Raw genomic sequence first — 140,188 nt, 5'->3', positions numbered from 1 at the left:
TTTTATTGCAGGCATGAAATCCTATGATCACATATCACGGCGGATTTCGAACGAGCTAAATGCTGTCGTGGTGTCAGTCAAGTAAGAAATATTCTCCTTCCAGATGGGATGAGGGTTTGGAGTAAATTAATCTGTTTCAATTGATCTGATTTTTCAATGTTTCTGTATTTGGTCACGTGCTTTCCTGCTGACTTATAAACGTTTGTGAACAGAGGGTGCCAGGGTCACAGTGGTGAATTGTGGCTGGTGGCTATTTTGGCTTTATAAAGATGGGTGGGTAATAAAGTGGATCCTCTGGGATAGACAGTTCCCACTTCTCTGGGCACAGAAATGAACATCCCCCAACAGGGAGATGCGAGCAAGCTCTCCTCTTTATCCACAGCAGGTACTTACACGCTTCTCTTGCCTCCACCAGCTACCGTTTGGCACCTCAGCACCATTTCCCTGTCCAGTTTGAAGACGTGTACTCGGTGACCAAGTTCTTCCTCCAGAGCAAGGTCCTGTCCCAGTACGGGGTGGACCCCGCGCGGGTCTGCGTGGCCGGGGACAGCGCCGGGGGCAACCTGGCCGCGGCCGTGGCACAACAGGTACAACAAAGCTGCTTTGCAAGCTCAAAATCATTACTTTTGTCATTTCATGACCACTAAAAAAAAGCACAGCTCACAGCACACGCTGCTCTCGCGGTCTGTGCCCACAGGATGCCACACAGCCTGCGGGATTGTCACAGGGCTCCAGGACCAGGAAGAGCGGCTGTGCCTGAGCCACTCAGTGGCATCCGAGGAGCTTTAGTGCCAACCAGACATCTGTCCCCTAAAAAAGGCTCTCTGCCCTCTAATTGGGGCATACATCACTCTAACCTTAAGCACGTGTTGACTGGGCTAGGTATGATGTTTGAAAAGGGAATTTTACCTACGTGACTCATAAAGATGTAAATAGCAGGGAAAACAAGCAAACAAGAAACCCCTCCCTAAATGTTGCAGTGCCTGATCATACAGTTTGGTGCCTTTTGAACTTCTCCTTCAGCTTTATTAAATAAAGTCAGCCTGATGTTGTTGCTCTCTTGAGAAGTTGTTTGGATTCTAATGAAACACTGGGAATGGAGGTGAATTTGCTGCGGATGCTGAAGGCAGAAGATGGGGGAGAAAATGGAAAATTTATTAGTGAAGAGGGGAAAAGGTTGACATATAAGAAATGCTGATGTTCAATTCATCACATTTTATTTGTTACATCTCTAAAATGCACAGAATTGCAATTGCTTGACTTGTAATATCTCAGCATTAAAAACCAAACAGATGGGCAAGCTCTAAATTGTGTGAAATGATGAGGAGACCCAGAAACCTGAAAGTTTCATGATGTAAGAATAGAAATTTTCTGTAGCTGTAGAAAATCTTCTGTTAATACTTCAGAAAGCATCAAAATTTCAAAAAGAGTATTCCCCAAAAAACATTATCCTTCAAAATAAGAAATAAAACGAAATTATATTTGATGTTTGAGAATTTTTATTACAGCATGCTGTTTTAGATGACCTGCCTATAGATTCAGAACTTCTTTATCCTGGTTTTATTGATAGTTTTATTTTGCTCATGTTGCAAAATGCGTGTCGTAATTCTTTACTTCAGATGATATGTCAGTGTGGGAGAATCAACACCTTTACTGATTCTTTGCAATGGTTTTTCTTTTTTTCTGCAGCTGTTGGACGACCCTGAAGTCAAAACCAAGCTCAAAGCTCAAATTTTGCTCTACCCTGCTCTGCAGGCCCTGGACCTGAATCTGCCGTCCTACCGAGACAATGACAACAAGCCGCTCTTGCCCAGGTCGCTGATGGTCAGGCTCTGGAGCGAGTATTTCACGTCGGACCCCGCCCTCAGGGAGGCCATGGCCTCCAACAGGCACGTCCCCGCCGACTCCGGCCACTTGTTCCAGTTTGTGAACTGGAGCCGCTTGCTGCCCGCGGAGATGCGGAAGGCGCACGAGTACGGCGGGCCTGCGGTCGGCGGCGCGGGGCTGGCACACGGGCACCGCGGGTTCCTGGACCCGCGCGCGTCCCCGCTGCTGGCCAGCGATGCCCGGCTGCACGGCCTGCCCCCCGCCTACATCCTCACCTGCGAGCACGACGTGCTGCGGGACGACGGGGTGATGTACGCGCAGCGGCTCCGCGCCGCCGGCGTGCCCGTCACGCACCACCACGCCAAGGACGCCTTCCACGGGGCCATGATGTTCGTCGTGTGGCCGTTCGAGCTGGCTGTGGGGCACCGGCTCTTCAGCACATGCATGGACTGGCTGAGTGAGAATCTGTGAGCTGGAAACGGTGCCCTATTCGCCCTCCTCACACCTGCCAGGTGTGACTGGGGGCATAGGAGCTGTGCTGGATTTTGGCCGTGATTGCTGTCTCCCTTGCGATGCCCACAGGGTTGGGACTGGAGCGTTTCCCATCTTCTCTGGCAGAAATCAGGCTGATCCTAACCCACGTGTTCTTCCAGTGCTGTCATCTGAGCCTCAAACCCCCAGACTGCCAGGACTGCCCTGGGGTTCCTCTTCTGGCCCTGCAGCCTCTGGGATTTGGTGTCTTGTCTCTATTGCTGCTTCTTTCTTCCCATCACAACATCTTCAGGGTGTGTGCCGAAGGGCTGGGTCGCTGTGGGCCCATGGGACGTGCTTGGTGGCTGCTTTGCTCCTGTCCCCTTTGGCTCTGTGGGATGTGGCAGCAGGGCCCTACTGCTGCCAGGGTGATGGGCTGAACAGGAGCACCAGGACCTGGCTGCAGGAGGCTCAGGGCAGCTGGAGGGACCTGCCCACTGCAGGCTGGGCTGGGGCTACTGTTCCTGCCCTGCACAGCTGCAGGGAAGCCCTTGGAGACCCAGTGGGATGGCTGAAAAATTGTGCAAGTGTTTTGGGCTTTGTTTGTTTGTTTTGGGGGTTTTGTTTATTTGGGGTTTTTTGTTGTGCTATGTTTTTGGGGTTTTTTTTTAAGCACCTGTCTTACTCCTACTTGCTTTCTTTAATCCTTGAACTAGCAGGAAATAGTGAAACAAACCAGCACTGGATATTCACTGGAAAAAGGCAGCTGTGAAAGTCCCAGCTTTACTGCTGCATTGTCTGTGCTCTACTTATCTGTTAAGTCATGTACTAGGCGTCCTAATTGTCCTCAAAATTGTTTATCAGATTTTACACATGATTTCTTAAAAGTAAAATTAGCTTAGTAGCTTTATAGGCTTGAAAAAACATAGTTCAGCTGTCTGTGTGGAACAAATAACCTCTGTGTAAATGGTTTGTATGTTAAATATAAACCTAAAACTTGTGACTGAAGCATGAATGCAGGGGTTGGCTGTTGGTTTAAGCAAATCAAACACTGAACAGGTACTTTGTGTATCCTGCTTTCCTTTTGCATAAAAGGTACTGAATCTTCCATAATTCCGGGCTATTTTTCCTGAGTGCGTGCAGCCTGTTCAGATGGAATGTGTATGGGATGATTGCTGTTCTTCATCTTTATTAAGCAGAATATAAATATTAAACTTGTCTTTGATTCCAGTGCAAGGTGTTTTGTCACTCAAGTGTCCCATTCACGGGGAGGCAGCAGCAGGCGTGCTGAGGCCCAAGGGTGGCTGCTGCACACAGCCCCCGGTTCCAGTTCTGCTGTCACGGGTGGTGTGGATGGGGTGGTGCTGGGCTGGGCTGGGCTGGGCTGGGCTGGGCTGTCGAGGAGGGAAGGGGCAGTGGTCGAGGAGGTCTCTCTTTGCATCTTTGCACACCCTCTGGATGCACATCTGTGCCCATGTGCTCACTCCCAGAGTGTCTGTAAGTGATTCCTCGGGTCTCTGTGCAGCACTGCCAGCACATCCCAGAGCTCACCCACAGACTGGGCTCCTGTCTGCTGGCAGAGGCAGTTCCACTGCAGTTCTATTCCTCCCACATTTGGAATTAATTAACAGCCTCTTAGTATTCCTGAGGAAGATGGGCTTTGGGGTTTTGCTCAGTAACACCTTTGGTCTGATTTTCTATACAGTTTTAGGGTCATGTCCGCAAGAATGTTCCCTGGGATGGGCATTTCTGGGTTGTAAATGCTAGTGGAATGAGCCTGGTTGGGGTTTCCAGGAAGACAACCTTGCTTAAGAGACTGCTTAGGGAGGATGGTTGTGCTGTTTGATTTGGAGGGGACATGCTCACATCACATCCCTCAGCAGGTTTCCCTACTGTGACCCAGACTGGCTTTGGTTGTTCTCCTGCCCTGCAGCACTGGGACACTGCTGATAGAGCAGCATGGGGCTGAAGTGTTGGGCTAAGTTGGCTTTGCCCCCCTTCAGGGGTGCTGGAGGTGCCCAGCGGGAGCAAACCTGGGGCACCCTCCCTGTCCATGCTGCCACCAATATTGTGTTTCCTCCACTGTGGCTCAGGCATCAGCTGTGTCAGGGACACTGAATGCCTACCTGTAAGCCAGAAGAAAAATTTATGTTCTAAGAAACAGTGCCAGCCAAAAATTGCCAATCTTCCCTTGTGTATTTTTATAGGACTCTCTTGGAACCAGAAGTAAATGTCTTTAAAGCACCAGCACCTAAATATGGACTCGTGATTGATGGGGCTGTATGTTTTGTTTAGGTTCCTAGAATAGACTTTTGGGATCGGAAATGCCTGGTGAGGCAAAAATGAGACAGTGAAAGCTGCACTATTGATGTTGCTGGCAGGAGAGGCTGGAGTTGCAGTAAGCAAACCATTTATCCACACCAGAAAACAGGACAAACCACCACACAGGAAGGCTTTGGTACGTCTCCAAAAGCCTTCCCTTGAAGGGAGGATGGGATTTGATGGTTGGAGTCAAGGGACAAGGCTCAGCCTCACCACGGAGGGGCTCACAGCCTGGTTTGGAGCCAGCTCTGGCTGCAGAGATCAAACCCTCCAAGGATGCCCAAGCACAGGGAGACTGATCACAGACTCTGCTACCCCAGGGTGCAGTGATAGGTGTATGGGGCTCATGCTTTCAAGTGAGTCAAGCAGGAAACAAAGCATCCTTGAAGTGTCCCCACCAGTCAGGGCTCCCCCATTACCCATTTCTTCAGAATCCTTAAGTTTTGCTCAAGTACTACACTGGTTAAAAAACCCAAAAATAAAAAAAACCAAACCAAACCCAACAAACCACCACTAAAACCCCAACCCCCCGAATCTGACAATACTCCTGCGTTTCTGGCGTTTTTGGAAGCGTTGGTTGGGCTGTTTCCAGCGTGCTCAGGCCGTGCACTCAGCCCCTTGTTCCCGTGCAGGGCTCGGAGAGGGGCCCCAGCGCTGCCATCGGGGGTTACCCCATCGACCTGTGGAGTTCTGTTCCGGTTCTCCCCGCCAGTTTTGGCTGGAGCCCTGCGTGGAACTTTCCCAGCAGAGGCCAGCGCGGCTCCAGCCTGCGGTGCCAGGAGCGCCGGGAGGCAGCAGGCGCGCAGTGCCAGCACCAAATGCTGCAGCAACCACAGAGCTGCTGCTGGGACCCCCAGCTCGGGTGTTTATTACGGATAGGGCTGCTGGAAGGCAGTGGAATTACAGGGGCCAGTTTGTGTGACTGGGAGGGCCTCAAAATAACTAAGGGTTAGAAAACTGCTTAGGAACACAATCAACTATGCAATAGTCACAGAGCTGCAAAGCAGGGACCAATCTAAACCTACTGAAATGACATAAAGGAGCAGTTCTTGCTCCCTCACCAGTTTTCCGAGGAGTTACTGCAGCAGGAAGGAAGAAATGCTCCATTTGTTCAGCCCTATTTTATCCTTCAGTGCAACAGCAGTTGCCTGAATGAACGAGATATTTAAAAGCTGGTAAATGAGAAGCCAGTATTGGTTATTAGCCATGGGGGAAATTTTAAATCAGCTTCTGTAATGCCTAAATATGAGCTGATTTATTTGCCTTGTCCACAGAGAAAAGCTACAATAGCTTTTTATATATATTAATAAGGTTAATATTTGCTAACTGTGAGGTACATCACATTAAAGGGGATGGGGGAAAAAAGGGAAGAGAAGCTGCGGCTGCCCTATACCTGAGGATGTTCAAGGCCTGGCTGAATGGGGCTTGAAGCAGCCTGGTCCAGTGGAAGGTGTCCCTGCCCATGGCAGAGGGGGTGGAAGTAGTCACTGTGCGGTTTGGTCATTCTGCACTAGCATTTATTATATTTTTATCTTTGCCACTAATTTACATAGCAATGCTGAATAAAGCAGCGAGCTTTGGAGTGGTGATGATGTGTTACTGTATGAAAATGGAGTGTTCTTCTTTCCACCAGCTCTGCCCTCCTGCAGCCCGGGCTATGTCTCAGGGCATGGGATGGGAGCAGTGGGTGCCCTCTCCCTCCGTCCGGCCCGGCTGGTTTCCCAATGGGTTCCTGTGAAGGGGAAGTGTTGCTCGCATCTCGGCAGCTCAGCCAAACAGATCCCGCCTTTGCCTTGACTCATTAATGACCGAACCCTGCGCAAACGCGGCGTGACGGCGGCGGGGGCTGCACCCGGGATCCCAGAGCTCTGCCGGGACTTGGAGCACCAGCAGGGAGGCAGCACCCACAGCCCTGGGCATGGTAAGGGGTCCAGCGCTGGGCAGCCTCTTCTGTTCCTTTACCAAGCCCATTTCTGAGTGGGCTTTTAACTGCTTTACCTTCTTACCTTAAGTGATCCATCAGCCTTTTTCTAACAGCTTGCTAAATTAATGCATCTGTCAATATCGAACTTTTAAATTATTATTGCTATTTAAAGAGCCAATGACTGTGATGTGCTTTCTAGATTTAGAATCTCGCTAAGGTGTTGAGTTTCTCCTCAAGAGCCGAGCAGCCAGGGCTCGGCAGGTGCTGCAGGTGAGCTCACTCTGAGCAGAGCGAGCACTCTCTGTAGCATTTCTGTCTCCTGGGGGGCACAGAGTAAGTGTAGAGACTTAATGGAAATAGCTTTAGGAAGTTTTCGTTCTGCCTCATGATCTCCCTTCAAAATGAAATACAGTTCTTTGAGGGCAGAGACCTGTGAACAAGTTCTTGACACCAGAGCACCTTTGGAAATGCTTAACCTTAGCTTGAGTTCAGTTTTGATCTATATCCCAGTTTCTGGCATTTCGTTTTCCCTGATTTCCAATTGTTTGCTGACACTTTATCCAAAGCTCTCACCAAAAGCTGTCTGAGTCCTGCAGCTCCCTACAGCAGGGTCAGGTGGCTTTGCTGAGGAGGGAAAGGAGTAAACACTTGAGATCCTGCTCTATTTCCTTCCCTGTAGCTGAAAACATTTTTTTATCCAGCCTTTAGAAAGGGAGTAAGCTCATGTGTGATGCAGCTTCCAAGAAAGCTTTGGCAGAATACACAGGAGATGTGCTCCATCTTCCGTGCGATTCTGGTACCCAGTTACCAGCAAAGTGTTCAGAGTGCCCGATGAAGGGCTGGGTTAATTTAGCAAACGCATCTCTCCTGGCTTCCTAACGAGTTCCGAGCAGCGCTGTCAGAGCACGGCCGCGCTGCCGTCGATGTGCTCATCCCTCACCAGCCCTGTCAGCAAACCTCTGCCTCAGTGACAAGTGAGGACCCACGGGACCGGCGTTGGGTAACAGGGGCAGATGACTCCACGAGGCGCTGACAGGGCACCCACGGGCTGGTTTCACTTTCCTGGCCCCTGGCACTGCCCTGGGTTGTCCAAGCAGCAGCTGGCACATCGTGACTGATGCCTTCATTCAGGTGATGCTCCTGCTGCAAGTTCCTCACACAGGTCGTTGCTCAGGCGAGTTTTCATCTTGTTCAGTAACTCTGATCAGTGTCTGCAAGTACTGATCCCATGTGTGAGAGATGTTGTTTGAGGTCACGTATCTACTTACCCTGTAGGCTGGAAGGAAACAGCAGGCTACATTCACTGATTACAGCAATGACAAAACAATAACTGCGCAATGATCTTTTACTTGGGTTTGGTGTTTATTATTTTCCTTTTGATTTTCCAGGCTGTGAACGAGACCAGTGACTGTTTGCTGACGAACAGAGTACTAGAAAAGTATTATCTCTCCACCATGTACAGCCTTGAGTTCATTTTAGGCGTCATTGGAAACACCATTGTGGTGTTTGGCTATATTTTCTGCCTGAAAAAATGGAAAAGCGGCAACATCTACCTGTTCAATTTATCCATCTCAGATTTGTTATTTCTGTGCACTCTGCCAATACTGGTGAACAGCTACTCCCAAGATCAGTGGGCAAACGAGGGCATCCTGTGCCACAGCAACAGATTCCTGCTGCATGCCAACCTGTACAGCAGCATCCTCTTCCTCACCGCTATCAGCATTGACCGGTACATGCTCATAAAACACCCCTTCAGGGACCACATGCTACAGAAGAGGAGAACAGCTGTTATGGTGTCTGTTGCCATATGGATTGGGGTGATCCTGGAGCTGCTGCCACTGGTGCATTTCCTGGAGCCTCTAACACCCACCAATGATTACAAGTGTCTTGATTATGCCAGCTCTGGAAACCCTGCGACAAACCTCATCTATAGCATGTTCCTGACTGTCTTTGGTTTCCTCATCCCTCTCTTGATCATGTGCTGCTTCTACGTGAAGATGGTTCGTTTTCTTAAAAACAGGAGAGAGCAACTCAGTTCTGCTGTGACCCTCGAGAAGCCCCTTACTCTGGTGATCCTCACCGTGGTTATCTTCTCCCTTCTCTTCACTCCCTACCACGTCATGCGCAACATCCGGCTCGCATCCCGCATACCGGCCTTGAACGTCTCTGAGTGCACACAGGGAATCATCAGCACCATTTACGTCATCACGAGACCCTTTGCCTTTCTAAATAGTGCCATTAATCCTGTTTTTTATTTCCTAATGGGTGACCACTTCAGAGAGATGCTGATGGCCAAAACAAGACAGCTCTTGGGCCGGCTGACAACCACTGGGAAGTGAATGAGTAAGGAGACCCCTTGTAGTGGGAGAGGTCTGGGAGGAAACTCTCTTAGGGAGAGCATTCAGCAATGTGCCGTTTTTTTAGATAACTTTATTTATGCAATAGAATAGGTATGAGCTGATTGTGTTCCTCTAAATGCACCTGTTACCTTATTGTATGGGAGACCTTCTGCTGAGCTGCCTCTGGGAGGGATACCAGCTCCCAGCAGGACAGCAGGACCCTGCTCTCGGAGTGTGATGTCCCACAGCCCATTAATACTGCAATCGGAAGACCATCAAGCCAGCTCTCAGAGGGAAAATGCACTGCTCTCAGACAGCTGCTTTGTGAGCCATAACGTGCGCCTGGGCTGGGCAAAAATGTGCTTTGTACATCACCAGGACAGCCAGGCACGCTCACATGGCTCTCACAGCCACCTATCAGAGTATGGAGCTACCTGTTTTTAATACAAGTGCCAGTGGAATCTATAGCCTGAAGCAGAATTTGGACCTCAGAGTTCAAACTTCATTAGCAGTTCTACTAATGAACCAGGAGCTAATGAGGAGCCAGTCCCTGCCTGATCCCTGCAGGATCAATCAGCAGCACAAGTTACTCTCCAATGGACTGACCCGGCTTCAAATAGACAGGGGAAGGATCGATGGAGGAATGAGCTCATATGAGCTTGGGCTGGACCAGGAGCTGCTGGGAGGGGGTGTGGGCAGGGTGTGGGCAGCCCCTTCCCCTGCCTGCACCCCTGCAGGCACCGAGGGGCCCCGGGCCTGCCCAGGGACTCACTGCTCCCTAGCACACAGAACGGGAACCCATCCAGTCTCACCCAGGTCATCCTGGGTTCTGCTCTCTGGTGTGTCAGTCACTTGCAATGTGCTTCGCTGTGCTGGTGGCACCAGCCCCAGCATAATAAACTGCTTTAAAAAGTAGAAAAAGTCTCCTCTGTGTTGTTTTACTTTATTTGCTGGTCTCTGGAGTGTCCATGAAACCTCAACACCTGCCTTGGTCCATGTCACACGGTCCTGTGCCTTGACACAGCCTTGTCACAGTGTTATCAAAGCAGGGTCTGGTTCCCAGTCCCACACAACAGCAGCACTTCTGTGCCTGCTTGGGAGGTGACCCTGTGCTCTTTGCAGAAATGTGGAAGAAACTTACCTGCTTTGGATTTTTTAGCACAGAAACAGCCATGTAGAAGTTCAAGTTGCTTTGCCAATTTAGATTTCCTCCTCGAGGCTGGGTTTGCTGGAAGAGGAGGCACTGCCAGCCCAGCAGCATCCGGGTGTCACTGCCCGTGTCTTGCCTGGGTCCTGCCCCACTGTCCTGCCCAACAAATCCAGTCCAAGCCCCGAGGCAGGGCTGGAGCCACGGGCACACTGGGTGCCACTGCCCTCTCCAGAGAGGTGTCTGTACAGCACGTGGCATCCTGTGCTCATGTATCGATGGCCCGAGTTAATTTCTTTTAGTAAACAACGTGTAGGGACAGTTTTTATGGATTAATATGCTCAACTATTTGTTTTGCTGTGTCCACTGAGGTGAGTAGGGGCATCTGCTCCTCCTAAGTGACTGAGTCACTCTGGGTTCCTGCTTGTGTACACGCTGGCACGGCATTTGCCCACGGGTAATCATCAGCCTCAAATACACGCTCTTTCTGTCAATATATACCATGGATCCATCATCAGAAAGGTGCAAAGGCAGAGCTAGTGCCTGTGTCTTGGGATCGCAGTGCTGAACAGAGCTCCCAGCATCCTATCACCTGGTTTCATCACAGTGATGCTGGTTTTGCCCAGCACGTGCCTGGTCGCCTGTGACCTGCACTGGTCACGGCAGGTTCTCTCCAGCTGGGGAGCTCCAGACACAGCCCAGGCACCTCAAAGGGATTCGAAGACCTGCTGGGCTCTGGTCCATTCCCCCTTCTGAGACAACCCTGGTTTGTACCTTTGGTTAGTGGCAGTCTCTAAAGTCTCCATGACTTCCCTTTCCCTAAACTAATGAGTGAAAGTTCTGATCTTTACACAGTTTACTGTGGTGCTGCTGGTCTTGCAATTAAAAATGTGATAAAATAGAATAAAAACCACTACATTCAACATATTCAACAATCACATACATGTTCCTCTCTGCTTAATTCTTCTGCTCCTGAATAGTACATGGACAAATTAAAATTAATAAAGCTCCAAAGCACTACCTGGTTAAACTGAGCTGGGCTAAGCAGGGCTAAGGTGGGTACAGGTGTGGGTATGAGCAATGGGGTTGTGGGTTGTGGGTGCAGGTTCACCCCAGGCAGAGCCACACTTGGGCTGCAGGGACCGGCATTAGTACAGCTGGACACGGGCTTTGGGCTTTGGTTCTGATCCAGACAGTGGAGTTTTTTGTTTAATTTTGTTTTGTCTTCCCTTATTTTGGGTGTGGACTGAAAATGCCTCCAGAACAGGAATTCAGCTGTGAGTCAGCCTGAAAGCAGTCCAAGTATGTTTTAGTGGCGGTAAGTGACCTAAAAATAACTGTTCCTGGGCAGAGCAGCGTGGGCAGGGCGAGGGGCTGCGGGGCCGGCGGTGGCTCTGCCCGGCCCAGCTCAGCGTTCCCAGCCCCGCAGCCGCTTTCCCGGGCAAACACAGGGCCAAGACACTGGCTACACTGTCACCTCTTCATGTGCGTGACGTGGCAGCTGGACAGGGAGAGCTGCTCTCCAGCAGATCCTGCTTGGATGGGACGGAGCTGCAGGAACCTGTCTTTGGAGGGAATTCACAACCAGCTCCACAGCCACGAGACAGCACATGGATCTACTTCTTATTCATTCCAAACCCAACCAAACCTCAGATCCTCTGCAGCTTGGAATGTGTCAAACATCCTACAATGTTTTTCCTGACATTTAGAGGGAATTTCCAGGGTTTGCCTTTGTTCCCATCACCTCCCGCCCTGCCACTGCCCAGGCAGTGCTGCTCTGGGCTCAGGTGCCTCTGCTCCTTGCCCCCAGTTCTCTGCAGTGCTCTGTGCCACAGCAGCTCCTGCTCTGCATTATTTTAACAATGATTTATGGGAACATGTCTCCAGAAGAACAAGACTGCCCACAGGCTGCCACAGGGGCCGTGGATTCAGCACTGTGCTGTGTGAGGGGTGGCTGCCTGTCCAGCCCTGGACATCTGCAACGAGCTGACGGCCTCTGCATCGATTCCCACCAGGGTGTCCTGACCATGTCACTGCCACACGGCGATTCAGCATTTAACTGCTCATGTTGACAGTAATGAAGTTACTAATTCAGCTGACTTCTGCTTGCTTTCAATTTGGTTTTCACTTTCTAAAAATATTTAAGCTAAAATTAATCTTCCTAGAGCCCAGGAGGAACTTTACCCTCTGGGCAGTCTGTATGTCAGCCCAACGCTCTCCTTTGCCCAGTGAGGTGTGCTTACCCCAGCAGCACCTGAGGTGTGCAGCAACACACTTACAAACACCTACAGCTTTACATGTTTGTTCAAAGCAGCTTTTGGATCAGCAGCATCAGGGTCTGACCTGAGCACACAAACACCTGGGGGCAGAGCTCTGCAGGGATCTGATGTCAGGGCAAGGTGCCTGTAAGACTCATCTTCCTTTCAGTCTTCTGTGTCTTATCGAGATTTTGACCCACATAAGTGAAGTGGAACATTTAACTGCTGCTTTGTTCATTCTTGCACTCTTGCCTCATTTCCTGACACAGCCACATAAGAGTCACAGGATGGAAGGTCTCACAAATAACCACCCAGATGAAATAATTAAATTATTTGATAAATAAAGCAATCCAGCAGCTTGCCTGCTGCCTTTTGAAATAAATCCTGTGCTCTCGGCTGCTCCAAGGCTTGGTCTTAGGAATTCTTTTTCCTTCCCAGAGACCTGCTCTGTTTGGTGAATGCCGCTCAGGAACAGACACAGCCCACTTGCTGCTGGCCCAATTCCTTCTTTCTGATGGGAGAGGTGGGGACTGAGCCAGGCACAGCCCAGCTTTCCAAACACCCCGGGGGAAATTCACTGAGGGAGCTGTTAAGCCAGGCAGCCAGGTGATGCAGTGCTGGGCAGGGGCTGGGCAGGGGCTGGGCAGTGTCCCCTGCCCAGGTGAGGGGCTGGAGCAGCGGGCAGTGCTGACGAGCCAGAGGAGGGAACGGATCCCACCTGGCCCAGGAGCTCCATCAGACAGGATGTGGGGCCCAAGGGGGTTAAATTGGAGCCGTGGGGCTGCTTCCCTGCCTGCACAAGGATCCTGTGCTCCCTGCCCGCTGTGGTGGTGGGGGCCACAGGTGCACAAGGAAGGAGCAGGCTGAACAGGTAAGAATGAGGTGGCAGTTCTTAAAGGTCTCTTTTATAACTAAGTTACAGCAGAAGAAATTACTGCTGAATGTGGCATTTCTCGGGAAAGCCTGGCTCAGTGATCTGCTGGAGAGAGAGCTTGTATGTGCACTGTGGTGTTGGGCTGTGGTGGGACAGTCAGATGGAATCAGGAGTTACTGTAGAGAAATAAAGTGACCCAGTTTGGTTAATCTAGCAACGGAAATGTGTGTTCAGCGTTCATGCAGCAACATGAGGGGAAACTGGTCTGTGCTAAGGCAGGAAGGTGGTGAAATGTGGCACATGGAAGCAGGGCCTGTGGCTTCTGCAGTTGTAGTAACTGAGAGGCAATGTACAAAAAACTAATCCCTAGATATGGATTACAAGTAAAACTACTCAGAAGTATGCCCTGTAAATGGAAGGACAAGGAGCAGCTGTAAGCCAAGGCACCAGCCTGGAGCTGCCTCCCAGGCTCTGCAGGGACACACGGCACTTCTGTCTTCGGCTGATCTGGCAAATGGCTTGGGATGTGTGAATCATTCCCATGGGCTCCCTCCATCCTTGGGATGGTAGTTTTAAAAGTAATTGGGACTTTCTCTTTTTTTCTTTAAACAAACAGTCCCTGTGTCTCCTTTCCCCTGGTGAGCCTATGGAGAGTCTCCAAACAAACATGACTTAACCTGGTGGACCCTGGGCCGCTCACATCTGCTTTGTTATTGAACAGCTCCTGGCGCTTGAGGGGTTTTCCATTCTCCTAACGAAACACAGCTCCTGGGATGCCTGGTTGTGTTTCCCTGGCAGGTTTACAAGCGGAAATCCTCCTCCTGCAGGAGCACAATGGCTGGGGGCTCTCCAGGGTGAGCAGCAGCCAGGGAAAACAAAAATCATCGTGTTAGAGCACATTTCTACAGAGGCCTGAATTTAAAAACTCATGTATGAGGTTCAACTGCCATAATTTTATATCTAGCAATATATTTTTGACTGGAGAGGAAGTACTTTATCATCCTAATGATTATTTTTCTTTATGGTATATGGCAACATTCTAGTTTCTTTGTATTTTGACCCAGTATTTTTGCAGGGATTGCTTTAGCTATTGACCACCCTAAGAAATGCTGCCTTATCTGAGGTTTGTGTCTATAGTTCTGTACAGAGAAATAAGCTTTCCCTGATCTGGGAGCAATTTATTTTCAGTGCCCATTTGGCTTTCAGGGTGTTTTTTCTTATTTCCTTTTAATTAGTTGTTGTGCATTTCAGAGCACTCGTTACAAAATGGTGGTGCTTCATGCTGCTCATTTTGCTTCACGTAGAGAAGTGTCACAAGATGCTTTAGATGGCTTGATTTGCATAAAATCCCTCTGAACTCGGAGTTTGGTTGTGTTTCAGGAGGAGTGCTGTGACCTCCAAGTGTCTGTACCAGCCTCATCCTTGCCTTCCCCCAGGACCAGTGCACGTCCTTCATCCTCATCCTGTGCATGGAGCTGGAGTTGATGAGCAGATGCTCTCTCCTCTGCTTTGATTTCTCTTCTTTCCTAGAAGGATTTCAGTAGCAACCTCAAAGGATTCCAAAATGACTTTTCCTGTTCCCATCAGAGATTAATTCAGTCTTTGTTTTCTCCTGCCTGCAACACCTTTGGGCAGAGAGTTTGGTATAACTTGGCAAGGGAAGAAATAAAATCAGAATTGACCTTGTACTAAAATAAATAGAGAGGGATGAATGTTTAGTTACACTTATCCTGTTCTCATTAGCAGTTCCTCTGCTTACTGTGACACACAAAGTTCCAAGGGGTTTGGTGTGACTTTTGCTATATTTATGAAAGCAGCTTTTCCAGACCTGCTGCCTGTGTGAGGAAGAATATGCCTGCTTACCTCCCAAAATGCTGTTCAGACCACTCTGTATAGCACCCAGTACAGCTTTACACAGATAAACATAGTTAAATGCTTCCTCTTAGCTACTTGTAGTGGCTTGACACTACTTTATTCCTATATTGAATTATATCAGAAAAATCAGTTTTTCTTAAAGCTGCTGCCTGTCATTACAGTGATTCAGCCTGTTGTACTGACAGCATTTAACATAAGTTTCTCCAACAGTATTTCTTAGTATGACAGGCTTGATTTTGATTCCTTGGGCTCCTTAAATCTTATTTTAAAGATGGTTTCTGCTTCATGCCTGTAACATACAGACTGTAAACCTGTTCAATGGACTCACTGTCTGGATGTGCCACTTCTTATTTGTTTTTCTCGCCTTCTGTAATAGTATCTTCCATATCTTTCTTTATATCCTTTTCAAAAGCACAAGATACAAAGTATGCCCTTTTTAGTAAAAAAAACCAATTAAAATATGAGCTAATGATTAGTTACCTGCAATCTGATTTTTATGACATGTAGCTATAGTCACTACTTAATTAGAAGGAGTACAACTTTAAATATTGAGTTAGAGAATCCAGCTGGTGTTTGCAGAATGAGCTGATCATTAACCCTGGCTCTGGGGATGCTGCCCTCCATCCCAGTATGCCCATTGCACCAACTGGTCTGTACTGGGCAAGCACTGCTCTGGTTTTCTGTCCACGGCACGGCAGGTTGTGGAAGGGCTGTGCCCCACTGGAATACAGCCAGGAGCCTGGACACTGACAAACGGGATGGATGTTCTATGAACAGCTGTGTCATAGAAAAGCAGATCATGGAAGTTCTTGGTTGGTGTCAGAGTGAAGTGGGTGGTGTGTTCCATCTGCCCTCTGTCTGTCTGTGGGGTCTGTGCTCGTCACCATGCTTTGGTTAACTGGGGGTCCATCATTCTGTTTGCAGTTCTTGAGCAATGTGCGATTACAGAAAAAAACCCTGAAATTGTCTTTTTTGACATGGCCGTGATGAGAGCAAGACAGAAACAACACTTTTGTTGTCTTCCTATATTTTTATTCTGATTGTTTTACTTTGGGCATGACAGGATGGGGCTGGCGCATCCAGATGAGGGCTGTCAGCCAGAGAAGTTGTTCCAGTGAAGTAATGTGGCCTCTCACATGCTGTGAACCCAATACCTACCCCAAAATACTTTATCTGTGTTGGCTAATTCCTCAGGCTGGGAAAACATGTGCTATAAAATGCTTGTTTGGAGGGTGTCTCATAGCAGATGATGTATCTGAAAGTAGGTCTCAACTAGACCCGTGTGAATTAGCAGTGTTTTCTGAAGAAATTGAGGACTGTGGTTTCCTGAAGAGACAGAAATATTGATTTGAGTGTTTGCAAGGCTGGAGGAAACCTTTCGGCATCGCTTCAATGAAGTGACAAAAAGACAGTGCCCTCTCCCAGGCAGGGACATGAAGGGTCTTTGCTGTCCCACACCACCTGAGCACCCCCTTTCTCCCCCGCATGGCCCGAGCCGCCGTCCCGCCGGGTTGGCTGCGCTCCGTCCCGTCACAGAGCGCACCGGCGGCTCTGTTTCCTTGAGCCCAGCCCAGCACCCTGCCCTGGAGCAGCAGCTGCCATGCGGCTCCCGGCTCCTCGCCAGGCTGTTCCCCGGCCCCGAGCCGGCTCCGGGCGGCGGTGCCGAGGGCTCCGGCGGCAGCAGCCGGGGCAGGTCCTGCTCCGCTCCCCTGCCCGTCCCCAGGAACAGCGGCCCCAAACGCCGCTCGCCGGGACTGTCCGGCTCTGAGTGCTCGTGGCTGTGCCTTGGCACCGGAGTTCCCAACCCCTCGTCCTCCGGCACCGCAGGGATTGCGCTTCGCTGTGGGGAGCAGCGCCGGGCACAGGGAAGGAGCTGGGGGTGCCCGCGGCCGTGTCCCCGCAGCCGTGTCCCCACGGCTCTCTCCCCGCAGCCCTGTCCCCACGGCCGTGTCCCCGCAGCCGTGTCCCCGCAGCCGTGTCCCCGCAGCCCTGTCCCCACGGCTCTCTCCCCGCAGCCCTGTCCCCGCAGCCCTGTCCCCACGGCCCTGTCCCCGCGGCCCTGTCCCCGGCCGTGTCCCCGCGGCCCTGTCCCCGCGGCCCTGTCCCCGCAGCCGTGTCCCCACGGCTCTCTCCCCGCGGCCGTGTCCCCGCAGCCGTGTCCCCGCAGCCCTGTCCCCACGGCCGTGTCCCCGCAGCCGTGTCCCCACGGCTCTCTCCCCGCAGCCGTGTCCCCGCAGCCGTGTCCCCGCAGCCCTGTCCCCACGGCCGTGTCCCCGCAGCCGTGTCCCCACGGCTCTCTCCCCGCAGCCCTGTCCCCGCAGCCCTGTCCCCCCAGCCCTGTCCCCGCAGCCGTGTCCCCAGCCCTGTCCCCGCAGCCCTGTCCCCACGGCCGTGTCCCCGCAGCCCTGTCCCCGCAGCCCTGTCCCCACGGCCCTGTCCCCGCAGCCGTGTCCCCGCAGCCGTGTCCCCGCAGCCGTGTCCCCAGCCGTGTCCCCGCAGCCGTGTCCCCGCAGCCGTGTCCCCAGCCCTGTCCCCGCAGCCCTGTCCCCACGGCCGTGTCCCCGCAGCCCTGTCCTCGCAGCCGTGTCCCCGCGGCCCGGCGCTCAGCAGGCGCGGCAGGGCTGGGCAGGGCAGGGCGTTCCGCGGCACTTGGCTGTGTGCAGGAAGGTTTGTGACACGATGTCCCGTAGGTGCTGGAGAGGCTTCGCAGCGCTCCCGCAGAGCCGCTGGCTGTGTTTTGCCTCCCTGCTGTGCTCCCACTGCCCACCCGTGCCCCGGTCCGTCAGAGCCCAGCCCTGGCACTGCCCCTGACCTCACCCTCCCACCAGGGCGGGGCCCTCTGGGAGGTCTGGAGCAGCATTTCCCTCTTGGCACACGAGCCTGGCGTTCTAAGAGGGGAGCGGCACGGATTCGGCTTTGCCGGAGCTGGTGGAAGGCGTGTGACATTTACACCGGTTTGCGAGTAATAGGGTGCTGTCGAAGAGTGTCAGGCTGGAGCTGGGCACTGCTGGGGCCAGAGCTTGCTAAAACATGGGAAAAAAAATAGCATCCTTGTTATTTGGCGAAAAATATGGGGGTCACTAAGCCGCTCCTTACACTGTAATGTTTCAGTGTGTGTGTAGGCCAAGTAGCAACAACCCTGCATGGTCATGTGGAAATGAAATCAGACTTTGCAACGTCATCTTAATGTCCCTGCTTGGCAGGAGGGGACTGTTTCTCCCTGTCACTGCCTGCCGGTCTGTGGCAGTGCTGGAGCATGGCTGGGTTACATTGTGTGGGGCTGTATGAAAGGCTGTGCATTATTGTTGTCCTTTAGAAACATCTCCACATCTGGAATTGCTGTGTTCTGTGTGAAGGCAGACTCACCTCGTGCTTCCACTTGTGCCCCTTGGCAGTTTTAAAGCAGAATACTTTTAAACGTGACTGTTTTGACTCACAGACGCACAAATTCCCTGGAAGCAAAAGGGATATGCTGGTAAAACTCCAGAGCTTTCACCAGAGCAGTGTTTCTTGCTCAGCAGCAGCCGTGCTTTGAGTTAAATATTGAGAGTAACTAATAAGTAGTTGGCTGTGGTTTTTCCCTGAAGAATTTCTTTGTTTCTAAATGTGGCTGTGAACTATTGATGCCTCTGTCATTTAGGGGACAGGCAATGCCCCGCACAACCCCCACAGCTGGGCAGCTCAGATTTGAAATAGTAGATTTGGAGATGAGATCAAAGTGCCTGAATCCTGGTTGTACAAGATGCGATGCCTGCGTGCTGAGGGCGGCAGGAGATGCGGGTCCAACCCCCGCCTGCACCCCCGCTCCGGGGCGGGAGCGCTCTCCTCTGGAGGGGAAATGTGCCAGAATGCGCCTCAGCATCACAGGCACCGCGGTACCGGCAAACTTCAGAGCCTGGGGAGCCTCACCCAGATGATATGTGAGAGAAATGAGGAACATTTCTAGGAGTTAATATTTGATTTGGCTGCATTGGTGCGGGCAGGAATGTGCCATTGCTCTGGAAGCCCAGGGAGGCTGTGAAAGGCAGGGAAGAAATGGAGTTCCACTGGCTCTTTGCCAGGCACTGGGATGATAACATGTAGGATTGAAAAAGAAAATTAAATAAAGTGCCTGAAAACCTGAAAATTTCTTAAAGATATCTTTTATTTTATACCTGGATACATTTAGTAAAAAAGAAAAAGAGAAAAAAAAAGGCAAAGAATACAGCAGGAATGCCTTTAGTAGCATCACTTGTTTGGGATCTACCTTTTGAAAGGAAAAAAATGCCAAACAAAGCAAATAAGTGTCTGTCATTTTACCTGGTGCACTTTGCATTTACATATGAATTTCACTTTTGGGAACTACATGTTTTATTTTTGAGCCAACTCCCTGCTCCTTTATGGTTGGACTGAAACAATCCTCTATGGGATGGAGCTCAGGGATGTTGAGATGCTCCCACTCCTGCCCAGTGCCAGCCAGGCTGGTGTGCCCACGGCACAGGTCTGCCTCGGTTATACAATTCCTCACAGAAAATACAAAAGCTGCCTAAACAACACAAGAAGGTACAAAAGGGTCACTTTATTTTTATTTCACACTGGGGTTTAATATAAAAACATGCGGATCCTGCTCCTGGTTCCCATATCAGGGAAGAGACCTTTGTTTCCAATCTGGATCTGTTTGACACAATATCCAGCAGGAAGGCAAAGCTGTTATCTCCAGTGCTGGGGTGAAAATGGGGAGCGAGGACACTTTATCTCCTAATGAGGGAGAGACGAGATTGTCCATATGTTTCCCACACTTCCTCTGATTCAGATAATCTTTTACAGATTAACCAGAGGCTCCTCATTCTTTGCAAGCAAAACAAAATGCTCCTGCCCCTGAAAACTTTTACAGTCATTAGTTTTCAAAAGAAAGACAAAGACATGACCAAAATTTAGAAAAATAATGAGAAGAATGGAGTTGGGTGATTGGTCAGACGCTGTCAGCTTTATTGAGAAAGAATTAAAGCTACTGCAATGTTGGGAACAGAAACCCCTTCAGCAGCACGATGACTTTGCTGCTGCCAGTGGCACAGCCCCTGATGCGGACACCTGCCCTCGGGACAGCACGGCCGGGAGCAGACACATCCCCAGTCCCCTCCAGAGATGCTCCTCCACAGAGCTCGCAGGCACTGGTGACATTTGCAAGGAGAGGAAGCCTTTGTTCAGCTCTGCTCTCGGGTGTGGTGTCCGTGTTTGTGACAGGGCACCTCGGCCGCAGCCGTCCCGCGGGCCGTGGCTCCGGCCGGGAGCAGGTGGCAGGGTCGCTGAGCTGGCAGGCTCGGGGTGTCCCAGCGCGGGCGAGAGGCAGACGGTGACACTGTGCTCAGTCCCTGCTGTCCTTCCCCTGCCACCCCCGCAGGAGGGCATCTGAGCTGAGAGACAAGAAAACCTTTCTGAAGGAACTAATTATTTTAATAATTGCAGCCTAAGAAAAGCCTCAGGCTTTGGACTCTTCAGGAACAATAACAAAACAAAGGAAAAAAGCTAGGCAGTGTTGTCACATGTCCCACCACCACTGCTCACCCTGCGCGGTCTGGGGCCAGCAACACTTTAGCTCAATTCAGAACCAACACGGCAGAGCGAACCGTGGCCTGAGTAATGATGTGCCAACAAGTGCGTCTGGGATCAGTATTTAGTGAGCAGTTTTACTCATGCAGCAGAGCATGAAGACTCCCCCTGCTGCATGTTTGACACCACAGGGAAGGCGGATGGGCTCTGCTCTCCGTTTATAGCCTGGGTATTCATGTCAGGTTAAACGGGGGTGTTGCTAATGCACTGTGCCCGGCAGTGCCAGAGCTGTACCAGGAGAAAGGAGAAAATCTGTCAGTTCAGCCATGATTTTCAGACTAGACTAGGGCCCCTCTCCATGGATGCCTCTTTTCTGGTGGAGGCCTTAAGGATGTTGGGTTCCTGCACAGATAGCTGACAACCATGGGAAATTTTATCTCTTGTATCTCTCTGGGTGAAATTTCTGGGTACCCTTCACCCTCATCAGGGGTTTTACTCTGACCAGGCTGCTGAATCTCTGAAAAGCCCAGGGTGCCCATGCTTTGCTTGGAAAAAGGCTTCAGATGGGAGGAGATCCCTCATGCAAAGTATGCCTATCCCTGCCAAAACACACAAAATTCTGTAATAGGAATGGATATCTCTCAGGTGATTATTCCAAATCCTAGTAAAATCAAATCATTGTATCATTTACTCTCTGCAATTGATTTTATTATTTATTAGTGATGGAGATCAGGACTCAGGCTTTGTCTTTTTCACTACGGGGCAGTTCTTGCGGCAGCCTCAGTGAGGAAGCTGTGCAGACAGAGACACGCTCCCCCCACTCTGCTGCGAGTGCTGCGGCCGAGCTGGGGCTGTGCCAGGCCAGGGCTGGCTGGTACCTGCCATGAGCCAGGCTCGGGGACTCATGGAAAGCTGTTCCCTTAACTCCTGCAGTACCCCGCAGGGTGGGATGGTGAATCCAGCAGCGCTCTAACGCAGGGCAGGAGCAGAGGGGGACACTGGTGGAGGAGCGGAAAGAAATGACAGGAAATCCTGTGCATGGCCATGCTGGCTGCAGCGTCCCTCGGCAGCACTTCCAGGCTGCTTAACCGCGTGTTGCACCGCCAGCTGCGCCTCCAGCAGCCCCGAGCTCGGGCAGTGCAGGGCCCAGGTCCCACGAGAGGCAGCTCTGCTCCCGGCACGGCAGCTGTGGGTACGAGCCCTCGTGCTCTGGCTGTGGGGAGCAGCTGGCACAGCCGAGCAGAGCCACGTGGCCTTTCCACGGCAGCGGTGCCCACACTGGGGCTCTCGGCTGCTGCCCACGCACCCCTTGCCTGGGCCGTGCCCACCACGGACGCTGCCGGGGGTGGGAGCCACTCCACGTGTTCACCAAAGCTGGCATGACCAGTGAAGATGGGCCACCGTGGCATTTTCCCCCTGGGCTGAGCGAGGGACACTTCTGGCTCTGAGTGCAGCAGAGCTTTGGGCGGAAGGGCTGCTGGCTTTGGAAGCCAGGAGATGGTGGTAACCACAGCAGAAATAGCAAAAATGGGCCTGAAAGTCCCTGGTTGGCGGGGCCAGCCATGCTGTGGGTGCTGGCGGCGGCACGCTGGCCAGGCAGCCGTTATCTGCGGCTTGCAGCAGGAAGGAGTCCCGGGGACGCCGCCCCAGCCATTGCCCCATTTCCAGGGACCGCGGGCGATGGCCCATGTCAGCGGCCCAAGCCCGTTTCCCCCACCAGCTGCCAGCAGGCAGATTAATGGCTTACAGGGAGACATCTGCAACCGGAGCGCTTCAAACCGCGTGTCCGTGTCCCTGACGTGAGCTCCCCGTCAGCGAGCTGGGCTGCAGCCACCATGCAAAGCACTTCCTCTGGCATGTCCTTTTTTCTTAGCAGAAAGTAATTTTTTCTTCCTTAAGAAAATATATATGCAAAGCCCAGCCCGTGGCCGTGGTTACCGCTGCACGTAGGGCTCGCTTCAAACCCTCGGGCCCATAGGTTTGGTAAGTGTCATTCTCTGGCCTGTCACCGCTTCCCCCTCGCCAGGCCGCCGTGCTGCGGTCACACAGAGCAGCAGGTTGTAATTGGCCCCGCGGCACCGGGGAGGCGGTGGCTGTGCCAGCAGCGCTGCTGGCCCCCGTGCACCGCGCAGGAGCCCCAGGTGCAGACCGAGCCACTCGCCCCAGCGTGGGGCCTCGCGAGCCCGCAGATCGCAGCAGGACAGTGCGGCTGTCGGCGACGGACGGTGAGTTGTTCGCAAAGCTGGACGGTTTTATTGTCGTCTTTCGTTTTGCTGCTTTCGCATATGAGTATCGCTATCTTGAGTTAGTGAAGACTTAAATAATATATTAGAGAAATGAACACTAAATGCAAGATGCTTTTATGCAAGGCATGAGTAACAAAACTCTGTGGTTCTGAAGAGCATTAAAAGTGGCAGCCAGACCCTCTGTGGCGCGTGCTGGGGGTCCGCTGGAACCCCTGTGGTGTGGAGCTCCACCCTGAGTGAGCCCCAACCTGCTCCCAGGGACACGCGGGACAAGCGCGGCGCGGGAGCCACTGCCATGGCGCCGGTGGCTGCATCTTCTCTTTTCTTCTGCTTTTACTACAATTTTATCAATTCATCACCTGTGGTGCTTACTGTGCTGGAAAAGTTGAGAGAGAAGTTTTCACAGGCTTACAAGAGCCCTGTGAGCTGGTTTAACATGTGTTCTGTTCTGGCAGTAGAGTGGAGACAGGGCTGGTGAGGCACCCCCATCATGGCTGTGCCCCACTTTGGGTGCATTTCCCAATGGGGACGAGTGCTGCTCCTACGCAGGGTCCTGCCAGCCCTGGGCAAGGCAGGTGGATGTCCACCCCTGGTGCATCACTCCTCAGCCCTGCTCTGGCACTCTGGGGGGTGTTAGTTAAGCACATGGGAGATTAAAATGACATTAATCCTCTGAGAGTGACCCTCAGCTTCATGCCGTGAAATCTGCTGCTGCTGGTGAACGTCCCGCCAGTTTTCCGTGACTAAGCACCATGTTGGATTGCACGCAGCAGCCACTGGGCTGAGCACCCACACTGCTGCCATGGGGCTGGGGGAGCAACCAGGCACTGCTGGAGGGGCTCCAGCATGAGCTGCAGAGAAGGAAAGAAATTGCCTGTGCAGAAAGTGCAAAAGCTGTAACATGTATCACAGTTACTTGCTGGGAATTTGCAGTGTGGATTTTGCTCATTTATGTGCTTGTAGACTAGAAGAGATTATAAGTATTTTATTGCTTTCAATAAAAATACTATCACATAGTAGTAGCAGGAGGCTTTAAAATAAAAGAACAAAACGGTGTAAGGGCCAAGTCATAAATTTGTGCGTTACATTTACAAAAATGCACATGCAGATGAGATCATTAAAACAAATGTGCTCTGGCCTGGCGGGGAAGCAATGGCTGCGTGTGCCGTGCAGCAGCCGCGGGAGCGGGATCCGGAAGAGCAGGGAGGCAGCAGGGCCTTCTGCGGCGGCAGCGCTGGAGCTTGTGTCAGACCTTTTTGGGGAACTTGAGCTTCACCAGTGTTGCACAAATAAGGGCATCAGGAAGCAAACAGCTTCTCCAGGGTCCCAGTCGTGTTCAGTCCGGGTTTGAAGCAACTCCTGTGTCTGCCTTTAATAAAGGCTCAAGGAGAGAAGGAAAATCAGGGTATAGGCTGATTCTGTGACTGCTGTATTGCAGCTTTTTGGTGAGATGAAATGAAGACAAAGGACATACTTGGAGCTCGGGTGGATTTGCACTGTGGTTTCTGTCTGTGTGTGAGGCCAGGTACGGAGTCCCCTGTGCCCCTTATGGGTGGGAGCCCTGCAGTGAGGAAGTGCTTTTGTTCTGCTCGAGGTGCAGCTGTGAAGAGGATACCCACAGCCACCGTCATGTCGGGCTCTGGGACATGCTGGTGTCCCAGTGCCATGCTCCGGGTGACCACTGGCCCTGCCGGGCTCAGAGGGAAGGGCAGGCACCTTGGCACCATTTTCGTAGGTCAGCCTCTCACCTCAGTAGCACCAGGGCTGCACTCAGCCAGGAGAGCTGCTCTTTCTTGCTCCGGTTGCAACAGCACATAGGGACTCTAAAACACGAAATATCTCTCAAAAAACTTCCTCAGCACACAATATTTCTCTTTGTCCTCTAGTACTGGTTTATGTCTTCTGAGTTGAGTGGCACACAATGCTGAGTGTGCAATGACATATTTCTTTATCTTTGCTGTAATGTAATTAGTCTGTTGGGTGTTTGGAATCCCAGGTGGTGATTGTTGTTGGTATTGGATGATGATCCGGGAGACCCCTGGATCTGAGATTTCATTACAGTTTCCTCTTTACCTTGCCCTGCCTGGACATTTTGTTATGACAGAGCTTGTGCCTGACACCTGTGCCCTAGGGTTTGATCCCCTGTAATGTGCATAAACCAATGTAAATGGAATGCATTCACTTTACAGGATACAGTGAGAAATGCCATCACAGGTGCCCAGGACACAGCTCCAGTCTCCCAGCGCTAAGACAGACTGGGGCTGTGCCTTGTCCCATGGGGAAGTGTCCAAGCAGGGTTCCCAGCAGACACCAGCACTTGAGGCAGTGCCTCCCACTGCAGGGAGCAGCACCCAACACAGTGGGCAGGTTGTTCCCACGTGAAAATGGACTTAGATGGGAAAATGAAATGAAATAAGCCTAATTACCAGTGCAACCAAACACTCCCTATGGAGCTCAGCCCTGCGACCAGGGGTAGAGTGGGAGCTGCCCTTCCAGTGGGAGCAGCTGGCACCCACACCCCCACCATGCTGCCGATGCCCAGGCAGCACCAGGAGGCACAGCTTAGGCATTGGTTGTTTTTTAGGAAAGGCCTAAGCTCTGTGTATAGGAAAGGTCACTTGTGCAGACACTGTCCTATGCCATCATTTAAGAAGAATTTGGGCAGGGAGGAGTTTGTACAGAAACTCTTTGACCAGAACAAGTGCTTTGAAAATGCCCGGCGCGGTGATGTCGGTTCTCAGGGAGGAAATGGCTCATGGAGTTCTTTGTGCTTGAACGGGAACAGGAAGAGCACAAATGGCCCAGCACAATGTTCGCTCGCAGAGCCCATCGGGGCTGTGCAGCCAGGGCTGCGCTGTCTGAGGGGACATCTGCACTGCACCACAGTGAGGCTGGTAAATATAAAATATGATGGGATACCAATTGTCGTGGATTTTATTCTGATCAGGATTAAACTTCACTGAAACACAAGTGTAAGAACACGACATTTTTCTGAAAGAAAATGGAATGCTTCTTTGTCCTTTCAGTCTCCAGTTTCTAGAAAAAAGCCGTAAGAGCTAACCAGCAGGTATCAGAAAGCTCTCCCAGGCAGAGAGGTGCCTGCACTCCCTCGGGCATGCAGCATGCCCGGATGTTCCTGAGGCTGGGCAGCTCTCAGGAGGGATGCTCACTAAACGCATTTTGTTTCCAAAGTGCTGCTTGCTCTGTTGCAGGGGTGATTAGAGCACAAAAAAAGCAAAGTTAATTGTATCCCGTCCAAGCTGTGTAATAGAACAAAAAGCCTCACGAAGGAAGCAGCTGGAGTTACATCTTGAGACCAGGTAACTAAATCTGTCTCCCAAAGTCAAGAGAGGAATTATTCATTATTACTTCATCTCACAAAACATAACCCTCTGCTTAGGTGTCTGTGTTAAAAGATGTTTAACACCACCTGACACTGGAGGTAAACTCTTTGTCTTTTTCCTTGTCTTTTAAATTGTTTTTTTCCTTGTCTCTTTCTTTGTCTTCCTTGGAGGCTGCTATTCCTGTTGGCTAGGGATGAACATCCCAATTTAAAAAAACAGGTGGCATGGGAATCCCAGTCTGCAGCAACAGAGAGAGGCTGAAATTAAACCATGGCTGAATATGGGAGCCTGGGGGGAAGGAGGGTGGGAGGGAGTTTGGTGTTTATTTTCTGGCAACAGGGCACCACTGCATGACTGCTGCTTGTCACAGCACCTAGCCCCAAGGGCTGCTGTGGCCACCACGTGCTCCTGGAGAGAGATGGTAACGTGCCAGTAATGCTGAAAATAGTAAAAGAGAGAGGGATGAGGATTCAGAATAAAGTCATCAAGAAGTGTAAGGTATAAAGGACAGAGGTCTGTGGAGTATCTGGTGTTTCCCCACAGGAGGAGAGCAGTGGGGCAGCCCTTCAGTGAAGTGCCCGTGCTGGGCTGGGGCACTGGCCTGAGCTGTGAAGGGAGCTGGAAGGGAGATCAGACCCAATTTGAAAACTTAACCACAGAAAAGCCTTCATAGCTTTTGTGCTTTGGTTTCTAATGTGCACGGTACCTGTGGTACCCAATCCTTGCAGCAGCCCTCAGACCCTCGCTGTGTGCTGCAGTGCCTGCTGGTGCAGGGCCAATGTGAAACAACTATGGGACAAAATTGCCTCCTCACAGACATTAGGATGTTGTTTTGCACAGGGTAGGCTATGCTGGCAGCAGAGCCCCTGTGAAGGAGTCCCACTCTTTCTCTCCATGAACACTCATTTATTTGATGGCTCTTTCATAACCACAGCGAGGAGAAAGCTCTTTGGAGGTGGAGCTGTGAGTGTGTGACACGTCTGTTTTATAGTGCTTCCTGAATCACAGAGTGGTTAAGCCTGTAGGAAGTTCCCTGTGGTACTCGATGTTCCTGTGGAGAGGCAGCAGTGCTGATCATCTGGCAACCTGACCCCAAGGGACCCACAGGGAGGCGGTCAGGGACCCACCTGAGCTTTGGTGCCTCCTGGAGCCACTGGGCAGAGCCTGTGCCCAGGGCAGGAAGGGTTTTCCCTGTGTTGGTTAACTGGCACTGTTAAATTTAGCAACAGGGAGGAACAGAAACTGCTGGAGTACTCTCCATGAGGCAACAGCACTCTGCATCGTTCCCTACGGAAGGAAACAGAAATCGAAACTAAACGTTTAAGGGAAAAGAGAATAACTGAGTTTTTTTGGAAGTATATGCAGTGAGATGTGCTCAGCCTTACCAGTAAGATGCCATCAGCCTTATCAATAAGCAGTTGCTTCATATGCTAGAATACTTGGGAATAAAATACTAAGCAAGATGTCTCCAGGAATCATCACAAATATTTGTAGGTTTTGGGCGTGAGTTTGGCTCAGACACTGCTGCTGCCTAGACAGCAAGGGACAAAGTCAGAGAATGCTGCCACTGACTTTATTGAAATGGTAAAATAGAGAGAACTGCAAACCAGTTTTCAAAGGCACAGGACACTTTTATGGCAAATGGCACAAAAATAAAAGAGAAAGGATGAACAGTGTAGGAGGTTATTGTGAGCCTGGGGAGCGACTGGGCTGCTGCTGTAACACAGAAATGAGATCAAACAGTGTAAACCTGTCAGGGCCAAGGGAAGAGCGAGCTGGAAGAGGGACCACAGAGGGTCACTTTATCTGTTCCCTTGCCCCAGGCACAGTGGAGTGTACCTGAATCACTCCTCCAGAAGAGTGCCTAACCTTGATTTAGTACCTTATCAGTCCTTTTTCCCCTCTCAGTCCAGCCTTATTCTCTCTCTCCCTGCAGTTTAAGCCCATCTTCATGTCCTCGCTGCCATAAATACAAGGAAAAAGTGTTCCTTGCTCTTTATAGTGCCCTTAAATTTCAGGTTATCATTGCTGTGCTTCAATCATTCTTGGTGCTGCTTCCAGCTCTTTCCGTGCTTTCACCCCCACTGCTGTCCCTGGAGCTCTCATCCCACTGCCCGTCAAGCCGACACCGGTGGGACTGGACCCAGCATTCCCCATGCCCCCATACATCTCCTTGCCTGGCAGCCCGCCTGCCTCTGCACATGCTTAGGGGTGTGTCTCTCTCTTTTTCTGTCCTCTGGGTTAATGCAGAGAACAGTAGATAACCATCAAGTTTATAATGACTTTTTATAGGCAAAACAAATCAAGTGGGTTCTTCCTTAGTCGTCTTTATCAGTTCCTCTTGCCATGGTAAGTCGCGTTTTTAAATCTCGTAATTTTTGCCCTTCCTTGGAATCTTTTCAGTTTGCTTATGTCTTTCCTGAAGTGTGGTTAGCACTACAGTGGCTTGATGAGCCTCCTTTGCACATGGCCCTGGGTGCGTGTCCTGGCAGGGGACACATTGGTACACCTCTGGCTGATCTAGACTGGTTTGTGTCTCCTTTTCTGCACTCTCCTGTCAGTGTCACCCACACGGCAAGACCGATACCTGCCCTGTGGCACGGGGCAGAGCTGACCTGTTGCCTCGGTGATGGGCCTGCAGCTCTGGAGGGACAGGGAGCGGTGCAGGTCCTCGGGGTGGGTGCCGGGGGAGCCGCATGCCACCCCCCGCAGCAGCCTCCGGGCTGGCCTCGCTGGGGCCACGCCGGCAAAAACAACCGCTCTGCAACGGCTTCTCTTGCTAAGATGAAGGAAGAGCGGGAACCGGGAGCAAAGCAGGCTCCTTCTACCTGCTTTGGGAAGCAAATCTTTAGAGGATCGTGTCGTCAGGGACGGCGTTTGGGGGGTCTGGAGCAATCGCGCTGGGTGTTCTGCGGACACGGCCGGGCCGCGGGCAGCGCTGCCCGCCCCTAGGCCGCCCCTGCCGTCCCTCCCCCGGCCGGAGGCGGCGGGGCCGGGCACGTGTGCGGGCCCGGGCTCGGGCTCGGTGACTCATGAGGCGCCGGCCGCTCCGCCGCGGGGAGGATGAGGGAGGGCGGCCCCGGGGGAGGGCAGCCCGCCGCGCCGCCGCCCCGCTCCGCGCCTTCCCCTCGCTCCCGCGGTGCCCGGAGCGCGGAGGCCGCACCGGGACTAGGTGAGCGCGGCCGGGCCGGGCTGGGCTGGGCCGGGCCGGGCCGGGCCGGGCTCCCCGCGGGCCCGGGGCTGCCGGCGGGGCCGGGGCCGGGTGGCGCTTCCGGGCGGGGCGGGGGCGGCGGCGGAAGCGGGGCCGGGGCCGGCGCGGGGAGCCCGGGCCGCCGCTGCCTCCGCCCGCCGCGCCGGCGGCACCGTCAGCATGAGCCGCTGAGCCGGGCGGGCCGCGCCGGCAGGGCCCCGCCGGCAGGCCCGGGGTGAGTGCGGCGGCGAGGCCCGCGGCCGCGGCACGGCCCGACGGCGGGGGGAAGCGGGCGGCGGCCCTGCCGGGGCGGCTCCGCGGGGAAGGGGGGCTCGCTCGGCTCCGCGGGGAGGGGTGGGAGCGGTGCCGCGCTCGGCGGCCCGGGAGCAGGGGCCGGAGCGGCGGCCGGGGCGCGGCCCCGGTGCCCGTGCGTCCTTTTCCCGGCGGTAGCGCCCGGCGCGGGGGCTCCGCACGCGTGTCCCCGCCGGGAGCCCGGAGCCCGCGGGGCGAGGGGCGGTTCCGCGGCCGCTCGGGAGCGCCGGGCCGGGGGCTCGGCCGTGGGTCGGGGCTGCCCGGCCGGCTCCGCGGTGCCCCGGGCAGGCGGGTGCGGTGTCCGTAAGGGTCGGTACCGCGGTGAGGGGTCTGCAGCAGGCGGGGACCCCGGGCAGGGCCGGCGGTGCGGGTGCAGCACACGGCGGTGAGGGCGGCATCGCCCTGTGCGCACTCAGCGCACGGCCTGGCCGCGGGAGCTGCCGCGTTATCATGGGCGAAAGAGAGCTTTTTGTTTTCTTTTTACGGAAAGTTCTTGAATTCAGAACTTTGGTTTGCGGCTGCAAACAAGTCAGTTTGTTAAGACGTTGGTATAATGGAAGAGAAAAGTGCAGGAATGTTTGTGTAAAATGGTTGTCTTGGAAAATATGTGATTGTTTCTTTTAGAAAGAAATAATTTCATTTGATGATTTTTTTTGAGGTGGGTAATATATGCCCCAGAGCAAGAGAGAAGCAGGACACGGGTGACAAAGATAATGAAGTGCGGGAGAGCAGGTTCAGGGAAGGGATGTAACGGGAAAGAGAGACGGGAGTAATGAATAGTAACGGTGAATAACTTAACTGGGTTATGTCTTTTTTTGGCACTACGGAGAAAAGGTTCTAATGAAACGACAACACATTCCAAAGTGACAAGGAAATGATTTGCATAGTGAATAATTAACCGATGGCACTTGTTGCTGCAGGGGAAGTTTGGGGTGAGAGCTGAGGAGAGACTGCAGGCTCTCCTCGGGCTGGCTGCATGTGACACTGACCCTGGGCAGGCCCACTGGCATAGAACAATATTATGATAATTTAAAGTAGATAAAAGAGGAAGAAATGAAAGGCTTGGCAGCCCCATGCTCACTGCAATGGTGACAGGACTGCTGCATGTAGAAGGCTGGGATGTGCCACTGCAGGAACCAGAGGTGTTGGGAGTCTCTCTGCTTGTAGGGCACTGCAGGCTGAGCTGGAAGCACTGTCTGGGAAGTGTTCTGGGGTGCAGGGTACCCAGCAGCTCGTCTAGCAGGGACAGGGGTGCTGGGTGACGCTGAGCTGAGCTTGATGGTTGCAGTGCGTGCTTCTGGAATTGAAATGTTGTGAGGCCTGTGTCTCTCTGCTTTCCTTAGCTCATGCCAGATCAGGCATAGACTGTAACACTGTAGAATGGAATTGGACTTCACTGAGTTTAAAAGGCCTGGGTTTAAAAGCTCAGGGCTTCTGAGCTGCAAAACTTCTCCAGGCTTAATTAAACCAAAAGCTGTTTAAATTGAAAAGTTATGGCAATGACTGAACAGTCTATGTTTCACGGTCTCCAGGCTTGCAAAAATTTAGAAAACTTTTTGCTCTGTGTGTTGGAGTTAATAGTAATTGTGGGGTCTGCCTGGTTTTTATGACACATAAAAGTTCAGGATGGTGCAATTGTCATTTACTTGGGCTACTGAGGAAAAATATACAGAAGCAGAATTCCTGGTCTGATATATGAGAGTGAAAGTAGTGGGGTGCGTTTATTGTCTCATTTCCTTAAAGCCATAATTGGATTAAATTTATTCTGAATGGCTGGAAGAGGCTGAGTCTGTGGAGGCTTTGTGGTACTGTGAGGCACTTGAATCAATGGGCAAAACTGGGGCATCCTGTGAGGAATCTGTAATTTCATATCAATCAGCAGCAGTGCCAGAGCTGCCCTGTGAACCCCTGGGCTGCAGTAAAGAGTATGTCCACCGTTTCTATCCATCCCCTGCTCAGTGCCAGCCTTCCCTGCACTGGGAACAGCCTGACTTTGTGTTTTCTTTTCATTTACCCACCAAATCCTCCTCTGTGTTCACTGTCTCTGGAGTGTTGGGAAGCACAGCTGTGCCATGTGCCAGGATAGGCATGAGCTCTCTGTTTTCTGGGCTGAAAGCAGACGTGGGAAATGGCCAGTTCTGGTGTATCCCACAGCTGCCTCCAGCCTGGTCCCCCCTGGATAGGTGTCTGACCACCTCCTTCACCCTTGGGGCAGGAGGTGTTAGATGGTTAGATCTGGTGGATTAGCAAGGTAATAGATAGCATCCATCTGCAGAACTATCTACAATGAAATTTAGTGGAAGCAGGGAATTTCTCTGGTGTGTTATTATCTAATTGTGGAAGTAATCATAACTGGGAGCAGTCTTTACTGAAATGGTTTTCTGTAGGCAGTCAGGCCAGGGAGTTGTTCTTTGAGTGCCTGGCTGTGGTCAGTGTACACAGGCTGAGGGTACAGGGGGAGCTCCATGAGGGACACACAGCTCTCGGTGGTGTGCTGGGTGGGCCTATAAAAATTTCAGTTTTGGCTGGTTTTTCTAAAAACTGGAAATACTGTTGGTCTGTTTTGCTTTGGAAGTTCTACAGTAGAATCAGAAATAAATATTTGAATCAAGTTGCTTCAAGCCTTAAATGTAGACATTCCTGTTCAGTTGTGGAGCAAGATAAATTTTGCTTTGCATTGCTGTACCTCCTGAATTGTTCTACTGTAGTGCTTCACTAAGTCTCAGGTGCTGTTCATAATTTTTTGGTATTACTAGGTAATTACTGAGTTATCTATACTCTCCTTCCTATAGCAAAGCCAAGGATTGAATAACATTTTTAGACACATCTGTGACAAATATCACACACCGATGAGCATTTGAAAGTAGTAGGTGCTGCTGTTGCTTTCTTTTAAAACCCGTTTGGTTGGCATGGAGGTTTCTGGTGCTTTTCCAGTTTGTTTGTCTTGGGACCACTGTAAATGCTCCTTAGCAGAATTTCAAACTTTCATCTGTGGGGAAGATCCTGCTGAGGAGAATCTGTACTGCAGTCCTGCAGTCTGTCCTCCGAGGGGTCTGTGGAGGGCAAGTGAATGCCCCATTCCATGGCCTTGGTGCGATGTCCCAGCCATGTCCCTGTATCAGCTGCTGCTCTGATTTCCCTGTCCTTGGAGCCACCTGTGTTGGAAGCCTGGAGTATAACTGTGGGGTCCAGGAGATGGTGATGGATGCCAGCAAACAGCTGGGCACACATTGGCCTTTGGAAGGGTGCTGCCCCACAGGGCCAGGGTTTGGCTGCCCAGAGCAGGCAGGCTGTAAAAGCCGCGTGGTTTGGGCCTCGCTGTCCAGGAGGGTTTCTGTGGCCACAGGAAGGTTCTTACATGTGTGGTGTAGATGAAGATCTCACGGCCAGTTCAGATTAAATCATAGGCTTCCCTCTCTGTTTTTATTTCCTTTGAGTACTTGTTTTATTCTGCTGCTTCAGCATCAGTGGGGAGGTGGTAGTGACACAGGGATGCCTGTAATTAGGGGGATGAGCTTTAGCACCTCTTGATTCCTAAATAGTGGATTATTTCTTCTCAGGATGATTCCTGCTCAGGAACTGGTGGATAATCTGCAAACATCACTTTTTTGACTCTGAGGAAGTCACGCATGTTGGGTTGTAAAAGGCCTTGTGGTAACTCTCCGTTACTTTGAAAGGGTTAATAGGTGTTTTCCCCAGGCATATTTTCAATGGGAATGCTGTAAACGGCATGTTAGCTGGGCCAGCTTGTTAAGGTAAAACTGCAGGAAAAGTTCTGTTCCCATTTGTTATGATTTATGTTCATGCCAAGGATGATTTTTGCAACTGTGAGTTTATCAGCAAATTCCTGCTACTACTCCTGTCTGGAGGGAAGGGAGAAGGGGGGATCTGGCAGGGTTCAATCTCTTCTCTGGGAATTCCTACACTTCAGTGTGCCCTGCTGTGCCCAGCCCTACACGGGGGGCTCTCCTTTCCCTTGCATGACTGGTGGTCTCCACTGTTTGTGTGCCTTAGGGATTAGAGCAGTTACCTATGATTATTATTACTTTATTTAATTTTATTAACAATTCTATACTGTAAACTTAGTTTCCCAAGTAATGCAGCAAAGTAAACAACATTTCTTTCCTCCTACCCCATAGTTATTTACCAAAAGCATAAACATGTAAATATGTTTGAATGCTGTCCTCTGTGACATTTGGAGCCTGCTCTGCTGTGAGAGTTCCATAATTGGAACTCTCAATTCCATAAGTGTCAAAGAGAGTTCCCAGCAATTCCCAAGGAAAGAGAAGAGACTATTAAAACCGTATTGTAGTTGTGATGAAACTTCAATACATCCCAAGATAAGGAAATACATGGTTAATGTGCAGAGTTGCGAGGTGAAGGCTTTGTGTGGTTCCTGTGGGGATGCTGGAGCCCACTCTCCCTTCAGCAGTCTGTGCAGGGGGAATGTCCTCGTCAGTACTTTGCTCAGAGAATAAAGCCAGTGACAAGTGTTGGTTTATCCTGATCTGTGCATTCAAAACCAGCAGTAAGTTCTCCTGTTCTGAAGATGCTCTGAAGTCTCTTCAACAGCTTCAGAAGCAGCGACAGGAGAGCGACAGCAGCGCTCTGAGCTGGGGCAGGTCGATGTATATGAGGTTACCTATGCCCATTGGGCAGTTTGGGGGCTGGTTTGATGTGTGCTGACCTCGGGGTGAAATCCCACTATCAGGAGAACTGCTTTTCCTAAGGGGTCAGTTAATTTTTTAAAATGTCTACTTTCTGTTAACTCCTACCCTGTGAAATAGTCCATGTTGCAGATTATATGCATGTTGTTGTTATAGAAGAGTATTTTTATCCAAAACATCTTTGTTTTATGTAGCTGGGAAGAAATAAAAGTTTGCAATAGGTATAGTCTATCCTCAGTAAAATCTAACTTGCATTCTCACAATTCAGCTTGACTAAGCTTGAATTTTTGAAGGTAAATTTGCTGTTGGTACAAATTAGCAAGAGCAGCCGCAGTGTGTAAGGTGACAGCACTTCTGTCACGAGGGTGCAAAATCCTGCAGTTTGAGTTAATTTTGGTTTGAATCTAGAGGTTGTACAGGAAAACTGAGGCAGCCAGGCCTGAGGAAAATGCAGCTGGGCCTGAGTTTTGTGTAGCCAGATAATAATTCCCATAAGGCAAGTGCATGACCAGCGTTAGCCCAGCCTGGGGCATGGGCCCGCTCAGCCTGAGTCTGTCTGTCCTTCCACACCCCCACTATCTCCTGGAGCTGCCCTCATCTGTGATAAAATGTATGACTCCTGTGTGCTCATGGGACCTCTGCTTTGGGCTAATAGGCCAAATACTTGTTTTCACAGAAAAATATTTTGGTACATAAATATGCAAGCTGTATATGAGCAGTTGAATTGAGTGAATTTCCGCACGATAAAAAGCAGTAAGTACTAGACAGGTTGAAATATATTCAGTCCTTTGGTGTTTTGAGCAGAGCTTCTGCACAGCCCGCTGTGGTTAGCCTGGCTGGGTTGGACTCCCTTTATCAGTCCTTCTTGTGAATGTACAGGTGGCGGTTCCAACGTCTGCAGAGTGTCCAGGTTTTCCTGTGGGAAGCGTACCTTGCTGTCCACCCTGGGGCAGGCTGCTCTTGTAAAAGGAATTTCTTTTCCCTTATGTAACTTGTTGGTAACGTTACATCTAGAGTCGGCTCTTGCAAAAGTGCGTCAGTCTTGCTTGCAGTGGCACAGAAAAAACTTACCAGAGCGTGCACTGAATTCCCCCCTTATCTCTCTATAGCACATTTTATGTATCTTGTAGTGAGATGTTTTGTTTCTACAGTTTCAGACTCCGTGTTTCAGAAGATTAATAGACTTAGCAGCCCTGTTTGCTCAGCTTAGCAGCGATAACAATGTAATAAGTCATGAGACGGTCGCAGATCATCTGGCAAGGCAAAATATGCCTTGGACTTGAACTTGGAGCAGGTATTATTTGCAGAGAAAAGTGAAATGTTGAAAGCATTATAAATAGCGTGTCCTGACTTGGGTGGCTGTGGGTTCAGGTCTGCCTGCAGAGCCTGCACAGGAGGCAGCTGATGGCATCTGCATTCCCCCTTCGGAGGGACCGGGGAGAGTGAGGGCAGTGTTTGTACCGTACATGGCTGGCATTTACTGCAGCACGTCCGGAGCCCTGGCTGAGCTTGGGCGCAGGCTGGAGGAGCAGGGCTGGGCCCCAGGCTCCCAAATCCTCCTGCAGCGGCTCCGCGGATTCCTGCTGCGTTGCTGCCTCCCGCGCCAGCAAGTCCAACTGCGAGCAGTGAGTAAGGACTTGGGAACCCAGAGCATTTTTGGGCTCTGGGCCCAATCCTGCTTCCAGAGAAGTTAATTGGAATTTTTTCCTTCTAAAAAAGGGAGAGCAATCAGAACTGCCCAGCTTGGCCCTGCAAGGCCTCGGCACTCCTCTCTGTGTCATGTGTAACCTCAGGCTGCCCGGTTGCCCTGGGCGGGGATGGGCTGTGGGCAGCCAAAGCCCCCTGTGGGGTGTGCTTCTGAGGCTGCTGGAGCTGTGGCACTGCAGTGGCGTTATCTGCACTGCAGTGACAGTACCCAGCACTCGAGGAGATAAGCTTTTCCTTTAAAAGTAAGTAAATTGCTGTGGGAGCACATGGAGTTTGCTGTGTCAGTTGGTTCTAGATGCACCCAAGGTCTCAAGCCTTTGAACTCTGCACTCTCCGGGCACCGTGAAAGAGCGAGTGGGCTGCGGAGCATGCTGCACCAGGCACGTGTGTCAGGTTTTCCGAGCAGGTTGCCAAGCTGAAGGCACAGGCACCAGGCCGGGACTGGCCATATAAAGTAGGTGTCTGGGTGTGCGCAGGCGCCGCGAGCCGCTGGCAGAGGTGCTGTGCAGGGCCACCCACCCTTCCTCTTCCTCGCCGCTCACTGGCTCTTTCAGTGCTGCCTGTGCCTCTGGCTTCCAGGGAAGGAAGGTCCCGTCAGCTGCACGCGCTGATAAACACGACAGGGCTTTCTTGGGAGAAAAAAAACTCTCAATTTTTTCTTCTGTGACTCTCTGAAGCTTGGAATAAAAGCTGAACAAAAATGTTTATTCCAGTGTGTGGAAGAGTTTATTAGTGCCTGGGCAGCTTTCTTGACTTTGTGTGGCCACCCCTGGTTTTCAGTGAAGTCTGTTACTCTTTACCTGTAATTTTATATAGGAATCCTTCCATGCTCCGAACATAGGCACAACTTCAGTGGACTTTGAGCCTTCTTTCAAGCAGTGAAAAATCAAAGGTAGTGAGTTTGTGATCCCGATAATGTAATTATGTATGTTTCAGCTTTTTGATGTGTAGCAGTTAAAAATGTTGTTCTGGGAGTGCGGGCGCTTGCTGTGGTGCTGGAGCTTTGCAGGCTGCTGGGAAGGAAGTCTATGGGCAGATATCTTGTTTGCTGCTTATCAGCATTTTATTGAGCTCTTGTATTTATGTGCAAATATATTCAATAAATAAATCTTAAATGACGTGATTTTTGTTGTGAAAAGTAGACACAGCTCTGTTCAATTCTTCTAATTAAATACAGCTAATGGTGGAACAGAAATAGCATTAGAACTTCTTTCACTCATTTTTCTGCATGACCGATAAAATTATTGCTTTGGATTTGTTTTGTTTCCTACAACTTCTAAGCATGCTGTCTTTAATCACCATTTTTATAAAAGCTAGTTTTTCTTAAGTCATTTCAGAAGCTGTTTTCCAAATATACCATGTTTTTTGTGTAAGGGTAGAAATTTAAACTTTCATTATTGGTGTTTTAAAGTGGCTTTTAGAAGTAGGAGGGAAAATACAAGGAAACTAGTAAACTTTTGAGGTTTTTCCAAAATTCCTTCATTGCATTCAATTTGGGTAGCTTGCACTGGTGTGAACCCAAGTAGACGATAGGGTATTCCCTGTGAGGAATACTATGGGACAGTGTCGATGGCACCACTGCTGTCACGTGCACAGAGACCAGCCCAGCTCAGGAGCCCCTTCGTAACTTGTGCCCTGTGTGGTGGAAGCTCTCCTGGCTGAGGTCGTGTGCAGCAGAGGCTGTTCTGAACAGGGGCTGTTAGAGGGTTGTTTCTCATGGTTATTGTTAGCTGTGTACATATCATGATTCAAAATGAACAAGCATAACAGTATACTAAAGCAAATACTGATTAAAAACTTGTCTCAAAGATATTTTCCACTTCTTTCCTAAAATAAAAGTCATATAGTTTTTATTACTTCTTTTTAATACCAGTGACTAATTTGGAGCTTTTGCTTGGTATCTGGAGACACATGTATTTATTTAGTTTGCATGAGGTTGGTCACGATCCAAAATTAATCACATCAATAAGTGTTTCTGTGCTGCTGAGCCCTGTATATGTAGGGATCTCTATTAAGTCAAGGAAAGCATCTCCTAAACTGGTTTCATTTTGCTGTGTATGGAAAAATCATTTTGTATTTAGTGGTAACAGTCATCTCTGATACCTCAGATGATGACAGAGCAGAGAGAGTTAAAAATCCCATTCTCTGTGGTTTAGATTCTTATGTAACTAATGAAATAGATTATACAGGTTCATTGTATTTTCTGAGAAGTTGTACAAGTTTTTATTATCCTGGAAGGATGTTATTATAAACATAAATTAAATGTAAGGCCAGAATGTATCAAAACATCGAAAATGCTCTATTTTGGGTCTGAGATTCCCTGAGAAAGACAGCTGTGAACAGGAATCCAGTCGGCTGTGTCTCCTGTCTCACAGCAGATGCTGGAGTGTTTTCCAGGACTGTCCTTGCCTTGTGATTCATGTTGGTGACCGGAGTCGGGCAGTGTCGTCATTGCACTGAGCTGGCAACGCCTCCCTGCTCCAGGTGTCCCCAGCATGGCAGTGCTGCCACTCTGGGATACTGGCGTGGTTTCAGAGGTGTGGGACTCCCGGCCCTTCCTGGGGATGCTGTGCCTGGCGCTGCTTGGCCATGCTGCAGAGCCAGCGTGCTGGTTTGCCCCTTCAGCAGCACTCCTTCAGTCCAAACTGAACTGCACTGATGACTCTGCTTTCCCTCATTCCTGTGTAATTTTCTGGTCCTTGGGGAGAAGCCTGTGATTGTCCCTGCATTGCCATAGCTCACCATGACTGAGCTGAAGTGACCAGTTCTAAGAGCTGCTGCGAGCAGAACTCGGTGTAACGAGTTCCTCATTAGCTGGACTCACGTCCCTTTTTGGTTGCCCTCGAGTCAGATGCAAGATGAAGCAATCCATAATTACCATAACTCCGATGGGCCTGGCTGGGAGTGTGCCTGTTACGCAGCAGGCAGAGAGCAGCAAGGTGTCCCTGTGGAATTGTGCCCCACTGTGGTCCATGTGTCCGCAGGGCCAGGAGAGCTGCTGGCACTGTCACCGGGAGCGGGACGACACACCAGCATGGAGCAGGTGACACGAATGGCCTGTTCTATTCCTGGTAATTAGGTTCAGATTTAATCTTGCTACTTAATGTGATGTGTGCAGGGATGTGGTGGCTGCATCCAGGCTCCTGATTTGAAATTACTGTCCTAACAAAGTGGTTGTCATGTGAACAGGCAAGAACTTTGAAATCCGGAGTTTTTGCTGTGGGCAGACATGGGAGGGGTGGCCCAGCCAGGGATGAGTTAGTGAGGCCAAGGGGAGGAGCTTATTGTGTGGAGGAAATGCTACTATTCATAAATTAATAATGTTGGTAGTAACCATGAGTATGTCCTGATCCATCAGGTGCTGACTGCAGTGGTCTCAGGACTCCTTTTTCCCACTGCTTTATCCCTGCTGTCTCTGGGGAAGAAAAAAGCCACCCTTTGCACCAGGGCCACATGGCAGCTGCATTAGGAAGGGAAGTGAAAATCAATTAATAAGTGGAAGCCTGAGCAGCAATAAGGTGCTGGTCTGTTTTCCCTTGCAGTACGGGAGATGTTCAGGCATCAGACCCGCAAGAAGCCGGGGTGGGTGTCTGCTGCACCTCTCACCAGTGAGAGCTCCTCCAGGTCACTTCTCCCTGAAACCACAGGCATCAGCTGAATTTGATGTCAGAGGGAAGCAGTTCCTTCCCTTCCTGAGTCATGGATGTGGCTTTTTTTTGTAGTGGTTGTTATTACGGATGATGCTAATCATCATGTTTTATATAAATTCATACACACATGCAGTTAGAAATCACCTGTCACTATGGGAGTGTTTCTGCCTCTTTGCTACTGCTACAGGTGCCTCCCAGCTTTGAATCTCAGCTGTGGATCTCATCCTGGGCTTTCCCATATGGCTGTTCTTGGGGACAACACCCAGCACCCGTTCCCACTGAAACAGGCACGATAATGAGCATGAGAGTCATACCTACATGGTGCAGGAGAGAGTAGGGAAGGTTTTACAGGTGAAATGGTCTGTATTCGTGCACCCTGTGCTGCCCCGGGGAGACGCTGGGGTCGGGGGGCCTGGTCCTGGGCTGACCCCACTGCTGTGGGTCATCTTGCTGCTCTCCTGCCTTGCTTGGCTTGTGTACATTTGCAGTTAATCAAACAACATGTGCAAGAGTCAGATTAATAAATAGCTTGTAGTTTTTGGAAGAGTGCATAGTTGATTTATTATGGCCTCTCAAATGTCTTTGTATAGAAACAACATGTTTAAAATTACTACTAGAACAAGAAAATAAAACTGATTTTAATAAAGCAGGTTTTGGTTTTTTCAATTCAGTTTGCTAGTTCTTGGAATTTTAAGTTAAATCACTAGATTACTGTTATTTTTAAAGATAACTTCTTTTTAGACTTGCTTGGGAAATGTCACTTCTTCTATGGTTGGAATTCACCTGTGCCAGGATAATACAGAACTTCCTGTTCCTAAAATACATTATGTGAATGTTTTGGTAAAGGAATTACAGTGTAAATATGTTTTTGTTACCAGAAATAGTATTTGCAACTTCAGTGGTGGGTGGGGATGGATATGTAAATGCTTTGTAATACATAAATTGATGAAAAGTGGATTAAAGGGAGAGTAGTCCTTCCCCATTTTGTGTCCCTGGCTTAAAGTTGCAAGAACAGAGTAACAGCTTGTGTGCCACGTCTTTGTCCAGGGAGAGGGACTGGCCTGTGCCTGTTCTTGCTCTTAAATACACATCTAGCTAATGCTGGCAAACTGTGAATCCTGCGTGTCTGTGAAGTCTCAAATTTTGTAAAAGCAATTGATATATACCCCAGGTTATTAAAAAAAAAATTCAACAGGCATGTTTCTTGACTTGAAAAATGTTTAAAATTACAGCAGGAGCAGTTAATCCATAACCGACTGCTCCTTAAAGGAAAGAGGGTTTATGGAATTTGCAGTGTAACTTTCTGACTTGAAAATAGCATTACTGTAATCTAAAGTAAGAGAGGATTGGGCTGTGGGATTTGTGTGTCAGTGCCCATGTGCTGCTGGTGGGAATTGGTTTGCAGTTTGATTAGGGACGGAAATCTTGGAGCAATACCTGATTTCTGCACATGGTTGGGGCATGTAGTGTACAACATGTTGTCTCTTTTTTTATTATTTATCAAGTTTTCATGAACCGAGTACACTTGGGTGTGTTAAATTCAGATGGAATGTCACAGTTAGGTGGTTCTGCTAAAACAGTTTCAGAAACTGTGAAATAGACTCAAGATAAAACCACGTCTGATGGGGATGTGCCGGAGGAGCCACTGTAGTCAGTGGGAGGTTGCACCAGGCAAGTCTGTCAGAGCTAAAACAGTACAGAAAAAACCTTTAAAACACTATTAGTAGTACTAAAACTATGTGTATCATGCAAAATATCTGGGTCATAGAAGCAGTGTTGGCAGTTTTTTTACGAATCTGGCGTGGCACTTAGTAGTTCAAAGCTAACGTGTGCTTCTAGTTTTACCTGGCTCCAAGTCTCAAGTTGCTGGGCTGGGGAGCTGTGAAATCCAGCCCAGGGTACAGTACCCCAGCAGTCTTGTTCTATAGCTGGCTGCTCTTTGCTCCCGTCCTTGCTCTCTCATTTTTTCCTGAAATATACAAAAGTACAAAATTGAAAGAGGAGTCGTCTTGCTTTTCCATGCTGTCCTATGGGAGCAGCGGGTGCAGCCCTGAATGTGAGACAATTGGGTTCTTCAGCTGTAGTTTACTAAAGAATATTTTCCTTTATCCAATCCTATACTGTTATGTGACAAGATACTAATTAGCTCATTGTTTCAGCTTAATTTTGTGACAGTGATATAATTATATCCCTCAATTGTGCCATGGAGTAATTGCTGTATCTCTTCCAAATTTTATAGTGAGATATGTTACTGGTAAACTTTGCGTTCAGCAGAGGTGTTTTGTAAATACTGTAAGGCAGTCAGTAATTTTGTGTTCCTTGATTTAAAAGACAGCCATTTGGCAATTTCAAGCTTTGAGACTGCCCTATCAGTGTAAATAGAATATTGATTTTATTCCATTTCCTATCTCATTAGAGTCATCGTCATGAGGATGAATTCACGTTGTGTAATTATCTGTTCTTGCTGACAGTTCTCATGTCACTGAGACTGGTGTTTTCAGCTTCCACTTTCTCTAAGCATAAAAATAGCATTTTTCCCTGCTATCTTCTCCTTCAGTGTTGGGCTTTTTGCCTGCCCAGCTTTCTATATCTTTCTTTGAGAGATGTGTGTGAAGTAAGATAGAGAAAACAGGGATGTCCAGCAAATCCAGTTACAGGAGCAGTGAAAACAATGGCTCTTTGGGAGCAATTCTCAGTGCAGGGAGACACCTTATTTTTGTGTCAAAGACTGTAACGAGGAGGAAAAATGCATCATTAACCTGTCTGTACATTTCTTTATAGCAATAAGGGGAAGTAATAGGAGTCTCTTCTGTGTCAGATTCACTTTCTTGGACATTTCCAGATAACCTTTCCATTGATTCGTGAGGCTGTTTCTTAATCATTTTCATTGACCCAGCTCAGGAGACAACGAAGTCATCTCTGCTACCCTCCTAAGGAATGACTTCTGTCTCTTCTGAGAATCACTTTTTAATTTGCTTTCAATCCTTGTATTCCTGATATTCAGTGAAGGCAATGTTCTGCTTTGGCCAAACCAATGTTGCAATATTCCCAAGACAAGTAGCAAATGCTTCCAAATTTCAAAAGGTGAACCTTAAAACCCACCTGTGGATCAGAAGAGTCTTTAGTACTGGCTGGTCTGCTAGGTGGGGTCAAGAAACTGTCAACCCCTAAATCAATTTTAATGAAATAAAACCCAAAAAGTTCAATCCTTTTCCTGTCCTGTCCCTCTGGTTCTCCCTCTGGATTTGTTGCAGTCATTCCCATCTTACCAGAGACAGCCCAAAGGAGACATCCCATGTATCAGCTGGGTTTTGCAGACCGTGTATCTTCTAGCATGTGAAGCTTACTGGGGACTCCTCAGTGACTTAGTGAATATCACAAGAGAATTTCAAAGTGAGGGGAAAAGAGTTCATGTAGTTAAAGAAAGATAATTCTATGCTAACATCTTCCTTTATTTAGTGGAGATATTGAAGATAAACCTCTGGTCTGACGTCAGTCTTTACTTCTGCTCCAAGGCTATTTTTAAAGCTGACATTTCTGGCTGTTTTCAGGTAGATAACAAACTATGACAAAACACTTTTTCTTCAAGTAACTGTTTATACAAAATATACATCTAGTATTTCTTTTTGTTCTGAAGATCTACCTTCGAGGCATCAGCTCCTCTGAGTAGTATTTTTCTTTTTGTGGCTGGCAGCCTGAAGAAGGAAGGGTGGAATTCAAGCTCAGTGCAGTCCCAAGTGTGTCACTGACCTCAGCAGGAGCAGGATTTCTCTCCGAGTGAGTGACTGTCCAAATCCTAACAGGAAACTTAGCACAAACGTAGGAGTAAAACATGGTTTGGGGAGTCTTACCAGGAATATTTCTCGTGTCAGTACATGTGAGCACAAAAGCTAGTTTTCATCTGTTTTCATTTTGGGCGCTGCCTTCATGGTCTCTTTCATTTCTTGTTAGGGGTGGCTACTTGTTAATGACAATGAAATTAAATATCTTGTTTGGAAACAGTGGCCTTCAACTTGCATTGGCTTTAGCGAATAAAATGCATCAATTTGCTGCTCTAACTCTTCTTGGTGTTTGGAAAAATCAATGCTTGGTATAGATTGGTTACCAAGCTGATGAACAGGAGAAAACCCTGCTTAGAGCTGTTCCACAGCTTTGTGGTAGAGCTCTTCTTGCCGGCGTTGGCAGCGCCCTGCCCTGAGGGTCTCACAGGAAACAAATGTTCCTAGCAAAATAACACTCAGAAGTTTTGTGCAGTGCAGGAGTGATGGTGGGAGGATGCAGATCCAGCTCTTGTCTGTGGAGGACAAGTTGCAGTGCACCTCGACTGAAGGCTGGGAGATCTGTTTAGGCTTCCAAAAGCTCTCTGGTGTGCTGGCAGTCCTGCATGAGGCTGCAGGGGTGCCTGGTGGATCTGGTGGACCTGCTGGCACGCGGCCCCTGCAGCACGTTCTCTGCTTTCAGATCTCTTGGTGCTAATCTGTCATGGCTGGGAAGCGTGGCGCAAGTGCAACAACCAAACTGGTTTGCCCGGACACTTGTTACAGAGTAAGTTTTCAAGACCTAAGTCATGAATATCCCAAGCACTGAGGAGTAGTGACTGCTGGTGCGGGATGACCCCCTACTTCAGTTTTAGGCAGTTGAAACAAATGAGTATCTGTGTTTACCACGAAGACACTTAGTTGTTAACTTGTGTTTGCAAGTAATTATGCAGTTGTTTGTCTCTTGCTAGCAGGGATTAAAAGTGTGGCATGATTTCAAGTGTCCTGACAAAGAACCCAGGGTGCCTGTTGTAATCTCATTAGCTCTGTTAGGTGTGTTTTCCTTCCCCTGCAGTTGGTTGTTCTGATCACTATGCCTCTAGAAAAAGACTCCGTAGCTTTTTCTGATCTGTTGGTTTGCATCCACGCTGACAGCATCGCTTGCCAGGGTGTGATTCTGGTGACTGTGTCAGTGACCTGCATTGGAGGGTGGTGGGAAACAGGAAGATGATAAAGCAGCATCTTTAGAAAGACAGGGATGGGAATAATCTTCCCCTTAGCGCAGGTGGAGGATGCTGTTGGGGTTGTGGTGCTGGCAGGAGAATTCCCGTCGTTGGTGTTGTCAGTGTGTCCCAGGCAGTGCCACGAGGGTCCCTCTGCTCCGTGCTCTGGGCTGAGATGCTCAGGTGGGGACAGGAGCTGCAGTTCATTATACTAGATTCGTATTTGCAGGTGGCACCGGGCTTCTGTGGCAGAGCTGGGCATCTGAATCGCGGCTTGGAGGGAAACCCACCCAGCCCACCGAGGGGGAAGGTTTTCCGTCGTTCCCGGGTGTTTTTGCGGTGGCCCGTAGCGCTCCCGCAGCACGGTGCCGGGCGGGTCGCTCCGCAGAGCGCTCCGCCCGTCGGGCAGGCCGGGTCGGTGTCCCCCGAGCTCTCGGCTGAACGCGGGGTGGCCCCGGTGCCGGTGGCCGTGTCCGAGCGGGCGGTCAGGCGCCGCTGGGGCCGAGCCGCTCCGGAGTTAGCGTGTCTCGGGTCTGTCTTCACGCCGGGCGGGCCCGGCGGGGCGGTGCCGGTGCCGGTCCCGTTCAGCCGCCGGGTTCCGCACGCCGCTACAGCCGGGCCGCACTCGGGAAGCCGGGCGGTCAGGCGGCGGCGGGCCCGAGCCGCTCGGAGGGCCGGCGGGTGCTGCCGGCGGGGCGGTGCCGGTGCCGTTCCCGGCCGGGTTCCACACGCCGGTACCGCCGGGCCGCACGCGCGTCCCCCGGCGGGCGCGCTCGGGGCAGCGCGGCGCGGCCGGCGTCTGACAGGCGCGACCTTTCATAAGACGGCCCCCGCCATTGGCTCCCTGCCCGGAGTGTCGCTGCAACGCTCGCCGCGATTGGCCCGCCGGCGGTGCTGCCGCCCGGCCCCGCGCGGGGACGCGGCCCCGCCGCCCGCAGCCGTGAGTGCCCTGCGCGGGGCGGCGGCTCGCGGGACGCCCGCGCCGCCCGCTCGTAACGTGTCTCTTCTCTCTACAGGTTGGTACTAAGAAGTGCCTTTCCTGACGTCGCTGCTGCTTGGGACCGCTTCTAGAGCAGCCGCTGCTTTTGCCTTGCTTGCTGCCAGCTAGACTGCGACGACAGCGCTCCGCCGCTGCCAGCCCCGCGCCCGCCGGGAGGAGGGTCCGGCGCTGCTCCCCCGCCGCCGCTGCACTGTGCACTAAAGTGTGCCCCGAAGGTCAGAGCTCTGCTGCCCGAAAGCCAAGGAGAGGAGGAGAAAAACCCCAGCCCAAACCCAGTGTCGGTCGTTGCTCTAAACTGCTGCATCTGTCTATGCCAAACTAATCGATCCCGATTGCACCGCAGAGCCCGCTGCGAACCCGCTGCCTGGAGGCACCTGCCAGCCGCCGTCCCCGGGAGCAGCTCGGGAAGCGCTGCCAGAGCCCGCCACGTTCCCATGCTTGCAGCGGCCGCACTCAGGACGGGATGCTGAGCACGCGGGGCTAGTCCCGGCCACTCTCCCGCAGGCGCACCTGGCTGGCGGTCCTGGCCTTCCCCCGAGCCCCGGTAACAGTGCCACGCTCTGAACTCTGGTGACACAGCTCTTCCTCGAGATTGCAGCCACCCCGTTTTACACGTACTTATTTTAAAATAGGGAGCGGGGGGAAAAAAGTGTTCTGGAGGTGGCACTTTCATCATTTCCAGTTTATCAGTTCAGCTACTCGTTTGCCCATTTTTATTGGAAATTTTAACTACCTGTAAAATCTAAAGATGGCTGTTAGCGTCACACCGATCCGGGACACAAAATGGCTAACGCTGGAAGTGTGTAGGGAGTTCCAAAGGGGGACTTGCTCGCGACCAGACACGGAATGTAAATTTGCACACCCATCGAAAAGCTGCCAAGTTGAAAACGGACGCGTAATCGCCTGCTTTGACTCATTGAAAGTGAGTAAATATTACATTATTTTCAAGGATATGTGGTTAATGAAAGAAGCAGTTGTAGCTACAGAAACCCTGCAGCCGAGCAGGAGCAAATGCTGGCTGCCAGCAGTGGGGTGTTTTGCTGATTTTATTTTATTGATGCTTGTCGATTTGTGTTGCTGTTTTCCTCAGGGGAAGGGGAAGGATGTAGGGAACGAAGGGAAAATACATCTGGCAGGGCTCAAATCCTTCAATATGGCTACAGGGGCTCATTCTTCGCCTCCAAATTATTCCCCGCCTGTAGCTGGAGTAAAGGGCACTTCACGTAGAAACAGCAAAGTCACTGTGAGGATTCTTTGTTTTTAATAGCACAAACCACGTAAGCAATATGAGGATTTGTTTCCATCTCGTAACTACCAGCGGGTTGTTGGTGTCTCTGGACAGCTGATGGTGAACCTTAGAAGAGTGTTTTCCTCCCGGGGTTATTCGGGTGTCTGTGAGCACCCTGCATGCCTTTCTGTGGTTGGCACTGGTGTGGTTATCCCATCTTTTTCCCAAGTGCACTTGCTTAAGGGAAGGACAGCACTTAGCAAAAGGCAAGGTGCCTCTGGACATGTAAACATGGTGGGAGCAGAGAGCATTTTCAGGAGGCACATCCCAGCTAGGCACTGTAAACGTAGGGCTGTTGTTTCACTGTAGCTGTAGTTTCAGTGATAGGTGTTAAATGTGCGGGCCCCAGCTCCTTCCCTTGGTTTTTCATGATTTAAATAACCTAACGTATAAAATACCCATACCGCAAACAGTAGAGAATTAATTCAGTGGAGTCATGAAAAAATCAAAACTTGGGAAGCAGAAATTTGTCTGTCAGTTTTTTCTACAGTGTAATTTTCTCTTCCTGGGCCCCGATCCCAGGAAGTGGAGCCGAGTGCGTGGAGCTGGCTGCTGGCACTGCCGTGCTCGGGGAGGGAGCTGGAGCTGGAGCAGCTCCTGCAGGTCGCGGCCCAGCCGGGCCCCGGCGCAGCGCGAACGGGGCAGGAAGTGGGTTACAGCGGGTTTGTGTAAATCCTGCAACATCCCGAGCTTGAAAATTTGTCTTGTCTCAGGTCAGGGGACAGGGTAAAGCTTTACAGTGCTCTCAGGCCCGAAATACCCACCCCATCACCCCTAGCCGTGGCTTAACTTGCAGATACTGAAAGGGTTTGTTTCTGTGTTGTTCAGTTTATTTTTAAATACAGCAATTACAATGCATGCAGGGGTATTAAAGTGTGTAAATAAGATGTTTTTATGCATTAAGCACGTGCTGGAGGTAGGAGCAGAGCCAGGGCTGCCAGTGCCAGTGGGGAGTCCCAGCCTCGCGGTGTCATCGCGAGGATGCGGTGCCACCACGTGTGGACGAGGTCGGCGGTGGCTGTGCGGCCTCGCTGGGGGGATGGCGGTGCTGCCAGAGCACAGGCCTGGCCCCGGAGCCTCTAGACTGTTTCTGAGTGAGGGGCTGTGGGAGCCACGGTGGGTTTGCTGGTGCAGCAACACCCGCAGTGTCCCCCGTTTGGTTTCCCAGCAATGTGCGTCTGGCCACCGTGGCCCGACCCCACTGGCCTTGCCCTTCTCAGCACAAGGATCTGGCCGAAAGGCTGGAAACCAGCCACTGGAGTGAACCAGACATGATGCCAGTGGTCGCTGGAAGTGCCCTAGTATCTCAGCGCTGGACGGAGATGCTGGTGGTGCTGGAGCCGGGCGGCAGCGTGGGCTGGTGTCTGTGTAAGAGGGGATGGACCGGGGCCTGGCCTGGCTTCCCTGGCCCCGGCAGTGTGACTGGCCCTTCTGCTGCTGTCAGCAGGGCTCTTCGCGTCCTTTTTTAGTGCAGGAAAGGCTGACCTTTGCCAAGCACTGCAAGGTCCGTGGGTGATAACTGAGGGTAACGTTACAGCGTTGCTGCGGATCCTCGGAGGAGAGGAGTGTGCTGCTGCCCTGTGGAGTCAGCGCAGTGGCCGAGCTGGGAGCTGGGAAAGAATCTGCTGTTTAAAAATACACTGCTGACCAGAGCTGTTTACTTGTGCTCATGCTAAAAGCTTTGCCAGTGGCTGAGCTGCTGTGTGTTGGAGAGGCTCCCGGGGATCTGGCCATCCCCTCGCTGCAGCCCGGGGCAGGATCCCACCGTGTCCCGCCGTGGGCCTGGCGCCTGTGGCTGCCGGTGGCTCCCCAGCCCCTGGGCAGGGGTGGTTAGTTAAGTAGCTGTATCGTGTACGAGAATACCCTGAGTAAACAGAAAATGGAATATCTCCCTTTGGGGAATTCCCAGTCCAATCCCCATTGCTGAAGCCATTGCTCAGTTTTGGTTTTGTTTCAGCTCTGCATCAGTTCTGGTGTGTGCTGAGCTCAACCAGCACTAGTCACTGAGTTACCTTATCTGCAATATCCCAAACTTTAGATGTTCTGCAAGAACAATTTAGGGAAATGCTGCACCAGCTCTGTCTAGACCTTATAAGGTCAGTCAATACTGTAGTACAGATTAAAAAAGGTTTTTGGTTAGGACATTCAAAAGTAATTTTTAATTTTTCAGTAATTCAATATGGATGTAATGTCCTTGTTCTTTACTAAAATAGCAGTATGCTGAAAAATTAACCTTAATGTTAAAATATTTGATTTCTTATTAATGTATATAATACTAGTATTAATTAGACAGCTATTCTTTCATTATCTCTTGGACATAAGACAGATACTTAGTCACTGAATTTTTCTTTACAAACTCCTGCATCTTGGCAGGAGTTGAAATGAGGCGACCTTTAAGGTCCCTTCCAGCCCAGCCCACTGTGTGATGCTGCGATCTGTCACTCCAAGACTTGGTGTGAGTGCCTTAGGGGTGACTGCTGTGTGGAGCTGACGTCAGGCAGGTGTGAGTGCTGCAGAGCTGCAGCCCCTGGAGCAGGACTTCTCTGAGCTGGAGATGGCCCGTGTGCTCTGCTATATTTAGAACCTAAACAGGCAGAGCAGATACTCGGAGGGGACCCTGTGAGTGGCAGTGCCCTTCGCCTCTGGCCCTGGCCCAGGTGTCCTCTGCGGGCGCAGGGACAGAGCACACCGAGTGCGCAGCCGCCGCAGCCAAACACCATTGCCCTGCCCTGCCCTGCCCTGCCTGGAGGAGGCAAAAATAGATGCCAGAAGTGAAACTTTCAGCTTGGGTAAAGCAATTAAAAAAAAAAAAAAAAAATATTTCCCCTTCCACTGAAATGAAGGCACAAACTGAGTGTAGGGCTAGAGCAAGGAAAGCAGTGTTGCCTCCCGAGGTTGTCTCCTGTGCTGTGTGGGAGCAGTGGCACTGGGCTCTGGACACCGTCTCTGGTTGGGAAACACGTCCTGTGGGTGCACCTGGCTGCTCCTTCTTACCTGCGAGCAGGAACAAGCAGCTGCTGGCCCGTGTTAACCGGGAGCGTGGGGAGCAAAAGGCAGCCAGGCCCGTGGCTGTGACCTCTGTGGTGCTGCAGGAGGTCAGGGCTGGGACAGCCCTGGCGAGATGTTATCATCCTGCTGCCTAATTGCTGCTAATGAAACCTGCAAGGCTGGCCTAAGGGGAGCGCATGAATCAAGATGAACGTGTGTGGGATAATCTGGCCCTTAGATATTAGCAGGATAATTTTAAACCAAGAATGATTATGTAGTGTATTCAAATTATGCGCTGGAGCGGCTGAGTCAGCTCCAGCTCTGGCTTTGCCTTGTTTAAATGCCGTAGGATTTTTTTCCTAAATTTGGATGCCTATAAGCCTGTTAGACTGTCTACAACAAAAATAAGCTCGAGTTCCTAAATCAGGAAACTGGTTTGCAACAGAAATTTGATTTTTACCATAATTTTGAAACATTTTTCTTTTTTTTTCCTTGGAAAAATAAGCCTAAGTAGAACTCGTTTCTGAAATTACGTTAGCTTCGTCAGATGTTCCGATAGATGAGTCATCCGTGTTTCCTGAAAGCTGAGATAAAGATGTCTGAACAATGGGGAGATGGATGTCAAATGCAAATGCACATGCCGAGGCCGTGCGCTGGGCAGGGCGGCAGGGCAGGGGCTCGGCTCGGCTCCGCACCGCCCTTCTGCGGCGTGGGGGCTGCTGTGTTCCCAAACCTGCTGCTTCCAGCTGATCTGAGCTTCAGCGGCCGTGGTGAGCAGAGTCACACACCGTGGCTTTGGAGATAACGTGCGCCACGGGCGCTGCAGCTTCCTAATCAATTTTTGCTCTCTTAAGTTATGCTCCTGCTAAGGCAGCTCCTTCATGTTCAAGCTGGGTGTCCCACTGAAGTGTGAAAGCTTTTTCTACTCTTTCTTCAACAGCTGGAAAGTCTTAAACTTCCACATTTCTCTGCTTTTTTTAAATTCTAAGGAAAAGCTGGAAACTAGAAGTGTAAGTCACTTCACTGATGATGTGTGAGGTTGAAGCTCTGGTGCCTTGTGTCTGAGACCCACTAGCACTTGTTATGATAGTATTTTATCTTCTGAGTAGAAGTATTTTTTTTTTAAATGAAACTCCTGAACTCTGTAAAAGCGACTGCCACGTTTTAACAAGAAGGCATAAAAATATATAAATGTAGCAGTATTATTATTGCTGAAATTGGTGAGCATCTTATTTCTTCTACCTCAGAGATGTAATTGGTAGTTGTTCAAGTCTATTTTGTCGCTGCTTCAAAAAATACTGATTTTTTTGACTTGTTCCCCTTTGTGTGACACCTAAGGGTGTAGAGTAAGAACCTTATTTCATTTAATACAAAGGAAAGAAAATCCCGTAAGCATATTGCACTAATCATGTTGAGAATGGCAGATCATGGGCCTGATTCTTCTTTAATTTAGGTGAAAGAAGAAACCCAGAACACTTGAGCAGGTGATTCTTGGTATCTGGCATCTCTGGAGCATGAGGCAGTGACAGGACTCTGGGTGCAGAGATGAGGTGAGGCTCAGGCTGGGAGGCAGATGGACACATGGCTGATTCCAAGGAAGCTCGTAAAGCAGTAACCCTTGGCAAAAAATGAAAACATAAACAATGTTCAAATTCCTACGGTCTGATTTGCCATTTTTCTCCTCTCCAGCCTGTGCGTCTGCCAGCAGGCTGAGCTCCAGAAGAGGAAGCAAAGGGAAAGCGGCAAATATATCGGGAAAATGGGGCAATTGTTAGGCTGAGTGGCAAACAGTCCATTAGCAAACCAAACAATTGAAAGCACGTGTGTTCCTCTGTGGGAAGATAGATGGTGTTTTGAAATCTTATCAGGTCCTCGGACAGAAGAGTTACAACTAACTACAGCCTTCACAGCTCATTTTACAGCTTCAGCTCTGCCTCGGCAGAAAGAAATTAAGCAGAAATTAAAACATTGCACTGCAGCATTTGCACTGTCATTTTTTAAAGGCTGTGCGTTATAGAAACCAGCGTGGGCTTCTGTTACAGTCAGGAACTCTGCTGGGTATAGTCAAAATCAGTAAAATTCTGAACTGGTTTGTAGGGAAGATGTAAAGAGGCATAAAATAAGAAAACCTCATGTCAAGAACATTCAGACTTTTGTCCCAAGTCTTAACTGAGTGATCAGGAGCAGCCTGTGAGGCCTTTCTCCTTCCCAGGATGACCCCAAGTGTCTGTTTTTCCAAATACAGATGCCTTGTTGCCAAGGCTCACTGAAATTTATTGGAAGCAACAAATTACATTCAAGACCGAATGATCACATCTGTTTTCTGACTTTGGAGAAATGCTGGTGTTTCTTTGTTGGGACCGTAGAGCCGTATTAGCCCAGCTGGATGTTATTTAGGAACTACTGCCCCGGGTGCTGCTTAGGAGTCTGCGCTTCCTGTCGGGAGCTGCTCCCGTGTCCGATGCCTGAGAATGAGCCTCTTCTCCAGGTGAGCAGCCAAAGCCAGGGTGAGGCCGGTCCAGACAACCCTGCAGAGAGAGAACTAGCATAGGTTTGGGCTTTGTCAGTATCGGGCACCTCCGATGCTTTGTGTTTGCTTGTGCTCCCGACAGTGCCGCGCTGGCCCCTGCCTGCCTCGGCCTCGGCAGCTGGGGGTCCGGGCTGCTCCTCCACCCAGGGCTGCACAGCAGCACTCAAACCGGTCCCTCTAGGAAATAACAAGAGCTGCTTTTATCCTGATCCAGAGGTCTGTCTTGTTCCCTGTTTCACGGTGCCACTAGGAGGATTACCGCTGTTGAAATGAGATTTAAGCCGACACTGAATTGTCAAGTCCTGAAACACAGGATTATGCAAGTAAGAAAACCTTCGGGTTCATGGTTGAATTTATTGAAATACTTACGACTTATCCTCTTCATTAGGAAACATTTCGGGATTTAACTGATGCAGAACACATTCAACATTGAGGTAGTTGAAAGCAACTGCCATGTTTTGATGAAATAAAGGAAAATGCATCTGATTAAGTGGATTTTTAAAGGAGAAGAAATCCAGTGTAGTGCTGCTGGAGGGCTTCACCCTGGCACTGGCAAGCTGCTTCCTCAGATTGCCTTTTTGTTATACTCCACTCACTGGATAAACTTCTCAGCTCTCAGCCTTGGAGATCCCAGAAAGTTCTCTCTTTTCAGAGACGGGATGGTGGGCATGGTGGTGCTGCTCCAATGGGCGAATGCTGACGCTTCCGAAGCTTGCTGACAGGAGCGGCGGTGCTGGAGGGGGACAGGGGCCGGCTGGGGGAACAGGTTTGGATCCAGCTTCATCTCAGAGCACTTCAAGTCCCATCAAGTTCCTGGAAAGACGCTCTTCGGCTCCAGATTTCTCTGGACCTTTCCTAACTTGGCAAAATAGCACAGAGAGTTAGCAAAAAGAGAGAGTGCTGTTTGAAAAAAGGAGCAGTTCTGGGAGGAAGCAAAGCTGGTTACTTTTTGTTGGTGCGATTTTACTGAATTTGCATGGGTTAATTCCAGGTTTACATAGCGACATAAATGGTTGTGAGATTGAGATTTAAATTTGAAAGAGAGGAATTGCAAAGTATGGAAGTTGTCCTTCATTTATGTGCATATTGCCCACCCTGCTGTGCCAGCTGCATGGGAGGGCAGGTGTCCATGTGTGCCCAAGGGAGCAGGAGGCAGCTGGCATAGAGGAGGAGCTGTGAGGATGTGGAAGGTGGGTGGCTCCGAGGCCACCTCTGTTGAGGGGACATACCTGTGGGGACCAGGAGGAGCAAACACTCCATTGAATCTGAGGTGGAACAGGGCAGTTTGTCGTTGAGGCAGGTCATGGGCAGGAGTTGGCTCAGGTCTGAGGGGTCTGTGGTATCCCTGGGGTATCATTTACTTGTGGACATGCTGGAAAATCCCCCAGTCCTGGAGCAGCCAGCAAAGCCGGGGTAGCTGCAGGTGCAGTAGGTAACTACCACTTTGCAGGAGTAAAACTCATTGTTTTCTGCTCTTCTCAAGTTTTTCCTGTCTCCTGGCCATGGGTGGAGCTGCTGTCCGAGGGCATTACCCACGTGCTGAACTTCAGGAATATCAAGAGCCCTGTGGCATTTGAGCCCCTAGCAGTGTTAATGCTGCTTCAGCTTCCAGCTTTTCCAGTGTTGTTTTCCCTTTCCCTAACCCTTCTCTAGATGTTTTTAAAACATCCTCACTGTTGAAAGCAGAAACATAAGATGGTCATAAACATCATTAGTGTAAGATTGCAAGGAGACACGAGAGTGGGTTTTAACAAACATGACTAGTCCAGGCTTTGTGTATGCAAGGAGAACCTGAGGAATAACCATGTGTGGAAGCATGCACGCAAGCAGGCAGAAACCCGTGGTGAATTTGTGACAGTGGGCACACTCTGGGAGCACAGACTGATAATGGAAGAAGGGAATTTCTTTATCCTGGTGGGATTCAGTCTAAAAACCTGTACAGGTTCAGTGCTGGTATTCGATACTGGGTGAGGAGGAGGTTGTTTTTTATTAATTTGGGAGCATCTTTTGAGCCTTGTCTGGCTCAGGGAGAGGTTTTCACTCCCCAGGAGCCTGGCAGGTTTTTAGGTGTGCAGTAGCCACCACAGCAATGTCAGGAACAGCACAGTTTTTCTTCATTTGTTCTGTTGTATTGGAACAAGAGTGTGCACATTTAACTGACGTCTTTTGAGAAGAATAGGCAGAATGAAAGGTTTTCTGGGTCCTTGGGGCTCACTATAAACTGACACTGGTGAAGCAAATACTGAGTGGAAAAGAAAGTGGTTACTTGGTTGGGCTCTTTGTGCAGAATTTGGCCGTCAGCATGCAGCAGCTTGGAGCACATCGTGCCACCAGAGACAGGGTGAGCTGCAGCTGGACGGGCTGCTGCTTCTACTGACCCTTCCCATTTTTTACAGTGCAATCAGAGTTTAGAACCATTTGTAGATGGGAAATTGTGCCTGGAATTCAGCTTTCTGGTTGTAGGGCGTTGAGAAAATCATCTGCATTGACATACCCATGCTTGTCTGGTGCCCTGGTAAAATCTTCCCTGCAGTGAGCTGAGTCAGGAGATAGCCTGGATGTCTGCAGTGACTGTAACCAAATAAAAATGCAGGTGAACTGGGAAAGCCCCTGACCGAGCAAACTGAAGGATTAAAGAGCACTCACTAAACACTCCTTAGAAGAAACAGAAGAGTCAGATCTTTGTATCTACTACGTTGTTATTTACTCCTGTTGTTGGTTGAACACTGGCTGAATCTCATGTCTGTGGAGCAGAGTGGGGTGCTTCCCTTGCACAAGGCATGCAAGTGATGGATGGATGGATATATATGGCAGCTTAAATTCCAAGTAAAGTACCTTAGAATGTAAAGCTCTTGTTGACAGTGGAGCACAAGGAATTGTTTCATAGAAAAAAAAATTAATTTGTGATTTAAATATTTCTGGGCGATACTGGGCGGGTGTGGTGGGGTTGGTCAGTCCAGGGAACACCTTGCCAGGCCAGGCATTTGTTGCTCAGAAGTGACTGTGTGTGGAGCTGCAACTGGCAAAACAGACGTGCCGCACAGGGTGAGCTCACTGCAAGCAGGACCAGGGTTTGGGTTTTTTTCTGTGGCTGCACTGAACAGGAGGAAACAGGGCAATTTTTATGACAATAGTGCCATGTAGCATTGGTTAAAAGTGGCTTTTTTTGGAAATGATTTTAAACTCTTGGGAGCACGAATCTCCAGACTGTAAAGTCAACTCAGATTTCATTGTGATGGAATTAAAACTACCTCATATTCCTAATGGCACCAGCAAAGGTTAGGGTTGAACAGTTGTTTAAAACATTGCTAGGAAAAGTACTTAGAAGTATTTAAACTTCTGCTCCCCCTGCCCTCCCGCCAGTAACTTGTATTAGCTTATTTGCAAATTGTATTTTGTGTTCAGAAAACCCTTCTGGTGATCAGTCCATGAATGTGGAGATGGAACAGTGATGAGAGGTCATATCCATGCTCTCACCTGCCAAAGGCTGGAATACATGGAGCAGTGTTGGTGCTGCGGGGAGACAGGTTTGCAGGGAAGCTTAGTGAACTCTTTGGGAAGACTGAACCTAAAGGCATATAAAATGTGTGAATGTTGGTGAGGAAGACACTTTTCTGCATGAAATTGTTAAATAAGCAACAGATCAGCTCAAATGTGTGTTAAATAGGAGGAGATGGATGCGTTAAAGAAGGACCCTTTCCCACAAGTGGAAGAAAGGTCTGGGGGGAGGTACCCAGAGGTAGCACAAAGGTCCCAGGAGAGGCACCCATGGGTGAGGGGCACATTCAGAGCACACAGAGATGGAGATATCACTGGGAAATAAGAAAAGAGCCAAAGGGGAAGAGGAGATGATGACCACTGGCGTTCCTCAGCACACTGAAATAAAAGGTGATTAAGTCTCTTAACTAGAAGAGAAGACAAGGCAGAAGAGAGAAAGAAATTAAAGGGAGGGACAGAAGAGAGACAAAAAGGCATGAGGCTGAAGAGGTCAGATGCTGTTACACCACCTGGCAGATAACACAGGAGGGAGGGCTCTGTTTGAACTGTGAGCAGATGGGAGGGGAAGGGGAAGCAAGAGAAAAGCACAAGACACAGGAGATCAGGAGATACCGGAGGATGTAGTGTGCAGACAGGCTCCAAGATTACTTGACAAAATGTGTTTGTTCCCAGGTTCTGCCAGCTTTTTGCAACAGATCTTGTGCACCTAGATCCAAGCATGGTTACTGGTGAGATTAAATATATCTGAAGAGAAAACTAACACTTGTTGATGGATTTTTTTTTTTTTTTACTGTGGAGGAAAGCACACCTAGTTTTTCCTTGATGGAATTCTTTTGCATTTGGCTTCATTAAGTCCAGCACTGAAAATCAGAAGGGAAGTGAGGTCTCCTGTTCATGTTTAGTCCACTGGCTGAAGACACTGTTAATGTCTGTGACAATGTAAAATATTTCTACACAGCATTTGTCACATATTTATGGTTTAGATGTTTCCGGTGGTTTTAGATACCTACGTGGTTAGACACTGAAAAAGTAGCAACAGTGGAAGGTTGAAGTTACTTGTTATACTTGTCAACTGTGTTGCTCCAGGCTGTGCACACACTGTAGACTGTGTGTATATGTGTGCTCATTGTATATTATATATAATATATGTTTGTATGTATATGAGCATCACAGATAAGTGACACGGGCAGGGTTCCCTCAAGCCAGGCGAGGGACAGGAGTTGTAAACTTTCAGAGCTCATTTGAGGTGTTTGTGGGGGCTGCTCTGTGCTGCCCCAGCAGTGTGGGATGCAGGAGCCCCATCCCCGTGGCAGCAGCTCTCAGCAGGTGTGGGGTGTTGGCCTCCTAGGGCAGCTGCGGTGCCTCCACTGCACATGGATGGAGCCCAGCCTCGCACCCTGGCGCTGAGCTGAGGTGGCTCCAGATGCAGGCAAATGCTATTTCAAACTGCTTGAAAGGATCTTGGAGTTTCAGTAGATCTGATATCAGAATTGCTGTGAGGTTCCCGCGATGGGTTTGGGTTGCAGTGACAGCGTTTGGCACATACGCACGGTGCTGGTGTTCTTAGCTGTGAGCAGACAGGCCTGTGGTGCTGGAGAGCCTGCACACGTGTGCCAGTGCTGGTTATCTGCTGTACCCTGCTGTGTACTGGGGAAACTCACCAGTTTGCACTGGGGAGGCCCCTCCTCAAGTACTGTGTCCAGTTCTGGGCCTCTCACTGCACAGAGGACCTTGAGGGGCTGGAGCGTGTCCAGACCAGGGAACGGAGCTGGGCAGGGTCTGGAGCCCCAGGAGCAGCTGAGGGAGCTGGAAAGGGGCTCAGCCTGGAGCAAAGGAGGCTCAGGGGGGACCTTGTGGCTCTGCACAAGTCCCTGACAGGAGGGGGCAGCCGGGGGGGTCGGGCTCTGCTCGCAGGCAACAGGGACAGGAGGAGAGGGAACGGCCTCAGGCTGGGCCAGGGCAGGCTCAGGGTGGACATCAGCAGGAATTTCCCCATGGAAAGGGTGCTCAGGCCTTGGCAGGGGCTGCCCAGGGAGGTGTGGAGTGCTCATCCCTGGAGGTGCCCAAGGAATGACTGGACGTGTCACTCAGAGCTCTGGGCTGGGGACAAGGTGGGCACTGGGCAGAGCTTGGACTCAATGGTCTTGGAGGTGTTTCCCAGCCTAAATGGTTCTGTGATTCTGTGTATTGGCATAATGTAGGTAGCCAGAGGTGTTCCAGCTGGTAGGTGATATACTAATCACAGTGTGTTGCTTGCTCCTGGCTTTCTGTCTGTATTACATAAAGTCAGGCTGGTTTTCAAGTTTTTTATGCACTTGCTCTCTTTGGCATTGTTTGACCAGCGCAGAGACCAAGAGAGTCCCCCATGAGCACATGGGGCAGGGGAAGTGCCCCTGTTTTGCTGAACAGGAGCCGGGCTTTTCGGGAGAGTTTTGTTCCCTCCAAGGATGTGAGGGACACACCAAGTGATTTCATTTTGATTTCTCTTCATGTTCTTTTCTCTTATTAACTGCAGTGGTTTGAAAAATAGCTGAGCTTGGTATTAATCTATTTTATTTCAGATGACAGTTTTTAAAAATTAAACTATATGATGTAAATTACGTAAATGATGTCAGAATGACTTTCTAGGTCTTGCACTTTATCCCCTGCTGATTCCGATAGGGCTCTGGAGGTGGAACATCCCTTCCCTGTCTGACTTTTCTGTCTCTCTGCAAATGTTCTGATGGAGCTGTGGTTGGCTGGGGGGTTCCCTTGGTTTGGATGCATGACAGGTGTTACTGCTGCACACGTTTTTGCAGTACTTTGATGGTTTGGGTGTAATATTTTTTGGAAAGCAATGTTCTCCTAATTCCATTCCCTGTATATACTGGCTTACACTGGAGGGGGCTGCCAGCAGTCTTTGAGGGGTGTGACAGTGCCACCTTCCTAACACCTGGAGGCACGTCCTGGAGGGGCTGGCAGTGGCGCTGGAGCTGTCACGGCTCAGGCCTGGCAGGGGGGCACAGCTCTGGGGCTCCAGGCTGCTTCATGAGGTGTCACTGCTCATGGGGACCTCTGTGGGAATTCCCCTCAGCACGAGAGCTTGGTTTGGGACCACAGAGAGTTGTTATCATCATGGTACACCCTGTGACTCTGCCTGCAGCAGGGATTTAAAGTGGCCTTTAGACACCAGCAATTTCATCCCATGCCTCTTGAATCCTTGGCATGCTGTGGATTATTCCAGTAATTGCAGCCGCTGGTGCCGAGGGACTCCTCCAAGTTTTTTTCAGGCTGTGTGTTTTGTGTGTTGACTTTGGGTTTGTATGCAACAAGGAGCCTTCAGAAGCTGCAAAGACCTTTTGTGAATTAAGAAACTACTTTATGCTTAAACAAATTTAAAATAGTAGTTGCTAAAAATATGCCCATATTTAATATTTAAAATCTGGAAAGCATTGCTGGATTTTGTCGTTGTCTGGAGTACAGCCATGGGTCAGTTGTCCAGCACCATTTGTAGTTGTTCCATTCTTTCCTCTCTGTTCTGTTTAAATGACAAACAATTAAGTGTTACTGAGTGACTGCTCAAGTTCTGTTTTGATCACCCGACAAATTACTTGGTTCAGCTTCTGCCCCTTAATGTTGTGTAAAAGCTGTCAGAGCCCTGGGAGCGGCAGAAGGCAGGGACTCCCAGGGGCAGTGGTGCCACAGAAGAGCGGGATCGGCTGTTGGGAACAGCACATCCCCAGGTCCCCTGGAATGCTGGAGTTCTGAGGTCCTGGGTGTAATGGTGAGCAAAGCTGTCACCTTGAATTTGTTTCTTTGTAGGGAGGTTGTGGGGTAGAAAAGTTCCCATTTGCTATTTCACTACTTTAATATTTTACTACTTTTAGAGTGGGTCAGGTCTCATGTATAAAAAAAATGGTCAGGGGAAAGAGAGGGATTCAGTATTTGTTTCATTTCCTTTTAATACTCAGAAATAAGTTGTTTCCTCTCGTAGATCTAAGTGAAATATATTAAAAGAGAATTTAGGTTTTTGAAGAGCGAGCACCTGTAAGGCAGCCCTGCAACCCAGCCCCAAGGCTGATGCTCTCGTCTCTGGAGCTTTGATTCTGCCTCACACATGCTGAACTTGGGGAAAAAGTGCTTCTGCAGTGAGATCATGATACGCCAGTCCTCCCTCTGAATGTTCCTGTTTGTTTCATCAGCTCGGTTGGCTCCCACACATGGAAAGTTTTTCATTTCCCACCAGCTATGTGGCTGAACGCTTGAAGTGAGAGCATTTGAATCTTCAGGTCATGGGCATGTGTTTGAGCTCACACACACACAGATAGTATCTGCAGAGGTGGCATTTCCTTCAGCTCAGCATGCGCCAAGGGTAGTGGCACTGCCAAAATGTCCTAAAACGACAAAAAACTGCCAGTAGAAGAAATCACAGAATCATTTAGGTTGGAAACACCTCCAAGTGTGTCCCAAGATCATCGAGTCCAACCTGTGCCCAATCCCTACCTTGTCACCAGCCCAGAGCCCTGAGTGCCACACCCAGTCATTCCTTGGACACCTCCAGGGATGGGGGCTCCATCACCTCCCTGGGTAGCCCTGCCAATGCCCGACCGCCCTTTCTGTAAAGAAATTATTCCTGAAAATGCTGCTTCCTGCAGAAGGTCTGCATCTGTAAACCAAATACTGCTCCTCTTTCCTTTTTACCACTGGGTTGGGGTTTTGCATCTCCCTCCTGGGGAACCTCCTGCCTGGCCCTGTGGCAGCTGCCGGGATGGGCCTGGGCGCCGAGCTTCCCTCTGGAGGAGCGGAGCGCTGCCGCCGTCTGCACAGCTCTGCTTTGGAACAGGACATTGCAGTTGTCAGTGCCCATGTGAAAATAAACAATCAAAGGGAATTCTGACCGCAGAGCAGTGTTTTGGCATGTTTGGTGATTATTTAACTTTAAAAAAATAAATTCTGCCACCTGTGTTTCCCACTAGTCCGTGTGCGCTGACCTGCTCTGTTCACAGCTGAGGCAGCACAGCAAGGGCAGATGGATCTGCACCTCTGTGTTCCTGCATGCCCACGTGCTCTGCAAGGCCTTACAGACACTGAAAAACAGCTTCTGCTGTTTACGTGTTCTTTCTGCTCCTCTGGTGTCACTGTCACATATTTCATAAGCTTTTCTGAGCGTTTTTCCCCTCAATGTGTGACTGACAGAGTTGAGCTTTTCAAGACTTTTGCATCAAATATTCACCCTGCAGCCGCATTTCTGAGCACACAGAGGCTCTCACCTGACCCATATTCCTACAGTGCAGGTCTCTGCTGTGTATTTGTTCTAACAAAGAGTTGCATTTTTAAAAGTAAAGCCTATGCAGAAGCTTTAACAGAGAGAGGCTGGAGAGCTCCTGAGAGCAAGCAAAGCTTCCTGGTAGCTGTAATTATATTTGCGCTGCACTGGTGCGGACAGAGCAGATAGATACTGTCTTTATTTGCACACTGCCTTACAGTGGGTCTTTTGTTCTGTCATTTTACTGTCATTTTGTTTCATGTGGAAAGTGAGCAAGGCCAAACCTCTGGGGTAGAAGGTAGCAGGGGTGCAGAGTGTGTGATTACAGCAGCGCTGCCTGTTAGAGACACTTAAATGAGTGCACACATCCATCAGGCAGCTTTGTCTTTGTGAAATATTGATCTGCAGTATCAGTGTTAGGAGGCCTGGAAAGCACTTAGTGCAGGAAATTATTCCTGAGCTGTATGAGAAAAAAAGCTGTGGCTGATACAGGGCCTGTTGAGCCCTCTGTCCTGCCTTCCCCCCCCAGCAGTGCAGCACAGAGCTGAGCAAGGAATTCAGCATCGGTATGGGCTGAAACTTCCAGTTTTGGTTAATGCTTCTGTGTCTGATGTTAATGATCATTGGGTCACGTCGTGGGCGTGTCGATGGTGGAGCCAGACACTGACCCAAGGGCATGGGGGCTGGACAGTGCGCTGTCCGGTTCGCCGTGGGGATGGCGAGGCCCGGCGGAGCCCCGGAGCGGGCGGTGCAGTGTCCGTGCTCGGCGCGCTCGCCCGCAGCCCCGCCGTCCCTCTGTGCCCGTGCTCGCTTCCCCCGGCCGCGGGAGCTGCCCTGCCCCGCCTGGGACGTCCTCCCCATGTTCTTGGTTTTCCACCGGGCTGTTAGGTGCTCCAGGGCTGGGTTTGGTTTAGCTCGGTGTTTTTTAAGAAACGTGGCAAGTGTGTCCCCGAGGCGCAGTGGGAGTGGTGCTGCCTGTGAGGTGCCCGTGCCGCTCCCGGCTGGCTTCCCGAACGGACTGCAAGGGCGCTTATTTGGTTAGGAAGCTTTTACTGTGCCTCAGTGCACCCTTGCAAGGTAGAACAAACCTGATGTGTCAGCCTTTGTTTACCCACGACACTTTCCCTTTCATACCCTTGCTTGCTACAATTTGTTCTTTGTTAAAGACTTAACTCTCCTTTTGCCTTCTGATACAAAGTATGTCAATATTTTTTGGTATCTTTTTTTTTGCCCCTGAAGTCTGAATTACTTAGATTGATCCTCACTGTAAGGATTTTTGAACTATAAACTTATTTTTAAGTTTTTTATTTCTCTGCTGCTGTACCCTTTGTTATTTATATCCTTTTCTTCCCTCATTTGCCTAAGCAGTAAAAACTATTACTCAAGCTTGTCATCAGTTGGCCATGGTTTGGTGGCTTTCTTTATCTAGCTTCTAATTACTTCAAATTTGCCTTTTCTCTTGACTCTCTGGATAATGTTGTAAAATCTTGGGATTGTGTTTTTCTAGTCCCTTCACTAACACCCAGTGCTGTTACCCCCTCATCAGTGATCAGGGCAGACCATATTTCAACAGTAATGGGTACTTTCATTGCCATCAGGGAAATCTGATCTTCCTTTCAACCTTCCTCCCCACTCCTGAGGCTTCTGCAAAGTGACTCTATGATCTGAATACCAACTGGCTTGAGAGCCACCAGAACAATGATAATTCCATCACCAGCTCAGTGTTCTCCACTGGGCTGTTGCTGGTGTTTTTCTTGTCCATCCCAAGCTGGGCAGTTGGGGTGTTCTCCGTGCTGAGGCAGGCAGAGGAGGAGCTGGTATGTGGGTTAACGGGGTCACAGTTGGACTGGGGGAGCCTGTGCAGGATCCTGCTGGGTTTGTGCAGGGTTTGGTGCGTGGGGCACCCAGGACAGTCTCCTCTGGCCAGTGCAGTGCCCATGGCATGTGCCGTGCCTGCCCTGCCGGTGGAGCCGCTCCGCTCCCGGCCCTCCCATCCCTGCCGGTGTTCCGGCCCCTCCCCTCCCCTCCGCCCCACTCGCATGCTTGTTTTTGTCCAGAAGTGACTAAGCTTCCTGTTATTCCACTCCGTCAGTTTTTCCCCAGTCCTGCTGTCGCGTTGGGCAATATTTACTTGCCAGCAGCTTCCTCTGCCGCTGTCCTGCTCCGTCCTATTCCCACATACCTCTCACTTTGTTATTTGCGGCCCTCAGGGATGTTCACATTCACTCCGTTGGACTTGTTTCCATTAAAGCTGGGATTTTTAAAGAGCCGTGAACGTAGGAGAGTGTTAACTGGATACTGCAGGAATGCACTGTGGACCGTGTTTGGTCTGTGGAGGAAGAGCTGCGCTTTGGTTCACGGTGTGAACCCACCTGGCATGGGTGCAGCCAGGATGGCATTGCAACGTTGTCCTGAGCTATCCCAAGCTGATGGGTGCTGTTCATGTGTAGAGGAGTTGTTTCTGCCTCGTTGGAAACCACAGACACACTTTGATTTATCAGGGATTTCCTTCAGATGATGGGAAATCGAAGGAGCTGCTCAGGAGAGGGTTTTCCCTCTGGAGCTCCAAGGGCAGCCTGGAAGCATTGGCTGATGCTGTGGGGAGGTGGAGGGTGACTCTCCCTGGGTGCTGGGCTCGGCTGGCAGGGTGGGCAGCGGCTGAAGGTGTCTCTCATGGATCCCCTGAGTCCAAGGACCTGTCCCAGCCCCACACTGAGCCCTCTGCACTGAGGCAGGGTGGTCAGGTGGGGTAGGGACGTCCCCGACCCAGCACCCTGCAAGGCTCATGCACCTGGCCCCACCACGTGCCTTCACTGGGACCAGTGGCAGCAAACAGCCACGGCAACCCAGTACTGCTGGTGTAAAAATAATACCTCAGGAGGAATAAACAAGTTATTTTTGTGTATTAGGGGTGGCCATGCAGAGCTGACTCAGGGCCTTGCCTTTCTTATTCAGACATCCTGAGCGTTTAGACCAGCTTGAGGCACTTCCCTTGGTGTTGGGAGGGTGGGATGGTGCCAGTTGGGCCTGGGAGGTGTCAGTGCCCCGAGAGGGGCTGCTGGCTGCCAGGCAGTGCTGCTGTGTCACAGAGCAGTGGACATCCGAGTGCCAGGTCCTCAGGTCCCACAGCACCATGGGCGGGTCCTGCCAGAGCCGCTGCCTGCTCGGGTGGTGCTTGTGCCCAGGTACAATAAATTACACGGCATTGCAACAAGTGGTGAGGGAAACTTGATTTGGAAGCAGACAGGGTCAGAGTAGTAGGAAATGAATAGTGCATGGCAGAGATTGGGTGTGAAAACTGACACATAAATGTCACAGCATGAAAAATAGTTTCTCATATGTAGAATTAAACCGCTCGTGACCCCCCCAGGCTACAGCAGGGCTGGGTATGCCAGGGAAAGAGCATCTCTCTTCTGTTTTACTTTTTCATGGCACTTTATCATGATAACAAGTATTAATTTTAATTGTTTTACTTTGCACATGCTGAATTCTGTCAATTACTGAATTCCAGGGCACCGTACCCATTAGGCTTCATGGGTTTTATGGTGGTGACACATGCAGAAAAAAAGGCCAAGGCTAACAGTTCTACTTAGGTGATAATTATGACATGGTAGAGAGTAAAAGGAGAAGAGCTGTGTTTGTTGTCTTGCACATTTAAGGAAAGATGCAAGGCTAGTTTTCTGTCAGCCTAATCTTTATCTTTTAATGATTGTTCTTTGATATTCCCTTCAAACCAGACAGTATGAGCTTTAAAAAAAAACTCAAAGTGACCAGAGGTATTTCCTTTTCAGCCAACAGAAGCGAAGAGGAAAGATGTGGGATATGAAGGTGCCTTGGGGTGGGATGTGGTGGTCCCTGGCAGGGGCACACAGCAGTGCCCTTTGAGGGGGGAACTTGAGAGTGTCTAGAGGGAACGTGGCAGTGCCCTGGGGCGGGCACAACAGCACCGGGGGCTGTTGCTGATCTGGGGGTGCCTTTGGGCATGATGCTCCTGCGTTGCCCTCATAGGTGAATGTGGCTGGGTTTGTTAATTCCTCTTGAATTGCTGATTAAGTCGTGCAGAATCTCGCTGCCGTGGATCTCTTGTTCATTGCAGTGCTGTCAGGCTGTGGGAGGGCTGGAATTGTCTGCTCGCAGCCCAGGAGGGGTGAGATGTGTGAGGAGCTGGGTTTCCCACTGACCGTGGGGCCGGTGGTGTTGCTCACTAATTACTGATTCATTAGCGTAGGAGTGCTCAGAGCAGCCCCTGCCAGTGCCAGCCCCGGCAGCGCAGTAGAGTCATCACACAGTGACACTCGTCAGCTCGGCTGGGTGTGCAGGCCAGCTGCTCTCTACATCTTGCTCCCAGTGGGAGTACAGGTACAGTAGATACCTGCTTTGTCGCTGTGCGTGTGCCTGCCACCACAGGTACGGTTCTGTGGACTCCAGCAGTCCCTGCCCACTGGGCTGAGGGCACATTGGGGTGCGGAACCGGGGTCATATGAGTGGCTGTGCTCTGGGGGTGGACTGTGTGCCATGGGGGCTCAGGGGTGCAGGAGCATGTGCCTGTCCCAGGAACGTGTGCCAGCCTGGCATGAGCTACTGCTCACACTGCTGCTTTCTGCCACTGGTCCTGGGGAGCTGCGCTGACTGATTTTGAAGGGGTGTTTTGTAGGAAATCACTGTCTTGTCAAAAGTTCCCTCTTGTGGAAAACAGGTGGAATTTTTTCTTAGATGTTGTTAAAGATTCCCTGGGGGGGGTATTGTTTGGTTTTTTTGGTTTTTTTTTTTCAAAAGATAAATTCTTCAACTTTAATTAGTTCCTAAAGTTCTTGTTGGACAGGGGCAGTGCTTTCTGCCTTAAGTGCATTTGTGGGTTTGTCCTTTCAGTCACAGTGGGATTCTGGCTGGAAGAGGCATCCACTGGCCTGACATGTCCCATTACTGGAAGCTCTGAGTGGTTTTCCTTCCAGCCCTGTGTGAGCTTCTCTTGTTCTTCGGGTTTGCAAGTCAGGGCATCACTGGCTGGTTCCCCTCACACCTCCAGTCAGTGGCACTGTGGTGGTGACAGCCGTGCACCAAACACAGACCTTCACTGTCAAACCTGTGGGTCACCCCACGCTGCTCTAAGGGGCTCGATACCCACCTTTTACCTGCTGTGACAGACATTAGTGGTCCATCAGCCCCCCATGGAAATTGATCTCCAGGCTTAGTGTTTTGTGGTGCAGCAACATCAGACTAAACTGCTTTGGAACTCCGGTGCCATGAGAGTGACGTGCACCCTGCCTACTGCAGCAGCGTGTCCTGGTGTGCTGTATTGGCCTGTCTTTTGTTTTACTACTGAATGGACTCAATGGCCTTAATTTGTTTATCATGTAAGCAAACAGTATAGGAAAGCCAGAAGTGTCAAATTTTTGGTTGCCAGAGGCAGAACTTGGTGTCAGCTGCCAAAGGCAGCCTGGCTGTGGGTATGGCACCCACACAAGTCTTCCTGCTGCTGTGAAAGGCTGCGGGTTCTGTAATGCCCAAGAGCCTCTGTCCCAGTCCTGATAGCTCTCCTCATCCCCTCCATAGCCACTGCTCTGGGTTATTTTGGCAGTACTGGAGGTGTGCGGTAGTTAGTAGAAAGGTTTGGGTGTGATCAAGCAGTATGTTTCCATCTTGGGCAGTTTATTGTGTTGTAAAATGTCTCTTACACGTGTGGGGTCATGGACCTGGAGCTGTTTGCTTTCCTGAAAATCAGGTCACTTCTCCGTGCTCCTTTCAGGGATTTCACAGGATGCTCTGTAGCCCAAGGGTTTTCCACCAGTGGAGCGCGCCGGGTTTGTTTTGTCAGGTGCCAGCCAGCCCTCACAGAACCACACATTAGCAGCAGAGCGCATGGCTCAGCGGAGACTTCAGCGTGGCATTGCTGAAAGGGAGTCAAGATAACTTCTCATGCTGCTAATTCAAACTTGTGATCCTTTGTATACTCTTGGGGAAAGTTCTTCATGCTGAGAAAGCAGCTGTTGGCTTTTCCAGGTGCAAACAGTCACTGCTTCCCACAGTGCCAATAACCTGCTCTGGTACCTGTGCACGGGTACCTGTGCTGTTGCTGTTCACCTGGGCAGGGTTCACTGTCTGCTTTCCACATTCCAAGGAAAGTGGCATCTCTGGGCAGGGCTCAGGGGATTCATTTGAAATCATATCTCCAGGCTTTGTTATTGATCCCCTGAACAGTTCCCATTTGAGTGGGTAACCTTCATTTCAGGGAAATGTTTTATTTATCTGTAAGGACAGGTACAGGCAAATTCCTTCTTTCAGCAGAAATTCTTCCCTGTGAGGGTGGTGAGTCTGGTGAGGCCCTGGCACAGGGTGCCCAGAGCAGCTGTGGCTGCCCCTGGATCTCTGGAAGTGTCCAAGGCCAGGTTGGATGGGGCTTGGAGCAGCCTGGGACAGTGGAAGGTGTCCCTGCTCATGGCACGAGGATTGGAACTGGGTGATCTTTAAGGTTACTTTCAGCCCTAACAAGTCTGTGATTCTGTGATTCTATGAAATTTTTCTTTTAGAGCTTTTCCTCTCAGAGTGCTTTGTTTCATTTATGCTCAGTTGTAAACTCAAATCCTATTTTGAAATGAAGTTTAATAAACTTCCCAAATTTCAGTCAGAATTTATCATTTAACTTCCCTTGAATAAAATAATATTTTAATAATTACTTTCCCCACCAGTGTTAGGGAATTCATTATTTTTCAGTCAGTAACATATTTGCCTGACAAATGTATTCCAACTGTATTTAAATTCTATTTAAAACAGCATGTCAAGATGCCGTACTTGGCAAATCAAGGGAAAAATACACCTAAAAGGATAACAAGAAAATAGGGAAAGGTGTAATTCTTAGGTAAACCCTGCCAATAAAAACCCCAGACATGTGTGTGTTGGCATTTCAGGATACGATTCCAGCAGTGATTTCCAGTGTCTGGGGTGTGGGACTGCAGTTCTCAGTAATGCTTTTAGAGCAGCCTCTCTCCCATAAAAATCCAGACATAAAAACTGACAGCCATTGACCTTCAGCCTGCCGGAGGAGGCCTTTGGTGTGCTGTTGGGCAGCAGAGAACAATTTATCGAGGTGACGTTAATTTTTGTTATTCAGCACTGCCCTCAGCCATAACCGCGCGGCTGGCAGCGCCCACCCGCTGACGTCTGCACCAGAGCATTGCAGTCCCTGTCCTCGCGTCACCTGCGGCCTCAGCCCTCTGCAGCCAAGGTGTTCCGTGGGGCGGGGGTGGATCAGAACCTCCCGAGATTTCAGTGGGCCATTTGCTCAAGCATAACCTTCCAGGGCAGCCAGTGGGAGGTTTCAGAAGGAGTTAAACACCACCGCTGTCAAAATACACTGGTGAAAGTCCTGGGTGTTGCGAGGGATAAGAGTGCATCAAACTTAAGGGATCGCTTCTCTTCCCCACTCTTCCAGCTAGTCCTTGTTTGGGAGCTTGTGTACCCCAAGCCCTTGTACACATCTGGAAGGGGTTGCTCTGTCCCTGGTCACATCCAGCTGCAGATGGGGATGCGGGTCCTATCAGAAGAGCCATGTGTCTTGTCTGATGGGGCAGGGGGTGACACCAGGCTGGGGGTACGCTGTGGCCATGGGCATCTCTGGGAGCTAAAGGCACCCGTCGGGGTGCCCAGGCTGGGGTCCCTGTGCAGTGGGTGCCCATGATGGGCTCAGTCCTGAGCTCTGTGCAGAAGGATCAGCACAAGGATGGTGCCTCACCCCTCTCCTGCTGCTCATTTGCCTTTTCTGTTCCAGGGCAAATTTCTTGTGGAGATTCTGTGTAGTGCTCTATGTCATGCCTGTGCAATTTGGGGAAGAGCTTTATAACTGGAGCAGCAGAGTGGCACCACTCCTGCCACAGAGGCACAGCTGGACTGTCCCACCTCGTGTCCCACCTGCAGCCAAGCACAGAGGCAGCAGCAGGGGATGGCGATTTCTCTCTTGAAATCAGAAAAGCGAGATGTTATTTTTAAACTACAGAAATTCCATTTAAATATGGTCCCACTAATGAGGAATCATCCTGCACAGCTACACGTGAGTGAGAGCACCAGTGACCCAGGTGAGTCACCTGCCACCACCTCCCTGTGCACCAGGCACGAGAGGCTGAAAATGCCACTGTGCTGCAAAACCAGATGAAAGCACTTATATCTCTGGGGTATTTTACCTGTGCAAATACCTGCCTCAGAACTCAAGTTTGATAAGTAATAAGAATACTCTGCTTGAGCCAGTGAGACAGTGAAGCGCGTGCCCTGGGCAGCAGTGACAGGGACAGTGGGAACAGCCCTGCAGCCAGTCAGGGCAGGTGCTGAACCACTTTTAAGTTACATCAATGATATAAAAAAATCCATGAGGACATACATGGTGCCCTCCCTCATGTGGGATTCCCTTTTTAAATTTGCCGTAAATAGCGCTGACCTGTTCCAGCGGCTCTGCTGAACAAGGGCCGTGTCCTTTTTGTTTGTTCCTCCAGTTTAGATGCAGCGTTTGACAACATGCCCACTTTCTGCCGTACCACCAAATACACTAAACAAATCATAAGCCTGAAAATATTAAATATTAATTATGCTGCAGCACACCCATTAAACAGTTGCAGTGACAGACCTTATGCTCACGGCTGGTTTCAGTCATTCCCTTGGAACTGCTGAGAGCCTGAGAGCGGCAGCAGGAGGCAGAGGGGCTGGTTTCAGACGGAGTCACTGGCAGGGGATTAAAGCTGTGAGCAGGAGAGTGGATCACAGCAATCCTGGTATCTGCTCAGCACCGCACTGTTCCAGCCCTTCCGCTGGGCACTGCAGGACTCTGCACCGGTAAACAGATTAAATCTCCCGTGTGTTTGACTTGATCTGGACATAAAGGCATTCATTCTCCTCTTAAATTGTGAGTTATTACACGCTTGAGTGAGGATCATGTGGATTACTAGAGATTGCTCTAAAAGGATTTGGTGGCGTTGGAAGTTCAAGGAGCAGCTGGAGCTCTCGCTGGGAACAGCTCGTGGTTCCCAATGGTGCTGTGACCCACGTGCTGCCCCTTGGGCTGGGGGGAGGCTGCTCTTTCTGTACCTGCTTGGAAAAACGTAATTCCCTCGTGTCCTGGGATACAGCACTGGCTGGGGGCAGGTGGAGGGGTGCTTGGGAGGAAACGTAGTATTGCTCATTGCAGGCTGCAGGGTTTGCGTGTCCTGGAGTGTCCTGATGTATTGATACATACATACACTGTGTCTATATAGACATGTGGATATACAAATATTTGTAATAATACCAAGATCAACCACAAATTGTATTGAATATTTATGTAAATTTTTAAATACATAAATATAAATAAAATTTATAAAAGTTAAATAATTTATATAAATACTTGTACATCCATATGTGGTTGATGCATTTGCTAATGCTGTTATGAAATGAGAATTGGGGGTATCCCAGCAGCCACCTTACCCAGGGTCAGAGTGGCTAGGGCTGGACAGGTGCTCAGCTGACATTGCTATGGGTGCAAGGAAAAGTGGCACAGCTGTGAATATCCCCATCTGCATCCCTGTCCCCATCCCCATGCCGCTGTTCTGGCACTGAGGATCATTCTGTGCTTCCTCGGGGCTGAGGAGGAGGAGGGACCCGCAGACGGCAGGAGCAGCGGGGAGGGTTTTGCTGCTGAGCTGGTGTCTTTCCTTCTGTTTAGTGCTGGCAGTCTGCTTGCCCTGTTTGCTTTTTTCTTTCTTTTTTTAAATCCCGTTGTATTTCATGGCAGTAGGACAGCTCCCGTAGGAGTGCTATTAGCTGTGCAAGCCAAATGATCCATTAGAGGGGTTGAGGCTTTTATGTACAAGAATCACACACAAAGACGTCATTAAGTGGTCACTCTGATGTGTTTTCATACGAAAGGATTCACTTAAAAGTGTCTACAGAGTGCTGCCATCAGTATCCCTGTGCCACAGCAGCAGCCCTGGAGGGAGCTGAGGGGGCTTCACAGGGGAGATGCCCTCACTTCCTTCCCCTGGAGGTGTGTTTTCCCCCAGCTGGCATTCTGCTTGCTCATGAGAGTTGTTTGGGAGTGTCCAAGCCCGCAGCACCTCCATGGCAGGCTGTGAGCTGGGGGGGCTGCAGGGCCCGGTGGGCGAGCACCGCTCCCAGCTCTGGGTTTGGCCCTGGACCAGCCGCTGGGTACGGTGTGGGACCAGCTCTGGGGAGAGACACCTGTGGTCCCACAGCATCGGGCAGTGGCAGAGCTGGGGTGCAGGGACCCCTCCAACAGGTGTTAGGCGTGTTTCCAAACAGGCTGTGCATTCAGCTTTGTGTAGAGCCCCAGTGATTGCAGTCCTGCCTCTGACTGGCTTCAGAGGTGTAAGCGCAGCCACTGACTCGTGGGATTGCAGGCTGCGTGCTTCAAGGCAGTCAGAGAGGCCCTGTAATATATTAAAAAAGTTTCTCTGAATGTGGCAGGCAGTCTCAACACGAAGTGCCTGCAAACAGTTTGTTTTTAAAAAGGAAACCATGGCTTACATGGAGTTAAATGTTTTCCTGTAAAACACATGGGCATCAGGATAAATAGTTTTACCATTTACAGGCAATAGTTGATGGTATGTAGCAGCCATTCTCCTGCTCGGGTTCAAACGCGCCGGGTCAGGAGGAATTTGTACTCCCTAACAGGGAGGTGTTTGTGTGTTTGTTTTGGATCAGAAGCATTCCGTGTGTTCCAGCTGCGCTGTTGAGCTGTGGCTGCTGGTTCTGCAGCTTCGGCATCCTCAGCACAGGGGGACCAGCCCCAGGCAAACCCGGGCCAAGGGAGCGCCGGCAGAGCGGCCACAGCTCCAGCAGCAGCCAGTCGGTACCACAGCACCGTCAGAACACCCAAAAGTGTTTGAAGTGACTGAAAATTATGTCAGTCATTAATAATTGCTACATAGTGATGGGGTAGTGCGTGTTCACGCAGGGTAGGTGGGATGCAGCACTCACTGGAGTCTCTGCTGGCCACAAGGAGATTTTTCTTTTGTCTTTAGGAGGTAGCCTGTTAAATGTTAGAGGGTTGTAGGTCTGACTACGAATAGCTACTTAAAATTACAGAATCACAGGCTCAAACATTGGTTTGGGTTGGAAGGGACCTTAAAGCTCATCTTGTTCCACCTCTCTGCCATGGGAAGGGAGCTTTCCACTACACCAGGTTGCTCCAAGCCCTGTCCAGCCTGGCCTCGAACACTGCCAAGGATGGACATTCATCCATCTCTCAGGGCTCTGCTGGCATAGAAATGCTCCAGGGAGCCCCTCCAAGTGCTGCAGGTGGTTACAGGCCATGGTAGTTGCCCAAGACTGTCAGCAGAAATTGCAGCTGCTTCTGTTCCGTGCTTTCATGTTTATAAGCCAGATTCTTTGCATCCTGAGGCCTGGAAGTTCTCTTCTGGATTCAATGGTAGCAACAATGGCAGCAGTGCTGCATGCAGGATCACAGATTTAACCATCAGCTCACACGTTTGCTTGAAATCCAGAGCAGCCCCATGGGGCTGCTGTTTGTTTCACTTCAGTTTGAGTTTGGAATAGGTGGAAGCAGAGTTTAGGCCACCGTGTTTTCGTGGGGCACTGAAAGGCTGGTTTTACCTGGTGCAGAGGGTGCCCCACACACATTTCCATCAACGTGGGGGTTTGGCGCTGGCTGCGGGCAGAGGCAGTTCCTGGTGCTGTCACAGGGATCCTGCGTCTTAAACTCTGTTGCTACACAACTTTTAATTGGAAATTAATTTGGCTCCAGGGCATCCTGAGCAACAATGTATACTATGAATTTGAGTAGAAAGGTTGTTGCATCAGTGTGGTCGAGGTGATCAGCACCCATTGGTGTCCGCACAGCACCAGGCTCCACACTCCTGCTTGAGCCGTGCCAGCGAGAAGGGCAGCTCTGCCTGCAGTGGTGGGGCTGGCACTGGGACCTTGGGGAGAGCCAGGGGTTTACTCAAGAGACCTCAGGGAGAGCCAGGGGTTATTCCAGTGATGTCTCTGCATGCAGTGAGCAGCACGTTCCTGCTCTTGACTCTCTTGCCCTGGACTTCTATGGAGATGCTTTCATGGCACGGTGTTGGTGCATTGATGGAAACCAAGAAGCTTTCCCGTTGTCCCTTGAGCAGTAGTTGGTGTGGGAACTCGCAGAGAGGGGCGCTGCCAGTGCTGGGGAGCTCGCGTTGTGCTACTGCAGTGATACAAAAATAGCGTAAATAAACAGACCCAGCGGGCTGGTGCAGCTCGGAGCAGAGGCTTTCCCAGAGCAGCTGCATTTCTGGCAGCCGTGCAACCCTCAGGTGCGCAGAGGGCGCCGGGGTCACCTCACCCGGCAGCGCAGGAGCTCCTGTGCAGCCGGACAGGTTGCCCTGGGCAGTGTGGGATCAGCACCGGCCGGGGGGCAGGCAGTGAGGGGCACACAGTGGCCTGCTGGCTCTGAGTGCTTGTCGTGGGTTTGTGCTGCTGCAGGAGGATGACCTCAAGCAGTGACTGCAGGATTGCTGAGCTCCATGTGCACTCCCGTGTTTGTCTGTGATAGCAGTAACTGGGATCTTTGTTTAGACTCTGTCCATACAAAATCCTCCTGTATTTCTGCTTTGGCTGAGCTCGATCTGATGATGCTCCCCAAACCTCCAGCCCCTCCTGCAGAGCATGGCCCCTCTCCAGAACCATGGGCTGCGTCCCAGCACTGTCAGTGTGTGACCAGCGGACAGGAGCAGGAACGCGCACTCAGCACTGCTCTGGCCAACGGGGTGGGACCGCGCGTGTCCCCGCGGCTGTGGGTGTCCCCGTCCCAGCCCAGAACCCCTCGGGGTGGTAGAGCAACGCTGACAACAGCGACAGGTATCCTGCTGCCCACCGTGTGTCCCTGGGGAAGGAGCCAAGCGCAGGGTAAGCCCAGCCTGAGGTTCAGGGGTGCTGGTGGGGTGGTGGGCTCCCAGGCTCCTTCCGGGCGAGGAGCTGGGTGTTGCACTGGGTGACAGCACGGTGGGATGCTCTTGGTCCTCCCTGCCTGCTCCACCCCAGGAGCACTCAGGGTGGCGAGTCTGCTCGCAGAGTCTCCAAGGGCATCAGGGCCCTGGCAGTGCCCTGTGTGGGGCAGACAGAGCTCCCACGAGTCCCTGTCCCTGGGGTCCTGACAGGTCAGGTCATGCCCGGAGAAGTAACAGCCCTGTGAGAGAAGTTTGCTAATTAGATCTAATTTACTGCATCACCAGGCTGTGCTTTCCAAGAAAATTCTAGGCTGAAGTGCACCAGCATGATGAGTTTGCTGCTCTTCTGTTTTGTGGCAGATCACATGGTGTTTCTGAGGAGGTGTTGGTAAATAATTAGTTTGAATTTGAATTAATTCAAAGATGAGGTGGATACTGAAAGCTGTGGATGTTTCCAAGCTCTTAAAATCGTTTTGAGGGCCTAACAGCTACTCCAGGTCAGGCCCCTGCCTTTCAGCCCTGGATGCAGATACCTGCACTAAGCCCTGGAGCATGTGCGAAATTGGGGTTCACACACACCCCCACTGCAGCAGAGGCAGAAGGCAGCAGTGCCAGGACAGAGATACTTGGGTCACAGGAACAGGAGCAGCACCCCAGCCTCAAATTCTTGTTAATTGGCTACTCATTTCTGCTGATACTTCCTTTAAATATTCCCTCAAGGAAAAAATAAAAATTGTTAGTATCCGCATCACCTGAGCCATAGCTGCAGCGGGTAAAGGAGCTTGCAGTCTCAGAAGGGAATCCCAAGAAAGCTTTTCCATTATTAAATATGCAATCAGGGTATTTTCTGGAGATTATTATCAGAGAGCAAAAATTCCAGTTGTATTCCTAACATTTAGTGTGGGATGTTAAAAGAAGGGTGTGCTGTGCTTCCCCGAAAACTGGTGTTGTGGGGAAGAGCCTGGTGGTGACCACACAGAAATGGGCTCACTCCTGTTTACCTCTGTGCAGGTCTGAAAAACCCAGGTGTACTGTCACGATCCAACACACTTGTCAGAGGATCCAAGTCTTCTAGAAATACCCTGTATTTTCAGAATGCAGAATTTTGGGAGTGATTTTTCCAAGGCAGGATTGGTCAGTTTCTTTTGTCTGAGTTTTCCATAATTCTGTAAGTGTTCACACAAAGTGCCTTGTGCTTTGTGGGGAATAAAGCCATGGTGCGTAGCTGGGAATGCTTCTGCCCTGTGGGAAGGTGCCTGGGGACAGGTACATGTTCCTGCTCCCCTGAAGGCAAGGGGAAAAATCCTCCCAGTCCGACTCCTGATCACCAGACCATGCTGAGCCTCGTGCTGCACCTGATGAGGTGTCACAGGAGGCTGAGCACAGCAAGGTCAGGCACATCCTGCTCCCAGCCAGAGTGGGTGGCATTTCTTCATTTCTGACAGTGAAAGTGAGCCGTACAGAGTAGGAGACAAATCCATGTATTAAACACAAAAAAAACCGATGGAGAGGCTGCATGAGGTTAAAAGATTTACTGGTGCAAGGGGAGAGCAAAGCAAATGTGTGTGTGCTTGCTGCCATGCTTCAAATAAGAGTGAAAAGTTTGTGTGGCAGCTGCTGCAGGCACGGTGCTGTCTGAGTGGTCGGGGGGGCTGGCGCTGAGCTCCGCCGGGCGTTGTCTGACACTGCTGAGCCCCGAGTGGGGCAGAGCACCACGTGAGAGTGGCTGGGACGCCGAGGGACACAGCTGGCCCTCTGCCCCTCACTCTGCTGGCCTCGAGGGCCTCTGCTGAGGGGCATGCTGGGGAGCCTCGGGAGCATTTCTCCTAAGTTTTAGTGCAGCAGGATTGTGTTAATCCCTCAGTGTGCTGGTGCAGCCCATGGGGACACTGCAACACCCACTGCCGCCTCTGAATTTACTCACTTAAAATATTCCTTTTGTAATGATTTGGAAGAGGGTTCAGAAAAGGTTCAGGGAGATGAAAATCTGCCTTGAACTCTGCTGACTGCAGTTAGCAGGATCCAGTGACAAGGTAATTAGGAGCTGCTCACTGCAGGGTCAGGGGGATGAATGCTGCCCGTGTTCTGGTGAGATCTGTGACGGTGGTTTCCAGCCTGCCGTTTCCAGCTCCTGGGCGCTCTGTGGACCATTTGTAAAGGTCCATGGAGTAAAAGTGAGGCAAGAAACCCTGTTCCCAGACAGACAAGTCTGCATTTCTTTTGGGAAAGTCGCTAAGGTCTGTAAATTAAAAAAGATTGAAGGTTAAAGGTGCCCTGGGCTCCAGAGCTACATGCAAACGAGGAGGATGTGTTTTCATAGTATCTGGTGATAGCTAAGCATAAGCACCATTTTCCTGGGGCTGTGGTATATTCTGGTAGTCTTTAACTCTAAGTAAATAGCTTTCCTTAAAGACCATCTCCTAGGTGGATAGAAATGCTAGTCTCAGTGGGGAAGCAGCGAGGCTCCTTGTTTCCTGGGAGCCAGAGGACATTGCATTAGATCACAGGAATGATTTTTTATAGCTTTAAAGCATTTGGGTGTATGAAGTACGTTAAGTGGTTGGGGTGTACAACACGTACTGCCAGGCTTTGGATCTCATCCAGAGAGTTGTGGATCAGCCTAAACCCCAGCGCTGAAATAAGGACATTGAGTTCAATCTGGATTTCAGAATCAGGTTGGTTAACTGCTCCTCTGATTCCAGGCACATATGTTGTAGTTCCATGTTACTCATTTAGCAGTAATTGGCTCTTTTACATTGTGCTCATGGAAGATCTCATTTTCCAGGTATCTGGTAAATGTGTCAGCATGCCCCATGTCCTCAGGGGTAACAACATCTAATATGAGGTTAGTGTTGAGAGAAAAACTGACTTAATTATAACTGTCCCAGGCCTTTACCTGCCAGTGCACACAGGGGTGAAATGCTTTCAGGGGCTTGGGGATGCTGAAATGAGTTGGTTTAGGTGTTAAAGGAGAGAACTGGAGGTCATTTTCCCAAAACCACCCCTAGGGCTGAGAGCTGCCTTCCCCGAGTGAAGGTTGCTGGGTGCCAGACTGGTGGGAGATGTCCCACGTGTCCTTTCAGCCGGTCCAGCCCAGGCTGTGCTGGCCCCTGTGCAGGTCTGGTTGCTGCTGACTGGGATATCCGGTGCCAGCTTTGGTCCCCATGGCAGGGACGGGGCAGCCCTCTGGCACTGGGGATGTCCAGGGTGCACCCACGGGTGGAAGAGCCACCAGCATATCCAGCTGTGTACAGATGTGCATCCACACTGTAAAACACTGCTGCAGTTAAAAGCACAGCGACTACAACTCTCCATAAGCACTGATCCCTGCTGCCACCTTTTCTGCTAATGAACTATCTGGTTTTTACTGAAGTATCCAAGTCCTTGTTTGCTCTAGGAAGCTTCTTTCCCCTGTAACAAGACTTCCTCAGGCAGCACATGTTTTTTCCCTGTCTTATCTGCAGTTATTGTGCTCTTGGCTCTGTAGATGAACTTTCTTTTCCATGCATTGCAGTCGTGGTCTCCACAATCTCCGTAAATGCTTTCCTTAACCATGGTGTGTTGCCTGAAGATAACCACAAAACTTTAGGTATTTTTCTTTGACCAGGTCTGTCTTCCTCTGCAGGATCAGATGTCAGCTGAATAACTATGAAAATGAGTTTTAAGATGGTTGGAGTGTCAGCAGGAGAGACAGACTGGGGAGGGGAGCAGCAGCAAACTGTTTGTCCCATCCTTTAGGGGAGACAAAAATTATCCTACAAATTAGATCTCTGGCAGATTGTTTAACAAGGATAATCTTAACTTTCTGAGCAAAATTGCAGTATAAGGTCAAGCTGTATTGAATCAATTTGTTTCCTGATAAAAACCGTTTCTTACTCAAACTAAGTTTGTCTTTTGCCTTGTCATTGTTCTTGTTTGGATTTATTTCAAAGATGAATGAGTAAAGAAAAAAAATGTAATTTTAGGAATCTCTGGTTTTTTTCAGAAAAGAATTTAATTGTCCTTTTTAGTTGGGTTCTTTAGTTTTTGGTTTTGCTATCCCTTTAGTGAAAGTACGGGCTTGATGTTACAACTTTAAAGAAGTTCCCCAGCAGAGGGGTCTGTGTTCCCCAGGATGGGTCTGTGTTCCCCAGCAGAGGGGTCTGTGTTCCCCAGGATGGGTCTGTGTTCCCCAGCAGAGGGGTCTGTGTTCCCCAGGATGGGTCTGTGTTCCCCAGCAGAGGGGTCTCTCTCCCCTGATCCCTCTGCCCACACTCCGGGGCTGAGCACCTGTGTGAGCGGTGCCTTTGCTCCCGCTGGCCTTTGGCTTTAGAGGTTTTTCAAGCAGCTGGGGGCTTTGGGGCTAGTTCTCAGCAGTCACCCCTGTGCTTTGCTGGTCCCAGGGAGGTCCACCAGGGTCTGGGTGTGCATCGTGCACAGAGCTGTTGTTTATTGTTTCTGGTTGTCGATGGTTGTCGCACTGCTGAGCATCCTTTGATCCACGTTAAACTGGTGCATGAAATTTGTTTGCCACATTTGAATTCGGTGAAAAATTTACAAACGAGTCAGTTCTGGTTTTCCTGTTAGGTTTGCACAATCACAACGAAAATGCATCCTGTGGAGGAGGCTTCCCTCAAAGATGCTGGATTCCAGGTGTAGTGAAGCACAGAGAGGTGCTGGTTCCCTTCATGGAGCAGGAGCATGTCCCCAAGAGGAGGAACATGCTGTACTTCCAGAACAACTCATGGTCACTCATCTTCAGGAGCTTTAAAAAGAAACTGTGTTTCAGAGTTGTGCCGGGTTAACAAATGGCCCAGCAAAGCCGAGCCAGCAGCAGATAGAGGAACTGTCCGGCGGCTCTGGGCAGCATGTGACAGCCCTTCTCCCTCAGCCTGCAGCCTGCCTGTGTCTGCTTTAGCCCATGGCATAAGGAGCAAAGATGCAGCTTCTAATCCTACTGTGCCAATTCTCTTCTTCAGGGTCGATGTTCAAGGGAAAACTGCAAATATCTTCACCCACCACCCCACTTAAAAACGCAGCTGGAGATCAATGGCCGCAATAACCTGATTCAGCAGAAGAACATGGCCATGCTGGCCCAGCAGATGCAGCTCGCCAATGCCATGATGCCCGGAGCCCCGCTGCAGCCCGTGGTATGTGCACCCCAGGGTTCCCTCAGGGAGCTGAGGGCAGGCAGCACAGGCTTCCACACCAGGGAAATCCCACAAAGGTCGGGAATGGGGAGAGGAATCAGCTGCAGTGAAATGCTCCTCTGTATGTCTTTGTGTTGCTTAATTCTGCCTTGCCTGAAGTAATATTTTTATTTAATTTCAGTAGTCTTGGGTTAATTTAATTTATCTTCTGCAACTTATTTCTCAAAGTTTGGAAAGCGAGTGATCTCTGTGAGATTTTTGTTTCCTTTGCAGTATCATGTGCTCTAGGAAACTCCTGGCTTTGAGAAGATTCCCTTGAGTGAAGGGATGTTTTCCCTCACTCAAGGGAACTTTCCCAGAGAGTTGCTTGCTGGAATTGAGCTTTGGTTTAGGGGGAGTTAGGCTCAGCTTGACCGTGGCTGTGCATCAGTCAGTATGAGCCCAGCAGGGAGCTGGGGTGGCTCTGTGCCCCGGCCCAGCAGTGGCTGGAGGACAGGGGGGTGTCCCCACTTAGGCCTGTGCAGCACATTGCGATGTGCCTGTGAGCTTCAGAGCAACACCAGGTGGCTCTGATAACATGCTGTTATTCTGCAGTGGTCAAAAGGCTGCAGGGTATTTGTATTGGTGTAAAATAAGCTCAATAGAAACTATATGGAGTAGTCTTTTATTTGGTGTACACAGACACACAGGTGTCTGTTTGAGTGTACTGGGCTGAAATCAAACATCAATATCTTATGTTACACACTAACAGACTGGTTATTTTAAAGTTCATTATTACATAGCTGATAACACAGTAATGGAAAGTGAAGTTAATTAATAGTGTATTTAAGAGTAATATTTAATTTCCTGTAATATTTGCCAAGTTGTTTTTCACTCACATGGATGAAGAATCATAAGCATTACAGAAATTATACCCCTTTACATAGCTCTCAAGTCTGTTTTCTCCAGTAATCCCTGCATGGTTTTGTTCATTATTTCCAATGTGTCTTGCTTCCAAACAATTCAGTCATTTCCTCAGGAATACAAAAACATGTGCTGTTCTGTGCTGTCTGCCTTAAATTGATATGAAACAGAGAAAGAGTTGTGTTAATTCTGTAGTTGTTTTTCCCTCTAAAAATTAGTTGGGGAAAAAAACCTAAATGCCTAGAGTAACTGCTTTATTTAGATAGTGAAAGACAAACACTCCTGGCTGAATTTTATTTGGCAGTTACACTGCATTTGGGGGCAGGAGAGTTGTTTAATCCTTGCTGCAGTGTAGCAGCTCTGTGTTGGGTTTTCACAGCATTATTTCAGCTCTACACCCAGTTACCTTCACACCACAAGGGCACTTGACTCTTTTTTGAAAACATGCAAACAAACAAAAAATCATATTTGCATGTGTTCTTTCTTCCACTGGTTTAATGTTTTACCCTAACTAAAGCACCTCCCTGATGCAGTGAGTGTCTGAGTATCTGCATGGCCAGCCTGTTGAATTCTGTAAAATTGAAGGATTGTGGCTATGTGAAACTCCGAGTTCCTGAGTCAGCTGTAGCTGCACCAGGGTCAGAAAAGCTTTGCCTGTGCCTGAAGTCAAGTGTGGTTGATGCTTTGTCAGGGCTCTCAGATGCCTTTTCCCTAAGAGCCAGCATTGTACCTGCTGTGGCCATGTCCCCGTGGTAGGCCTGGATTCTGTGTGACCCCACAGAGTGTCTGCCATTCATTATGGCATTGCTGGAGTGCAGATCCACCGGGAGTTTGCTACAGGAGCTGCCACATGCTGTGAGCGTGCAAGGGAGCTGGAGGAGGAGAACCAGCCGAGGCTGGTGGGGTTGCTTGTCCCGTGCTCTTGCTCATGTGCAGCAACTGCACAGGTGTTCCCCATGTCCCACAAACACAACAAATGCTCCTTCCCAGTTAGCAGCAGAAACTCACCTTGTTCAGCTCAAGGGGATGGCCACAGGGTTGTTATGGTGACAGCACAGCAAGCACAAATGTTAAGTGTCTGTTCCCTGTCTCCGATTGCAGCCAATGTTTTCTGTTGCACCGAGCTTAGCCACCAACGCGTCAGCCGCCTTCAACCCCTACCTGGGGCCCGTCTCTCCAGGCCTGGTCCCCGCTGAGATCCTGCCCACGGCCCCGATGCTGGTGACAGGAAACCCCGGGGTCCCAGTTCCTGCCGCTGCCGCCGCTGCTGCCCAGAAGCTGATGAGGACAGACAGGCTGGAGGTAGGAGCTGGGTGATGTAACTTACTCTCACAAGTGCTATCATTTATTTTGCCTTCTAGGTATGAAATACTTTTCTTGTGAAAGCAAATAATGCAGGTTTCACTTGGGCTGGTAATGTCATATCTTGATGACGGGTAAGAACAAGGAGTGACTGTACAGTAAGTTCAGCCTGGCATTCTGCTTTTGACCCTCCCTTGCAGAAAGAAATGGGAATATTTAGGAATGATCATGGTGGCAGCAAGAATGCCACGAAGCTGTTAGTGTGTGCCCAGAAGGTGTTAACATGGTGGGGGCACAGGCACTGAGCTCTTGGGAGAGGTGCAGCGTTTCAGCTGCCGGAATGCAGGATGACTCGGCCTCTCTGGCTCTGACAGACGGTGCCCACACTCCCCTGCCGGCCTCCCGCACCTGGCTTATCACCCTCGCTACAACCCTGACAAGTGTTGGTGCTCTTGAGCTGCTGCTCTCCCTTGCTCCAAATCTTTCTTATCTGAAAGGCCTGACAGTGTTTTCGGCACCTTATCGGTGCTGCATGGGCGGGGAGCCAGGGACGTGCGCCGACTGCCACGAGCTCGGGGCACAGCCCATGAGCACAGCCCATGGGCACAGCCTGAGAGAGAGCAGAGCCCGTGGGCACAGCCTGAGAGCACAGCCTGAGAGCATGGATCACAGCCTGAGAGCAGAGCCTGCGGGCACAGCCTGAGAGCACAGCCTGAGAGCATGGGTCACAGCCTGAGAGCATGGATCACAGCCTGAGAGCAGAGCCTGCGGGCACAGCCTGAAAGCAGAACCTGTGAGCAGAGCCTGCGGGCACAGCCTGGGAGCACAGCCTGAGAGCATGGATCACAGCCTGAGAGCACAGCCTGAGAGCATGGGTCACAGCCTGAGAGCAGAGCCTGCGGGCACAGCCTGGGAGCACAGCCTGAGAGCATGGATCACAGCCTGAGAGCACAGCCTGAGAACATGGATCACAGCCTGAGAGCAAAGCCTGAGAGCATGGATCACAGCCTGAGAGCACAGCCTGAGAGCACAGCCTGAGAGCATGGATCACAGCCTGAGAGCAAAGCCTGCGGGCACAGCCTGTGGGCACAGCCTGAGAGCAGAGCCTGAGAGCAGAGCCTGCGGGCACAGCCTGAGAGACAGCCTGAGAGCATGGATCACAGCCTGAGAGCAGAGCCCGTGGGTACAGCCACAAGCACAGATCGCAGCCCATGGGCACAGCCTGAGTGCAGGTGCTTGGCAGCCCTGCTTGGGTCTGGTGGTTAGAAGGCAGCGATGGGGGAGGCTGGGCAGCCAGGCTGCCCTGCTGTCACCCTGGTGTGTGCTGGACATGGCAGGGCGTGAGGGCACAAGGCCGCTGCCCCCTGCGCGGCTGCTGGTGCTCTCCCTTCTGGCAGCGGGTCTGGTCACTGAGCTCAGGGAGCACGCTGGGAGGAGCAAGAAGGATCTTTGTTTTATGCAGCCCACTGTATTTGTAACTGTTCTTTCTGCCTGTGCATCTGCACTAACAGGATTAACTCTCCTTACAAGGGAAATTAATTCCTTTTCCTTAGCTGCATCCCTGGCTGAGGAGCTGCTGCTGGGAGCAGTGTGGAGGGTCATCTGGCAGCCAGTGTTTCCCACTGCTACGGTCACTATTCTCAGAGCCCACATCACCACAGGTCACCCTCCTGTGGGATCACATCATTTCCCTTTTTAGAGATGTTTTCCCTGGGGGAAGCGTTCCCCAAAGCACGCTCAGGTTACAGGGGAGGCAGCTGTGCCGAGGTCTGAGCTGGCACACAGGTGGCTGGTTGGAATCACCCAGGGATGTTTTTCCCTTGAGGACTCTGTTTCATACACCTGCCAGAGGTGGATTAAAACCAAAATGCAATTAGGTAAATTCATAAATAAATCACAGTGGATTTGGAAATGAGTATGGAGAGGAGAATGCCTGTTGCTGCCTGCAAATGCCAATGATGGGAACCCTTTGGGTTGTGCTGCCAAGATCAGCTGCTGTGATTGTGCTTCCAGTCCTGCAGTGCCCATGGGCTGGTCAGGCTGGGACATGAGGGCTCAAAAACATCCTGGTCATAAGCAGGGTGTACCCATTGTCCCCAAGCACCCAGGGAAGCAGGAGCACCCCTTTGTGTGCACCTCCAGGGCAACCCCAGTGCTGGCTGCAGGCTGTGACCACTGCACAGGGAGCTAATGATGTCTGGGACTTCAGCGTACAGGATTTGGCCCTCTGGACGCTGCATTCTCTTGATATTGCTCTTCAGAGAAGTGATGCACTGCTGAGCCAAACTCCTCTGAATGAGGGGGAGATGCTAGAGTAGCACTCTCGGGGTCACAATACTGTTTTCCCTTTTGCAAATGCAGTTTAAACAGTGAAACATGTAGGTGAGAAGATAATTTGCAAATGCTTTCCAGTGCAGTGGTCATTTGATCTGGAGTATCCAAATTTAATATCCAAACACTAAACAAGCACGTCATTTTTATGAACAGCAAAACATTTGAATGTACTTTATAGGTTACAGAAATGCAGAACGAATTCTGGAGATTCTGCATGATCTGGCTATTACTTCCCAGAGGAGCCAGCAGTGTCTACCTGCTGTTCCAGGGAGCTGCTGCTGTGGGATTGCCATTTGTTATGGCATGATCAGAGCTTTATAAGGCTCCGCTCACTCTCCCTTGGAATGAACTGTCCTGGAGAAAAATAACCACAATGATGTTAGCATCTAATCTTGGAGTATGATTGGTTCTGCTTAGAATTTTAAATATTTATTTTCAAGAGTTATGTACACTGGCAGGAATTGAGTCAGCACACGTTCTGGGATACAGACCCAGGCTGTTCCCAAGCTGAAAGCTCTCAGTAGGCACACCTGGGGTTTTCAGGCAAACAGGCAGACACCACAGATCTGTCGGGCAGTGCTGTGTCTCCTGAATTAATGTGAGTCTTGGTAAATTAAGGTCGGTGACTGCTGCTAGCAGTGGGATTGCTTTCATCTGGATTTCATACCGACAGCATGCGGGTGTTGGTTGTCCAGTGCTTTCAGCCACTCCTGTAAGGAATCTGCATCTCAGGATGAAAATGTCATGGCTTGAGGCTTTTCCACAGCTTTCCTCACACTCCTCCCCTGCAGGAAATATCTTGAACAAAGTGTGGTTCTTCAGTGAACTGGAAAAGAAGCAAGAAGGATAGGGAAGTGAGAGAGAAAGGAATTGCTTAACACTTTATCAAAAACAGCTGTTTCTGTTGGAATGCCATCATTTTCTATTAGAAGTGTTCCAAAGTCAGCAGTGACCACAGCCAAGCTGCTGTTTCCTGCTTGGTTCTTATATGCCATTTTTTGCCAGAAAGAAGCAACTTAGAAGTTCTTGGAGCTGGTCAGCTCTGGGTGATCAGGACTGTGACCAGTGAGGCCGTGTGTTCGAATGCTCTGAGTGTCCTGGATAACAGCACATCCATTTCCATTGGTTGTCTCAGATGCCAAGGAAGAGCCAGGAGGTGGGATGTGCTCTGGGAAGGGAAGGGTAGGGCTGGCCCTCCAGCCAAACTCTGCACAGTGCTGGGGTGAGGGAGAGGGACTCGGCCAAGGCTGGGAAGTGGCTGTGTCCCCACCCAGGTTGCACCTTGAGTCGCAGCGGGACCATCACAGCAAACTCAGCCCAAAGCCCAAGCAAGGGAATACAGTGAGTCAGTGACACTGCAGCCCTCACGCAGCATTTTACAGCAGGCTGGAAATGTACCCATGCCTCTTCTGTTTATGTTTCCTAACAAATTGAGTTGAAAAATACGGTACTAATTACAGGGCTATTAATAAATAACTGAAAAAAGCTCTCCAGATCTGTAAGACTAGACAGCACATCATGCTTTTGTGCCTCTCTTTACTGAAGGAGATGAGTGATATATTGCAGCATGACCATGGCAAAAAGTAACCCCATTTCAAAGCTTGCTTTTAAATAAAGAAGAGTTGGAAGTGTTCTTGGTTGTTACCCTCACAGTGGTTGAAAAGACTGCTGGTCACACCAATTAGAAGGACCAGCAGTCCAGGGTTGTGTGCTCTGAGCCCTTGTCCCAAGATCTGTTCAGGAGCACTGGTGGAAACCTTCTTCACCTTAGTGCAGTTACTGTGTGACAGCTCAGAAAACTTACCTGGACATGCCAAAGGTTATCTCTATCTGCCTATTGCAGTGTTCTGGTCATTCTTCTTTGGTTTTTAACTGGGACAAAATTAGTTCTTCTGTGGATGTACTCTCTCTCTATATATATAGATGCTTTTATGTATACTTGCACTTATATGGGTTTGTACATATCATTTCTATGTTATTAATGGAGTAGTTCTTGCTTACACATGGAGTGGTCTTGAGACCTTGGTTTAGTGGACCACCAATACAAGACAAGGAGCAAAGACAGTCAGCTGCCTTTGGTTCATCCTTTTCTTCATCTTTGGAAGAAAAGGGTTCAGTTTACAGCTAGAACTGCAAATAATCAAAGGAAACTATACATTTCTGTCCATGTGGGAGGCCTTTGTTTGGGTAGAGGACACTGGTTCATGACCCAGGAAGTGTTCCTAGATAATGAAAGAGAACCTTCTTCCCTAGCCCTCCCTGTGTCGTGCTGGCTGGCATGTGTCACTGCAGGGGACTGGGCCAGGGAAGGGATCTGGCTGCAGGATTACCTGGCAGGCCGGTGGTTATTTTCCAGCTGAGGAATTTGCCTGAGCTGTTTCCGGCATGCTGCAGAATCCGTTCTGCAAGCCCTGAGCACGAGAGGCACGGGATGAGCAGGGGCTGGGCCCAGCTCATGGGGCTCTGCTGCAAATACACACCCAGAGTCGGTCACCACATGGAACAAGCCTATTAACAGGATCATGCAGGAATGACCCTGGACAAATGTTTTCACACCTGACCTGGTCCTGGTCCTGCAGCTGGATCAGTTCATAACTGTAGAGGATGGGCAGGTGGCACTGGAAGTGGCACGAGGGTTAAACAGCAGCCAGAGGACTGGTGCGAAGGGAAACCAGACCACCACCAAATTTGGGTTATTGAAGGGATTGGAGCCAAGGTCCTTGAGGAAATACTGATAATCCAAGCTCACAGGCACCCACCTTGAACAGGACATTCCATCTACTAAAGGGTTTTATTTTTATGCTGACCCGGTTGCTTTTGTCCCTTCATTTCCTATGGCCTTTGGAAAACTGGAATGCTAAGTGTGTTTTGTTGGCAATCTGGGGAGAGCTGACCGTGACAGGAGCCCACATCAGTCTGTCAGACACAGGGCTTGCATGTGTGGAGAGGGGGCCGGTGTGTGTCACACTGGTGACAGAGCCCGTGTCTGCAGTGCTGGAGTGGCCGGGACCTGGGCTTCTGTGCAGGCTCGGGGACGGCTGGAGCCCACGGGACACTGCAGGGGCTGTCACCCAGGCAGCTGCAGCGTCTGACCCCTCCAGCTCTGTCTGGCTGCTGGCGTGTGACAGCGGGAGCAGGGGCCGCTCCCGCTGTGGCCGCTGCTGTTCCCCACCTCCCGTGGTTGCTCGGGGGGATGGCTGGGCAGCACAGGGGCTGTGCCACCACTGTGGGCTGCGGGTTGCTGTTCCCTGGCAGGCACCTGGACCATGGGGGCACATGGACACAGAGTGCCCGCCCAGTAGGGCTCTGTGGGGGCGATCACACACTGCCCACTCGCTGTAATGAGCACATCGAGTGTGGTGACTCAGCACAGCCAGGTCACAGCTGGGCATGGCCGAGCACCTTGGGGTGCTTGGGTGGTGCCTGAGAGCCGCTGTGGTACATTTCAGGAGATAGAAACAGCCCCCATGGGTGGCTAAGTGGAGCCAGAATGATACCTCCTGTGTGCTTGGCTTTGATCGCGGTGGGGTTTCATGCTCCTTGACATCAGAATTGGCTCTGGAGAACCCAGTCTCTGCTGCCAGGTCCCTGAGCCCTCCACCCCACTGCAGTGCACCACCTGGGCCAGGCCCCCATCCTCATGGTGCTCTCGCAGGCTTTCAGAAAGCTTGTCTCTGCTCCAAGCCGTGCCTGCAACACCCATCACCAAAACTAAGTGACTTTCTTTTCTGTGTCACAGGTATGTCGAGAGTACCAGCGCGGGAACTGCAACAGGGGAGAGAACGACTGCCGGTTCGCTCACCCCGCCGACAGCGCCATGATCGACACCAACGACAACACAGTCACCGTCTGCATGGATTACATCAAAGGGAGATGCTCCCGGGAAAAGTGCAAATATTTTCACCCTCCTGCACACCTGCAAGCCAAGATCAAGGCTGCCCAGTACCAGGTTAACCAAGCTGCAGCTGCCCAAGCAGCAGCGACTGCAGCTGCCATGGTGAGTGTGAGAACACTTCTGGACGTAGACATATGTTGAGGAGAGGCAGTGGTGGATGCGTGTTTGTCCTTGCTAAGGAGGGTGCGTGTGCTTGGGGACCCTGGTCACTACACAGTGCAGTGAGCTTTCTCAGCATGTGATGCCAGATTTGCTCTGAAGTAGTTCCAGACCACTGAGGTGTTTGACTAATTTTGCCTGCTGATGTACAGAGTGCCTGTGTGTACCTCTGTGTGTGCATACATGTGTGCGTGTCTGTATGTGTGGGCTACATGTGTATCTGGTTGGCTGTATGTCTGTGTGTGGCAGATGTGTATCTATCCAGCTGCACAGATAGATAAATCCATATTTAGTTTCTGTAAGTCCATGTCTGTAGAGGTGTAGTTTGAAGTGGATCTGACCGTGTTACTGGTGTCCCCATCCTGTGTCCCCGCGGGCTGGCGGTGGCTCTCCCGCGCGCTAGTGCAGGCCCGTAGCTGTAGCAGCCACATCTGGGTCCACTGAGGAGCTGGTTTGCTGGCAAGGCGAGGGCAGCACCGGGGGGCTGTGGTGGCAGAGGGTCCCGCCTGTGCTGAGCCCGTGGGTGTGGGAAGCAGAGCACAGCGGGGGAGGCAGGGCCGGCAGGGCGAGGTGGTGGCCACGGGCTCCCGGCGGGGTCCGACATGGGCAGGGAGCCGGTGGCCGGTGGTGGGAGCCCCTTTGCCGGTTCTGCGCGGCTGTGAGCCCCGTGCCCTGCCCGGTGGGGGCCAGGGTGGGGGCGGCCGTGGGCCCCCCCTGCTGCCCCGCTGCCCTGCCCGTCGGCCCCCCATGCATGCCTAGTCTTGTTACCGTTGTACACGGCATCCGGTGATTTGTTTTTATTTGTTTTTTCTCACCTCCCCAAATGCACTGCTGCCCCCATGACGCACCTCTGCTTGCTGTTTATGTTAATGCGCTTGACCCCACTGGCCATTGCCATCATGTGCTCGCTGCCTGCTAATTAAGACTCAGTCGGCTGTCAAATCACTGAAGCGACCCCTCGAGGCAACCTTTGACCTGGTACTATGACCTTTCACCTTTTAGCTTGGCATGTAGCTGTATCGTAGAGTCGAGTTTGGGGTTAATGTGTAGAAATGGAACATCCCGGTTTCCCTCCCCACATCCCCGGCAAAGGGCGTGTGGGCGGCCAGGCCAGGCTGGGCGCCCTCCCTGCAGCCCCCGCCGCCCCCGCGCCCGCCGGCCCCTTCCCGTCCCGTCCCCTGCCCTCCTGTCCCCATCCCCTCCCGTCCCTCCTGGGTGCCGGCGCAGGGGCGTTGGCATGGCTTCGTGGCGCGGAGGCGGCCGGGGCCAGCATGCGGCGCGTGCTCTGCATGCCCGGGCAGCGCTGGGGCCCAGGGACTGGGGTGTCACCACGGCCCCGCCATCCACTCCGGACGGTGACTATTAACATGGCTTCTACGTGTGATCCTCATGGAGCTGGCAGTGCTGCTTCCCCAATGGCCTCGCTCCTGACCCAGCCCGAAGCTTTCCCGTAGCGTGGTACTGATGCCGGTGCCCATAGCGGCTGTCCCGCCGGTCCCTGTGCCGCTGTAATGGTAGGCAAATAGTGCTCCCTGGAAAGCTGTTCCCTCTTATTTGGTAGTTCAGTGTGCTATGCCGCTTGCTTGCTCATGGAAAAACATGGTGCTGCCTGGTTATTTTGCCTTCTACTGATTTTTCTTTTTTTCCTTTTTCTCTCTCCTTTTCTCCTCCCTTTTTCCCCTCCCTCCCTCCCTCCCATCCTACTCCACACCCCACCCCACCCCCTTTTTTTTTTTCTTTTTGTTACTGGACTTTATTTTTATACCCATCCACCATTCAGGGAATTCCTCAAGCTGTACTTCCCCCCTTACCAAAGAGGCCTGCGCTTGAAAAAACCAATGGTGCCACCGCAGTCTTTAACACTGGTATCTTCCAATACCAGCAAGCTCTTGCCAACATGCAGTTACAGCAGCATACAGCCTTTCTCCCACCAGGTAAGTGCTTCACTGGTGCCTTTTCAGGGGAGGGAGAAGGGGGAGTTCTGGAAAAAGCACAGCAGGAAACAGCTGTTTGTTGCTGGTGGCAAACGCGGTGTGTGCTGGAGGCCGCTGGTGCCGCACAGGCAGCCCCTCCGGCCCATGGCACAGCAGTGCCCCATGCCCGTGGGCAGAGGAGGGGCTGGCTGTGGGAACGCTGCCTTCTCTCTGCTCCTTGCGGAAGCTGGGTGGGTGTTTTCCAGTCTAACACAAAATCAGCATCATGCTCTGTCACCCTAAATCGGAATTCTAAATCTCCTCTGTCCTTCCTCTTTCCCTGGATTAACTGCTCTTCCTTCCTCATCCCTAAGCTGTTGTGCTTGTTTCTCTGTAAGACCCCTTGGCCTTGGCAGTGGTGGCTCCGAGTCACACACACAAAGGGGTTGATTTCAACAAGGTGCAGTGATCCCAGGAGGCACAGGCAGTGTCACAGGTGGAGAATCACAAACCTACACAAGAAGTCACAGTTTGGGCCTCTACCACTGATGTCTCAGGGCTGGTCTTGGACTGAGTAAAGCCAAGTGCTTGTTCTCAGCCAAGAGTGATCAGCTCTACACTTGTCCTGGTGTAATTGCTGAAGAGTTGATGCCTGTTCTATGTACCAAGCAGAAATCCCTTCGGAGGACTAGTGATGGGACATAAAGTTGGAATATATGCTTTGGTTCTGCCGATGGCACTGCATGAGAAATGATATCTAGTATGTCCCGGGAGCTTCTGCCCTTAATTACACAGCTGAGGTTGTTTGTTACACCTGAACCCACACTAAAGCAGCACCAGCATTCCAGGAGGTGTGCAGAGCCCAGCTGATAGATCTGTACAAAAATGGGAAAGAGTCTGTGAGGACAGCCCTTCATCATGCCGACTGGGAAGGGGAAGAAATATGGCTCATCAGTCTTTGCCCAAAAATTTAAAGGATTTTATCCTAAACATTTTTGGCAAGTATGTTCCCAGGAGTTCAGTATAATGCCCTTTACTATTCTGTCTTGATCTGGCATACAACCTACCTGTGTACTTTAAATGTCACAAAAATCAGTTTCATGATCTAGTGCATTTTAATAATGCAAAAATGCATTGCAGCCAGTGAAATGTATCAGTAAATGTTACAAAGCTTGCTGGAGACAATAGCAAGATGGGTTGAGTAAGCTGTAGGTCAGATCTCTAGCCCACATATTAAAATCCATATAAAAATGCATATGTGATCATGGACTTACGGAACCACAGAATGGTTTGGGTTGGGAAGGACCTTAAAGACCACCTCATTCCAAACCCCCTGCCACGGAGGAACACCTTCCAATAAATCAGATTGCTCAGAGCCCCATCCAGAAAGACTCAGAGTCCTTCCTGTGAATGTTAAACAATTCACAGATCTCTTTTGGCACAGCATAACCAGTGGAGTCCATGAACTGCAACTTTCCAGCTTTCATGAAAGCAGCAAGGGGCTGGGTGGTTTCTGGAAGTGCTGGAGCTACCTTTGAGCTCCCCCTTCAAACTCAGGAGCTGGGGTTGTGGTTTATATATGCCAGACCCCATTTGCACCTCATCATTGACTGGGGTCTTTCTCATTGGCTCTTCCACACACCTTACCTCAGCTCTTCCTCCAGCAGATCCACACTGAAACCTCCAGGAGCTTGGCAGTGGTTCTTGAGGTTTCATTAGACCTTTCCTGACCACTCAAGTTTAGTATATTTTGCACAAGAAAAGTAAGGGAGTTTTTAGCATGAGCTATTATAAATTCTCTCTTTATGTTTTTCAGATAGCGGCAGTTTGAGCTTTCCAGTAATCCAGTACTTTCCAAACAGTTTGAAAAATGTCTTTGCCACCGTGCCCTTTTTAGTTTTTCCCACTTCAGATGAACTGGGATCAGTTCCTGTTTGGGCACAGTCACCTGGAAATAGAGTTTCTCCATCTGTCCCTACAAAGCAACGGAGAGCACTGAGCGTGGGTGTCTCCAGCTCCATGGCCACGGAGCAGGGGCAGGTCAGCTCAGTGGGATCTGAATTAAAGTGATGTTTTTCAGGTTCAGACACCCAAGGTGTAAGTGCTCATTTGTGTTCCTAGTTGCTCCAGGCAGGGTATGCAGGACGGTTGGAGGGCAGGACGCCTGCAGAACCTGCACAGGGTGAGTGTGCCCAGGGTTGGTTCCCTGTGGGGGATCTGTGCAGGACCCTCCTCTCTGCAGGGCACTTCACTTCTCATGTTCTCCCACTGATATTCCAGAAACCTCAAGATACCTCTTTTGAATTGTCAGGCATTGTTCTGGCTGGCTGTGTGCCAGGGATGTGAAGCACATCCAGGGATCATCCATGCCTGGGAGTGGACACTGCACTCCAGCATGCCTTAAGTGATTAAATGTTCTTCAGACACTCGTATCACCTCTCTCAGCTAGAGCTCCCTCTGTGCACAGCTCCCCTCTTGAGGTGTCCCCGAAACCTTGGCTGCTGGGAGCTGTCCCCAGACTGAGAGGGGAGTTTAGGGGTGTCGCAAGAAAGAACCAGGACCATTTGTGCTGTTGGAATGAGGGGAGTTAGTCAGGCGAGTCAGGAGGCTCTGCATGCCTTGATGGTGTTCCCAGCTCGGTTTGGTCCCTGGGTCCTGGCTGCCAGCTCGGGACAGCTCGGCAGACGCGGTGAACCTCCCGCTGCGAACGCGCAGAGCTCCGGTCCTCGGACCTTTACCTGCTCCATGTCCTGCAGCGACTGGGAGCTGGCTGGAGAGTGCTCCTGTGGGCAGCTGAGTGACATCCTGCCCCAGGGCCTGTGACCATGCTGGGCCTCAGCTCCCTGTCTCCTCGGTGTGCGGGTGCAGCTGTTCTGCCCCGGGGGTGTCTCCCAGGTGACCAGAGTGTCTTTGAGAAGCGATATCCTCCAGAGGAAAGGGTCAGGTTGGCAGGATGCTCCCAGGAGCTGATGTCGTGATGCAGCTGCAAGGGGCAGGATTGCAGCTGGCAGCTGAACCCCGTAGCCAGCATGGAAAGGCTGCAGCTACCTCTGCATCGTATTAACCCGTTGCATATTTGTTCAATTACTGCAGCTTCAGCACCAGAGACTCCCTTGTTCCTGGCTGGGACTCAGTGCCCAGAGGTTTTCCTAAAGCACTTTCCTCTCTGGGGCTGCTGGGCCTGTGCAAAACCACTGCTCTCCCCCAAAACATTGGGGAGGGAAAGGTCACACACCACTGCTCACCTCCATGGGAGTGCTTGTGCTGTCTGGAATGTTGTTTTTAATTAGGCTTTAGTAGACTGGGCAGAAGAAATAGACTGAGGGGAATAATACAAGGGAGAAAAGAGAAAAAAATAATTAAAACAACAGTAAACATAGAATATTTATAAAAATAGCTTTATTGCACCACAGAAATAATCTGGTTGTGAAGTTATGGTCATTTAAGTCAGAACATCCTCAAATTAAAATTCTGCTTTGTGCCGAACAGCCAGGGAACATTGAAAGTGCACATTCATTATTCATGTGTTCTCATTAGTCAGTCAAAGCTTCTGAAGTCAAGCTGAATATTAAGATCATAGCAAGAATTATTTTTATTACTGGTAAGAGGGTCATATAGCATGTCTGTGTTTGGGCATTATGCCACCCCAGCAAGTGTTCTACTTTCTGCCTCATGTTCATTTGCTTCAGTTCCTTTTCAAAAACTGTGTGCACTGGTCATAATGTTAATGAAGATAATTCAGACTGAAATTTGGAGCTTTTAATTGAAAAGCTTTACAGGGATATTTCAGAGTTGTTATAAATACCCAGCTCATGTGTAGGATGCAGATACAGTTGTGTGGGGAGCGATGTACCATTGCAGCTCTCGTAGAGGTGTACAGCTGCGTGACCAGGGCACTGCTGCAGAGGCACAGCTCAGAGCTTCTTCTCTGCACCCCCATTAATGCCACTGAGAGCCCGTAAGAGGGACTGAGAAAGCTGTTTTGCTTACTGTTTGTAGTTTCTAGCCAAATTCTGCTCCGTTTTTTAATCTTGCAAGTGATCCCATTGGCTTCAGCCATGACTTGTGCCTGGGGAGGTCAGGAGAGGTGCCCTTCCTTTATCCTTTCTTTGCGAACATTCTCAGTCTCTTCTATGACACAGAAATAGAGGATTAATTAGGAAACATGATGATGCCCTTGCCTTTGTTGCCTTACAGATACAGCAGTGACAGAGAATAACCTTGGCCCCAGCAGTAATTAAACTGACCGACTTCTTCCCTGCATAGTTGAATGCTCTGAGGGTGTGCATCCCCTCCAGCGCTTGGCACCGGCTGGAGCCATTTCCTGTCCCCATTACAGTCACGGGATGTCACGGAGGCAGCATTGCCTGGCTGCCTCTGGCAGCCTGCTAGGGTGTTTCCATTTCGATTGCAACCTCATTCCCAGATTTCAGAGTTTATTTCAGTTTCTGCTGTGTCAACCATCATGAACAGTGGTACTGTTATTTGTTAAATTAAAAAGTAAATAATTTATTTAAAATTGATATTCTGGAAGATCAGTATATATTTATCATCTTGGAAGTAAAAATAGAAGATAGTGAGATCACTCTGGTGGAAGGCATTTTGCTGTGTAACGTAGAGAGAATTGCCAACTTGGTGATGCTTAAAAATGATACCAGAATGATCCTAAAAACACTTTCCTGCTCCTGGCACTGGTTGCAGGGCAGAACTCTCCAGGTGCTTTCTTGTGTAGTCTGAAGGGAGTTGCAGCTGTGAACCTAGGCACCAGCATCTTAAAATACATCCTGCAGTGTAGAACAAAAGGCTGAACAGGTGCTCTGAGGTGTCACCATGAGCTGCACAGGGCACGGTGACCATTCAGCCACTGCTCTGAGTCGCATGTGAAGTGGCCAGAGCAGGGGACAGTCGGGATCACTGCCCGAGGAGAGGAGAGGGAGAGGGAGAGGCTCTATCACCTCTGCCATCCATCTGCCTAGATGGGTCCAGCTGTGCGCAGCACTTCCTGAGCGGGCACAGGGACAGGGACAGGAACTGAGAACAACAGGCCCCCAAGAGCCGGGCCTGGTCCCACTGGCCTTGCACCGGGGACCGCAGGCACTAGGCAGGGGTTTTGATCTGAGAAGAGCAGGGAAAGGACCACGACAAGGCTTGTGTCAGAAGGGAAAAAGGTTTAGGGAGTTCTGAGTTAAAGCTGAGGAAGGTTTTCGTGGCCATGCTCTGGGGCCAGCACAGTCCCAACACAGCTCCATCCGCTGCCCTGTCCCCGAGGCCTCGTTCTAACGGATCACTGTGCTATTGTATGGTTTGATTGTGCTGACAGTTACATGCTACTGTGCCCATAATAACAATTTTTCTTCTTTGTTCAAATGAAATTTATAATTACGCGTGTGATGGGTTGTTTTAATTCTTTTCCCTTTCCAAATCCACCTTCCTGTTGCAATGCATGATGAGCAGGCTCAATATTGTGCATGACACCCGCTACAAGTGTTGGTAGGTGCCAGCTTTGTTTCTTGATTATCTTAAACCTGTGGTGCAGCTCACAGACCCTCAAAATCCACTGCTAGATTTAACGTACAGCCCTCGTGCCAGTCCGTCTCCCCGAGCCTCCTGCACTAACACCTGTCAATTAAATGTGATTGTTTTATTTAATTGACATGGACACGTAGATGTTAATTTTGTACAGCAGTTTTTAATTGCACATTGTTCCTTGGTGGATTTTGACTGGACTATGAGTTCCAGTGTTTAGAAACTATCTTGTGTTAACTAAAGACTGTATCTTACCATAGCCATGTAGCTGTATTCTGTCCTTCTACAAGATTAATTTCTGTTAGCAGTAAATATTTGGGTTGAATTTTTAAAAGACAAAAATTTGTAAATATAAGGGCATTGAAAAAACTCTCCTGTTGTTTTTCATATTGAAATGGTTAAGCTTGTTTGTGTCGATTTTCTTGATTTGATGGTAACAAGCATTTTCCCATTTTTTTTTCTCTTTCATCTCCCTCCCCTCCCGCCCGGAATGTTGTCCTGCTTTGCACTGTGGTTGCATGTCACGCTCTGGCAATGATGTCTCGGGCTTCTCGCTGTGGTAAACCACGCTCAATGACCCTCCCACGTGTCGCTCTGGTCCCATACTGCTACACTCTTCTGTATGTTTGCTTATTTGATTTTCCTTCCGAAAGTTCCCATGGTGCACGGTGCTACGCCAGCCACTGTGTCTGCAGCAACAACATCTGCCACAAGTGTTCCCTTCGCTGCAACAGCCACAGCCAACCAGGTTTGCTAATTTACAGCTTTGTTCCTTACAGACAACTCGAAATTGGTGCTTTAATGAGCATGGGGGTTTGGATCTGACCTCTTGTTGGCCTACACATTCTCTCAAAGAGCTGCAGCACAGCTTAATCAGCCTTTAGCCATGCTCCAAAGGTGCTGCAGTTCCATTTCTGATGCTAAAAATAATTGACAATAGAGTTTCTGACTCAGTCTTGACATTTATGGGCCATGCTGCTTATTTCTGCTCTCAGGGATGCAAAGAGCAAGGGATAATACACAAGCCCATGATTTATTTCCATTTCTGTGGAGCCAACAGCTCCTTTCATTGCAGAACTCAGGCAAAGCCAGGGGAGTCTTTGTGCAGAGGGGTTGCAGGTTCTTACAGTCTGAGTTTTGCAGTCCAAACATGTTCTGACTCTCCTCTTCCAAGCGTAAAACAAAACCCCGTGAGCATGGGCCACACAGAAACTTTCTTGAAGCCTTTGTTCCAGCCTTGTGATTCTCTTTTTGGAATGGCCCATTGCTTTGAACAGAGCTCAGTTAAGAAAATTCCCATTAGAGTCTGGGTTTATTTCTCAATACCCACCGCAGTCATTGCCGTGTTTGGATGTATTTCAGGAATATGAGAGTAATGCTTTACCACGTAAGTGATTAGAAGTCCTCCCAGGAAAGCCAGAACCAATGCTCTAAAGATGAGTCCCTGAGCCAGAGGAGCTGCTGGAGCTGCACCTGAGCACAGGACGCTGTCAGAAGGGCAGACTTCTGTACAACACCTGGCTGAAAGTGCAACAATAAAAACGTTTTAAAGAGCCTTCTGTTCCTCTTTTAAAAGCAAATTATTTTTTGAGATTTACTGGGCAGTTAGTTGCCCATGCCATGAAGCCGTCAGTTCTGGTCTGATATGCAGGTCTTGCTTTGGTGGGATCACACGTGTGTCCCGTAGAAAAGGGAACTCCAGGTTCTCCTCAGCGTTGTGCAGCTGTGGTCCTGTGTGGGACGAGCTGTGCAGGTAAATGTCAGTGTTCAGGCAGGCTTACCTGAGGCACTCGGCTCCTGGCTCAGGGCAGGTGGCTCCTCAGGCCCTGAGCCCGTGCCCCTCTGTGCGTGGGAAGGGTGGTGCCAGCTCCTGCGGCCTCAGGACACCCAGTGCTGCAGAGCCAGCCCCAGGGCCTTTGGCTTCGAGCCTTTGCACCTTTACCTGTCGAGCACTACCATTTTGTGCTGCCCCAGCTGTACACCCCTCGTTAACCTGTCTGCTTCCTCATCTCTGAAAAATACAATTCCCAAATGACACCATTGCAGTGACAGCTAGGCGTGCACACCCCGAGCCTCCAAAGGGACCTGGATATTGTAGAATTCCGAAAACAACCCAGGTTAGTCTGCTCAGCAGGTAGCACATTCTTCTCATGAGAAATGTTTGCTGAATGAACAGGCCACTCGGGGCTTTAAACTTGGCCTAAGAAGTGGTGTTTTGAAAAGCTAATTCATAGGTGGGGCTACCTCTGCATATGTGCCACCTCAGCAAGCAACCTCCTGTATGCCCAAAGTCTCTTAATACTGCAATTTATTGCACCAGTTACTTTCAGTGTCTCTGTATCCTGTGCATGTCCTGGGGGTTGTGAGAACAAGACAAGCCAAAGAAAAAGTCATTCTTTTTAAATCATCTCTGTTAGTAACCATGCACTTCCCAGATAGATCACAGGGAAAACTTTCTGCTGTAGAATCTGGTCATTTCATGCCTTTCCTCCCCAGAGCCTCATAACACTTAGTGCAGTTCTGCAGCCAAACCTCCATATATACATATATACCCATATATGTATATACCATGTGAGCAATGCTGAAGGTATTTAATGCCACCTGATGCCATGTGCCTGCATGCCAAAGGCTAAAGATCTGGCCCTTCATCTTCCTGCATCGGTGCTGAAGGTCCCTGGTCTGTTCGACAGCACTATCCTTGATGCTGCTCCAGTCGGGTGCCGCAGCCTGTCCTGCAGCAGTAGGAAAACATGGTATGAGAAGCTTCATTCTGCTCCAAGCCCATTTCTGTGGAGTTGGCGATGCTGTGATGTGTGAGCTGCCAGGGAAGGAGAGGGCACACGGGTGGAAAAACAACTGCAGGACCTGCCAATGAGTTAGTTGAGAAGAAACTCCCCATTCTCTTTACTGGGCAGATTCACAGGCCAGCCTTGGTGCCCATCAGGAAAAAGGGTCTTGCCAAGTGCCACAGATGTTTGGGATCGTGCAAATCCATTTTGTGTCCTAGGCCTCAGCACAATTCCCTGTGCCTGGGCACGGCTGCTCCCCCCCGGGCGCTGCAGGGTTGCGGTGCCTCCACCACCCATGGCCAGGGTGCAGTGTCACCTGTTAGTGGCACTGCTGGAAATTGGCTCCCAGTGTGATCCTGGCTTTTTAAACGGGAAACTGAGCTGATGGGCACCTGAGGGGAGCCATGTGCTCAGTCCTGTTTGTGCAGCCGAGCATTTTGGGAATTGTTTCCCTGCTTGGGGAGGCTTTGCTTGCTGGCTGCTCCGCGTGGTGCTGCAGCCACTGTGGGAAGGGCAAGAGCTCTTCTCAAACAGGGATTTTCACCAGCCATGAAAATCAAGCTCAGGGCATTGTAGGTTTGGCATTCAAAACCCCGGACAGTGACAGCAGTGAACACTTCACAAAATCACACTGAAATGAGGCCCCTGTAGAATTCATCATCTGAGACACTGAAAACACAGGATTTTGTGTAGGCCAACAAAAAGGGCTATTTTCAATTACTGCACTGCATGTCTTGTAGGTGTTAACTTCTCCTATTTCCTGAACAACCAATAATACTTATTTATATTTGTCCGGTAGTACTTAACCCAATGTTTTCCAGTTCTAAGTTGCTATTGTAGCACTTCAGTCGACTTTAACTTATAGTTATGATGTAAAATCCACCAACTCACAGCTGATTCTCCCAGACTGATACTCTCTAGCAAATGCTGTGTCTCTGGGTGGGCTCACTGCACGTGTTACTCATTGTTTATATTTCTTACCTGTAGATACCCATAATATCTGCCGAACATCTGACTAGCCACAAGTATGTTACACAGATGTAGACATTTGGTCATCAAACAGTAAGTTCCCAATGTGTTGTTGCTGTATTTTTTCTTACTCTTATGTGTGTAATTTGTTGCTGTAAGGGACAGAATGTTTTTACTTTCTAAGAAAACCAGTAAGCTACAGGGGCAGAGGCTCTGACCCCCCTGAGGGGCCATTCCTCTCTGAGGAGAGATCCCACGGGTAACAGTGGCCACATCATGTGTTAGTTTGGTACATGCCCACCCAGCAAAACCAGGGTTCACAGAGGTTGTGTTCTGTCTATGGTGGCCCCAGCAGTGACCTGAGTTGAGGGGAAGATAGAGGGGGAAGATGATTCCATCAAGTTCTCTTCAGAAAGAACGGCTTTTAAATCCCAAAATTTGGAACCCCAGCATTTCCTGGGTTTGGAAATTCATAATTCTCCTGTTGTTGTGAGATCCCCCCCCGCAGCCATCCCACCCCAGGACAGCTCTTCATTTGTGTTACCTTCCTCTCTCCTGTGCCCCACTTCTGCCAAGTTTTTATGGAATGCCTTGGCCATAATGGAATTTTTTCTGAGGGTGGGGATTGACCCTTTGGCCACAGTGGGTTTGCAATCAGAGCTGCTCCTTTCAGCTGAGCATAAATGTTGTTAAACTGCTGGAGTGACGCAGGGAGAGTGGATCGCTGAGGGTGGGACGGCATGGGATGGGATGGGATGGGATGGGATGGGATGGGATGGGATGGGATGGGATGGGATGGGATGGGATGCCTCAAGTGGGATGGGATTGCTCCTGCTGCCGGCGGGTTCCTGCGGGGACACAGCCCCCTGTGCCATATAAAACTGGGGCTGCTGTGGTCTGACACCAAGTCCTGGCTGTGCCGAGAACACTTTGTGCTCTTCCCTTCCCTTCCCAGATGGGATCCGAGGCGAAGAGGCCGGATTTGGGTGGGAAGAGGCCGAGCTCATTAGCCATAGTGTATGTAAATACTGTCCAGCAGCACTGGGAACCCCTCAGCAGTGACATCACACATTGCATGTTAACGAGATGAAGCGAGACCGTGGGACTCCACTGCACACTGTTGCCTATATACTTTGTACATTGAATTGATATTTGTGCTGAGGTGATCTTATTGTCTAAACCTGCAGCATCGTCCGCCTTTCCCGGCACGCAGTGCCCGGGGGAAGATGCATCCGGGGCCTGCTCCCCACAATCACGGACGTCACCCCGGAAAGGCCGACGATGCTGTAACCAGAAATCTATTATGTATTGGTACGTCTGTAGACCAAGATATAATTTTTTAAAGTAAGTTTATTTCTTTCAAGGTTTACAAATAACAAAGGTGCACCTTGTATTTAAAATTGCCATTATAGATGAGAGCGTGCATGCACAGTAATTTTTTGTTTAAGAGTAATATTTTTAATGTAATAGATTGTAAGAAATGAGAAGAGAGGAATCTGACAGAGATGAATGTGCCAAGCAAAACCACAACTGTGTATATTTTAAAGCACATCAATGGCTTTAAGTACCATGTTGTTATGGATTCTCATGAAGTGCCATAGACTGTACATCCATCAGAGTATTATTTCCACAGTGTTATTTTCAGAACCACGTTTTCACTGACTTGATGAGTACTGATCAGTCAAAGGGCACCATTCTGTTTCAAACCAAAGCTGTCTCAGAAATGGCCAATTGCTCCTCACAGCCAGTGGGCAGCACCAGAGAGATGCTCCAGCTGTGCATAACCCTTACGGACAATATTGTCTATAAACTCTCCAAGGCGTTGTATGTCATATTTATGCATATTTACTGTATAACATGAGCTGCGAAAGGGAAAAGCCATTTCTGAGACACAGTAACAAATGTTTGAGGAACTTCTTTTGCTCTATTTATAGCCTCTGTCGCAAGTCACAAGGACTATAAATGTTTTGCAGAGATGGGTTTCACTTTAATTCATCAAGTCCCGCGTCCGCGGCGACTCTAAACAAAGACGCAGAAGCACTGACAGCAGATGCGTGACAAACCAAAATAGGACAAATGAGATGTTAATTAGTGTAGAAATTGGGTGGGTTAATACTCGGGTGAGTTTTATATGTGATTTTTTTGTTCAGATTAACTGCTTATAGCCTTAGAAAGCCTTTACAAAATAAAAACAAACAAATAGATGTGCATTCAAGTTTTAAGAATGGATTCATCCAAAGGAATTCTTTTTGTGGTTTGGATGTTGCAGCCAGTAAAGGATATTTTTGCTCTGTTCAGCCAGGGGCTGCCTGGGGCCAGGCCCCGGGTGGGCAGGGGAGGGAGAGGCGCGGGTTCGGTTGTAGAACTCGCCATACTCCGAGTTTACTGCGAGTTTTTATGCTTGAGAGAGATGCTTTATAGATAAGAATGATGTGTTGATTTTCCTGATTGTACTGTACATCTATTAAAGCCTTAGATTATTACATTACGGGTTAAAACCCATACCAATGTAATTTCAATCGTGTTAAGAAAGTATAGGTGACTTCACATGTAATTGTAGTGACTTACCATAGAGAATTTACTTATTTTTTTCGTGTTAAAAGTTTAGTTTTTATTTCTTACATTTATTAGCTCATTTTCATTTTCTATTACCAGTTGATACCATTTCAGTTTATAGAATTTTGTTTTATTAGAGTTTACTGATGACTTTTTCAAAATACAAAAAAAAAAAAAAGTAGTTTTCTTCATAACATACTCAGTTTGGAATCTACATGTAGTGTCTTATGAGTATTCGTATTATTGTTAACTAAATGATTTCTATTTTACTGATCTAATATGACAATGTAAGAATGTCAGTCATTGTTAGTTCTTGTCTAGTTTTCATTAAAGAACAAAGATCTTTTATATGGATATCTTATAATTATATAATCATTGCTAAGTAAGAAGTTAAGTTGTTGCTATGGCAACAATCCTGGCAGACAATTGAGTAATATTTTGATGATTTATTTTGTTTGTAATTAGTTATGAGAAAAAAAAATCTAGTTCCTAGATATTAGAATAAAATTTATTTTCTACTGTATCCATTTCAAATGTTAAAATATTGTTTAAATATTTTTTGAAATCCCTGAATATCAGGCCTTGTTATAAATAAGCTGCATAATCAATAGATCAAGGGACTTTTTGTTGATAATCCAAATACTCAAAGTTTACGTAACAAGAATTCTAGTGTGTGTGTGCAAACTCTTGAGGGTTGATTATGCTGCAGTTGGGACGTCGAGAGCGAAGGTTGACTTTTTGCACTTCTGTATATAGTCAAAAAAGAGAGAAACCTGTATAATAGTAAGATCTTATTTTGAATAAAAATGTCTATAATTACAAGGAGTTTTGTTAAGGCTAAATAAAATGACAGGCTGAACAAAATTGCTTGCAAAAGTGGCACAGAGTTAGCACTCCATCCCCCTTCCAAAAAGTTGCTTTGCTTTATGTGGACAGCTTGTAGTTTGCCAGGATTTTTTCAGCTGGAAAGATCTGCCATCCTTCCAAGATCTCATGACTGACAGAAGCTCCACTGGGTCAAATCTGCCTGAAAATCATTATGAAAAAAAAAATAAAAAAAATAATAAAAAAAATAAAAAAAAAGCAGGTACTTCAGCCCATCCAGGGAACCATGGCTCAGATATTCCGTACATTATTCAAAATCTACTGCATGTTTAAAGTATCAAAATATATTAAAGATATATGCTATTCAAACCAGTTTCTGACAATTTCAGTGGTTTCTTGTTCACAAAAAAAGATTCTTCAAAACAAATACTGACATTCACAGAGTTCAACCATGGACAGGCAAACGGAACAGCACCCGTAGCTGTAGGGTAGGGGATTATTTTCTCGCTGTAGTGGTCCTGTTCTTTTAGCAGGTGAAAAACAACCTGGGAGATCTTCCCTTTCCATGGAAAGCGTTGCAGGAGCGTGGTCAGCCTGTGTATGCCAAAGCTGGGAGCAGGCGGGGGGCCGGGCTGCCCGGTCTCGGAGCTCACACTAATCAGTAATTAACGAGTTGCACTCGTGCAGCCCCCGGTTCATCTGCTGGAAGGACGGGCGCGCTTGGGTTTGCTCTTACGTAACCACAGACTTACTTTCGCTTGTAGTTGCTCCAGTTACGTACTCTGTCCTGGGCTGCAATTTGGGTTTATGCTTATTTTATTATTACTGCTATAGTTGACCTTGCTGTATGGAAAAAATAAAGTGAAATTGCCCTAATGAAAGTTCTCTTTCTTAATTATCTTTTCCTCTATTAGGTTAAAAGTGGCTCCACGGGGTTGTGTAGGCTTGAATGTGTCTGAGCACTTGTGGGACTGTCCACAGTTTATTTGGTACTGGGGCTTTTCTGCACCAGCACATGTTCCCTCTGCAGGATGTGTATTAAAATGTGAATATCCCGCCTGCTTGGGATATTCCTGTCAAATCCGGGATGCTCTGGATCAGCCCCAGCTGCCGTTAGCCTCCTGTGGCAACACTTCTGAGATCCAGAGACACACTGGGACCCCCAGCCCCTCCCTCTGCAGGGAATGGGGACACAGGGAACTGAAGGTGTGGGGAATGGGGGCACAGGGAATCAGGGGAGTGGGGAATGGGGATGCAGGGAATGGGGGAGCAGCGAACTGGGCGCACAGGGAGCTGGATGATCAGGGAAATGGAGAACAGGGAGCTGGGGCTGCAGGGAAGTCAGAATGAAGGGAATGAGGGGAGCATGGAATTGGAGGACAAGGAACGGGGAGCAGAGACTTGGAGAGGCAGGGAATGGGGAAGCAGGGAACTGGGGACGCAGGGAATAAAGGGAACTGGGAAGGGAGGTGCAGGGAATGGGGCAGCAGGGAGTGGGCTGCAGCCAGGCAGTGGCTGACATTAGAGGGAGCCCTGTTGCCACGTGTTGCAGTTGCTCCATCTGTCTCCCACAAATCACTGATAATCAAAATTTTTGATCACAACATCACAGCTTTAATTGATTAAAGAAAACACTGCAGGGCAGTTTTTTCCAGGGGGATTCTGGGTGTCTCCTGTGACCCCCACCACTAGCTGGCCTTTCCCAGACAGGTCTCTTGGCACTATTTCCAAGCTCAGCACACCTGGACATCCCATTCCTGCTGGCCGAGCACCCACTCCCCTGCATGCCCTTTGCCCCCATGCTCAGGATGACACCAGCGTTTCATTTATCCCCACATTTAGCTGCCTAGGGAAAAACAACGCGTCGAGCAGTGCCAGTGTTCAGAACCGGCAAAAATAGCCCAGCTCGATTTTCCTCTGTGACTTCGAGGGCGGCTGTGGTGGCTCCATCCCGGGGCTCCCCCAGCCCTGCGGGACCCTCCGGCCCTCCTGTCCTGCGGCACCGGCTCTGCCGGGGCTCCCGCGAGTGAGAGGATGGCGAGCAGCAGCTCTGCCCCCGCGGGGCTGTCGCTGCAGGGGGAGGAATCAGCAGCTCGGATGCTGAGCAGAGCCACGAGAAGGAGCTGCTGCCAAAGCGGCTCGGGAAGCTGCGGCTGTGGCACCTCGCTGTCCCTGCCACCCTCTGGGATGTGGCACCTCGCTGGCCAGGGCCGGGACAATGACAGCCACGGGGGCAGCAATGAGAGCTGTATCAGTTGTCAAAAGCAAAATAAGAGAATTTTGTTCCAAGGATCTCCTATGTCTGCAGCTGAGATGCTTTTCTGAACTGGGGGGGATTCTGGGCCCTCAGGGAGGGAGGAACAGGAACCTAGGAAAGAGTTTGAATCACCTCTGCTCCCTGGGCAGGAAATGGTGGCAGGACGGAAGAAACAGAATAATTCTGAGGGTGTTTTTGCATCCAAATGCTAGTTGTAATTTTTTAAAAAGTGTATTTCCTGCCCAAACAGAGCCGATCACACCCCTCTCTGTCGTCCCAGCTGTGGGTGGCACGATGTGCTGGGCACAGCTCGGCATGGCGAGAGGCGCCGGGAGGGCTCAGCTCTGCCCACTGCAGTGCCCGGGACACGCAGCACAACGCGGGGCCGGGAGCGTGGCAGGGCCACCACCACTGGGTGCCACGGGCTGCAGCAGCTCCGGACCGCGGGGAGAGCAGGGGAGAGAAGGGAGTTTGGAGAATGGCACCGGTGCTGCGGCTGAGTGGCCCCAGGGTGGGTGGGGATTTGATGGGGCTCAGCCGGGGGAAAGGGAAGGGTTGGGGCGAGTCGGGGCTGCGGGAGGGGTCTGGAGCTTCTGCGTGTGCAGGGAGGAGCTGGTGCAGCGTCGGGGGAGCTCCCGCGGCCACGCACCGACCTCGGCCGGGGGCCGGGCGCAGGGAGCTGCTGGTCCGGGTAGGGCTGGACACAGCGGCTGCATCCCGCCCACAGCCCCTCACCGCGGGATAACCACAAAACCTTGTTCTGGCGCTGGCTGGAGCGGGGAGCCCCTCCCGGCGCTCCTGTGCTCGCTGGCACATCCCGGGGGAGCTGCCCAGGGCTGTGCTTCGGGGCAGTGTCAGGGCACTGAGCTCCGTGACCGCGGAGGGGCTCTGCTGGTCCCTTCCCTCCCATTCCCACACCCATTTTTCGATGCCGGCCCTCGCCTTCCGCACTCGCCTTTGCTGCCCGGTGCTCGCCAGCTGTTTGGGCAGAGACGCATTTAACAGCAGGCGCTCTGGGGGCCGGGTCTGCCCTGAGGGGTGGCAGCGGTGCCACAGCCCGGGCTGCTGCCAGGGAGAACCCGACACGTTGGTGGCCAAGGGGCCTGTGACTGTGGTCACCGTGCCCATGGCATCGGCAGCCGTAAGCAAAGGGGGAAACACGCCCAGTGTCACTCACCGGCTCCGACAGCTGCTGCTGGCTCCAGCCCCTCAATTCGTGGTTTCTGGTGCAAAGAGGAAAATGATGTGAACAGATCGTTACTGCATGAAACCCGGTTCTGAACATCTGTGCTGAAGTGAAAACTTCATCCGAAAATAGATGTACAGATAGGGAAGAGGAGCAGCTCGCAGGAGAGAGCTGGAGGGAATTCACAAAATCCAACTTGCCCTACAAAATTTTGGGGGGGGGGGTGTCTCTGAGCCTCTACCAACATTCCCTCTCGAGGGTCACTGCTGCCTCCCTGTATTGACCTCTCCCCATAGCCAGTATCAGCCACTTTTGGTCTGTTCTCTAAAACACCTCTGTGCTGTTTGGAGGACGTGTCTCTGCAGTGAGATGCACACACTGGGTCTGGGTCGCCCTCTCATGTCGTTTATCCATGTTATTTTCCTTTGGAGGAGCCTCCTGTAACCCGTGTTGGCAAACACGGGCGCTGGCCTGGCACTGCCGGACACCCTCAGTAGCGAAGCTGCTGCCGGCAGCGGCGCCGCTGGGGCGGTGTTTGCCATCACTGCTGGCCCTGGGCAGGAAATGCTGAGCTGTTCCTGCGAGCCCCCCAGCCACAGCCATCCGTGACAGGCCCCTTCCTGGCAGTGGCCGTGTCACCAGGGCAGGCTGGGGCTGGAGGGTGCTGCTGGTTGGGGCAGCTCTGGCCCCGGGTACCTTGCCGGGACTCGGGTGCCAAACCCAGCCCAACGCCGTCAGAATTCCCTGCCCTCGGCAGCGGTGTGGCTCAGGCCAGAGCCGAGCCTGGTGTGTGAATTCTCTGCCAGATGAGGGAGGGGTGGTCCCCCAGGGTTGTTCCTGGCTCCTCCGGGTACCCCTGTCGTGCAGCCACTCGCTGCTGAGGGAGCGTGCTGGGCCTGTGCTTTCTGACTCACCAGCAGGTGCATTGAGCAATCTTCTGTTTCCCAATCTGTTTTCTTTCTCAAGAATTCAGTCATCACTTTGCTTTCAGGGCAGCAAAAACATAATCCAGCTGCGAGTTCACACACGCGGCTCTGCTGCTCGGCAGATGCCGGCAGAACCCCTCGTTTTTTGTGGGAAGGAAGAGAGGGTCGTGTCCAGTGCCCACTGCTGAGCCCCGCGGGGCTGCCACCAGCTCCCCTGGGCCCCACCCTGCAGCCTGAGCCACCTCTGGGGTCCTGCAGCCCTGAGTTGCTCCCAGGGTGTACAGGGCAGCTGGGGGCCGTGAGCCACCAGAGCGCTGGGGCTGCTTGGGGCCAAGCGCTGCCACCCTCCTGTGGGGATGGGACAGGACAGGACGGGATGGGATCAGACAGGATGGGATAGGATGGGGCCGGCCCCATACCCCGAGATGCCCTAACATGCAGGTGCAAAGCAACGACCCACGGGCAGCACCCAGTGTTGGAAACTGCCAGAACCCTGCTCTGTGTTTCACGTGCCTCTCCCGTGTCATTCCACATTTGCCACTGGAACCTGGGCCTTCCCTCTTCCCTGGATATTTCCTGGCATTTTGCATTTCTCCCTGCTGCAGCACCTTGCAGTGCTCCCCTCCCTGGTACCTCCCAGCCCCGCTCCCGGGGGCAGTGCCCACACCCCACTCTGCCCGGCAGGTCGGTGTCCATCCGGCCTGCAGCCAGCCGGACAAACAGCAGGGAAGGGAGACATACTTCCAACCCGTTCCCCCTTCTTTTCTTCTCTCCTTTTTTTTCCCTCCACAGTCCTGGGCGATAGTTTGTGATGCTGCAGTTTGAAGGTTCCCACTCATGACAGATGGGCAATGTTTTCTTGTACTTGATTTGGAAATCCTTTCCCGATGCAGTGGATATTAATGATTACACAAACCAAACTGCTGCTTTCCAAGCGGCACCAGCTCAGACTGCTGCAGGCCAGGAGTCGGTGAGGGGCCTGGCAGCCTGTCCGAGTGTGCTGTGACAGTACTCCTGGGCAAACAGAATTTTCTACGAATTTTTTAAACCCTCCCTCCTCCCCTTCTGAGTCGAAACCTCATTCTGAGGAGAAATCTGTTAAACCCAGCACATGATTTCTCGCAGCCTTGCTCCGACGCAGTTTTCAATGGGAACAGGAAGAAACGTGTCAGCAGCTTCGTGTCTCTTCTTGCCTGGGGAACAGGTCCCGTGCCAAGCTGGGAATGCCTTCGGCAGAGCTGCTGCCTGCCGAGCACATCCCGGCGCTGCGGGCACCAGCTCCTTGGGCCGCTGCCGGAGCCCCGGGGCCGGCGATCCTCACCTGGGGACCAAGGTGGGGCCGAGCCCCGCGGGCTGCGGGGGCACGTGGAGCCCCACGCGCGGCTCCCGCTGCGCCGCCGGGAGCTGAGTCATCCCGGCTTCTGCTGGTCCGGAGGAGGCCCAGCTGTCTCCTCGCCAGGCGTGGAGCGGCTCCAGCCTCCGTCGCGGTGCCTTCCCACCGCATCTTGCGCGCCGCTCCTGGGAACGGCGTGTGCCGGTGCGGCCTCCCCGCTGCCCGGGGCGCTCCGGGTGCCGCGTGTGTCGGAGCGCCTTAACGAGGGCAAACACGGGGCTGTGTTCCACCCACAGAAAGGAGAGGAGAGCAGCATTAAAACCATAGCGGAGCTTGTACTTCGTCCTGCGTCTTCGCAACAGTTGGGGCTTCTCGTACCTCCTCTCCTCCCAGACGTGCCCCCGGGTTGGGTCGGGGTGGTTCCGCTTCAGAGGGGCTGCGGGAGGGGTGGGCTCTGCTCGGAGCTGCCGATAGCCCGCACTCTGCTCCGGGTGAAGCTCACGGGTGAGTGTGAGCCGCCGGCCCCGCGGCTGTGCGGTCACCCTGGCTCTCGTCCTCCACGCCAAACCCGCACTGATGGGATTTGGAAGCAGCCTTGGCACGGGGACGGGGCCAGTGGGGCGCTCCCACACGGATTCCCCACACAGTGCTGGGCCTCCAGTCCCAGCAGGGACGGGTGGTGCTGATCCCGTAATGCCTGAGCCCTTCTGTGGGCATCACCCCGGCGAGGTGTTGTTTCTGCAGGCAGGTTGTTGTCTCTGCATGTTTGTGCAGGGTTAAAAAAAAACCGGAGACCGCAAAATGAGCAGATATGTGCTCCGGAGCTTTGGAAGTGGATGAGGATCACCACTGCATCGTACAATTCATTAAAAATAAAATTCTGATGCACTGTAATTAAAAAAAAAAATTGCAAACCACGTGGGGATTTGCTTTGATTAAATGTTCGTAGTCAGACTCACGCTGTGTTACAGAGGCCGGGAGAGCGAGTGGATCTGTTCGTCAGCCGAGGAGCTGCCCCGGCCGGAGGGGGCCAGCGTGGGTGCAGGATGTGTGCTGGGGCCGTACCCTGCTTGGAGCCTGGAATCTGGCGGGGGGAAGAGCGCAGCAGCTTGATTTGCTGTGCCTGCAGGCAGCTGAGGAAGTTAACATTTAAAAAACGCCAAACCAACCAACCATCCCAAGGAGAGCCCAGACCAGGCCCGGGGCTGCTCCAGCCGGGCTGGGCTGGGGGTCCCGGGGACCGGGACGGTCCCTGTGCCCGTGCGGGTGATGGGGCAGGGCCCGGAGCGGTGTCTGTCTGTCTGTCTGTCCGAGGGGATGCACAGCAGGCACCCAGCGTTCCCTGGAGCCGCATTCCTGAGGCGTGCTTTGCATTGCGCTGGGGCAGAAATCGCTGCGATAACACAAAAATGTGCGATGCTTTATCAGGGGAGGAAACAGAACCACCTCACTGGCCGTGCGGGGAGGCTGCTGTGCTCAGGCTGCTGAGGGGATGCTTTGAGCCGAGGGTGGGGACAGTCCCTCTGTGGGACAGCCGTGGGACAGCTTCAGCCTGGTAGCAGTGGCTCTGACTGCCCTGCTGGCTTTTCCCCACTCAGACTGAATCCCAGGTTTGCCATTATTTGTCACTAGCAAGGGAGTAAATGCAATGAGAGAGGAAAAATTCTGTCACTCAATCTGCAAAACTGCACGGAACTGGTACTATTTTAAGAAAGGAAAAAAAAAGGTAAACTTTCGAAGGTCTTTTAATACCAGGGTTAAACAAGGAAAGACTTGGAGATGAGAATTGAAGGACTCAGATAAGCTTTGCTGAAGAGAGGTTTTCTTCCCTGTTAGTTTTGCTTATGGGTTTATGCCAGTTTTATGGAACTGTACAGTATAATTCATCCAGTCTTTCCTATTTATGGGTACATTTCAGAGTAGAATGTTGTTAGCAGCTTGAAGCACTGCCATGCTCCAGCACTTTGGGTTTAACACTACTCAATGTGAAAAAAATTAATATTTCAACTCAAAATACTGAATAGCAACTATGAATGTAAAAACTTTGCAGCTCACTTCAAAACATGTCAAAACGGCCCAGGGAAGAGGAATACTGATGTGTTCAGTTTTCCGAGGCAGCTCTGATGTCGCCCGTGATCTGTGCTGGGTGTTGGCAGCCAAGCCCGGCCAGGGCTGCCTCGGTTTGCAGGGCAGCACCCCACGTTCTGTCCCAGGGGCACTCCAAGCTCCTCATGGGGAGAGCAAATCACCCTCGGGGTTTCTTTTGTGGGCGACAGCACTTTCAGGTGTGGCTGTCTCAGTGTTTGGCATTTCCAACAGACATAGGAGGGCCTGCGGAGCTGCCACGGGAGCTGCTGGAAAACCCCAGCACTGGGTGACTCTTAGGCTTGGCGGCTTTTTTAAACATCCGCTGGTTTTTCACGGCTGAAAACTGTTCCCCAGAACTGCAGGAAGTGGCAACCTTTAAAAGAATGTGTGACCTTCCAGCAGGAATGAGAGTTTCCTGGGAGCTGGCTCTGCCCCACACCCAGGAGACAGCACTCATCTCCCAGCTCTGGTCCAAGCACAGGGTTGGATTCCTTCAGTGCACCAAAGGAATCCATACAATATTCCAGTAAATTTAAAAAATGTATTAATTATTAAGCAGGCCTGTATCTGGGGGCAGTAAGATAACTCAGCCCAAGAGATAGCAAAACTGTTTGTGTGGAACAGCTGTTTCCGCAGAGCAGCCCATGGTGGAGGGAAGGAAATTTATAAACAAAAAGGTTACAAAATGTCAACAAAGGCTTTGGAAGGAATGGCCAAAAGTTCAGATTAAACGGGAGCTATTAAGGATCACTTTTCTCAGGCCCTGAAAACCACTTGGGAATTTCCAGGAGTAAAGATTGTTTACCAGCCTGTGAGCCCCAGAGAGATCCCAGCCCCACGTCCGGGCTGGGGTGCTCCAGGCTCCCCCCTCCTGAGGGCACCGCATCCCCCTGCCCACAGCCATCCCGACACACCCCATCTCTGGAGCAGAGCAGGAGCAGAGCCTGGCCGTGCCCTCACTCCATCCAGGTGCCAGGCATCCGGCCGTGCCAGCTGAGGAGAGCGCAGCACCTGTGCAGCCGAACCCCTGGCAGCCTGTGCTGAGTTAGTGGTGCTGGGCAGGGTGTATACCCCAGCTTGGAGCCCCCAAGGCAGCAGTCAGGCTCCACAATATCCAGGAAATGCATGGGCCAGCTATGGCAGTGCTGCAGAAGCTTGGCTGCAGGCAGGAAAGGGAGAAGCTGCTTTTCAGCGCCTGGGGATGTGGGAAAGCCCCACCCCAGTGCCCCAGTTCCCAGCCTTCAGCCCAGTGTCCCCACTCCCCTGCTCCGGTCTGGGGGTCAGCACAGGCCCCTTTCAGCCCACACACCTGGCTGGGCTCAGGGGGCCTGGCCCATGGCACAACAGCAGCTTCCAGAGGAAAAGTGAAAGGGCACGAAGGGAGTTAGCTCAGCAGCACGATTCCAGGCTGAGGGAGCTGTGTTGCACAGCTCAAGCCACGTTTCTGCCCTCGCTGAGGGGATGGGCACCTGCAGGCAGGGTTGCCAGCTCTGTGAGGAGTGCAATCTTCTCTGTATTGTTTAAGTAATAAAAACTATGTGCTTAAACCCCAAACCAAACAAACCACCACCCCAAACGGTTGCTATTGAACTCCTTCACCCGGGATAACAGGGAAAGAGCAGAGAGCATAAAGGCTCTGGTTCTGCTGTACTTGCTTGGCTCAACCCCCGACTTCATTCAGGCTGTGAGGGGGGAGAAGGCTCCTCTGCAGCATGAACTGGCTGTGATTCCGAGTCAGATCAAGCTCATGTGCATAACGAGATGCAGTTTCCAGCATTAGCTGTGTGATGGCAGGACCGGCAACTCTAGTGGAGAAGAAGTCGGCATCCTGGAGGTGCTGAGGGGACAGAGAAGGGCTTCTCCGGTGGGCTGAGCAGTGAGTTGAGCCTCTTGGCTCCTGCTTGACTGCTGTGTTTGTGCCTGGAGTCTGGTTCATTTGCCAGATACCCTGGGGTCGTGTCCCGGGTTTGGGGTCTAATTACAGCCGGGCTCAGGGAGAGCGCTGCGCTGCTCACCCGGGCAGTGCCCTGCCGGGAATTGGTTGTGATTCCCTGTGGAAGACATCCACTGAATTTTCGGGGGTGGGAGGGGTCCCAAGGGATTTTCTGGTGCCGGCTTGAGTAGAAAACAGATGCTGCAGGGGGACCGTGCTCTCCCCTGCCCCCGCCGTGCTCTTCCAGCTCCGGAGGAGAAACACCCGCCCAGCGCTTGTGGTCAGGCTGCAGCAGAGCAGGAGGCACCAGATAGAGCCAGATCCGCTTCCTGCCCGGTGCCAGCCGTGGCCTCTCCGGATGCTCCTGTGGGGAGGAAGCAGAGGCGAGGGTCTCTCCGTCTCAAAACATTTCAGCACAGCTGAGTCCTGTCATCTCATCCTGCCACTCACCCCTCCTCATCCCCACCAGTGCCAGCAGCAAGGGCACTGACACCCCGGGGAGAAAACCCAGAGGATTTGGCTGCACACACCCTGAGGCAGCCAAGGAGAGTTTGAATGAGCTGACAATGCTGTTTCCTTATTTTCAAACTGGACTTCTGCTTCTTTGTGACTTCCTCCTCTGCTTCTTTGTGACTCCTCCTGCTGTTTCTGTCCGAGGAGGGATGAGCATTGCCCTCTGCCCGTGGCTGGAGAGTCCCCCACCACGGGACCCCAATCCATGTGTGTAGCTCTGAGCTTTGGGGTCATTAACAATTACAAGGGAGTTTTAAAGTTCTATACTCCTGCTGCTGTAGATTCAGCTCTTTTACAGGCCTTTTCGGTTCTAGATTTCCAAGTGTTTTACCAGGCTGGTTAATTTGGCTTGTCCTAGGAAGCTGAAGCAGGGGCAGGTGAAGGGATTTGCTCCCTGCAAATGGCCAGGCCTCTGGAAGCTCCTGTCTCCACTTTTTGGTTGCAACAGCCTTCATGGCAAACCTCACCAGAGTTAATTCTGCTTTTAAATGAATCATGCTAAGAAATTCATGACATGTGAGCAAAAGGATTATTTTTCAGAAGCAGCCTTGTTTCTGTCACGGATGCTGGCAAAGTGACCCCTGATGTTCCCACTCCTGCTGCAGCAGAGCCCAAGGCAGTGAAACCTCACCTGCCCCCAGGGAGCCCCGGGCTGTGTCCCGAGGTGGCTGCGGGTGACCCACCCTGCAGTGCACGTGGGGAAGGCTCTCAGGCCCCTGCCTTCAGGTAAAGCTCAGTGTTTTGTCTGCACCTCACCCTATTTGCTACCTGAGGCACCTTGCTGCAGCGACAGAGGCAGCAGGGAATCCAACAGCAACACCTTCTTGAACGTGGAGCTGCAATTCTGCTGCTCTGAAGGAAATTTGGGCAGGGAAGAGGCAGAGCTGCCAAGTGCTGGCAGGAGTCCTGTGCTGTGCCCTTCCTCAACACATTGCCAGGGCAAAATGTGAATGGCTTGGGTTAAAATTCAACTTTTTCCTAATTTGCACTAGCAAAGAGAACTGGCTCCAAATTGATCTTTGTTTTGATTCAAGTCTTAAATGGTTTGTCCAAGAAAAAAACCAAACCAAACAAACAAACAAAGCCACTGCAGCAGCTCCTCCTGCGTAGGGGGTGGAGAAGAGTGTAATGGTTTGTTTTCATAGGAAAATCAGCCTTTGTGGGGAGCATGGTTCAAACATGTAGGGACTGGGACTTGGATGAGTTTCCAGAGTTTAGCAATAGTTTTGCAACACGTGCGTGATTTCTATGAGCTGTGTGACCAGAAGTGACCAGGCTGCACTGACAGCCCTGGAAGGGCTGTGTCAGGTTTGCCAAGGTCCTGCCCCTTGCCAGAGCTCCGTAGTGCAAGGGCTACCTGTGGCTTGAAATACGTACATTGTGAAGTAAATAACATCATTTCTTGGAGAGAAGAGTCTGCATTTACCTCGGGAAATATTCCCATCAGTATTTAATGGGGAATCTTTTTATGGATGGTGTGAATGGGGTCCCACGGGAGCCAACACTGGCATTTGTAAGGACAGAGCTTTGTGGGCCGGGTGCCAGAGCCCCTGACAGCCACAGGTGCCTGTGCTGTCCCCTGTCACTGCAGCAGGACCTCTTGTCCCGGTGGTGCCAGGCTGGGCCACGTGGCCACCACGTCCTGTGCCAGCGGTGTGGCAGCAGCTGAGCTGCCGGGGGGTCTCGGAGGGCCTCTGGACAGGCTCTGTGTGTGCTGCTCATTCACCCTGTTTCTTGACTGCTTCAATTTGCTTTGAAAAGCATCTTGCACCTGGGGGTCCTGCTCTGTTTTTCATCCCATCCGTGCTCACCCAGCCCCTGAACACCCCTGTTTGCCCATTCCCAGCAGTTGCTCTCAGGCCCCCAGGGAATGCTGCTCCTCTTCCTCCCCACCCTGGCTGCTCTGTGGAATTTCCCTGGGAGAGCCCATGTGTCACGCTCGGAGCTGGTGTGGCAGAAAAAGCCAATTTTTCAGCCTTTCTTGACAGTAGCACTGAAGGAAGGGAGTGGGCTAGTGAGTGGACTCCCACCTGGAAAATACCTTTTCTACCCTCCTCCATTGAAAACCATTCCGCTGTGAGCATTAATACTTTTTCTGCAGTTCTAGGAAATACAATAATAGGTTGCACATTCAAGCCAGCTGCTCGTTTATTTTTTCAACTGCCTCTGAAAAATGCCTGTAATTAGGAAAAATCTATAGCAAGAAGTACAAACAAATCAATGTCTTTCATTAGCCACAAAGAGTCGGCACTCTGCCTTCACTGCGGCTTTATTAAATTAGAATAATGAAGCAGAAGCCATAGAAAGCAAAACAAGAGCTTTGGAAAGGGCTGAAAATACACAGACGTCAGGTTAGAAACACGTTTCAAATTTAAGCGTGAAGCTGTAAACACATTTGCTTGTGCTGTTCTGATCCCTCCTCTGCAAGGCTGTGGGAACCTTAAAGAGTATATATATAAGAAAAAAAAAAAAATATATATTTATATATTTTCTCCTATTTCCCTATAAAAGGGATTTAATCTCCTCTGCCAAAATGCTTTGCAGGAGGGTGTCAGGATGTACGCCCGGGAGCTGGGCAGGGTGAGGAGGGGGAGGACACCGTGGGCTGGGGGGAGGGTCCCAGAGCATCTGCTCCATGTCACACCTACGGTGAGACTGTCCAACACTCTCCCTTAGGTCTGAGTCCTGCAGGGCAGGTGTTTGCCTGGCCCCGGTGCAGAGCAGGTTCGGAAGCTGCACATCTTCCCTTCTTTGCCTGTGTCTGTCCCTGTTCCCTGCAGTGCCTGGGCACACACAGAGTGCTGAGGATCAGTGGTCCCAGGGACAAAACACAGACAGGCTGCTCAAGGGCCTTGCAAGCACTAGAATAAGCCAACTTTGATGCATTTTACTGTTTCAAAGGTCATTTTTTCCCATTTGTTTCTGCCATGTGGAAGTTTGTCGCTTTCAAAAACAAACCAAAACCAACCTTTTCATTATCAGCAGAAAATACTTTCAAAAATCTTCACCTGTGTCTTTTCTAATGTGGAGTTGCAAGCTGTAAAAATAAGTCTTGCCCTTAACGCTCCTTAAATGGAGGAGCTGCGGGGCTGGGGCAGGGTGGGCACAGCACGGCCAGCTCAGCAGGGCTGGCTGGAGAGTAGCTGTTAATTGCTTATTCCTGGCTTATTTAAACCATGATTTCCGAAGCCGTGTGTTCCTGGGTCGGGTGGGTTTGCAGTGCAGTATCCGCATCCCCTCGCAGGTGCGTGGGGGTGTGTCCCTGTGGCACGGGGCTGTGAGGCAGCGCGGGCTGGAGCTCCGTTACCAGGCAGGGCCCTGGCTGTGGGGAGGGGGTGTAAAATTAATGGGGTTTGGAGTTCAAGCCCACATTGAGCAGATGAATCTGTGCTCTAGGTCCAACTAAATTTATCCCCTACAAAGCTTCCTCTGCCCCTGGCTCCCGGAGTTGGGAAAGGTGCCTTGGCCTGCGGCATGCGGTGCTGGAGGGCCAGGAGCACTGGGAGCATGGAGCACTGGCCAGCCTGGCCCTGGGCAGCCACCCCTGGGAGTCAGCTCTCCCAAGGAATGTTTGTTTTATTGCTTTAGCACCAGCAGACAACACCACAAAACCCCCTAACCCAGGATAATTGAATATTCATCTCCTGCGAATTCTATTAATTCTGCATTTCTTGTTCGGAAGAGCAAAATAATTGCTGTAATTTCATTTCAAAACCAAAGTCAATAACCACGAGCCTGTCATTTCTCTGTGCTTTCACTGAGAGACGATTCGCTGCCTGGTCTGTGATCACTGCTAGAACAGCACATTTATTTGTGCATTTCTCTGCTAAAGCCCATTTGCTCTAAGTGGCCCAGTTAACACCACCAGAGAATCCTTTGCCCTGGTTTTAAACAGCCTTTTAAAATCCTGCATTATTTTAAACAGGAAAATAGAAATTAAATTATGTGGTTTGGTGCACTTTAACGCTTCCCCCCACCCCCACCAAAGGCTCTGCATATTCTTTAAACAGCCCCTAAGAAGATGTGCTTTGGTATTAACCAGTGCTAAAAAAAAACTTTAAAAAATCAGGTTTTACCCACTAGAGAAAAACACAGAAAAGGGATGAAGTTTAGACATGTGGCATTGGGACCTGGCAGGCAGGGCAGGCATGGGGAAGCTGCTTGTCAGGGAGCTGTAAAAAGCAGGTTTCATGCTTTCTACACAACCTCCAACGTGACGTGAGGCTCCGTATCTGACCTTTCTTCGTGCCCCCTTATCCTCTCATCAGTGTTTACCAGACACGCTATTTTCTCATGAAAGAGCAGCTTCTGTTTTAGGAATCAGGGTCGCTGGGTACCGCTGCCACGCAGGAGCTCCTTCGGGCAGGGGCCAGCGCCGGGGTGAGGGACCGCTGGGGCCCTGTCCGAGGGCAGCAGCCCGGGGGCCGGCACAGGCCCTACGGCCTTGGAGTCGCTGCTTGGGGCGGAAGGGACCTTATGGAGCTCGCAGCTCCCAGCCCCCAGACGCCGCTGGGAAAGCCCAGTGGCCATGCTGGGCCATGTCCCGGGCTGCTCCGGACACGGGGCTCGGTTGGACCCCTGCCCGCCCCTGACCCCTCCTCGCGTGGGCAGTGGGAAGGCGAGGCCGGAGCCGATGCTTGCCCGGGTCCTGTGGCTGCCAGGGAGGTGGCAGCTGCCTCTGCCCCAGCGTGACCCAGCACAGCAGTGTCACCAGGACTGCCACATCTCCCAGCTCCCTGTGGCTGGGTTTGGCACCGGCTCAGGGTCCCCCGGCGTGTGCCGGCTGCGAGAGAGGGGACTCAGGCAAGGCTGTCTTCCCTGTCAGGTTGCTTAGTCCAGGCTGATGTGCCAGGCAGGAGAGCTGCTGCCATCCATCCAGCACTGGTGCCCTGTGGCCTGGGAGCAGGGGGGCTGGCACGGGGGTCCCTCGGCAGCGAGGAGGCTCCTCATCATGCTCGGGATGCTCCTCGGGCAGCAGACACCACCAGACGTCCTCAGGGGCATCCTGTCACCCAGTGGATCAGTGTGTGACCCTCACCTGCAGCATCGCCACGTACCAGGGCAGCCACAGGGCACAGGGGTCTGGGGCTGTTGGGGCAGGAGGACCCCCCAACAGCCACGGCTCTGGAGTGGAGAGCAGGACATGTGCACCCCCGTTTTTTCTAGAAATGGCTCCAATAATTAGACCTGTCAGTTTGCATAGAATTAGTCCTGTTCACTGAACCACCAGATTTTGACTTCAGAGATTTGACCTCATTATTTGGCCAGTGAGCTGGGCAGGATGATCCCACTAGTGCCTCATTACTTTACAGCAGTACTAAGCCCTAGCTGTGGCTGCTACTTTCTTGGCTGCAGCCAGGCCAAGGGGATTTGGCAGAGTTCCTGAGGCAGCTTCCTTAGCCAAACAGATGAAGCCTCATTAGCACCTGTACCAGGGAGGTATTTATTTCCATTAAGACAGTGTGGAGCGTGCCTTCCTGCCAGGCACAGCACAAACACAGCGGGAGACAAAAGCCCTGCTCCCCTCTCCTCAGCGCTCGCTCATCACTCACATCATGTTCCACTGGCTGACCCAACCAGACTGGGCTGAAAACAAGCAGGTTGATGGCCCTGCCCTCCCCTCGTGGTGCCACTGTTGGCACCCAGGCAAGCCCCAGGGATGAGGCTGGGACAGGGCAGCTGCAGCACCTCTGGGACAGTCAGCATGCCCTGACCCTGGAAATTACAGAATCCCAGACTGGTTGGGAGAGACCTTAAAGTTCATCCAGTCCCAGCCCCTGCCTTGGGCAGGGACACCTTCCATTATCCCAGGCTGCTCCAAGCCCCGTCCAGCCTGGCCTTGGGCACTGCCAGGGATCCAGGGGCAGCCACAGCTGCTCTGGGCACCCTGTGCCAGGGCCTGCCCACTCACACAAGGAGCAATTCCTTCCCAGTATTCCATCTATCCCTGCCCTCTGGCACTGGGAAGCCATTCCCTGTGTCCTGTCCCTCCATGCCTTGTCCCCAGTCCCTCTCCAGCTCTCCTGGAGCCCCTTTAGGCTCTGCAAGAGGCTCTGAGCTCTCCCTGGACTCTTCTCCTCTCCAGATGAGCACCCCCAGCTCTCCCAGCCCAGCTCCAGCGCAGAGGAGCTCCAGCCTCCAAGCATCTTCAGGGTCTCCTCTGGATTTGCTCCAGCAGCTCCATGTCCTCCCTGTGTTGGAGGCCCCAGGGTTGGATGCAGCGCTCCAGGTGGGGTTGCTGCTGCAGAGGTGTCACTTCCTGCTCCTCCTGCCTGTCCCCATTTTGGGGCTAAATTAGAACTTAATTCCTGTCCAGCCTGTCCATCAGGCTTCTCACTAGAACATGATAAAACATCTCAATCTATAGTTTGCAATGGAAGTGTCAAGAATGGGGGAATCAGTCTACCAAGGGAAACGCAGTGAGCTCTGTGCCGAGGTGCTGATTCTGGGCATGACGGATCTCAAGAAAATCGCCATGATACGGAAAGGTTTGGTGTTGGTCCTTATCAGAACTATCCCTGCGCTTCTGGGGTGCAGTTCTTTTACCTGCCCCATTTATAATTGATTTTACTTCATTTAGAAATCAAAGCAGCAAAGAGAAACTCACAGAGGAGGTTTTGCCTTCCCACCCCCCGGTTTGCTGTGGTTCTAAGTCAGTGCTGATCTTACCCCCCACTAAATATGAGCCATTAAAATCAATCATTAATAGCTTTAAAAGGTTTGTACACCAACCAGACTCACTTATGTTTGAACATTAACAGACGTATTTTTCCTTAACAGTGGGTTCTTTTAGTCAAATTTTAGAGGTTATAAAAAGGATTATCTATGCCAGTGATTTTTTTTTCCAGTGCATTTTTAGACTGGGCTCGTGGAATAAGCTCCTGAAGCTACAAATTGAAAAAACAAAGGTTAATCTCTTAAGAGCTGGATAAACAATCATTCATTAAGGGATGGAAAGCATTAGCACAGGGCAAGCAGAGGCTGAAGGGCAGGAGGGGAAGATGAGGCACTGGCCTCACCTGGGTGTGGGGTGCCAGGATCCTGCTGCCACAGGGAGTGTGGGGGTCCCACTGCCATAGCAGGGTGCAGAGGGCCATGACTCAGGAAACAAACCAGACGAGTTTATTTGTATTTGGAATTGCAATAGGGAGGAGGGAACGTGGGGACAGAGGAGCCTCTGCAGCAGGGCCACCCCCCCCAGCACTGCAGAGCTGCAGCTTGTGCAGCTCCAACTAAAGCTGTGGCTTCAGAGGCTGCCCCTTGTATTGGAAATGGCCTTGGTGAGGAGTCCCAGGGGGTTTGCTTCCAGTGAGGGCTGAGCTGGCATTTCTGTCCTGCAGGATTAGCTTTAGGGGGTTTTATTTCAGATGTGTCTCTGTGTTTGTTCCTTGGCATCACCTCCTTCTTCATCATCCCTGGGAGCTGCTGAGTTTCACCTTTAGCTGTCATGTGCAGGCAGAAGTGTCACTGGGGTCAGGGTGGAGGTTCCCACAGGTGCCCAGGTGCTCTGAGACAGGAAAACATTCATCTGTTGGGCTTCAGCCCAGAGGCTGCACCGAAACCAGCTGAGAGCATGTGGGTCATGAGAGACAGGACAGGAACCAGCCGAGAGCATCCTGGTAATGAGGGGTGACTGCACCCCACACAGAGCTCCAGGAGGAAGGAGGCCAGATCAGCTGGAGAGAGAAAGCTGCAGGATAATGATAGAGGGAACAATAGCTGGAGAAGGGATAAAAAGATCTGGCTGTGGAGATATCAGTGCAGAGGTGTTGCTCAAGGTGCTCCTACCCCCATCAGCTTCAAACCTGTTGGAAGAGAGCTCAGAAAAGGGGGCTTTTAATGCTTAGTTTAAACTCCTGACACTTTGTCATTACTGCATTTTCAGATATTCCAAAAATAAAATAAAAGCGAGAATTGACATCAGGATAAAAATCCAGGATTCATTATGTGGCAGCACTAAACGGAGCAATTTGATTTCCATTTCCATGACTGGTATTTTCGAGGCCCTTCCTTCCCCTAATTAGACCCTTTGGGCAGGAATGGGAGGCAGTGAGGGAGGGCAGTTTGCAAAAAGGCAAACCGATGTGAGGAATGGGCAGGCAGAACTGGTGCTGTGGGCAGGAAGGGCATGGGGGCACCACCACCCAGGACCACTTGGGTTTCATCCCTGGCAGAGAGGGATGAAACTTGGGCAAGAATTGCACCTCACCTATTCTTGTTCCACTACCAGTGCCAAAGCAGGTCTTTGGATCCATCAGACAAATCACTGATGGATCATCACTGGGAGCTTTGGGCCCTCGAAGTCAAGCACAAATGAAACAGAAGAGGACTTGCCAGGGCAGTGGGGCCGGCAGAGCCCCTCGGGCAGGCTGGGCAGCGCGGGGAGAGGGGCCGCTGTGGGCAGCGATGCGTCCCCGCCTCGGCTCCGCGGTGTAACAGCGCAGGAAGCACAGCGCCGTGCGTGGGTGTGCGGGGTGTGCCTCCTGTGCTGAGGTCAGCTCACGTACAACTGGTCGGGAAGGGAAATGTGGGCAGGGAATAAAGAAAAGCGGAAGGATGGCAGCTCCAGAGGGCTCCAGCACGTGGGTTTGGAAAGAGCAGCAAGAGCCACCTCCACGGCTTTGGATTTGCGGTTGCAGCTGCCATGGAAAGGCAATATTCTGGGCTTTCACCTCTTATTACATTACTGCCATCTGATCTCATGGTCTTAGCTTTAAAAAAGTCTCTCAGATCAGTTTAAACATCTTCTTTATGAGTTTAGCACCTGAAACAGTGCCTGGTTTTAGCTGTTCTAGATTTTGAGGGTTGACAAGACTTATTTTAACCAAATAGATGACCTGATCAAATCTACATTAAAACATCAAGAAACAATTTTACCAACATTTAAACAAGTATATAAAGAAATACCAAAAGGGAAATTTAATTGAAAAATATTTGCTAATATTTGCTAAACATCAGTAGGGGATGTTGGCTGTGATCTGATGGTGATGCAATGACAGGTGTTTTCTGAGCTGTATTTGACTTCTTCTGTCCCAGGCTTGGCCACTGCCCTCATTTGTGCCTATATGAGGAGCCTTGCAGGGCTGGAAGGAGGCACCTGCAGGGCCCCACTGATTCCTCAGTAGCGCCCTGCCAGTCAGCCGGGTCATAGCTTTGGTCACAGCACCTCAGAGGCAGTGCCACGTTCATTCCCCCTATGTATTAGGTAGCAAATTCTTAACTGAAATATTCAGTCTCCCCAGGTATGCGATCTTCAGTGTTTCTGACCTGTTTGTCTTCCTGGCCATTTGAGGAAATTGAATAATGGGAGTACTGATGCGCTATCAAACCGCCTCAGCAGAATTTTCTTGGCTGGGAGCTGAACAAAAGAGCTTTTCTACTGAGAATAGTCATTTCAGTTTAAAATGGCAATATAGGAAGAAGGCAAGATTGCTCCCTGCTGTAATTAGAACAAGTTTTCCAGGATCCTGTGTTATCTTTAGACTCTGGAAGTGTAGCTGCTCCACTAGGATTAATAAGTCACCTCCATTAACTCCAATTATTGATGTGCTGTATTGCTATCACAAACCATTTGCATATTCTGGAATACAGAAGGGACTCCAGAACAGCTTCATTATCCTTGTTGGTTTATAATATTAATAAGGCAAAAAGGGAGAAGCAAAGACGTGCAGTAGTCACCCCTATGGGACCCTGTGGGATTCCCATCAGACACTGACCTGGGCCTGCCGGACGTGCCACTCCCGCCTCCCATGTGGGATGCTCACCACATCTCCCACTACTGATTATAGAACTATCATCTTTTCCCAGCACACTACTGTGCCATTCTGCATCCCAAAGCTCACACCCTGTTGGGACTCTCTGGCTCCCTGGAGCACACACGATGCTGTGTGAGATCCAGTTAATTAGCCCAGGAACAGCTTTTGTTTTCAAGACAGCAAAATGTCAGCTCAGACATAAAAATGCAGAGAGGAGTCAGCTCCTCTTGTGCTGGAGGGGAGGGAGCTGCTGCCCAGGCCACAGCAGGCACTGGGGAGTCTCCTGGAGGGCTGGGGCACAGCACGTCTCTGTCACCCCCTAAACTGCGGGTTGGCAGTCCCTAGGGACAGCAGCTTCCACTCTGCAAGGACAGCAAGCACAGGGCAGAAACACCATCAGAGCTTGGAGTCATAGAATCACAGAACCATTTAGGCTGGAAAAGCTCTCCAAGACCATCAAGTCCCCCTGCACTGCCAAGGCCACCACTTACTCACATCCTCAAGTGCCACATCCGCAGGGCTTTTAAACCCCTCCAGGATGGGGACAGCACCACTGCCCTGGGCAGCTGTGCCAGGGCTGGACAACCCTTTTGGTGAAGAAATTTTCCCGCTATCCAGCCTCAGGGGTCCCTGGCACAACCTGGGTTTGTCTTCCCCTTGTCCTGGCCCTTGTTCCCAGGGAGCAGAGCCCGACCCCCTCTCGCCCTCTCCTGTCGGGGCATTGTGCAGAGCGAGCTCCTTTCCCCGTTCTCCCTCGGGCGCTGGCAGCCGCGGGGCGCGGGCCGGGAGCTCGGCTCAGACCTGCTCCCGCCAGCCCTGCGTGTCCTATCTGCCACAGACACGTCTAATTATTCTTATCAGCCCTTGAGCTGTCATTTCCCCGGTTGTTTTCCGAGGAAAGGCAAACAGCGGCGGCCGAGGCCGGCAGCGCTTGGAGGATCCGCGGCAGGGCCGGGGCCGTCCGTGCGCTCCCGCTGCCCTCTCACCTCCGCACGGGTGCCCAGGGGACACGAACTCCTTTCTGCACCAGAGCAGCTCCTGTGGTGCACTAGGCCACAGAATCCCTGGGGCTGGTGCAGAACTAACCACCAGAAACCTGCCCTTCACAAGGGAAAAAGGGAATATTGTAAAGTATTTTATACACTGCAGGCAGAAGTATTTTAAAATAAAATAAATTGTATTTTTTGGGTTCCCTGTGGAAAGCCTGCAGGGTGTATAAGGAGTGCTGGGAAGAGATGCTGTCTTCTGTGACACATGAAAAAGGAATAAAAGAAGCTTCAGGGACTGAAGAAAGAAAACAATGTGGTGAAGTGTTGTTTGACCTAAAGAGTTTCCTAAGGTGAAGGCGAATGAAGCTCTCCAGAAGCCAATAGGTAGGTCACAAGCCAATTGAGGTAAAATGTGAAATCGGCATTTTTGCAGCAGGTAAGGTGTCCTGTGGTGGGGAGTTGAGAGCAGCTCAATCTCCAAGCTCTGTACTCACCCTCCGAGCTCTGTGCTCCCCTGTCCTTTCCAGAAGCACTCCCGAGCGAGATGCAGCATGCCTTAAATCCTCTCTGTGTGTGCATATATGTATATATTTTCCCTTTCTATAAGCAGGCATTGTGATGACCATTTACAAGGCTCCCTTCCACCAGTTCTCAGCCTGCACCTGGTTTGGGTACCTTGTTTGTCCCAGCACACCTTGAAACACTGACATCTGAGTCTAAGTCTTCCTGATAACCAGCAGCAACAGGTAGAAACAGCTGGATTCATGGGCAGCCTGTTCCCTTCACACTCCCCCACACTGCGACAGCTCAGCCCTAATTGGACTGACTGGGAATTTCCACTTGTGCTCCAGCACACTTTCATTCCTTGTTAGGGATAGATCACCCGTTTGGGTTAAATCAGCTGTTAACGGAACAAAACATTCAGTTTAATGGAAATCAGTGGTATAAAATCCCAGATTTTGCAGAAAGTGCATTAAGAGGCAGAGCTGGAAGGAATTCAGCTCCAGCTCCACCAGACAGAAACCAAGTCAGCTCCAGGCATATGCTGGAGCGATGGAGGGAAAGGTGCTAATGCAACATGCCTCATGTTGTGCTCCAAAATAAGAACAGCTCGGCATGGCAAGCAGGAAGGCACTCGTTTGCTGGCTGTGGAAGAAGGCATGGAACAGTGTGGCTGTGAAAAAATCTGCCTCGTTCTCTACTCATGTGTTTGGACCTTTTGCAGCTGAAGCACTGCAGTCTGAATGTGAAAACTGTTGTACCCAGGATGTGAGATCTCTATTCCCGGTGCCGGCAGGCTCAGAAGGGCCATGCTGAGGTGCAGGCTGCCCATGAGGCAGCAGGGATGAGCTGCCTGGCCAGCACAGGCTGCACGGGTCCAGAGATTTGCCATCGGAAACTGCCGGGGCAGGGAGGCAGCTTGGTGCCTGTAATCAATGTCAGCCACGTGTCACAACCAGTGTCTGCTTCAGCAGCCCACCCTTCCAAAGAGCCACTGATAAATGAGATGACACTCAGAAAAAGGTTACAGAGATGAGTCAGGTATCTTGGAAAATCCTGCCCTGACATGGAAGACTAAATAAATTGTAGTCTCTCAGATCAGATTATAAATCTGACCTTGGAGTCTTTAGTTACAGATCAAGAGTCCTGCAGCTGAGGGATGGGAAGGATGGATCTGGTACAGAGCACTCCCGCCTTCAGGTATTTGCACTTTTGTACTCATCCTTCAGCATGCACACTGGTACCTCAGGAATGTCCTGCCAGTCCAGCTGTCACCTCTCCATGCAGCCACGGATTCCCCAGGGCTGTCTCTGTCGTGTCAGCGTTACCCCTGAGGTCGGTGTGAACCGCAGGTGCCTGGGCAAACCCAGCACACGCAGAACATCCCACCCGGCAGAACATCCTCCTCCCGCTCCCGCTCCTGCTCCCGCCTGGCTCCGCAGCGCTGCCAGCGCGGCAGCTCCCCACGGCCCGCTCCCCGTGCCTGGCCTTGCCTGCACCTCAGCCTGGCTCCGGCACCAGCACAAATCCCAGGAATGCCTCCTTCCCCGGCAGCTATGTGCTCCCGGAATTGCTGCTCCAACCTTTTGTCTTTCCAGTTTGGATTTACAGCGCTGCTTAGGTAACCGAGGGAAACAGGCTGGAGTTCATATTGCATATTTACTGATGCTTATCGGCACGGCTTCGGCATGACTCAAAATTTGCTCAAGACAGGAAACTCAAGGAAGCTATCACGAGAAGCTGCAGTGGGCAGTGGCACTGAGAAGTCACTAGTGAAATGGTACTTACAAAGGGAGAGAGAAACTAAAAGGTTTCTCCTCTACTAATAGCATCGCTTTGCATATTTTATTACTTTTTTACACAATAATCCAGGTCATTCATTAAAATAAATTCTGCTTTGGGTCATGCAGCTGATTCTCAGAGGAGCGAGATGGCTTTTCCCTAAGCTAGCATGGTAGGCTTGATATCATTGTACTGCATTTGCCATGTGTCTGGCTCATGGGTTGGGTGTTTGCTTTCCTGGGAATATGAAGACTTGGGATTCGTTTTCTCAGTGCTCTCAAATCCTAGAGGGCACCATGGAACATCTCTGCAAACCGGGTTTGCTGTACAACATGGATTTTACAGGTGTTACTCTTGTCTCCTTTTTCACTGTCCTTTCTCCTCACATTCATTTTGTATTAAAATTTAAAAGAATATAAAGTAGTGAATAAGCAGTTGTTAGTGGATGAATACAGAAGGGAAAAAAGCACTAACATACAAGAAGGAAAGGTATTATATTTACAAAACTGAAGCGGTTGCTTTGACGTTGTAGCTTGAGCTGTCCCAAAAGTGAAGCCAGGCTGGCGACTCCATCTGCAGCCACTTCCATATTCCCACGGGGGTACAATATGCAGCTGATTTCCCAATTAAGCTTTCCTAGCAAAGAAGTTTTATAATTTAAACAGACTCAAAAGTTTGAGAAATGAATACATATTCATGAAGGACTAATAACACTCTGTCTAGAACACAGCTTTGAGCTGAGAGCAGCTCTGACTGGCTCATGTCTCACCCACCACACTTAGTGAAAATGGGAACGAGGAAGAAATGGCTGAAACCAGCAGATTGTGTTTTGCCAAGACAATAAATAATAACCATATTCTGACTCAAGTGCCAAATGTATAGCGCTTAATTAGAGGTCAGTAGAGCATATTTCTGCTCAGCTGTTCCATTTACAGCAATTAACATGTTCGTGTCACTTAAACTGGGTTGCAGAGCAGATTTCAAAGGGTTGAGTGAAAGCAGAATCAGGGAAGGGCTGTTCCACCCCTGGCAGCAGCTCGGGAGCAGCACCCTTGGCCCCCGCCCACTGGCAAAGACGTGGGACAGAGAGGTCTTAGCCCTGGTGCAGCACCACCCCGCCCCATCACTCTGAGGGCTGAGGGAACCCTGTCCCATCGCTGCGGGAGCTGAAGTGACCCTGCCCCATCACTCTGAGGGCTGAGGGAACCCTGTCCCATCGCTGCGGGAGCTGAAGTGACCCTGCCCCATCACTCTGAGGGCTGAGGGAACCCTGTCCCATCGCTGCGGGAGCTGAAATGACCCTGCCCCATCACTCTGAGGGCTGAGGGGATCCTACCCCATCGCTGCGGAAGCTGAAGTGACCCCGCCCCATCTCTGTGAGGGCTAAAGGGATCCTGCCTCCGGCCAGCGCTCGCTGTCCCGCCTGCCCGGGCTATGAGGTGACACCGTCAGACACCGGTGGCCGTGCCCGGGCTCCACGCCCGCCGCACCGCGTGGGCTCCACCGCCGCCTCCTCCCCCGCGCCGGGGCCCCCGGAGCTCCGTGTCGCGGGTGCCTGGAGCGGGGCAGCGCCGGTCCCGTCCCCCGTCGCGCAGCTCGGCCCCGCGTGCCGGCGGGAGCGGCAGCACCGCCCGTGCGGAGGCGGCGCGGGGGGCGGGCGCGCCGGGGCCGAGCCGCGCCTCGTCCCGCCCGGCTCAGTCCGGCGGGGCCGGCGCGCTGTGCCCGCCGAGGGGCCGCGCTCCGCGGCGCTGCCGCTGCCAGGGCGCCCGGAGCCGCCGCCCCCGGCGCTGCCCGGCCATGGGCGCCGGGGCAGCCGCGGCCGGGACGCCGCCCCCCGCGGGCGGGCGCTGCCGGCGGCGCGGAGCGGCGAGCGCGGGCTGAGAGGAGGAGGAGGAGGCGGCGGCAGGTGGGGCGGCCCCGGCGCTCCTGCGGCCGGGCTGGGGGGCGGCGGCGGCCGGGGACGGCGCGGGGAGCGGGGCCGGGGGCGGAGGTGACTTCGCGGGCAGAGGGAGCCGGGCGGGAGGGCGCCGGGACGGGGCGGCAGCCGCGGGGGCGGCCGGAGCGACGGCGATCGCCGAGGGGCGCGGGTGGATTGGCCGCTCCCTGCCCCCGTTCGGCCCCGCTCCCGCCGCCCGTTCGGCCTCGCCGCCGCCCGCCCGTCCCTGTCGCTGTCCCTGTTCCTGTCCCTGTCGCTGTCCCTGTTCCCGCTCCGGCCGGGTCAGCCCGCGGTGGCGGAGGCGTGCGCGGCTCCCCGGGAGCAGGGCGGGGAGCGAAGCGGGGCCCGGTACTGCCGCTTGGAAACCTCCGAGGAAAAGCAGGGCAGGGCTCACCTTCCAGCTCGGTTTCCTTTGCTCTCTTATTTTTTTAGATGCGTTACTGTGCCTGTAGAGACTTCGTTGCTTCGCCTCAGACCTATGTGACTCTGGGGGAAGGATCATGACCGAAGTCCTTCTCTCTGCTGCTCTGAACGGAACTGAGCCCAACCTGTTATCCAGCGGCAGCTGGTCTGCGGGAAACGTCACCACCAAGTGCTCCCTGACCAAAACCGGCTTCCAGTTCTATTACCTGCCCACCGTCTACATTTTGGTCTTCATCACTGGGTTTTTGGGCAACAGTGTGGCTATCTGGATGTTTGTCTTCCACATGAAGCCTTGGAGCGGCATCTCGGTTTACATGTTCAACTTGGCACTAGCCGATTTCTTGTATGTCTTGACTTTGCCCGCCCTCATCTTTTACTACTTCAACAAAACAGACTGGATCTTCGGAGATATCATGTGCAAGCTGCAGAGGTTCATCTTCCACGTGAACCTGTACGGCAGTATTCTGTTTCTAACCTGCATAAGCGTGCACAGGTACACAGGAGTGGTGCACCCCTTGAAGTCGCTGGGGAGGCTGAAGAAGAAGAACGCGGTGTACATCAGCAGCCTGGTCTGGGTCCTTGTGGTGGCTGTGATTTCTCCAATACTCTTCTACTCGGGAACAGGGATAAGGAAAAATAAAACCATAACGTGCTATGACACAACAGCTGATGATTACCTGAGAAGTTACTTCATTTACAGCATGTGCACCACAGTGCTGATGTTCTGCATCCCCTTCATAGTGATTCTTGGTTGCTATGGGCTCATCGTGAAAGCTTTGATTTACAAAGATTTGGACAATTCTCCTCTCAGGAGAAAATCGATTTACCTGGTCATTATTGTGTTGACGGTCTTTGCAGTGTCTTACCTTCCCTTCCACGTGATGAAGACCTTAAATCTAAGGGCCAGGGTGGATTTTCAAACCCCAGATATGTGTGCCTTCAACGACAAGGTTTATGCCACTTACCAAGTGACGAGGGGCCTGGCCAGCCTCAACAGCTGTGTCGACCCCATCCTTTACTTCCTGGCAGGTGACACCTTCCGAAGGCGGCTTTCCAGGGCGACCAGGAAATCATCCAGAAGGAGCGAACACAATGTGCAGTCCAAAAGTGAGGAAATGACTCTCAATATTTTATCAGAGTATAAACAGAACGGAGATACCAGTTTGTGAACAAATGCAGAAGATTTGGGAACAGTTTGAAAAAATCTTCTGCTTTGAGGCACTAGGAGACTGTAGGGCTTACAAGTGTGTGAGGAAAATCTACCAGTCTCAAATTCTTTTTTAGGTAAAGCCTCGTTTTCTGGTCTTAGAAAATGCTTAACAAAGTCAGTGGAAGAATTTTAATGGAAAATAATGTGTCAAAATTCAGCTTTCCTTCAGTAGTTTCATTTATTTCTGACTTGTGTCAGATATCTAAGTAAAATGAAGTAAATTCCCTAAAGGAGGAGAGCAATCCAAGTGCATCTGGCTTAATGACTTAGTCTCCCACGTTTGAAAATGTTCTCAGTCAGCCTGTTTTTAAAAATAGGAAATAAAAATAAGAGCAGTATCTTGTCTTCTGAGGCTCAGTCACAGACCAAGCTTTCTGCTCACTCGCTGTTGTACGCAAGGATTTAAATCGAAGTCATGATGCAGTTATCATTTTCAGTTTTATTATTTTTTCATCTACTTCTAGTGCTGATAATTACTTGATAGTTTGGTGGCATTTATGGTTCAGTCCTCTTTCAGTGCCGGTGTTTTACTCAAGGTAGGCTTTACTGGTGTGTGCATGGTTGTGCTTTCGGATTGCAATGGTTGTTCACGACAAACCTGGCCCCCCTTCGCGGCCAAGGGCTCCCCGGTGCCCGGGCCCCTCGGGAGCGGAGGTGTCCCCGGGCGCTGCCGGGCACGCGGGCGCTGCCAGGCGTGGGGAGCGAGGCCGTGCGGGGTCACGGCTCTGGGCGGCCGAGGGTCCGGTCCCGTCCCTGTGCCCAGGGCAGTGGCGTGGCCTGGCTGGCCGGGGAGCGCCAGCCGAGCCGCCCGGCCCGGAGGCTGCTGGCACCGCGCTGGCACAGCCGCTGGCACCGGGAGCCTTGGGCGGAACGGGAGAGATGGGTGTGCTGGGAGCAGCTGAGCCTTGCAGGGAACGCGTGCTCCGGGTACCTGCCTTTGGTACCAGAATGGTTCTGTTCCTGCAGTCCTTACAGACGACACAAGAGTCGTGTCCCGAGAAAAGTAACTATTAAAATGGATAATATAAATGGATTATATATATATTATATATATATAATAGTAATTGGGGGGAATTAATTTTTTTGTACTTTGACAAATACATTGCTGTATTAACAAGATGTTGCAACATACTACAGACTAAATCCGGCCCTTTACTATAGATCTTCTCCAAATGTGGAATAGTTCATCCAAAATTAGCCAAACTGCAACATTGTGTAACACAAGAGCTAGTGATCAGGCACAGATGAAATTCTACATGGGCAGTCTCACTCGTTTCTCAGATTTTTAATAAATGTATTTGAAAATATTTTGTGCTAAAAGCGGTATAAAAGCATGCTCTGAATTATGAATTTAGTGTACAAAATTAAGTTCAATGTAATCCTAAGGGTGATTTTTAACAGATCTTTGTTCCTCTGGTCTGCATCGTAAGAGTAAAATATTTATATTTTACTTACCAATTTCCAGTGATTGGTTACAAATGAGAGTAGCTCTAGTTATTTTTTGACAACATTGTTAAGCAGCTTCTGTTCACATGTACGGCTTCCTCTGCAGAGTCCCTATTTATTGAACTTATTTATTAGAATGCTAAATGTAAAGTTTGTAAAGTGTGGTTCTCTGTGGTCATATTCAGAATTGGGCATTAATGGAAAATTGAAGAGCATGTTTCAATCACTGTAATACTGTGTCTTCTAACAGAGCACCTTTATAATAAACTCAATTCCACCCTGACTATTCACTGCTGATATGTAACCTAGTGATAAATTAAACTACTGATTTATAGCCTAGAGGTAAATGAAGCTCCAGCTTAGGAAGCCTCTTAAAGCAATGTGGAGAGCTCATTTAGCCCTATGAAAAATGTAAAGGTAGTGAAGAAATCTCAAGCAAGGGTCAATTGCTAATTAATTCTGACTGACAAAGCCTGTGGAACAGCACAGACTATTTATATACCACAGAAAGAGCCTGATTCACAATAAATGACTTCTCCTATTATGTGATTATTTGAGGCTTCATTCAGCTGAGGCACATCTTGTTTGGAATGGCAGATGAATTACACGGAGAGGGAGCATAAAAATAGGATATTCTTTGAATCTGCTTCTCTGTGTTGAAAATCCTGTTCGCTTCCAAATGCTTCGTGGTCAATTTCTTGCTTTCAGTTAGGAAATAAAATGTTCCACTAATTCACGTTTGACAAAAGGTCCCAAGCAGCCCCAGCAGAATGCAGGCCCACACGGCCAGGTCGGGCTTTGTGCGGCTCCTTGCAGCCTTTCTGCTCTATGGCTCTTCAGTGTGGCAGAGCTGGCCAGCTCCTCCTGGTGTGCGTGGAACCCGGGGGCCAGGGCCCGAAACGGCGGCAGGAGAGACCCATGTCCAGCCAGGCCAGGGAGAGCCACGCTGGGGAGCTGCGGGCGGCCCTGAGCCTCGCAGCCCTGCGGGTGGCTGCGCTCCCACCGGGGCTCGCTCCCGGCCGCTGGCCTGGCCAGAGGGAACGGTGCAGGTGGCCGGATGATCCACCAGGTCATCGCCGAGGTCTCTTCGGACACTTCGTTGCAGGAAGGTCCCCGTCACTGCCGAGCAGCCATGGCAGGAAGCAGCACTTGCAGCTTCCCAGGTGGACGTGCTCAGGAGCCTCCCGGCGCACGCCGAGCAGGGTCATTAAACGCGTTTACACGCAGCTGATTTTCCACCTCGCAGCTCCTGTGCCCTGCAGAGGTAACACCTCCCTCCACGCCCTGTGTGAGTCCCAGCTGCACACACCGAGCTGCCACAGCCACTGCTGAATCCCACTGGGCTGTGGGGCTGAGCCTCACAACCTCCTGTAGAGCTCCTTTTCAAGCCTTGCTGTATTTGTCATGGGGTAGTTGGAGCCATTGCAAAATCCCACCAAATTCCTGTCTGCTCTCACACCTCCTTTTTACCTGGAACATGCCAGAACCATGTGTTGGATGTCCCACCTGAGAGAATGCTGGTCAGCTGGGGGGATTGGGCACCCAAGCAGATCTCCAGGCAGAGCAAGGGCTGGAGCCATGAGCTCCTGGGGAGCCCTGAGAGTCTGTCATTAAAGTGACCCTTTCTATGTTGTATTTGTGGAAGGCAATCAGTCCACCAGCACTAGGGGCCCGAGGTGATCCCTGTGATTATCCATAAACCTCAGAGGTGGGTGTAGTTGAAGAGGCCTTTCCCTGAGCCACTCACTGGAGTTTCTAATCCATCCATATGCAAAGAGAACACAACTGCAGCTCTGGCCTTTGGGCTGGTAATTAATAATCAGTGACAACGACGGGTTGTGATTACCAGGGACAAGATTCAGCTCATTATCTCACTACTGTGACCACCTAAAAGTTCCACCTCCCTTCATGCTATGCAATCTTAAACTAGCAAGAGAGAATGAACCTGTTCTGATTTTGTGGTCATGCTTGTAACCTATTTTCCCTCTGGGTATGTTTGGGAATCTTCTAACTACAAATTGTTCACTTAAGACACCACAAAGTTTCAAGTAAACAGTTATTTAGAGCTTAACATTTGCCAGATCCATGCCAACACCAATTCTCATTCATGAGCTGTATTTACTTCCTGCAGCTCATGGGTTAATGTTTTCTCCCATTTATGCCCAGTAACTCTTACGTATCTTTAACACAACATGAAGTCAGTATGAAACCCACATGTGAACTGCTGTCACTTCGTACATTTGCATAACACAACACCGTGGACTTTTTTGTTTTAATCCACTTGATATAACACCAAATTAATGAACTCATGAGCAGGGTGGGAAATGAGCAGCAGCTGGCCCTGCTTTTGGCAGGAGGGCGCACTGGGTGCGCTGGTGAGCCTGGTGCCCACCCCTGCCCTGTGTGGAAGGGGCTGGGGAAGCTGCAGGGCTGTTTTGGTGGCTGCCAGCCCTCGTGCGATTGCTGCGGAGCATCTGCTGCCTCTGCACCACCAGGGACACGCTGAGGGTTTGGCTCTGCAGGGAGGCCCCACAGCCAAACCCCAGCGCTGGGCCACAGGAGCCCCAGGAGGGGTCACGGGAAGCTCCTCTGAGCTTGGTGTCCTCCTCCTTTTGGGTGAGGAAGGACATGGGGATCTAGGCACCCCCGACTGCATGGGCGCAGCAATTTCAAATGCTTCGAAGACAAAGGACTTATGACTTGGCATGTGGCTGTGAATTACTGTGTGTTCCAAGGGCATCTGTGAAAATGCTTCTTTTTCTGGTGTGTTGTGATTTTAGTATTGTTAAGTTCAATTTTTTTGTAAACACTAGTGAAATCTGACTGTGACATCTGCAGGGACAGTGCTACCTTTTATTTACACTCAGGTTATGTAGCTGCTTTAATTAAAGAGTAAAAGATCTTCTTATTTGTCTATAATTTTAATGAACAAAAATATATTTGGGTTTGAAGTTGCAACTATTTTTAGTGGCAGCAGAAGTGTGGCCCCAGCGCTGCTGGTGCTGCACCACCGCACTGAGCAACTCGTGTTGGAGCCGCCCCAGTAACATTATGAAACACTCCTTCTGCCTTTTGTGTTGTTAATTCATGTTTCCAGGAGATTCTTCCGGCAGTGATATGTCTTTAAAAATAGATAATAAAAGGCTTGCAAAATATATAAAATTTAAAACCTTGAGAGGAACCAGGCAGACCAAATGAGAATCAAAATAAGTGAATAAATGAGTGAGGCTTAGCCTTCAAAGACAAAGGAGGCATGTAGAGAGAGATGTGGTGACAGAACAAGGGGGAATGGCTTTAGGCTGAGGGTAGATAGAGATTAAGTATTAGAAGAAAATTGTTCCCTGGGAGGGTGGGCAGGCCCTGGCACAGGGTGCCCAGAGCAGCTGGGGCTGCCCCTGGATCCCTGGCAGTGTCCAAGGCCAGGATGGACACTGGGGCTTGGAGCAGCCTGGGACAGTGGGAGGTGTCCCTGCCATGGCAGGGGTGACACTGGGTGAGCTTTAAGGTCTCTTCCAACCCAAGCCATTCCATGATGCCGTGATGTTTGGGGTCAGCGTGTCCACAGGGGGCACAAACAAGGGGCACAAACAAGGGTCACACCTGTGGAGTTGCAGAGGCAACAGGCTGACTTGCTGCCCCATTCCCACCCACTCCAAGCCCTCTCCCACTCCCACTATTCAGCCAGAGATGAACCTGCTCCCAGTCCCTCTCCCTGTACAGATCAAAGCTAAATCTGTCCTACAGAAGCTGCCTTTTCCCCTCTGACAATGGCTGCTGTGTCTTGTTTTCCTTGCAGGATGTTGAGTGACTGTTCCTTCCCAAACAGCTTAACGTGAAATCCGATTAAAACATGGAGCCCCTCTGTTAGCTGTGCCTTCCCTGCCTTGTAGGTATTTCGGGTTTTATGTTGGGCTGTATTTCCATGCCATTGTCTCGTCTCACTGCCTGCAGCTGCCTCAACTTCACACCATGTGCAGTTTTGTTCTGTTCCCTCCTCATCACGTGGGATGGCTGCGGGTACATATTGGTACTTCACTGATTTCACCTCATTTATTTTAAGATTTATTTACCTTTCTCTTAATTTTCTTCCTCTAAATTTATCTTTTCCGTTCATCCAAATGGTTCAGCTACCCATTAAAATTATTCCATTAAAATTGTATTTTCTTATCAGTAAATGAATTCCGTCTTCAACAAATCAAACTGTTCCATGCCTTTCCAGAATTTCCTTTCCATTCCAAAACCTGCTGAGGCCCAAAGGCCTCGTCTTCCCTCAGCACATAAACCTTTAAATGCTCCAAGTCAGGCAGGTCCAGGGCCCTGCTCTGGCTGGTTGTGTTTGACATGAGCAGACACACGCAATGTGTGAACACCAGATTTAATATCTGAGCTGACTGTGCATTTACCTCTGGTTCCACAAAATCACAGAGTAATTTATGTTGGAAAAGGTCTCTGAGATCAACAAGTCCAACTACAATGGCTCCCTTTAACCCTGGCCCAAGCGGGCAAAAGTAGTTTGTGACCCTGGCAGAGGTGAGGCAGTGCATGGACCCGGGGGATATTTGTTTCTAAAGTTTAATTTGCAGCGTTTGGAAAGCAAAGACCAGCCTGTGGCAAGAGGCAGTGGGTGGAACAGGTAAATAATTAAATAAATGGGGGTGCAGCTTGGGTTTCTGCTGGCAGCACCAGGCCCTGGCTCCGCTGAGAGCGGGAGGGAGATGCTGGGAATGCTGATCCAGACCAAGCTGAGCTGGGGCAGGGCTGGGAGCAGGGCAGCGCTCGGAGGCCGCTGGCAAAGGGACACCTTCTGTGGGGTTCACCCCAAGCGGTCACGGGCAGTGACGTGGGCAGCTGGGGCATCCCCACGGGCTGAAGGTGCTGGGGTGGGGCAGGAGAGGCTCGGGGCCGCTGGGGCTGAGCCGTGTCTGCGGCAGCAACACAAACACCCGGCGCCTGCTGTGCTCCGTGGCAGCTGGCAGTGGGTGTCACCAGCAGCAGCAGTGCCTCTGTGTGAGGCACCAAGAGGACAGCGAAGTGTTGGGTGTATTTTTATGGCCCGGGGCACACAGCCCCACACAGTGCTGCCTGGGGAGTGGTGTTACCCCTTTGTGAGTGACCCATGGCCTGCCACAGCCACCAGCACCGTCCTGCAGCCCCAGTGCAAGCTGGATATCCCAAATGAGATCTGGCAGAGACTCTCACCAGGAAACCCATTCCCAGGGTCCCGAGTGACTGCTGCCTGCCCGTGGGAGCATCCTTGTGTCCCTAAGTGATCATCAGAAAATCTGCTCATTTAAAGTGCTGGGAACACCATTTACCCTTCCTGGCATTTCCATACAGCTGAGGAACAGCAGAGCTGTTTATGTTAATAATTCATAGAAGACTTCTCCCTTCACTTTATGGCTCTTCCACTCAGCAGCACCAGGAACTGCCCTGCACCCTCCTCCCCAAGCTGGGGCAATGACCTGGGATTGGACTGAGATCTACCAGAAAGAACTCTGCTGCTCCCAGGGACCTTCCCCAGCAGGGCGAGAGCCTCACTCTGCTTTGATTCTTAACCAAAGCCAGGTGTCCTACCTTTTATGATGAGAGCAGTATAGCCCTGGCACAGGTTTCTCAGGAGGCTGTGGCTGCCCCTCCCCTTGAAGTGTTCAAGGCCAGGCTGGTTCCTGGTAGGTGGCAGGGCTGTGCCTCGTGCTGTGCTAGCATTCAGGCATGTACCAACAGAGATTTCCCCGTGGAAGCCAGGCTGCTTGGTCACAAATGCTTTTCCTTCACTGTGAATAATGGCCTTCTGTAGGGAACTGATTTTTCTCCAAGACAGTGACTGAGAAATGACCCAGCCGTGGAGCCAGCAGCCAGCTCAGCACATTGGGGCAAGTGTCAGGTGCTTGGGCCAGACAGAGGTGCGGAGGAGCTGTGCAGAGGCAGGGGGACACCCCCCCTTGGTATCACCCAAACAGACCCAAGGGACTGGCAGAGGAGGGGAAGGGATGCTCCTGCACGCAGCCCCACATCCCAAATGCACACACCAGAGGCTTGGGGCACAGCCCTGGGACCAACAGATGAGGGCTTGCTCACTTGGTCTGTCTGGGACCCAGCTGGGAGAAGCTCTTGCAGATTATAACACAGTTTTTGTACCAAATATCACGTTATTGTCAATTTCAGAATTAAAGAGTACTTTTAAGACTCCACAGAAGTTAAATTCTTATCAGACTATTGAGTTTTAATATCCTCAGTAAAAACACTGGAGTAGTTCAGTCATACATTGAAGATAATTAAGCTCCGCATTGTAGAGGGCAAATGGTTTATTTGTTTGGTATTACTGGCCCATCACTATCCCCATCCCTGTCCCCATCCCTACAGTGGGCTCTGTACAGGGCCACAGGACCCAGATGGGTGCAGCAGGATGGGTTTCACCTCTCCCTGCTCCCCTTGGCTGCAACTGGGCAAATCCAACAGGAAAAATGTCCTCGCAGGGGTTTGTAGCAGTTTCCAACACAGGGACAGCAGCCAGGCCAGAGGGAAGCAGGTCCCGGGTGCTGCCTGTGCTCCCTTGGCACTGCAGCTCTCCTCCTCCTCAGCAATGTGTCAGGACACGTTTGGCACAAATAAAAAGTTGTTGTTTAACATTCTTGTGTATTTGTGAGCGGTGGCAGTGATGCTTCCTGTAAAACAGAGCTGCGAGCGTGGCAAAGCTGTTTGATGTTACAGCCTTATTTAAACAGCATTTAGATAGTAAAAGCAGTCATTCCCCTCATCCCCACATACCAGCTACCCATTAAAATTCCTTCTCATGCTCTTGCACAAAGACTAATTTTGGCAGAAGGCTGACTTGCCCTAGATTTTTAAAAGACTGCTTGTTTTAAAACAAAGTCCTTTGGGGAAGGGAGAGATCTGGGTGAGGATTGCACCCTCCCCCTGCCCTCCCCAGTCTCACCACCCTGACCACCCCCCATCCCATCACCCCTGGTCACACCCACCCCACCACCCCCCACTCTGTCACCTCCCAGCCCCAGAGGGTGCAGTATCCTCCTCCTCCTCTTCCTCCTCCCCTCCCATGGAGGGGCTCCTGGCCCCTCAGAGGGTGATGGAGGGGAGCTTTGGGCACGGAGCAGGAGGAGCCAAGGGAAGATTGAAAATCTGTCATTCACCTTGACATTGACACACTAAAAATAAAGTTAAATGCTTTTAAAAACAAATTATGCCAATATTCAGATATTACTTAAGGGACTCGACTCAGAATAAAGCTCTGGGTTTTCAAGCTGGCTCTCACTACCATCAGAAAAGCTTTTCACCAAGATATTCCTTTGTTTCTGAGTTGTTTCCTCTCCTTCAGACTCTGGGCAAAGTGGCACTTGATTGAGACAACTGAGAACAGCAAAAAATCAGAAGAAACCTGACCTGCAGGTGTCCTGTAGAACCCAGAGCAAACAGGTCCAGAGAGACCCACAGAGGCAAATCAACAGCCAAACCCTCCCAGGGAGCAGATGGAGGAGCTGACTTGACTGTTTGGCTGTGATTCAACGAAAATGTTCTCTACCCTTCCCTTTCTGCATGGGGATAAATCTGCAAAGGAAAACATTTCTTGGTGCTGTGTGCTGGCAGGGCTGGTGCCACACCAGCGGGAGCCAGCACTGCCACAGCCCCTCGGGCACGTTGCTTACTGAGTGCTCTGAAAGCTGCTTTGCTGCGGGGTCACCAACAGGTTCTAAACCCAAGAGAGGTTAAATACCAGCGAGCCCCAGTGGATCCCACTCCCCAGCAAATGGCTGCATAAGCAGTTGCCCTTAGTGCATGTACCTAAGAAAGCAGACCTGAATTTTTGGCTGAATTTAGCAACTCTCTGTAGCTGCTGTCACCAGGCCATGGTGACATCAAGGAATGGCTCCACAGAGGGATGTTGCCTTTGAAACCCCCGTGGGGACTCCTGGGTGCCCTGCCCACAGCGGGGATGCAGCTGGGCCGTGGCTGGAGCCCCCCCGGCCCCACAGGGGGCTCAGCCAGGGCGGAGGGGCAGGGCTGGTGCTGTGCCCCGCCGGACGGACCCGCGGCTGCTGCCGCCGCCAGAGAGGCTCCAGGTCGGCGTCGTGGCCCCGATCCTTCGCCCCTGGGTTTGGCCACCGGCTCTGCTCGTTTAAGCTCTCCTGTAACTGATACTGGAAGGGATGACTCAGCCCTAAGTATAGTTACCTGCACCCAAAATAGAGGCGAGCCCTGCAGCAGCTCGGGGCTCCGGGTGCAGGTCAGCCAGGGAACGTCTCCTAAACCACTGGGAGCTGGTGGTGTGACGCAGGGTGGCACCACAGGTGGCCATGGCTTTTCACCTGCTTTTACCCTCATTCCAGGAGGGGATTCCAAAGCAAACCCTCAGAAATTATTCCCCTCTACTGAATGTACAGAAACACAAACTTTTGGTTGTTCCTTTTCTTGATCAATTCACACTGACCAGAGCTCATGAATTGGATCAATTTACACCACATCTAAAAATACACCATCAGCTACACACAGATGGATCTAAGGGGTGTGTGTGTGCGTGTAACTATGTGCATGTGCACATGTCCCTAAAACTCTAAGATACACCTGTAGTTCACACAAATTCCTGATACTTTCCTGTAAAGGATAGGGAGGCAGAGAACACAATACCCTGGCAGTGCACAAATGGGGCCTTTGTCCTTTGCCATGAAGCCCCCGCACCCACAAGACTCAGGAGCAGATCCAGAAGTGTCAGTAACTTCACATTGATGGGAAACCTCCAGAAGGAAAGAGGAGCCAGAGCAACTCCGCCCCATCGTCCTCACCAGCATCCAACGCCAAGAGCCGAGGGGCCGCATTCTGGGCTTTGCTTTGCCTCTTTGGCTGAACTGTTTAAAATACCAAACAGAAGAATTTGCCTCTCAGACTAAGATAAACTCCAGTTAACTCATGACAGGATCTACACAGCAAACCCCAGGAACAATCTGCACATTGTGAAATGCTCCCAGATCTCACTGGTGCGAGCTGTGTGCTGCCTCGCAGCCACACCACTGGTCCTGCCTGCTGCAGCCAGTGAGCACAAACCCCAGGCTGAAGCACTGTGCTGTGAACAACCCCGCTTACCACCTGTAATTAAACACCAGACTGATGCTCTGAAGCTGCACAGGTGACAGGGCAGGAACAGAGGCCGCCCGGAGGAGCCTTGCTGGGGCACAGTGGTTCCCAGATGGGTTTTGGAGCCAGGGTGCTTTCAGCAGCAGCCACAGCTCCCCTCTTCCCACACCACGGATGTGAGACTGGCTGCAGACCCAGCTGGGGGCTCTGCATTGGCTGGGGCTGAACAGGGCTATGTGCCCCAGAGCCGCCCACAGGAACAGGGACACGCCAGGCTGGGGCTCCTCCAGAGGCTTCTGCTCCTCTTTCCCAGTATCATTGTAAGGGTATAAACATCCACATGGAATCACTGAAAATGACTCATATTTCAGTGCCATCTAATTATTAGATATTG

General features: G+C 50.9%; 4 protein-coding genes and 1 long non-coding RNA gene across 17 annotated transcripts in view; 4 read left to right on the top strand and 1 right to left on the bottom strand.

Moving 5' to 3' along the window:
• AADAC (arylacetamide deacetylase) overlaps positions 1 to 3,534 on the top strand; it is a 7,801-nt gene extending 4,267 nt beyond the window's left edge. Inside the window, exons 3-5 of the mRNA XM_048314981.1 lie at positions 12 to 81; positions 416 to 587; positions 1,690 to 3,534. Coding sequence (XP_048170938.1) covers positions 12 to 81; positions 416 to 587; positions 1,690 to 2,298 — 851 coding nt within the window. The 3' untranslated portion in view covers positions 2,299 to 3,534. The remainder of the gene's footprint in view (positions 1 to 11; positions 82 to 415; positions 588 to 1,689) is intronic.
• Positions 3,535 to 6,478: 2,944 nt separating this feature from the next.
• SUCNR1 (succinate receptor 1) lies at positions 6,479 to 9,768 on the top strand. Its single transcript, XM_048314591.1, has 2 exons — positions 6,479 to 6,541; positions 7,933 to 9,768. The coding sequence occupies exons 1-2, from the start codon at positions 6,539 to 6,541 to the stop codon at positions 8,881 to 8,883; spliced, it is 954 nt and encodes a 317-aa protein (XP_048170548.1). The 5' UTR covers positions 6,479 to 6,538; the 3' UTR covers positions 8,884 to 9,768.
• Positions 9,769 to 22,589: 12,821 nt separating this feature from the next.
• On the top strand, positions 22,590 to 103,305 carry MBNL1 (muscleblind like splicing regulator 1). Of its 13 annotated transcripts, none has more exons than XM_048313965.1 (11): positions 22,737 to 22,791; positions 45,680 to 46,585; positions 79,088 to 79,258; positions 81,263 to 81,463; positions 87,537 to 87,794; positions 88,776 to 88,829; positions 89,632 to 89,785; positions 95,219 to 95,254; positions 95,944 to 96,038; positions 99,067 to 99,141; positions 100,004 to 103,305. In XM_048313965.1, the coding sequence occupies exons 2-10, from the start codon at positions 46,412 to 46,414 to the stop codon at positions 99,121 to 99,123; spliced, it is 1,200 nt and encodes a 399-aa protein (XP_048169922.1). In that variant the 5' UTR covers positions 22,737 to 22,791; positions 45,680 to 46,411; the 3' UTR covers positions 99,124 to 99,141; positions 100,004 to 103,305. The 13 variants fall into 13 exon arrangements, with proteins under 13 accessions (XP_048169933.1, XP_048169922.1, XP_048169923.1 ...); XM_048313963.1 differs by lacking the exon at positions 22,737 to 22,791 and adding an exon at positions 29,213 to 29,328; XM_048313964.1 differs by lacking the exon at positions 22,737 to 22,791 and adding an exon at positions 29,484 to 29,581.
• Positions 103,306 to 119,761: 16,456 nt separating this feature from the next.
• Positions 119,762 to 128,107, bottom strand: LOC125330913. Its single transcript, XR_007205761.1, has 3 exons — positions 128,023 to 128,107; positions 126,195 to 126,328; positions 119,762 to 120,172 (listed from the first exon to the last, which is right to left on the bottom strand). It is a non-coding gene; the product is annotated as an uncharacterized LOC125330913 (long non-coding RNA).
• A 21-nt stretch (positions 128,108 to 128,128) lies between these two features.
• P2RY1 (purinergic receptor P2Y1) lies at positions 128,129 to 130,990 on the top strand. The gene has a single exon (XM_048314662.1). The coding sequence runs from the start codon at positions 128,129 to 128,131 to the stop codon at positions 129,218 to 129,220; it is 1,092 nt and encodes a 363-aa protein (XP_048170619.1). The 3' UTR covers positions 129,221 to 130,990.
• Positions 130,991 to 140,188: the final 9,198 nt, after the last annotated feature.

The sequence above is a fragment of the Corvus hawaiiensis genome, chromosome 10, assembly GCF_020740725.1.
Source record: "Corvus hawaiiensis isolate bCorHaw1 chromosome 10, bCorHaw1.pri.cur, whole genome shotgun sequence".
Classification (NCBI taxonomy): domain Eukaryota; kingdom Metazoa; phylum Chordata; class Aves; order Passeriformes; family Corvidae; genus Corvus; species Corvus hawaiiensis.
This window is presented reverse-complemented; position numbering and strand designations above follow the sequence as displayed.

Coding starts and splice junctions, on each gene's coding strand:
- MBNL1 (XM_048313965.1), top strand. CDS start 46,412: ATGGCTGTTAGCGTCACACCGATCCGGGACACAAAATGGCTAACGCTG. Junction 79,259..81,262: donor GAGCCCCGCTGCAGCCCGTG/GTATGTGCACCC, acceptor CTCCGATTGCAG/CCAATGTTTTCTGTTGCACC. Junction 95,255..95,943: donor GACACCCGCTACAAGTGTTG/GTAGGTGCCAGC, acceptor TCCTTCCGAAAG/TTCCCATGGTGCACGGTGCT.
- P2RY1 (XM_048314662.1), top strand. CDS start 128,129: ATGACCGAAGTCCTTCTCTCTGCTGCTCTGAACGGAACTGAGCCCAAC.